Source organism: Choloepus didactylus, chromosome 23 (genome assembly GCF_015220235.1).
Source record: "Choloepus didactylus isolate mChoDid1 chromosome 23, mChoDid1.pri, whole genome shotgun sequence".
NCBI lineage: Eukaryota > Metazoa > Chordata > Mammalia > Pilosa > Megalonychidae > Choloepus > Choloepus didactylus.
Window position 1 is genome coordinate 27,690,715 of NC_051329.1, and position 144,179 is coordinate 27,834,893.

At 37.9% G+C, this 144,179-nt stretch overlaps 1 protein-coding gene and 1 pseudogene across 4 annotated transcripts; one reads left to right on the forward strand and one right to left on the reverse strand.

Moving 5' to 3' along the window:
- The first annotated feature begins 7,487 nt into the window (after positions 1-7,487).
- HORMAD2 (HORMA domain containing 2) lies at positions 7,488-110,014 on the forward strand. 4 transcript variants are annotated; one of them, XM_037816988.1, is made up of 12 exons: positions 7,488-7,636; positions 15,804-15,891; positions 29,257-29,398; positions 31,273-31,336; positions 31,864-31,900; positions 45,198-45,218; positions 45,809-45,835; positions 49,854-49,921; positions 53,607-53,758; positions 53,936-54,189; positions 107,351-107,457; positions 109,937-110,014. In XM_037816988.1, exons 2-11 carry the CDS (start codon positions 15,841-15,843, stop codon positions 107,453-107,455), a joined length of 921 nt encoding a protein of 306 aa, XP_037672916.1. In that variant the 5' UTR covers positions 7,488-7,636; positions 15,804-15,840; the 3' UTR covers positions 107,456-107,457; positions 109,937-110,014. The 4 variants fall into 4 exon arrangements, with proteins under 4 accessions (XP_037672916.1, XP_037672914.1, XP_037672915.1 ...); XM_037816986.1 differs by lacking the exon at positions 109,937-110,014 and having other exon boundaries at positions 107,351-108,317; XM_037816987.1 differs by lacking the exons at positions 7,488-7,636; positions 109,937-110,014 and adding an exon at positions 7,702-7,769 and having other exon boundaries at positions 107,351-108,317.
- An 11,130-nt stretch (positions 110,015-121,144) lies between these two features.
- Positions 121,145-122,240, reverse strand: LOC119519305 (annotated as a pseudogene).
- Positions 122,241-144,179: the final 21,939 nt, after the last annotated feature.

Sequence of the window (144,179 nt, forward strand, 5' to 3'; positions counted from 1 at the left end):
CTTGCTCCTTCTCTTCTGTGTTTGACAGTGTGATCAGTATATGTCTCGGAGTGGGTTTATTTGGATTTATTCTATTTGGAGTTCGCTGAGCATTTATGATTTGTGTATTTATGTTGTTTAGAAGATTTGGGAAGTTTTCCCCAACAATTTCTTTGAATACTCTTCCTAGACCTTTACCCTTTTCTTCCCCTTCTGGGACACCAATGAGTCTTATATTTGGACGTTTCATATTATCTATCATATCCCTGAGGTCCATTTCGATTTTTTCAATTTTTTTCCCCATTCTTTCTTTTATGCTTTCATTTTCCATTCTGTCATCTTCCAGGTCACTGATTCGTTGTTCAATTTCCTGTAGTCTTGTACTATGAGTGTCCAGAATCTTTTTAATTTGGTCAACAGTTTCTTTAATTTCCATAAGATCATCCATTTTTTTATTTAGTCTTGCAATGTCTTCTTTATGCTCTTCTAGAGTCTTCTTGATTTCCTTCATATCCCGTACTATGGTCTCATTGTTCATCTTTAGTTCTTTGAGTAGCTGCTCTAGGTGCTGTGTCTCTTCTGGTCTTTTGATTTGGGTGCTTGGGCTTGGGTTATCCATATCGTCTGTTTTTTTCATATGCTTTATAATTTTCTGTTGTTTTTGGCCTCGTGGCATTTGCTGAACTTGATAGGGTTCTTTTAGGGTTTGTAGACCTATTGAAGTCCTTATCTCTAATTTATCAGATCTACAGCTTCGTGGAGTACACTTTCTCTAACTAACCAGCAGGTGGCGTCCACGAGCCACCTGTTCTCCACAAGCCAGCTCTCCCCTGCTTAGCCTTTTTTTTGGTGAGTGGGGGAGTGAGTCTTGTGGGGCCCAATTGGTGTACCAAGCTTGCGTGTGTAGTTGGTGTTGCCTGCCCTGTATGTGGGGCGTGTTTCTGGGCAGTCGGGGAGGGGGGGTGGCCCTAATAATCAAATCTCCCTGATGATCCTAGAGTTTTAAAGCTGCTGCAATAGTCTAATCCTTCAGTTCAGTCCTGCCACAGTTTGTCTCTGCCACTGACCCACAAGTCTTTGGTATTGGCGTATGGCTCCTGAGACTTGCAAGTGGGCCCCTCTTCCAGGCCGTGCACCCCGGGTCCTCTGTTGAGGGATGACTGTGCTATGTCACAGGTGAGTGCCGTCCCCCCAGGGCAGTTCTGGGCTGCTGGGCTGTGTAGGGAGGCTCCCAGTCTGCTCAAATGATGGGTGAATGGGGCTTTGTTAATTCACACTGCTCCACCTTCCCAGCTCTGGGACAATCAGCTGAGGTTGCAGGGAAGGCTAATGTCCATGCCCAGTTTTGTGGTGTGTGCCTGTTATTTGACGCACTTCCGTCACACTGGGTTGTCTGGGGCAGCTCTGGGCTATGGGGCTGGCGATGGGCAGGAGTGTTTCCTGTCCACCAGGATGGTGGCTGTGAGCGGACACCCCCCTTTTCTTGGGAAGTTGTGGTGTTTAGTGAATTTTCTCAGTCACTGGATTATTGCCTTTTGTCTCAGAGCTCTCTTAGTTCTGCTCTTGACTTGACGTGCCCAAATTGCAATTCTTTGAAGCTTTCTGTATTGGGCTTCTTAGAGTAATTGTTTTAGAAAAAGAAAAAAGGATTAAAAAAAAAAAAAAAAAGGCCCTCCTCAGAGATCTAATGGGTTATTGAAATGCTAAGAGACAAAGCAACCAGGGCCATTAAGGAAAGGTCCACAGGGCAGAGAGATCAGCTTTTCTTCGGGATTTGCATATGCGCCTCAAGGCCTGAGCTCCGCCCTTCCCCTTTCTGTGTTCACCAGAACTCCACAAATCCTCTGCTTTTATTTTGGAGTTTTTCGTGTTATTTTTTTTTTTCTATGCCTGTCTCCTCTCTGCTGGGCTGGCAGCTCTCAGATTCTCTGGTGTCTGGTCTCAGTCTATCTATGGTTGGAGTTTGAATCAGTAGAATGGGTTTCCGAGAAGGGCTACCACTGCAGTTCTCCCTTCTCCTTCCCGGAGCTGGCAGCCCCTCCTCCCACGGGACTGAGCCTGGCAGGGAGGGGCGCGGGTCCCCTGGCCACAAAAACTTACAGATTTCGCTGATCTCAGCAGTTCGACATTTTCATGAGTGTTGTATGAAGTATGCCCAAAGACAGATTGCTCTGTGGTGTCCAGTCCACGCAGTTCCTGGCTTTTTACCTACTTTCCTGGAGGAGTAACTAAAACTTACAGCTCACCAGTCTGCCATCTTGCCCCGCCTCCTCCAAAGATATCTTGTATACTGTTTTGAATAAAAAGTTTGCACATACAAAAATAATGGTTGCAAATTAGGAAAATTGAAAAATAACAATAAATTGACAGAAATAGGATAGTTGCAGAGTATCTTTTCAAAGCTCTATCCCATTATGCATAATATGAATACATCCCAGTTGATTGCCTGGATAACAGTTGGGATTCTTCCAACAACATGTCTGCATTCATTCGACATTATTTACTAAGCACATCTTATATAGAGACATTCTTTAACACAAAGCGGGGAGGGTGGGTGGATTCCCCAGGATTTTGATGAGTAAAGGTCATACTTTAAATTCTCCCAATGCCTCTTCTTATGGTAAATCTCTCTCTATGTTGTGCAAAGATGTGATTGTGATTAACACAGCCTTGGCACATTTGAGAATACAACTCTCACAAAAATCTGGGCTTTGAGGGAGGAAAATGTAGTTCCCTTAGGTCTAAGTTACAGCAAAGCTCTAAGTAGATGCCTTCTTGCAATGCACTTTTTTTCCATTTTTAAAGCTAGGAAGGTAATTTTCCTGTGATATCTTACTCACTTTCCAGTCATTTAATCTTTCTCTTAGCAAGAAGGAATTGGTTTTTGTTTAATGAGATGTTAGAAATATCTGTGTCAGTTAGATTTCTCATGGTATTGTGTTCAGTTCATGCTAAGATGATGAGAAATCTGGGTCTTAAATTAGGGATTTTCTCAGGCAGAGGTCATTTGTACTTACAAATTTAAGTTATCGTTATGCTAGCATAAAATGAAGGAAAGAAAAAAGCCCCTAGTGGAGCTGAGGCTGCAATATGGTCTCCTAGGAGTTCTAAGACATTTTTTGGTAACTGTCATTCTCCAAGCACCAAAAGGTGTGGAAAGTAAAGGGCCTCAAAATATGGGCTGTCAGTAATGTGGTGAATTTCAACACCACTTCATCTTAGATCTCTGTACAGATGTACCAAGTAGCAATCATGGAAAGCCAGTTTAAAATCTGTTTCATTTGAAACCTTTTCTTCTAAAGGATAAACAATAAAAGGAATAACATCATTTTACATGTCACCAAAGCTTCATATTTAGCAGAAAACAGAACAAGCAGCCAAACAGAACATTTCTATAATGTTTCAAGAATTTAATACCTTCCCCAACATCATTTCTAAGTAGCAGCACTCAAGAAGGCAACAGCAAGTCACTTATAACCCCCTGTCATTCCTGTTCCAGAAACACCCAACCCACATGGAGGGCCTTCTGACAATCAAAAAAGATCAATTCAAAGGATGCAGAAATTGATATACAACTCTGAGTGGGCAAGAAAGCCATAATAAATTGCTACCAACACATGGACTTATATTTTGTGGACTAAAGCAGCAGGCCCTCATGTTTAGTACTTATAGTCTGGGCTTATTTCATCTCGAATGGCTTCTCTTTGTCTGCCAAAGGATGGAGAAAGTTCAGAAGCTAATGCCAAGTTGGCAACCCTTTACCTTTGTCTTTCTATCTAAAAAATATCACAAATAACCTAGACGACATAGTCAGTTTACACACAGAGGCTTGATTCAAAATTCAGTTCTCTAAATCATTTTGCCTCTCTTTTCTCATTAGTGATGCTTAAATTCTAGGACTCTGGAGTCACATCATAAACACATTTATAAACACCACTAATCAAAAGAATTACGTGACTACTGCATGCCCCAGTAGAGATCAGGATAAAGTAGCATTCTAATGCAAAAATGAGAGGGCGTGAAATAATGCTGCTGGCACAGAGAGTAACATTTGACTTATCCTTAGTGAGACACAGATGAAAAGGTACTCAACTCCCCTCTTAACCAGTAGTGAGGCACTTGGGATTGCAAACGCATCATTTAGCTTTCAGGAACATACTGCTGCCAAGAGTGGAAAGAAAGGATCTTACTTCCTTTTCTCTCCTGTTCTAAAATCATGGGCAAAATGTCTACTTTCATTGTTTCAAGTAGTCTAACCACGGCCAAAGAATGAGGAAAGGAAATTATATACACATGTTCTCCTTTTAAAAATGCCACCTCCTTGGTGAAGCTGTCTTGATTCCCTATTACATACTAAATACCTTCATGAATATTTATAAACTATTTTCTACATGAGTATGTGTGTACAGGTCTCCTTCTCTCACTAAACTGTAAACTTTCAAAGCTCTGGGGCCAAGTGCCAAGCAGAGTGCTTTATAAATGATAGGTACTAAATAAAAGCTTCATGAATGAATAAACATGGTGGTGTTAGCTTCACAATGGCTGGAAAAGAGTCCTAATAAGAGTTGAAAACAAACAGCATAAAGAAATCACCCTTCCTACTGAGCGGTTCCCTTCACCCCAAACTCTTCTTCATTTTGTAAACCATTATTGTGTAAAAAGGAGGGGCAGACACATTTAGAGACATCCTCCTGGGAATACATTTTATATTCAGTATGTTTATTTAGATAAAACTCGTTGCATAAGATTTTCAAGGTTAAACTAGCCTTAATGCGGATGGTACCTATCAGTCTATGTAGTAAAAAACTATTCCACTTACTTTGTACACTGGGCTTTCAGATACCTCAGGAGAAACTACCAGATTAAAAGCTGACAGCATGGCTCCACAAGACTCTACTACTGGGTAGTGCCTATAAAAAAGGACTGAATTCCTTTCAACTGAGAAGGTAAAATGGTCTTTAGCACTTGAAAGACAAAGGCCTAATCAGAGACTGATTAATGTGGAGGAGTGACAACTACTTCAGGTATAGTAAAATGAACATATGTATAAGATCCTCTACTTAAGGCCTCTCTAGACAGGTTCTTTGGACTTGAAGAGACCTCTATACCTGAAAGTTAAAGGGAAAAAATGCAATTAAATGCAGAAGTCACATCCCAGTCTTTTCATATACATTATGTAAAGAGGGCTATAGAATCTTAAATAGGGCTGTAGCAGTTTTCTTTTCATACCGATACTTTTGATTTAAGTACAACACTGATGAATGCAGAAACCAAATAACAATTTAATAGATACAAAAAGAGAAGAGTCAATTTTAGGCAATGAAAGTCATCTCAAATAAGATTTTCTTCCCCATTCTTTTCACCTGTTTCAGGTGTTTATTTTACTACTTGGTATAGGGTTTAGCAAAACTAACAATCAAAAAACTTTGACCTTTGTCAAAATTCTGGTTATCTGGAAATTTCTAAATAATGATCAATTTCTGCCACAATATACATTTTTTCCTTCCAAAACAAATAAGATACTTTGCATTGACAGGGACAATTTCCAGTTTCTTGTTGCCGAAAAGTAACTGGGAAATTGTCTATCATATAACACTTTTGAGTTCATTAGGCCATTATTCCCAGGGTACATGCTCCAAAAGCTTTCAGTTGACAAGAAGCAAGTCTTTGGATCTGAATTTCTCTGCTGGAGTTCTAAGTCAGGTTCATGGAAAGTAATGACTCTAGCCTGACTGGAGACAAGAAAAAGCCTTGAAATAAAGGTGCAAGACCATGAGTTGTACTTCTGATTTGATCTCTTATGAAGCTCAGGCACCTTGAGCAAGTTAAACTCTCGTCTCTAAAGTAAAGGAATAGACTTTCCTGATTTTTAAGCCCCCTCTAAAGCTATCAATTTTTAATTGTCTATTATTGCTCTTTAAGTAATTGATTAGTTCATACAATAACTATTTGGATACCTTCAATGAACACAACAAAAAAAGTACAAACAACAGTTCCTGCCTTCAGGATGTTGATAAGCCAGCAGTTGGGCTTTACCCAACCCTCCTGATGCAGGGCCAGGCACAGGTGCTTATTTATCCTCTCAGGTTCCAAACAAAGGTCCCAAGGAGCCCAGCAGGGAAGGAGGAGGGAGAAGAATAGGAGAAAGCCCACAGAAGCTCTTTGGAGGAAGAGAGGGTAATTTTCGTTGTGGTACACCACTGTGCTGAGCACTGGGGAAAGTGGGGTGACATGGCCAGACCAGTTCTTTGATGAAGCTTACTGGCATCCTCGGTGGTGGAGAAAAACAAACAAGTTAAATAAATGAAATTATAACTGTGATAGGAAATAGGGTAAAACATGCAAGAATTTCTAACTGGGGGGGGGGGGTAGTTTGGATTAGTGACAGAAGGTAGGAAAGGCTTTTTGGAGACGGTGGTAGTTGACAACGCCTGCACCTGAAGGCAGATGAGAATGAGTCCAGCCAGCACAGAGGGGCAGGTGGTCCAACTAGAGGAAAGTGGATAAATGCCAAAGCCGGAAAGGGCTGGTGTGCAGAGAGACCATCTGCATGGCTGGAACTTAAAGAGCAAGCTGGTGGGTTGTTTGGAAAGGATTAAGGCAGTGGTTCTCCCCTCCCAGACTTTTGGCAATGTCTGGAGACACTTTTGGTGGCCACAAAGAGGAGAGGGGGTACTACTGACGAGGTTGAGAAAACCTACGTTAAAGGAATACTTCAGCCCAGTTATTATGTCATAAACTTATGTTTTGACAGGCTTGAACCTTTTTTTTCCTTTCCAACAGAAACAAAAGTACAGGTTTCAAGCGTCCCACTGCTTCATCCACTCATTTAGGAAATCACCATTGCAGAGACTCAAGGCACTCCCCGAAACTTTGAAAAGCTCCACAGGGTATTAAGTATTTTCCTAACGGCGTGGGAAATCATCTGAGGGGATACGCACAGAACCGCTCACAGGAAGGAAGTCCTTCTGTGGAAGGGGCTTATTTCCACAGATTTACTTGCGTAATTACAAATTAATGTTTAAGATAATGAAAATTGTATCCCAGCGTAAAGGAGAAGTTGGAATGCCCTCAAAGGCTGGAAACCTCCATCCTCTGGGCCTCTAACGCCCCCTTCCGCGTTGACCCCCGGCTCTAAATCCCCTCCCCCACGCCGCCCCGCGCTGCCCTCAGGCCCCTCTGGGAGCCCCCTCGCCCCGCACGGACCCCAAGGTCCCTTCAGGCCCCAGCCCTCGAGGACCTGCCCGCAGCCACCTCACCTCGGCGTTGGGACGTCTCCTCCGGAAGCTCTGCAGCCCGCTGTCCTCGACATGCTAGCTGCGCGGGAGGCGCGCCCCCTCGGGGCTGTGAGCAGCCCCGCGCCCCCGTGCCCGGGCCGCCAGACTCGCGAACACGGCGCTCGCGGCCTCCCCTCACACCCGGCGCGGACCCTTCAGGTCCCAGAGCGCGAGGCGAGCCCTCGGAAGGGCGGGAAGCGCGGCGGGAGAGACGCGGCGCGGGCGGCTGGAGGGCAAGTGCATAAGGAACCCGGACAACGCCGCGCAAAGGCGGGACGCGAGGAGCCAGGCCCGCCAGGGGCTCGTCAGCCGCCGCTCGCCCTCTCTTTGCATATTCATGAGTGGAGCGAGGCGGGCCGCCCCGACAAGCCGTGGGAGAGGTAATGAATTATTCATGAGGAAGTAACTCGCCCCGCCCAGAAAGGCCTGGTTGATTATCCATAAGCCTGAAGGGAGGGTTTGGGCGGAAAAAGGCGGTTGAGACTCCTCCGAGGGCGGCGTCTACCAGCTGAGGTGAGGTGGCCGCAGGAAGGGGGCGCTTGGGCGTGGTTAGTTCTGTTGTCTTCATGTTATTTTTTTTATCCTTTAACTTGATGTTTTAGGTTAGATTTAGTATAGATACTTAGGCTGGGGCCAGAAGTCCTCTGAGGAGAAAAGGGACGGTCGGGCCTGAGGAGGAAGACAAGGGAGCCTCCAGATAGCATTTTCCCTCAAACGGTTGACAACGATAAATTGAGAGAGAGAAAGAAGAGAAGAGAATTGCACTGGGAACACCCGCATCCCGCCATCTAGATAGCTTTAAAGTTCAGGTTTTGGTGCCGTAAATATTAAATCAGGTGGAAGTGAAGGTATGTCTGGTTGAGGAAGAAGCAGCGATAATTATCCCCAGAACAGTTCGTCAGGCAGAAGATGTCTGTGGAGTGGAAAGCGTCGTGTGTGTGTGTGTGGAGTTTTCGGGGTTTATCTTTTCTAGGGCAGGTTTTCTCCAACCATAGTCAAATGCCTTGCACAGACTAAGAGGTGAGAGAGGTAGGGTTGAGTCCCCACGGATTGACCCCTTTTCCTCTTTCATCTCATTAAGGACTTTCCATTTAATCTCTGTGGACTTTAGTTCCCCAAAAAATACTGGAGAGAGTGTCTTGATATCCAAAATTAGTCGATCACCAAAGTATGTTCTACCACACGGAGCTTTATATGGATCGTGCAGTACATCATTTACTCGGTGATATGGTTCTTGCCCCTAAAGGAGTTTATAATCTAATTAGGGATGATAATCTAATTTCTCCCACATTGGATCATAAATTTCTTGAGATGGGAACAGTGTCTTACATCTTTGTAATACTGCACGATGCGTGGCACAAATGGTGAATGAATGAGTAATTGAAGTGACATGAAAAAGATATTTGAAAACCACAAGAGCATGAACAAATACCCAATTAATATAGTGGAAATCGTTTACTCTGATGAGCATGAAGTAGAAGTATCAGGACCAAAAGGATTTTATTAAAATAGGGACTAATAGTTTATTGAGGCAAGCTCTGCGAAACCTCTAAGTAACTGGGTGACGTTTGGCAAACCAAGTCCCCTTGCCGGACCTCACTTTCTTCTTTATAGTTTTATGTTTTACATTTAAATCCATGATCCATTTTGAAGTAATATTTGTATACAGTGTGATATGTAAGATTGAGGTTCATTTTTTTCTGTCTATAGATGTCCAATTGTTCCAGTACCATTTGTTGAAAAGACTATCCTTTCTCCTCTGAACTGACTTACCTCTTCTTTAAAAAGAATCTGTTAAGCCTGATTGTGTTGACATACATTACCTTTGAGTAAAATCATCCTTTACATCGTACACATGTAAGGAAGATCATCTAGTCACATTTTAGAATCTAGCTATTGAATATTGTTCACTTGATACAAGGGGGATTTTCTTCCTAAAAAAAATGGTTTTGGGAGATTGGGATGGGTGTGGCGAGCATTAAGAAATAAATATGAGTGTCTTTGGGCAGATTTAATAAGAACTTTGGCTTTGCTTTACTCATCATGGCCACACACATAAAAAAAAAAAGTGACTTAGGCCTTAATAAACTAAACAAGAGCTGGTTAATCTTTATCAGAATCTCAGATTTACACAAAAAAAGGGTAAAATAGTAAGTAATTTTGCCACCATCATAAATAGGGCAGTTGAAACACAGGTCAAGAGGTAAGGTCAGTGAGTCTTTATCAGAGGGAAATCTTGCCTCTTTCTCAAGAAGATCACAATCCATGTCACAGAATGGACATATCACACATCAGGCTGTAACTGGTGTTGATGCCCTATGAAGTTTCAGGTATTTGTGGATCTAATATGCAGGCAAATACATAAGCAAAAGACGATTGAAAGTTAGAGTTCTGCTCTTAAAATCCATAGTTATGAAATCTCTCCTAGGTTTTTTGATAATGAGTCAGAGAACAAGGTGATAAAAAAACAAACATCAGAGCTATTCTCTGAGAGTACATGATCTGTAGACTCCTACCTCCTGAGGCTGTCAGCTTGTGAGCTTTCAAAATTAAGCAGAGTTTGTACTTGAATACGAGACCTCCACAAAACACCTGCTCAAAGGGAAAATGCAACAGTAGCAACCAGAAAGTTAAAGGTTGAAAAGAGCTTGCCTATTTTAAAAAATTATTTAGATCTTTTTGCCTTCCTGAAGCAAACTCATTTTTAGAACACCAGAAAGGGACCCAATCATTGTTTAGAAATAAGCAAACAAGCTCAGCGACTAGAGAGGCACAGGTAGTGCATCATATTAGATGGCAAGAAAGCAGAGGGGGATTTCATTTTGGGTAGTCACTGAAGAAAAAGTCCTAAATTGTGAGTGAAAATTCTTAAGTTTTAATCAAAGTTCTGCCACTAAAAGGCTGACTTACCCTGGGTAAGTCAGTTGACTTTTCTGCACCTCACCTAGATTTCCTCACCTAGAAAATCAGGTATTTGAACTTGATGATATTTCAAGTTCCTCCTACCTCTAAAATTCCATGATTCTGTTCTAGACCCTTAAGTTTTCCTTGTTCCTGTGGTGCCTCACCATTGACTCAGCAAATCTTTATTGATCACCTACTTTGTTCCAGTACTGTATTGGTTCTAAGGGCTCCTGAACGAGCTCAGCTAGATGCAAAAGGCCATGTATAGTGTGATTACATTTATATGAAATGTAAGAATAGGCAAATTCACAGACAGAAGGTAGATTAGAAGTTGCCAGGGGCTTGGAGCCAGAGGGACGAGGAATGACTGCTAATGGGCATGGGGTTTCTTCTTGAGGGATGGAAATGTTCTAGAATTATATAGTGGTGATGGTTATACAACTTTGTAAATATATTAAAACCCACTAAATTTTACACTTAAAAAATAAAAAATAAACTTAGAAAAAAAAGAATGAGCTAGACAGGTACAACTATGTCACAGATACATTATCATACAATCATGATACAATATATATTGCAAAGGGCACATAATCCAGACCTGGCTGGAGGAATCAGGAGAATAATTCCTTGAGAAAATTTTTCTTGAGAAAATTATATTGTCATGAGTATATGAATATCAAGAGATGAGTGGAAATTGGGAAAGTGGAGGAGGGTGAGACTATTTCAGCCAGAAGGAATATTGATAAAACCTGAAAGCTAAAAAGAATATAGTCCTTTTGTGTCAAGTTTGTAAGAATGGCTGATGCATAAAAGTAGAGGGAAATTAAGGTTAGAGATGAGACCAGGGAGGCATGAGCCAGATCTTGGAGTTATGGTAAGGAGTTTGAATTTTATCCTGAGGGCGTTGGGGAGCCATTCAAGTGTTTCAGTCAGAGAAGTTACATAATCAAGTTTGTAATTTAAAAAGCAAACTCTAACTGTAATATAAAGAATAGATTGGAGAAGGGTCAAAAGCAGTGGCCAGCAGACTGCTTTTGCAGTAGTCCAGGCAAAAGACGAGGCTCACCTGATCTAAAGTAGAGATGACCATAACACAGATCAAGTGAGGAGTGGGCAGAGTGGAGAAATATTAAGGTGACTGGATATGGAAATAAGAGAGGCTTCGGGGTTGAGTCACAGGTTTTAGGCTTGAGCAACTAAGTATTTGATGATGTCATCCACCAAGTTAGGGAACAGGAATAGGTTTGGGGAGAAAATATTTCACATTTGGATGTGTTGGGAACATTAAAGTGGAACTGCCTAATAGATGTGTAGGTCTGCAACTCCCAGAGAGAGAACTGGGATGAGGATATGCATATAAGAATCATTAGAATAGAGATAGCAATTGAAACAATGGGAGTGTTATTTGCTCATCCAGGAGTGTGCTGAAAAGTAAAAAAAGAAGAGCTCCTAGGACAGAACCCTGAAGAACACCAAAAGCTAAGTAAAAGATGGACATGAAAGAAGTCTGAAGAGAATGCTGTGAAGGAGCAACTGGGAGGCTGGAGGAAAATCACGAGTTTGAACATTAATGGATTATATTTTAAGCAAACATGCTTTTTTACATATAATGAACTGTATGACAGATAGTTCCAAGTTCTTTACAAATAATGACTCATTTAATCCCCACAACAACCCTGTGAAGTAGGTACTATTACTATCCCCATTTTACAGATGGGGAAGCTAAAGGACACAGATTAATTAATTTACCAAGGTCATATGGCTAGTGAATTGCAGAATGGGATTTGTTCCTAGGCAATTTAGTTCCAGAAGAGTCTATGTGCTTAATCACTATGCTGTGCTACCTCTCTAGATAAACGCATACCTGGATAAACACAAGATCCCTGAAAAGTTGGATGTATCATCTCCATTTTACAAAATAGAAAACTGAGGCCCAGAGAAGTTAAGTAATTTGGTTAGGGAGTTAAGCCAGAATTTGAGCCCAGTTTCTTTAACTCCAAAGCCTCTTTCTACTAGATTATACCGCTGTTTATTTTTCCCTGTATACATATATGTATATAAAATCTAATTTTGCTTATTTTACAAATATTAATTCCTAAGGTATTTACCAAATGCTAATAGTGACTAGCTTGAATCATTTCTCAAAGGCAAGCACCCTGGATGTCTGAGTTTTCGGTGATAATATCAGTACAATCGAGGTCATCCACAGATTCCAAAAACATGGATAGAGTTATATGCTATGTTCTAAATGACTAATGTTATTTTCAGTACTTGATTCTCTAGGAACGCTATCGGAAAGCTTATGATCGTAAAGAAATGAAGAAAATACCAATATAGAAAGCCATTAAAAAAAATCATTATTCCTTTTATTTATTGTTTCTAAGACTAATAACTGCCCCCATAGGGGGTAGTTTACCATGGTTTAATGGCCAGGACTAGTGCTTAAACTTTTATAGCTACTTTTTTCCCCTATTCTATTTCTTAAATTCATAAGGGAGGCAATTTGAAGGTTATGCTCAGAAGTGAAGGTTATACTCTGAAGTCAACAAAAGATACTTTGGAATCTTTACGGATGAAAAACTACTAGGTAGTTTTCAGTCTCATATAAATTATAAAAGAGTGTCCCCTAGTGCTGCTCTGAAGAATTAATTTGAGAGAGATTAAGTATTACTTATTTATAATCTCTAGCACCACCTTGTGGCAGTGTCATCAAACAATTAATTCTGCCTTTTTTTATTTGCAAAATCTTCCAGAATCTTGCATTACTTGATACGCAAAAGTAGGTCATAGGCCAAGGGAAGAGATATCTATCGGGTACAGGATCTAAATTTCCTAAACGGTACAACTCTACAGTCGATTTGTTCAAATACCACAACTGCATGGAACTTTGAATAGGAAGTGAGATATGGTAGGTTAGTATAAGCTGGAGTGAAATAGTGACACATCCCAGAGTAATTTGGGCAGATAATAAAAAATATATTTACAGCCTCCCCCTCCCCAGCCCCGAGGATCTGGGGGAAGGTGCGGAAGTGTTGGACATCCTCACCTGGACTGTTGTTGATGTTGTCACAAGCATTGGGACTGGCGGTTTGATGTGCTGAGCTCTCGATCATGGCACATGCCCTTATGAAGCTTGTTACTGCAAAGGAGAGGCTAAACTTGCATATAATTGTGCCTAAGAGTCTCCCCCTGAGTACCTCTTTGTTGCTCAGATGTGGCCCTCTCTCTCTCTAACTGAGCCACCTCGACAGGTGAACTCGCTGCCCTCCCCGCTACGTGGGACCCTACTCCCAGGGTTGTAAATCTCCCTGGCAACACAGAATATGACTCCTGAGGATGAATCTAGACCCGGCATCGTGGGACTGAGAGTATCTTCTTGACCAAAAGGATGATGCAAAATGAGACGAAATAGTTTCAGTGGCTGAGAGATTTCAAATGGAGTCGAGAGTTCACTCTGGTGGACATTCTTATGCACTATATAGATAACACCTCTTAGGTTTTAATGTATTGGAATAGCTAGAAGTAAATACCTGAAACTACCAAACTCCAGCCCAGCAGTCTGGACTCCTGAAGACAATTATATAATAATGTAGATTACAAGGGGTGACAGTGTGATTGTGAAGACCTTGTGGATCACACCCCCTTTATCGAGTGTATGGATGAGTAGAAAAATGGGGATAAAAACTAAAGGACAAATGGGGTGGGATGGGGGGGATGATTTGGGTGTTCTTTTTTCACTTTTATTTTTTATTCTTGTTCTGGTTCTTTCTGATGTAAGGAAAATGTTCACAGATAGATTGTGGTGATGAACGTATAACTATGTTATCATACTGTGGACGGTTGATTGTATACCATGGATGACTGTATGGTGTGTGAATGTATCTCAATAAAACTGAATTTAATTAACAAAAAAAAAAGTAGGTCATAGGCTCTCTTGGGTGATCCAGAATGGAATTCCTTTAAATGGGCTATTTTACAAGTATTGTCTGAACTCCATAAAACCTTGAAAAAAATCCCTATTCAAAAATTTGCTTTTTTTTTTTCATTAGTAAAGCAATAGAGGTGAAAACTACATGTATTTTAAACATTAACTTTTTTTGTAGATGCTCAGCAAATGAGAGTTTTATTTTTCCTTTTTTTCTTGCATTTGTGTGGTACCTTTATTATAATTGATAAAACATTTTTACTATAATTATACAATTAACTGTAGCCCATAGTTTACATTAGGGTTCGTGCTTTGTATTGTACAGTTCTATGGTATTTTTTTTTTTCCTTGTAACTCATATAACTTTAAACTTCTCATTTATACATTTTTAAACATACAATTTAGTGGTGTTCTTTACATTTACAATGTTGTGCCTCCATCACCATCATCCATTGCCAACACTTTCCATCACCCCAAATACAAACTCTGTACCAGTTAAACATTAACTCCACATTCCCCACCTCACCCCCCTCCCTGCCCCTGGTAACTTGTATTCTAGTTTTTTACTTTATGGGTTTTTATATTCTGCTTATTTCATATAAGTGATATCATACAATATTTGTTCTTTTGTGGCTTATTTCAAGCAACATGGTATCTTCAAGTTTCATCCATGTTATAGCTTGCATCAGAACTTCATTCCTGTTTTATGGCTGCATAATATGTCCTTGTATAGAAATACCACATTTGTTTATCCATTCATCTATTGGTGGACACTTGGGTGGCTTCTACCTTTTGGCAATTGTGAATAATGCTGCTGTGAACATTAGTATGCAAATATCTTTTCGAGTCCCTGCTTTCAAAAACTCTTTTGGGTATGTACCCAGCAGTGGGATTGCCAGGTCATACGGTAATTCTATACTTAACTTTCTGAGAAACTTTACTTTCTGAGTTGAATTTGCCAATAATTACATGTGAAGTTAATTCAAAAAATGTTTTTGGCCCATGCTACGTATGGAGCATTGTTATACTTGCCTAGATTTAGAAGAAAGAAATTTATATCTTTCTTCTAAATATATTTGCAAACAAGTAAATCATATTATAATTTTCATTAGATGGGTAGAAGGAAAAAGTAATCCAGAAATTCTATGCCAAATTTACATAATAGTGGTAGTGGAGATAAAAATGGTTAACTAATTTTCCAAAGAATACAGTCAAATTCTAATTATACAGTCTTTGGGGAAATTCATAATAAGGATTTTTCTGACTCATATTCATTTGATAGTTTAGAAAAGGCCTGATAGAACTATTTTCATAGTCAGTCTTCCCTTACTATAGTAATATATAAGCTAACATTTATTCAGCACCTGTGCCTGACACTGTGACAAGGGCTTTATATTATTATTTCAGTTAAACCTCATAATAAAAAAGAAACTAAAGCTCGAGTAGCTTGCCTGAGGTCACGTAGCTTGACAACTAAGTTGTCAAATATCACTTATGTCGTTAGCACACTATCTTAGTAAAACAACTTATTATAGTGTTTTCTGTAAACTTCTTCAAAATTGTGCTTGGTGAATTTATAAACTGATTAATCTGGCAAACATTTACACTTAAATGGTTTGTTTTGCTTTTAGAATTTTTCAGTTCAATCTTTGGGCAGAGTAAGATAGGGTAAAGTACTGTGTTAGACAAGGTCTGTAATTAATTTTCTTTTTTTATAGGTTGGAATTGTTAAAAGAATCCTGATACGTTCCTTTAATGGCCACTGCTCAGCTCTCTAACTCCATCAGAATACACAAGGCATCTAAGGTATTTGTTAAGAATTAAAAGAAAATCGATTACCATTTAGTGAGTTAGCTCAAAGTCATGACTTTAATCTTTGTTGATTGTTTTTTTAACGCAGTTTTATCAGTTAACTGGCACATAATATTCTGGGCAAATATGTCTACATTTTAACTGCCTAATGAACTGAGGATGTTCAGAAAATTAGAACAAATTCCTACAGAGTAATTTACTGGGTGCTTGTTTCATGTTTACATATTTAGATCTTTTAGAGTAAAGGAAATGAGAAACCAAAAGGTGTTTATAGAGAATGGGTCTTTATTAGTCATTCACTTCCTGAAGCAATTAGGGAAACTTCTGATGTACACCTTAATGTAATTAGAACTGAAGGTGAGAGCTCTGAGGGAAGCTTAGACGCTGAGACCCCAGGGGAGCATGCCAAGCAGCCTTGCTGGATTGCCTGTGCAAATTTAGCTTGACCCATCGACATTCTTAATGAATCATTTGTTAATTCATTAAGACTCAATATTATGTATTATAGCCATATATAATTCTGTGATATTCTCTGAGAGAATACAAAAGAAATCCTCATCTTCCAATAGTTTTCATAATTTGCCTAGGGAAATAAGACTTGCAGTAGCTAAGACAGCATGCAAAGCATTATATGATTAATCTGATTTTCATATATGAGAAAAAAAGGCAATACTAATTATAGGAATGGAATGGTTTGTGTATACCTCATGAGGGACGAGGGTCTTAAGGTAGACGTTGAATGATGAAAAGAATTTGGATAGAGGAGAGAAGAGAGCATTCCATGAGGAAAACTTAGTATATGCCTTGGCTCAGAATAAGAAATGAGCATGGCATGTTCAGAGAATAGTAAAGAACCCATCCTTACTGGAGTGGAGGGCTCATATTGGACTGAAGTAGAAAATAAAATTGAATAGGAACTTTGGGGACAAATTAGGATGAATCTTAAAAGCCAGGCTAAGGAATTTTGGCTTTATTCTGTGTACAATAGAAAGTCAGAGGGTTTGCTCAAGAGTGTATAAAATAATTGTTTTAGGAATATTAAACCATAGCAGAGGTAGGAAAGATTAAGGTTGAAAAGGAGAGTTAGGGCAGAGAGAAAGCCCTTTCTGGCTCAGATTCAATATACTCACCAAGCAGACTGCTGATCTCAATTTGGTTTCCTAAATGTGCTTCCTTCCTAGAGGGGAAATGCTGAGCTGGCTATATGAATTACAATCAACTTGGCAGCTATTTTTTTTACTGTAAATTTTCTTACTGACCTTTCGATACAACAAATCTTTATAGTTTGAGCTGCATGAGTTTCTTCTCCCAGTAAATATAAGTGACTTTATGGTTTTGTTATTTAATCCTAAAAACAACAACTATAGTCATATATAAGCTAATATTTACTCAGCACTTGTGCCTGACACTGTGTCAAGGACTTTATGTTATTATTTCAATTAAACCTCACAATAAGGAAGAAACTAAAGCTCCAGTAGCTTGCTCGAGGTCACGAAGCTTGACAACTAAGTTGTCAAATATCACTTATGTCATTAGCACACTGTCGTACTAAAACAACTTATTATAGTGTTTTCTCTTATCAAACTGTAGTATTTTCATGTATTAGGCACTTTAATAAATGTCCAATAACCTTTAAAGTATTATACAAGCTGAGCTGAGAAACTAATCCCTCTAGAGAGGTAACGAAACCCTAGAAGCCTTTTGATCTTCTTTACTACAAATGGCCTTTTAGATTCTTCATTTAAAGTATGTTTTACACGTTCAGGTTATTTCATTTTGCAAATGGTTGTTATTCAAGTATTGCCTCAAAGTTTTGGAATGTTTTTAATATGCTACTGTATGCATATGACATCTGCTTTACCCAATTACCCAAGAACCTTAATTTCATAGGCTGTATGGGCAATTTTTAAAAAAATTTTACATACACCCACACAACACATCATATATGCCAGAGTAATAATGTTATTATATACTTTTTTAACAACTGAAAAGACTATGGTTTGGCCCAAAAAGGATGAACTGATAATTCATTGCCCCTATTTAATGTACCAAAGGAGAGACATTCTTGTTTAGTCAAATCATATCTAGAACCAGATTTATAGATATAGAAGTTCTTTTTTATCTAAAGGCATATTTGTAGGTGCTGCTTGCCTCTAGATAACAGAATTGTTAAAGCTTCAACAGTTGAAATTGTGTAGCATAGCAAAAAAACCCTTGAATTTCAATAAATAAGACACAGACTTAGAGTTCTGCCACTTGCTAGCTCTGTGATCTGCCACAAATCACATAATCTTTCTAGGTTTCTTATTGGCACTTGTGAACTGAGTGCATTATATTTGATTATTTCAAAGGTCCTTTCAACTTTGAAATATTATGCTGTGCCTAAAAAAGGACTTTAGATTTAATCTACCCAGGCAATTGTCTCAACCTTAGTTTGAGAAAGAGAGAGATATGTTCTTCTACCCACTTATTATTATTTTTTTTCTGTTAACCTTATATTTTTTTAAATTAATAATTAAATTTTATTGAGATATATTCACATACCATGTAGTCATAAAGCGTACAATCAGCTGTTCACAGTACCAACATATAGTTGTGCATCCATCACCATAATTAATTTTTGAACATTTTCATTACCATACACACAAAAGTAATAAGAATAAAAATTAAAGTGAAAAAGAACAATTAAAGTAAAAAAGAACACTGGGTGCTTCTTTTTTTTTTTTTTTTTCTGTCGTTTTTCTACACATCCATCCAAAGGGGAGTATGATCCACATGGCTTTCTCAATCACATTGTCACCCCTCATAAGCTACATTGTTATACAATCATTTTCAAGATTCAGGCGTTCTGCGTTGTAATTTGATAGTTTCAGGTATTTACTCCTAGCTATTCTAAGTCATTAGAACATAAAAAAGGTTATCTATGTTGTGTGTAAGAGTGCTGTTCTAGTTTGCTAATGCTGCTGGAATGCAAAACACCAGAGATGGATTGGCTTTTATAAAAGGGGGTTTATTTGGTTACACAGTTACAGTCTTTTTTTTTTTTTTTTTTTTTGGCATAAACAACAAACCTTTATTAGCTCATGGTTTCAGAGGCCAGTGGTCCCAAATCAAGGTGTCTGCCAATTCATGCTTTCTCCCCAAAGTCTATAGTGTTCTGGCACTGGCTTGCCATACTCCTTAGGGTTCCTTGGCTTGCATCTCTTCCTCCTGTTGCATGTTGATCTCTGCTTCTTTCTGCGTGACCTTCTCTGCCTTCTGGCTTCCATTCCTTCTCTTTATACGGTCTCCAGTAAAATGGATTAAGATCCACCTTATTCATTTGACCACACCTTAACTAATAATGACATCTTCCAAGGTCCTGTTTCAAGTGGGTTCACAGCCATAGGTAGGTGGATGAAGATAAGGAACAAGTCTTTTGTTGGGATGCGTGCTTCAATCTACCACATTTAGAGTCACCTAATATTCATTCATTGTCCAGCCCTCAAATTTCCCCAATTGTCCTCAAAGCTTTTTTTTTTTACTTTTTATTTTGAAATAAATTCAAAATTATAGGAACAGTTGCAAAAACAATACAAACCCCATACACAGAACTCCAGCATTCCCTGACCCCCCTCCCCTGATACCCCCATCCACTAACTTTAACATGTTGTCAAACCGCTATTTCTTTCCCTCCCTCCCTCCCTCCCTCCCTCTCTCCCTATCTATCATCCATCATCTATTGCTCTGTCTTCTGAACATATGAGAGCTAGCTGCACACATCCTTGAACAAACACTATACTTCACATATACAATTCCTGTGAACAAGAACATTCTTTTTTGCAGTCCCATTAAGTGCAGCTAGGAAGTACAAGAGATTCAACAATGATACAAAGCTTACATTCTATATTTCCTTTTCCTTATGTCTCAACTGTGTCCCTTTGAGCCTCCTGTCCTCCATCCTCAGATCCCATCCAGGGTCATCCTTGGCATTCAATTGTCATCTATTTAGACTGTCTTTTTTTTTTTTTTTCTTTCCTCAATTGTGGAAACATATATACAGCCTAAATCTTCCCATTCCACCCCCTCCCTAGCCTTGCATTAGTGGGATTAATCACATTTAGAATGTTGTAATGCTATCACCTTCCCACCGTCCATTACTAGAAATTTCTCTTCACTCCAAACAGCAACCCTACACTCATTTCTTAACTCCCCATTGCCCCTTCCCCCATTTCTCTTAACCCATACTCTACTTTTCATCTCTATGGTCATATTCTCTGATAATTTCTTTGTGTTTACTGTGGGGCTTAAAATTAAACTCTTAAATCCTTATCAATCTTGTTTTTCTTTGATACCAACTTAATTTCAATAGGATACATAAACTATGTATCTATACTCCTCCATTCCCCCACCTTCATATAGTTCTTGTCAAAAATTACATATTTTATATTGAGTTCAAAACCACTGATTTGTCATTAGAGTTTGTGTATTTTATATCATGTAGGAAGTAAATAGTGGAGTTACAATTCAAGAATTATTGACTTCTATTTGTATTCCATTGTGGTCAGGGATTGTGCTTTGAATATGTTCAATTGTTTTTTTTTTTAATTTATTGAGGCTTGTTTTATGTCCCAGCATATGGTCCATTCTGGAGAAAGATCCGTGATCACTAGAGAAAAATGAGTGTCCTGGTGATTTGGGATGTAAGGTTCTATATATGTCTGTTAAAATTCTCTATATCTCTTTCTCCTTTCTTTGTTTCTCTGTCAGTAGGGCTCCCTTTAATATCTGAAGTAGGGCAGGTCTTTTATTAGCAAAGTCTCTCAGCATTTGTTTGTCTGTGAAAAATTTAAGCTCTCCCTCAAATTTGAAGGAGAGTTTTGCTGGGTAAAGTATTCTTGGTTGGAAATTTTTCTCTCTCAGAGTTTTAAATATGTCATGCCACTGCCTTCTCGCCTCCCTGGTGGCCGCTGAATAGTCACAACTTGTTCTTATGTTGTTTCCTTTGTATGTGGTGAATTGCTTTTCTCTTGCTGCTTTCAGAACTTGCTCCTTCTCTTCAGTATTTGAGAGTCTGATCAGAATATGTCTTGGAGTGGGTTTATTTGGATTTATTCTATTTGGAGTTTGCTGGGCATTTATGCTTTGTGTATTTATATTGTGTAAAAGGTTTGGGAAGTTTTCCCCAACAATTTCTTTGAATACTCTTTCTAGACCTTTACCCTTCTCTTCCCCTTCTGGGACACCAATGAGTCTTAAATTTGGATGTTTCATTTTATCTATCGTATCCCTGAGATCCTTTTCGATTTTTTCAATTTTTTTCTCCATTCTTTCTTTTGTTCTTTCATTTTCTGTTCTGTGGACCTCTAGGACACTGAGTCGTTGTTCAGCTTCCTCTAATCTTGTATTATGAGTATCCAGAGTCTGTTTAATTTGGCCCAAAATTTCTTTTATTTCCATAAGATCTTCAATTTTTTTTATTTACTCTTGCAATTTCTTCTTTACACTCTTCTAGGGTCTTCTTCATGTCCTTTATATCCTGTGCCATGCTCTCATTGTTTGTCTTTAGTTCTTTGATTAATTGCTCTAAGTAGTGCATCTCCTCTGATCTTTTGATTTGGGTGTTTGGGTTTGGGTTATCCATATCATCTGGTTTTTTCCTATGCTTTAAAATTTTCTGTTGTTTTTGGCCTCTTGGCATTTGCTTAACTTGATAGGGTTCTTTTAGGATATATAGACTAATTCAAAGACTTATCTCTAATTTGTCGGATCAACAGCTTGGTGGTGTGCACTTTCTCTAACTAACCAGCAGGTGGCGTCCACAAGCCACCTATTCCCCTCAAGCCAGTTCTCCCCAACTTTGTCTTTGTGGTGTGTGGGGGTCTTATTCTTGTGGGGGTCCAATTGGTGCACCAAGTTTGCGTGTGTAGTTGGTGCTGTCTGCTCTGAATGTGGGGCATGTGTCTGAGCGGTTAGGGATGGAGGGCACCTTTAATAATCAAACCTCCCAGGTGTTCCTGGAGATTTAAGGCTGTTGCAAGAGTCTAAATCTTCAGTTCAGTCTTGCCACAGATGGTCTCTGCCACTGACCCACAAGTCCTTGGTATTGGCATATGGTTCCTGGGATTTCCGAATGGGTCCCTCTTCCAAGCTGTGCCCTCCTAGGGCCTCTGCTGAGGGAAGGCTGTGCTACGTCACAAGTGTGCACTGTCCCTCAAGGGAAGTTCTGTGCTACCAGGCCATGTAGGGGCTTTCCCAGCCTGCTGAAAGGATGGCTGCTTGGGGCATGTTAATTTTCCCCTTTTCACACAGCTCCGCCTTCCTAGCTCTGGGACAATTAGCTGTGGGTGTACGAAAGGCTATTGTCCATGTCCAATATTGTGGCGTGTGCGCGTGGTGCTAGAAACACTTCCCCTTGCACTGGGTTTTTTGGCGCGGCTCTGGGCTGTGGTGCTGGTGCCGGGCAGGAGCGTTCCCAGCCCACTGGGAAGATGGCTGTAAGGGGTGTGGTTTTTTTCCCCTTTTGGCTAACCTCTGCCTTCCTCTCTAGGAGACAATTAGCAGCAGGTACGCGAAAGGCTATTGTCCACACCAGATATTGAGGTGTACCCACAGGTTGTGGAGACGCCATTCCTGCTGCACTTCACTGTGCAGTTCTTGCTGCCGTATCCACAGCTGCTTTGGGGTTTTTAAAAAAGAACTAGTCCAACTCCAAACGCCAACCCATGGTTTCCCCACACCACAGCGTGACTGCCGGATATTCAGCAGGCTTACTCACTCGTTTCAGAACACAGACTCCAGGTTTTGCCAAGTGCACAGTCCCTGTGGATTTAGCAGACCTTGTCCAGCTGGTGCATTGCTGGAACTGGTGTCCTGGGTCACTTTCTGGCTTTTATCTAGTATTTTTCAGAGGTGTTTTTTTTGCCCTGTCTCTCCTAACCGCCATCTTTCAGAAGTCCCCTCAATAAATATTTGAATTAAGATTTCCAAACTTAGTTAATGGTAGGAAGAACACTCCTGGCAGAAAGGACTCCATAAAACAACATTTCCTAAACTTATTTGACCAGCAAGTACTTAACATTTTTTAATTGAAAGTATAGTATACGTTCATAAAGTGCATATAAGTGTACAATTCAATGTATTTTCACAAATGAACACACTCTTATAACCACAGATCAAGAAACAGAACAGTACCAGCAGCCTCACTTGTGCTCCCTTCTAGTCACTTCCCCCACCAAGCATAACCACATCCTGACTTCTATCAACATAGATTAGCTTTGAATACTTTTGTACTTTATATGTATGAAATTATATAATATTGCTCATTTATATCTGGCTTCTTTTGCTCAGCATTATATGTGAGTCATCTGTATTGTTGAGTATGGTTGTAGATCATTCATTGTCATTGTTACATAGTATTCCACTGTGGAACTATGTTACATCTGTTTATCCATTCTACTGTTGATGGGTATTTGGGTAGTTTCCAGTTTGGGATGATTACAAATAATATTGCTATGAACATTCTAGTACTTGTCTTTTGGTGAACACATGTTTGCATATGTATACCTATGAGTGGAACATGGATCATAGGATATGTGTACATTTTGCTTTAGTAGATGCTGCCAAGCTACTTTCCAAAGATGTTGTACCCATTTAGACTTCCACAACTAGTATTTAAGAGTTTCAACTGTTCCACATCCTTGTCAAGTCCTGTTTTTACCCCCTGATTTTAAATTTTAACCATTCTGTTGGATATGTAGTATTATCTCATTGTATTTTAATTTGCATTTTCCTGATGAAGTTAAAACATGTTTTCATTTGTTTATTGGCCATTTGTGAAATGTCTGTTCAAACTTTTTTGCCTATTTTTCTACTCAGTTGTCTGTCTTTTTCTTAATAAATTTTAGGATTTCTTTCTACATTCTGGATATGAGTCCTTTGTGGGACATATGTATTGAAAATATCTTCTCCCATTCTTAGTTTGCCTCTTTGCTCTTAATAATGTATTAATGAACAGATGTTGCTAAGCTTAATATAGTTGAATTCATCAATATTTAGAAAATACTTTTAAATTATAATGTATTGACACAATACCAGCTGGAGTTCATGAGATATATTTTGTGTTTGGATTAAAGAACATAGCAATTGCAGTCTCACAGACTAATTAATGGTGACAGAAATATTCAAAATTAAATTTTTATGTTAATTACATATACACAATAACTATTGAGTAGTATCACAAACATATGTTGAAATGATAACTCAAGATACCCAATATAAACTATCAGCAAATATAATACATGCAAGATGACTGTTAGTTGTTAGACACTCCTTACATACGAAGCACAAGTTACATATTCATGCCTCTGTCCTTCTCTTACACATTTCTCATGTGGCACACCATTTTTAATGAAGATTATCCCATCCTTAAGAACAACTATATAGAGGGGAGGGGCAAGATGGCGGCATAAAGAGGAGTGGAAGCTAAGTAGTCCCCCTGGAACAACTACAAAAAAACAGAAACAACTAGTAAATAATCCAGAATAACTGCAGGGGGACAAACGAGACCATCCATTCATCATACACCAACCTGAATTGGGAGGAATGCCCGAGAACACAGCATAAAATCTGTAAGTAAAACCTGCGGAACCAGGTCAGGAGACCCCCTCCCCCATAGCCCGAGCTGCAGAGCCGCGTGGTACCACAGAGAAGCTCTCTCCCAGCAAGCGAATACAGCTCAGCTGAGCTCCAACTGGGGTTTTAAGTAGCGAGTCTGAACTGCTCACTACAGGTACGCAGCCCCAAAAAACAGACAGAGGCTTTGGGTGATGACTGACCTGGGAGAGCTGGAGGGTTGCCTTGGACTGGGTCTGGAGGGGACTATCTGTTTCTTTTTTGGCTCAGTGGAGAAAGCCCCAGTCATTTTCAGTTTCCAGGGTTGTGACTCTGGGAAGGGTGGAGACACCAGAAGCAGAGAGTGAGACCATTGAAATGCTAATGACCTCCACCTGAGGGGTCTGTCTTCTCTAGGAGGAAAGGGGTGGGGCCCTTTCCATTCAGAACCAGACCCCAGAGCCTGGGGGAACACAGCCATACCTCTTCACACCAGTCAAGAATTAAAGGCTAACAGGCATCACCTGCTGGGCAGAAAAGCACAGTGACCTGAGGCATCAAAGGGTGGAGCAGTTTTCTAAGACACACCCTCAGGGAAACCAGATACTGAATATGTCTTCCCTCTGGGACCTGAGCCTGTTCTAGTCTGGGAAAACCTGATTTGGATAACCAAGGAAACCATGCCTAGACAACAGAAAATTACAACCTACACTAAGAAAAACAAAGTTATGGCCCAGTCAAAGGAACAAATGTACACTTCAACTGAGATACAGGAATTTAAACAACTAATGCTAAATCAATTCAAAAAGTTTAGAGAAGATATTGCAAAAGAGATAGAGGCTGTAAAGGAAGCACTGGATATGTATACGGCAGAAATCAAAAGTTCAAAAAACCTACTAGTAGAATCTATGGAAATGAAAGGCACAACACAAGAGATGAAAGACACAATGGAAACATACAACAGCAGATCTCAAGAGGCAGAAGAAAACACTCAGGAACTGGAGAACAAAACACCTGAAAGCCTACACGCAAAGGAGCAGATGGAGAAAAGAATGAAAAAATATGAGCAACGTCTCCAGGAACTCAAGGATGAAACAAAGTACAATAATGTACGTATCATTGGTGTCCCAGAAGGAGAAGAGAAGGGAAAAGGGGCAGAAGCAATAACAGAGGAAATAATTGATGAAAATTTCCCATCTCTTATGAAAGACATAAAATTACAGATCCAGGAAGCGCAGCGTACTCCAAACAGAAGAGATCTGAATAGGCCTACGCCAAGACACTTAATAATCGGATTATCAAATGTCAAAGACAAAGAGAGAATCCTGAAAGCAGCAAGAGAAAAGCGATCCATTACATACAAAGGAAGCTTAATAAGACTATGTGCAGATCTCTCAGCAGAAACCATGGAGGCAAGAAGGAAGTGGTGTGATATATTTAAGATACTGAAAGAGAAAAACCACCAACCAAGAATCCTGTATCCAGCAAAGCTGTCCTTCAAATATGAGGGAGAGCTCAAAATATTTTCTGACAAACAGACAATGAGAGACTTTGTGAACAAGACACCTGCCCTACAGGAAATACTAAAGGGAGCACTACAGGGTGATAGAAGACAGGAGTGTGTGGTTTGGAACACAATTTTGGGAGATGGTAGCACAACAATGTAAGTACACTGAACAAAGGTAACTATGAATACGGTTGAGAGAGGAAGGTGGGGAGCATGTGAGACACCACAAGAAAGGAGGAAAGATACGACTGGGACTGTGTAACTTGGTGAAATCTAGAGTATTCGACAATTGTGATAAAATGTACAAATATGTTCTTTTACGAGAGAGAGCAAGCAAATGTCAACCTTGCAAGGTGTTAAAAATGGGGAGGCATTGGGGGAGGGATGCAATCAGCATAAACTAGAGACTGTAACTAATAGAATCATTGTATTATGCTTCCTTTAATGTAACAAAGGTGATATACCAAGGTGAATGCAGATAAGAGGGGGGGATAGGGGAGGCATGTTAGACACTTGACATTGATGGTATTGTCTGATTCTTTATTCTACTTTGATTTAAGGTTATTTTTCCTTTTGCTGCTTCCTAGCTGTCATTTTTTTGTTTCCTCTTTCTTTTGCCTCTCTACCTTCTATGACTCTCCCTCCTGCCTTGTGGAAGAAATGTAGATGCTTTTGCTTAGTATGAGCAGAATGTTCAATTAGGATGAACTTACATGTTTGGAAATGAACAGGGGTGTTGGTAGCAAGATGTGAGAATAACTAACAGTGCCGAATGGTGTGTGAATGAGGTGGAAAGGGGAAGCTCAGAGTCATATATGTCACCAGAAGGAAAGTTGGAGGTCAAAAGATGGAAATGTATAAAACTGAATCCTATGGTGGGCAATGTCCATGATCAACTGTACAAATACTAGAAATCACTTCATGAACTAGAACAAATGTATGACAACACAATTAGAGGTTGATAATAGAGGGGCATATAGGGAAGAACTATATACCTATTGCAAACTGTATACTACAGTTAGTGGTATTTCAACATTTTTTCATGGACAGTAACAAACGTACTATATCAATACTGGGAGTCAACGGTTGAGGGGTGTTGGTTAGGGATGGGGGAGGTTTAGAGTTTCCTTTTCTTTTTTTCTCTTTTCATCTTTCACTTTGTTTCTTGTCTGGAGTGATGAAGGGTTTCTGAAAATTGAACAAAAATTAAGTGTGATGGATGCACAGCTGTATGAGGGTACCCAGGGACAAGTGATTGTACACTTTGGATCTTTGGATAATTGTATGGTATCTGAACAATCTCAATAAAAAATGAAAAAAAAAAAAAAGAACAACTATATAAATTTGTTTAATATATCATCTGCACATTTATATGTATAAATAATTTAGGAGGAAAATATTGCTGTCATCGATACTTTTTATAGAACACTATCAGAAATATCACAGAGCCCTAGTATTCTGGAGAGCTGTAGTTTAAGCAAAAGCACAAAAGTTTAGAAATACATGGTAGTAGAATAGTAGATGAATAGTAATCCACATGCTATAGAATAGGGTATATGGCAGAGGATAATGTGGTCGGGTAGAGTGGAAGGGGTGGGAGATGAAGCAGGAGAGCTAATCAAGGATAAGATGTTGACAGTTCTCACATACTACACTGGGTGTTTGAACTCTATCCTGCAGGAACTAGGAGTGTCATGATAAAATTTGTAGTCTTTAAAGTTAATTCTGATGGTAAGATGGAGGACAGATTGGATGAAAGAAACTGTTGGCAGGGAGATCAGGGGCTACTGCATTAATAAGGGCAAGAAATGATTAGGTCCTGAGCCAAATCAGTGGCAGTGAGAATGGAAAGGAGAAAAAAGAGATCTAAGAACTCTTTCCAAGAGAATTAATAGAATTTAGTGGTTGGATATGGAGTGTGAAGGAGGGAGAGAGGCCAAAGATGATTCACTTATCTGAGAATGAAACTTGGGGTTAGGTTTCAGTGAGGGGTGGTAGAGATAAATTGAATTTATCTACAAATAAAACTGAATTTATTTACAAAGTTATCTAGGTGCAGAAATGTTCAGAAAATAGAAATATAGAAGTGAGACTTAGAAGAGAAACAAGGACTTGAAGTCCTCTCTGAATAGTTGTAGCCAAAACTGAAACTAGATGAGATTACCCAGGAAGAAAGAGCTATGAAAAGAGAAAAGGACTGATGACAGAATCTTGTGGTGGGACCAATATTTAAAGGGTGGGCAATGACTGAGATAGCTATGGAGTGATAGGTGAAAATCCAAAAGAAAATGTTATGGCAGCTGAGGGAGGAAACTGTTTCAGAGAGTGGACAACTTTGTCAAACACTGTAGACAAATTAAATAGGAGGACGACTGAGAAGAGACAATGACTTTGGCTGTTAGAATGTACCTGGTGACTTTGGAGAGAACAGTTTTGGATGGAGAGGGTAAAAGCCAGATTGCAGTGGGGTCTGAGGAGTGCATGAGAGGGAAAGAGATGATATAATCATGTAAAACTCCAGTTTTGCTTCAAATCCATGGATCATTGTGAAATAAATTGTTAGACCTTGTTTTAGTTTCCTTGGCTGCTCAAGTAAATATCATGCAATGGGATGGATTAAACAATTAAAATTTTAAAAGCTCAATTTTGAGGCTTAGAGAAAGTTCAAATCAAGGCATCATTAAGCAGATGCTTCCTTCCCAAAGACTGGCCTTCTGGGGCTGGCTCCTGGTGATCCTTGGTCTTTGGCTCCTCTGTCACATGGGAATGCACATCATGGCCTCCCCTGGCCTCTCTCTTCTTTTCTGGGTGCCATTATCCTTCAACTTCTTGCTTCCATGGCTTTTGCTGTATCTGTCTGAATTTCATTCTGCTTATAAAAGACTCTAGTAATAGCATTAAGACCCATCCTGACTGAGATGGGCCACACCTTCACTGAAGTAACCTCATCAAAAGTCTTCGTTACAATAGGTTCACACCCACAGGAGTGGATTAAGTTTAAAAACATGTTTTTCTGGGGTACATACAGCTCCAGACCACCATAGACCTTAATTACTTAAGTAACTGTCTCTGCCTTTCTGTTCTGCATTGTTTGTGGAGATCTAATTTAATGCAATTTTCAAAGTCCTGTTTCCTGTTGACTACCTATTGGATTTGAAATCTTAAAAAAATCTTTCTGTCATATCTGTGGCAATGGTATGATGGACTGAAGATATTAAAGAATACTAATTTTTTTGTCTTTGTTTTTTTTTTTTTTGCAGGAAACAGTTTTCCCATCCAAAATCACTAATGAACATGAATCATTGATAATGGTGAAAAAACTTTTTGCTACTTCTATCTCATGTATAACGTATCTAAGGGGCCTGTTTCCAGAGAGCTCTTATGGAGAACGCCATTTAGATGGTAAAGTTTAAGTGGTTACTTCGGGTATTGTAATGCATTTCTTTATTCGGCAAGAGTAAACCTTTCATTTCTCACAGAGTGTGCTAAACCAGTTTGCTAATTCGTTTTCCATTTTAATTTTACTATCCCATGTTTAGTGGTTTTACTTAAGGGAACCATTATTTCCTATCTAGATACCAAATAACTGATTAAGTGGAAAAGAAATCTGTATGGACAAGCCCAGTAATTCTGTGCTATACTTATAAAAGCAACAACCAGACAAAATCTGTTTGGATGCTATAGATTTGCAGTGTTTTGTGCCTCAATTGAAGTTACTCTTTGAGGTATACTTTGGCATTGAGGAGGTACAGTGGAGCCTGGTGAAAAACTCGTCTCCCTGTTAATACATACAAATATGCTGAAAAAATAAAAGCATACTTATGCCAAACCCATTTGTTGTTTAGCATGGATATTTAGAAAATTATTATTCTAATCAGCTTCATTCTTTTCTCTATTGCCAGGTCTTCTACTTTCCTTCTCTTTGTTAGAAACAAAGGGAAGGAAATACATTGCCTTGTATCTCAAGTTGTTTCTGGCTCCTCTTGTATTAAAAAAGATACATCCAGTTCTTGGATGTACTTTAATTTTTCAAAATCTTACTCCCTATTTATTTAAAAAGCTGGTTAGTGGTAACAATACAGAAAATCTTGTTGATTTGTCACTAAAATGGAAACTATTGGAAAATAAATGTAGAGAGCTACGTTTTTTTCTTCTTTCTTGTTATTTTTCAAAATCTAACTTTAAATTTCTCACATATGTGTTTAATGATATACTTTGGTTTCATTCCAGTTTAATTTTCTTAAGCAACATTTGATTCTATACATGAACATCAATGAAGTGTATGTGTGCTAAAACACGTAAGCATGATATTTGCAGTCATGACATCCTCATTTGTTCTAAGAGATTTAAATCTGTAATAGTGAATGTGTTTACATGTAGCATAAGGTTTCCGTTTCTTCATCAGTTTGGAACATAGAATTGGAAAAATACTATTTGGGGTAATTAATTAAGCACTTACTGTGTGCCAATCACTACCCCAGGCACAAGGGCAATATCTTTCCTTATAGTTCTATGTTTTGTGACAGTTATGGTGGAAGTTACAGGTCTCCTCTCAGTGTTTGTATTTAAAGTAATGCATGTTGTAAAAATGCTCAATACTCCTATGCCACTTTCTTTCTGGTAATCTCTAAATGTTATAACCAATATGGAATAATTTTCGTATCCCTCGTTAGAGGTAGAGGTGACATCAATTTTAGGATAAGAAAACACTGAAAAGGTGAAATAGCTCATGCAAAGTCAGACATGAATCAGTGATTGATTTCGGACTGATCTAAGCCAAAACTCTTCAATATGATCTTCCTAATCTCCCCTAAGTACAGAAAGGTAGTTGGATTTCAGATGGAAATAAAAATTTGAGAATAATCTATGGAAAAATTTTCCTCCTTTTTTTTTTCTTTGAAAGGGAGAGAATATTAGAAAAATGAATAAGATTGAGGTGTATGTGTTAAATTGGTAAATGGAGGTGGTCTCTATACTACCTTATAATTGCTTAGAATTTAACAGAAGCAGAGAAGTGAAACAGATTGATTTGCAACCAACTCAGTTGTGCTACATTTTAGAAGGGGGAGACTGCTAAAACATAATCAGAATCAAAACTAAGCTACTTCTCAGCATAAGATTTATTTTTAAAGTGGATATTTGGAAAGTAAAAATGTTTTTATAAGCTATAAAACTAAAGTTAAAATAAAATAGTTAAAGGAAATACTGTTTTTTAGCATGGGCAATTTCAGCGGTCATTTAGTAGATAAAAATAGATTGTGTTTCTGTTTTTATAGACCTCAGTTTAAAAATCCTCAGAGAAGATAAAAAATGTCCTGGGTCATTGCACATAATCAAATGGTAAGTAATTGAAATTCCACGTAAGTTGAACAACATTATTTTTATCCTGGCTGACATTGCCTATAAGACTTTATTTAAGACCATTTCTTTAAAGCCATTTCTTTCTTGCTTTCTCTTTCTTGCTTCCTTTCTCGTTCTTTCTTTCTTTCACAATTTCCTAGAAATTTGTAACATATTTTAATATATCAATTTAATTATTTTTTAAAAGAAAATAGACTTGTATAAAGAAAAATATATATCATTTGATCACTCCTCCTGTGCATGTCACTGACCTAGACACTATTGGAGCCAAAAAGAAAAATAGGATGTGGTTCTTTATCTCAAAGCTGCTTACCTATTATTTATAAAGTTCTGCCAACATATTAAAACTTGTTGGTAGTAAAAAAAAAAGAAAGATTAAATGGGAAAGGTAAATTGGTTGTCAACTTAATGTAGTTCAAAGCAAAAAAGGTAAATGGAATCTGTACTTAGAAATTTTTTTGGCTTTATGACTGGTCTAAATTAACCAACCATTTATTTCTTGACAGGATTCAAGGTTGCTTTGATGCTTTGGAAAAGAAATACGTAAGAATGTTTAAAAACTTATGCAAGGATCAAAGACTCATCTTTTATCACTTTAAAAAATTTTTTCGAGTTTTATTTTGGTGTTGTGTTTAACTGTATACCAATGCCTACATTTGCATTCATGAGTCAGTTTCCTTTTATTTTATGTTAAAGTTTGATTCTTTGTTGTCTCCTTGATGTCTCGTTTACATTAATTAGAAATGAAGCCTTCATTTTTATCTTTTACATACTCATATTTTTTAACCACAGAATTTCCTCTGAAGTCACTGGAAGAAATCCACAGGATGTGGGACAGGGAGACAAGAATCTAGCCCTGTAGTACATTGAACATGTTCAAAAGAGTGGCGATTCAATTTGCAGATATAAAAGGAAAAAAATAGATGCAATAATTGTTTTTTATTCTTAGTTATTTTGATAATTATGTTTGGTGCATGTGTATAACCTCTTCCTTCAAAATAGCTAGTATCGTAGCTTGATTTTTAAAATGCAGCTTAAATTTTAAGTGCATCTGATCTTTTATGCTGCCTAAGGCCAGTTATGAAGGATGTAAAAATGGAGGCTCTAGTCCTGGTTGAAGAGACACGATAAATGAGATTTCTACCACTGCTTATTTCCCACCTCTGTCTTTTTTTAACTTCCCTAATTCCTATTCCCTTAAGAAATCTTGAAGAGAGTAAGCCTTACATTGGATTGTTTACTGCATTTATACATTTCCTTTTTTCAATGCAATTTTATTGAGATATATTCACACACCATACAATCCATCCAAAGTATACAATCAGTGGCTCACAATATCATCACATAGCTGTGCATTCATCACCATGATCAATTTTAGAACATTTTCTTTATTCCAGAAAAGAAATAAAAATAAAGAATAAAACTCAAAACATCCCATACCCCTTAGCCTCACCCCCTCCCCCATTTTTGACCCTAGTGTTGGTGTGGTACTTTCGTTACTGTTGATGAACATTACACCCTTCTATTATTAACCCCTTGTAATAGTGTTATACATTTGTTCTAGTTCATTAAATAACTTTTTTATATTTTTACAGTTAATCATAGTCATCATCTACCACAAGAGTCACTGTGTTTTTCATTCCCATGTTTTAATCTCCAGCTTTCCTTCTGGTGACATACATGACTCTAAACTTCCCCTTTCCATCCCATTTACCCACAATTCAGCACTGTTAATTATACCCACAATAATGTACTACTGTCACTTTTATCAATTTCCAAATGTTTAAGTTTGACCTAGTTAAAAATTCTGCCTATGTTAAGCAATGCTCCCCAATCTTTAGCCTCATTCTATATCCTGGTAACCTATATTCTAGATTCTATATCTATGAGTTTACATCTTATATTTAGTTCATATTAGTGAGCTCATATACTATTTGTTTTTTTGTGTCTGGCTTATTTGACTTAATATAATGTCCTCAAGGTTCATCCATATTGTTGCATGCTTCAGGATTTCATTCCTTACTGCTGAATAATATTCCACAATATGTATATACCACATTTAGTTTATCCATTCATCAGTTGATGGATGCTGGGGTGGTTTCCCTCTTTTGGCAATTGTGAATAATGCTGCTATGAACATCAGTGTGCAAATGTCTGCTTGTGTCCCTGCTTTCAGATCTTTTAGGTATATACCGAGTAGCGGTATTGCTAGGTCATAAGGCAACTCTATACTTAGCTTTCTGAGGAACAGCAGTGAAGAAGTGTTCCTATTTCTCCACACCTTCTCCATCACTGGTAGTTTCCTGTTTGTTTAATAGTGGCTATTCTAGTAGGTGTGAAATGATATCTCATTGTGTTTTGATTTGCATTTCTATAATAGCTAGTGAAGCTGAACACATCTTTTCATATGCTTTTTAGCCATTTGTATTTCCTCTTTAGAAAAATATCTGTTTATGTGTTTGGCCCATTTTTAATTGGGTTGTCTTTTTCTTGTTGAGTTGTAGGATTTCTTTAGATGTTCTTGATATCAAACCCTTATCAGATATGGAGTTTCCAAATATTTTCTCCCATTGAGCTGGCTGCCTTTCACCCTCTTGACAAAACCCTTTGAAGCACAGTAATCTTCAAGTTTGAGGAATAGTATTTTTATCTATTTTTTTCTTTCATTGCTTGTGCTTTGGGTGTAAGGTCTAAGAAACCACTTCCTATCCCAAGATCTTGATGCTTTGCTACATTTTCTTCTAGCTGTTTTATGGTACTGGTTCTTATATTTAGGTCTCTGATCCATTTTGAGTTAATTATTATGTAGGGTATGAGACAGGGGGTCCTCTTTCATTTTTTTGCATATGGAAATCCAGTTCAACCAACACGATTTATTGAAGAGACTGTTCTGTCCCAGTTGAGTGGACTTGGGAGCCCTGGAAAAAATCAATTGACCATAAATGCACAGGTCTATTTCTGAACTCTCAATTCAATTTCATTAATCAATATGACTATCTTTATGCCAGTACCATGCTGTTTTGACCACTGTGGCTTTGTAATGTACTTTAAAGTCAGGAAGCATGAGTCCTTCTACTTCACTCTTCTTTTTCAAGATGTTTTTGGCTATTTGGGGTCCCTTACCCTTCCAAATACATTTGATGATTAGCTTTTCCATTTCTTCAAAATAAGCTGTTGGAATTTTGATTGGTATTGCATTGACTCTGTAGATCAATTTGGGTAGAATTGACATCTTAACAACATTTAGCTTTCCAATCCATGAACACAGAATGTCTTTTCATTTTTTTAGGACTTCTTTGATTTCTTTTAGCACTGATTTGTAGTTTTCTGTGTAGTGTCCTTTACATCCTTGGTTAAGTTTATTCCTAGATATTTGATTCTTTCCATTGCTAGTGTAAATGGAATCTTTTTCTTGATTCCCTCCTCAGACAGCTCATTAGCATATAGAAACACCACTAATTTTTGCACGTTGATCTTGTATCCCATACTTTGCTGAACTTATTAGCTCAACCAGCTTTGTCTTTTTTTTCAGGATTTTCTAAATAGAGGATCATGTCATCTGCAAATAGTGAAAGTTTTACTTCTTCCTTTCAGATTTTGATGCCTTTTGTTTCTTTGTCTTCCCTAATTTCTCTGGCTAGAACTTCCAGCACAATGTTGAATAACAATGGTGACAGTGGGCATCCTTGTCTTTCAGTCTCTCACTATTGAGTATGATGTTAGTTGTGGGTTTCATATATGTCTGTATCATGTTGAGGAAGTTTGCTTCTATTCCTACCTTTCAAAGTGTTTTTGTCAAGAAAGGATGCTAGATTTTGTCAAATGCCTTTCTGCATCAATCAAGATGATTATGTGGTTTAACCGTTTCAATTTGTTAATTTGATATATTACATTAATTGATTTTCTTATGTTGAACCACCATTGCATACCTGGAATAAAACCCACTTGGTCATGGTGTATAATTTTTTTTAAAATGAGCTGTTGGATTTGATTATCAAGTATTTTTTGAGGATTTTTGCATCTATATTCATTAGAGAGATTGGTCTGTAGTTTTCTTTTCTTGTAGTATCTTTATCAGGCTTTGATATTAGGGTGATGTTGGCTTCATAGAATGAGTTAGGTAGTGTTCCCTCTTTTTCAATTTTTTGGAAGAATTTGAGCAGGAATGGTATTACTTCTTCTTGGAATTCTTGGTAAAATTTGCCTGTGAATCCATCTGGTCCTGCACTTTTCTTTCTTGGGAAGTTTTTGATGACTAATTCAATTTCTTTACCTGTAATTGGTCTGTTGAGGTCTTCTGTTTCTTCTTGTGTCAGTGTAGGTTTTTTTTGTGTGTTTCTAGAAAGTTGTCTATTTCATCTAAGTTGTCTAATTTGTTGGCATACAGTATCCTCTTATGATCTTTTTTTTGTTTCTTCAGGGTCTCTGGTAATGAACTTTCTCTCGTTGCTGATTTTGGCTATTTGAATCTTCTCTCTTTTTGTCTTTGTCAGTCTAGCTAAGGGTTTTTCACTTTTATTGATCTTCTCAAGGAGAAGGTTTTATTGATTCTCTCTATTGTTTTCAATTCTCCATTTCATTTATTTCACTCTAATCTTTGTTATTTCTTTCCTTCTGCTTCCTTTGGGATTAGTTTGCTGTTCTTTCTCTAGTTTCTTCAGTTGCTCAGTTAGATCATTTGTTTTAGCTCTTTCTCCTTTTTTAATGTAGATGGTTAGGGCTGTAAATTTCCCTCTCAGCACTGCCTTCGTGGCATCTCATAAGTTTTGATGTCTTGTGTTCTCATTTTCAATTGTCTCAAGATATTTACTGATTTCTCTTGCAATTTCTTCTTTGACCCACTAATTGTTTAAGATCATGTTGTTTAACCTCCATATATCTGTGAAATTTCCAGTTATTCCATTGTTATTGATTTCCAGCTTCATTCCATTATTATCAGAGGAAGTGTTTTGTATAATTTCAATCTTTTAAAATTTATTAAGATCTGTTTTGTGCCCCCCACATATGGTCTTTCCTGGAGAATGTTCCATGAGCACTAGAGAAGAATGTATATCCTGCTCTTTGGGGGTGCAATGTTCTATATATGTCTGTTAGGTCTGGTTTATTTATCATATTATTAGGTTCTCTGTTTCCTATTGATCCTCCATTTAGATGTTCTATCTATTGAAAAGAGTGGTGTGTTGAAGTCTACTATTATTATTGTAGAGACGTCTGTTAATCCCTTCAGTTTTGCCAGTTTTTGCCTCAGGTACGTTGGGGCACCTTGATTAGGTGCATAAATATTTATGATATTTCTTCTTGGTGAATTGCCCCTTTTATTAAATATATAGTGTCCTTTGTCTCTTATAGCATTTTTGCATTTAAAGTCTATTTGTTTGGTATGAGTATAGCAACTCCAGCTTTTTATTGGTTGCCGCTTGTGTAGAATATATTTTTCTATCAGTTCACCTTCAACCTATTTGTATCTTTGGGTCTAAAATGGGTCTCTTGAAGCTAGCATATAGATGGATCATGTTTTTTTTTTTTAATCCATTCTGTCAATCTGTGTCTTTTGATTGGGGAGTTAAATCCATTAACATTCAATGTGATTACTATAAAGGTAGTACTTCAGTCATTTTATTCTATGGCTTTTATTTGTCTGATCCATTTTTTTCTCTCTTTTTAACCTTTTAGTTTCCCTTTCTAGTACTCTTCATTTCTTTACCCTCCTCAAGGCCTCTCTCTCCTGTCATTTCTTTTCAGTCAGCAGAACTCCCTTTAGTAGTTTTTGTAGAGCAGGTCTCTTGTTAACACACTCTCTCAGCTACTGCTTATCTGTGAATATTTTAAAGTCTCCCATCATTTTTGAAGGACAGCTTTGCTTGATAGAAAGTACTTGGCTAGCAATTTTTCTCTTTCAGCATCTTAAATGGATTGTACCACTGCCTTCTTGCCTCCATGGTGTCTGATGAACAATCAGCATTTAGTCTTATTTGGCTTCCTTTGTATGTGGTGAATCACTTTTCTCTGGCTGCTTTCAGAATTATTTTTGACATTTGACAGTCTGGTTAGCATGTGTCTTGGAGTGGGTCTATTTGGATTTATTCTGTTTGGAGTGTGTTGGGCTTCTTTGATTTGCATATTTATATCTTTTGTAAGTGTTGGGAAATTTTCAGCCATTATTTCCTTGAATATTCTTCCTGACCCTTTTCCCTTCTCTTGTCCTTCTAGGATACCCATGATGCATATGTTTGTGCACTTTGTGTTGTCAACCATTTTCCTGAGACCTTGCTCAATTTTTTCCATTTTTTTTCTCCATTTGTGCTTTTATCTATTCTAATTTGGTTTCTCTGTCTTCTAGCTCACAGATCCTTTCTTTTGCCTCTTCAAATTTGCTGTTGTGTGTCTCTAGTATATTTTAAATTTCCTCTTCAGTGTCTTTCATTTCCACAATGTCTGTTATTTTTCTATGTATTCTTTCAAATTCTTCTTTATCTTCTCCTAGTGTCTTCTTTTTTTTTTTTCCATTTTTATTGAGATTGTTCAGATACTATACAATTATCAAAAGATCCAAAGTGTACAATCACTTGCCCCTGGGTACCCTCATACAGCTGTGCATCCATCACACTTAATTTTTGTTCAATTTTTAGAACCTTTTCATTACTCCAGACAAGAAATAAAGTGAAAGATGAAAAAAGAAAAAAAGAAAAGGAAACTCTAAACCTCCCCTATCCTTAACCAACCCCCCTCAATTGTTGACTCCTAGTATTGATATAGTACGTTTGTTACTGTTTATGAAAAAATGTTGAAATACTACTAACTGTAGTATATAGTTTGTAATAGGTATATAGTTCTTCCCTATGTGCCCCTCTATTATTAACTTCTAATTGTATTGTCATACATTTGTTCTGGTTCATGAAGTGATTTCTAGTATTTGAACAGTTGATCATGGACATTGCCCACCATAGGATTCAGTTTTATACATTTCCATCTTTTGACCTCCAACTTTCCTTCTGGTGACATATATGACTCTGAGCTTCCCCTTTCCACCTCATTCACACACCATTCGGCACTGTTAGTTATTCTCACATCTTGCTACCAACACCCCTGTTCATTTCCAAACATTTAAGTTCATCCTAATTGAACATTCTTCTCATACTAAGCAAGAGTATCTACATTTCTTCCACAAGGCAGGAGGGAGAGTCAAAGAAGGTAGAGAGGCAAAAGAAAGAGGAAACAAACAAACAAACAAAAATGGCAGCTAGGAAGCAGCAAAAGGAAAAATAACCTTAAATCAAAGTAAAATAAAGAATCAGACAATACCACCAATGTCAAGTGTCTAACATGCCTCCCCTATCCCCCCCTCTTATCTGCATTCACCTTGGTATATCACCTTTGTTACATTAAAGGAAGCATAATACAATGATTCTATTAGTTACAGTCTCTAGTTTATGCTGATTGCATCCCTCCCCCAATGCCTCCCCATTTTTAACACCTTGCAAGGTTGACATTTGCTTGTTCTCCCTCGTAAAAGAACATATTTGTACATTTTATCACAATTGTTGAACACTCTAGATTTCACCAAGTTACACAGTCCCAGTCGTATCTTTCCTCCTTTCTTGTGGTGTCTCACATGCTCCCCATCTTCCTCTCTCAACCGTATTCATAGTTACCTTTGTTCAGTGTACTTACATTGTTGTGCTACCATCTCCCAAAATTGTGTTCCAAACCACACACTCCTGTCTTCTATCACCCTGTAGTGCTCCCTTTAGTATTTCCTGTAGGGCAGGTGTCTTGTTCACAAAGTCTCTCATTGTCTGTTTGTCAGAAAATATTTTGAGCTCTCCCTCATATTTGAAGGACAGCTTTGCTGGATACAGGATTCTTGGTTGGCGGTTTTTCTCTTTCAGTATCTTAAATATATCACACCACTTCCTTCTTGCCTCCATGGTTTCTGCTGAGAGATCTGCACATAGTCTTATTAAGCTTCCTTTGTATGTAATGGATTGCTTTTCTCTTGCTGCTTTCAGGATTCTCTCTTTGTCTTTGACATTTGATAATCTGATTATTAAGTGTCTTGGCGTAGGCCTATACATATCTCTTCTGTTTGGAGTACTCTGCGCTTTTTGGATCTGTAATTTTATGTCTTTCATAAGAGATGGGAAATTTTCATTAATTATTTCCTCTATTATTGCTTCTGCCCCCTTTCCCTTCTCTTCTCCTTCTGGGACACCAATGATACGTACATTATTGTACTTTGTTTCATCCTTGAGTTCCCGGAGACGTTGCTCATATTTTTTCATTCTTTTCTCCATCTGCTCCTTTGCTTGTAGGCTTTCAGGTGTTTTGTTCTCCAGTTCCTGAGTGTTTTCTTCTGCCTTTTGAGATCTGCTGTTGTATGTTTCCATTGTGTCTTTCATCTCTTGTGTTGTGCCTTTCATTTCCATAGATTGTACTAGTAGGTTTTTTGAACTTTTGATTTCTGCCGTATACATGTCCAGTTCTTCCTTTACAGCCTCTATCTCTTTTGCAATATCTTCTCTAAACTTTTTGAATTGATTTAGCATTAGTTGTTTGAATTCCTGTATCTCAGTTGAAGTGTACATTTGTTCCTTTGACTGGGCCATAACTTTGTTTTTCTTAGTGTAGGTTGTAATTTTCTGTTGTCTAGGCATGGTTTCCTTGGTTATCCAAATCAGGTTTTCTCAGACCAGAACAGGCTCAGGTCCCAGAAGGAAGAAATATTCAGTATGTGGTTTCCCTGTGGGTGTGTCTTAGAAAATTGCTCCACCCTTTGATGCCTCAGGTCACTGTGCTTTTCTGCCCAGCAGGTGACGCCTGTTAGCCTATAATTCTTGACTGGTGTGAGGAGTGTGGCCGTGTTCCCCCAGGCTCTGGGGTCTGGTTCTGAATGGAAAGGGCCCCACCCCTTTCCTCCTAGAGAAGACAGACCCCTCAGGTGGAGGTCATTAGCATTTCAATGGTCTCACTCTCTGCTTGTGGTGTCTCCACCCTTCCCAGAGTCACAGCCCTGGAAACTGAAAATGACTGGGGCTTTCTCCACTGAGCCAAAAAAGAAACAGATAGTCCCCTTCAGACCCAGTCCGAGGCAACCCTCCAGCTCTCCCAGGTCAGTCATCACCCAAAGCCTCTGTCTGTTTTTTGGGGCTGCGTACCTGTAGTGAGCAGTTCAGACTCGCTACTTAAAACCCCAGTTGGAGCTCAGCTGAGCTGTATTTGCTTGCTGGGAGAGAGCTTCTCTGTGGCACCACGCGGCTCCGCAGCTCGGGCTATGGGGGAGGGGGTCTCCCGACCTGGTTCCGCAGGTTTTACTTACAGATTTTATGCTGTGTTCTCGGGCATTCCTCCCAATTCAGGTTGGTGTATGATGAGTGGATGGTCTCGTTTGTCCCCCCGCAGTTATTCTGGATTATTTACTAGGTGTTTCTGGTTTTTTGTAGTTGTTCCAGGGGGACTACTTAGCTTCCACTCCTCTCTATGCCGCCATTTTGCCCCGATCTCTCCTAGTGTCTTCTTAATACTTTATATCTTTATGCATATTTTCCTTCATCACTTTGAAGAGATTTAGGAGATTTGTTTGAACATCTTTGATTAATTGTTCCAAATTCTGTGTCTCCTCCAACTTTTTAATTTGTTCCTTTGACTGGACCATGTCTTCCTGTGTTTTAGGATGCCTTGTGAATTTTTTGCTGATATCTGGTCATCTGATTATCTTGATGGGTCTATTTTGAAGGTCGGTTTCTCTCTCTTGTTTAGTATTTAGTTGTTGCCTGGGGTTTGTATTAGGGCACTACTTTCACAGTTGAATTGTCAGTATTTCCTAGCCAAAACAAGGCCAGGTACCCTTGCAGGAGTTGTAGATCAGCACCAGTGGTCCTGGGATAGGGTCTGGAGAGGCTCTAAAAAGCCCTGCTTTGCTTTCTACCCCCGCACTTTCCTGCCTGCCCAGCAGATGGTGCTCTTAGGTTACGTCTTCATCCTCAGAAGGTGTTTAACTCATAGAGTCCAACAGTGTCTGACCAGGTGGAGCTGAAACTGCAGGGTTCCTGTGCCCTCACTTCACTGGTCAATGTCTAGCTAAGTGTTGGGCTGTGTTCCCCTCTGTACTTGTGGTGGAGGACTCCCACCACCACCCTGGTCTACAGCCACCCCCCAGGCAAGGATCAGGCCTCCCACTACTGCTTCCCACAAGGGTGAGGGATGAAAGGAATCATGGCCAGAATAACAGTCTCTGCCCATGTTTTCTCAGTCCCTTCATTCTATACTTATCTGGGCCTTGAAATAACCTTCCCTGTCTCCCAGGTCCCCAAACAGTTGATTCAGACAGTTTATGCCTGGCTACTTGCTGCTTTGGGGAAAGAAGATTTTACCGTTCCCTCCCTAATTCTCCATTTTGGAGGCTCCTATTTGGTGCCTTTTTGTATTCCACACTCCCCAGTGACTTGAATCTGCCATGGGTCCCTGTGGACTTGGGTTTATGTGTCTGGATATTGGTGGGGATCTGTCTCACTGCTGTGAGAGATTTTATAGTCTGTCTCCCTGGTGGGAGATGGGAGAGACCCCAGCTGCTGCCTCTGGGCAGTTCCCTATCTCCATGGGACCAAGTGAGGGGGAAGGGAGAGGACCAGCTGGTCTGAGACAGAAGTTTCTTCCCTGATATTTTTCTCTTTCTTTGATTCAGCATTTGTGAGATCCTCTCCAGTTTTTACTTTCCTCTACAGTTCTGAGCAAGTGATATTTGTCCTTTTTATTGCTGAATCTCTGGGGAGAGGTTTTCAGTAGATGGCTTATGTCAGATGTGATGTTGATGACTTCACCCCCCATTCTCCCTTTATTGAACAATTATTACTTATGATTTATTAAACATTGACCTAGGGGTCTGAAGGATGCAAAGGTCGAACAGATATGGGATTGTGAATATAAAAAGCTTATAGACCATAGTAGGAGATAGATATTCATATGCAGATCTGATGATCAGCTGTTACACACTGACCCAATATAACTGTTTAAATAATGAAATACTTCTGTACCACATAGTAAATAGCTGCATCTCTGAGACCCTGAATGACCCCCACTACCATCCTTTGCCCCCATCCCACCAGTGTCTCTTCTGGGAGTTCCCTAGACCTTTCCACAATGCAGCAATTAAAGCCCAGGAGGAGCTTCTGGGAGAGCCCAGCTGCAAGGCCAACTAAGCATCCTTTCTGATTGGTTAGTGCCTGTGCTATATTGGGCTGTTAGATGTTGATATTTTTATATCAGTTTGATATTTTTACATAAAGATATTTTGAATATTGCTGCATGCATAAGGAACCATAATACCTGTTCGAAAGTGATGCATGTCAAAGGAAAGACAAATCATGTGCAATGTGAGAGATGGATAAGGAGAGGTTAGACCCAGTGAGGGGCATGAGGAAAATTTTTGAGAAAAAATGGCTTTTGTGCTTTGAAGGTCCCTGGTATTTGGGCAAGTTGAGAGGGGAAGAAGATCATCACAGGCGCAGAGAACAGTGCCGTTTGTTCTTCATCCATTCACTTAGCAACATTTCTTAAGTGTCCATCATTGAGCGGCAGTGCAATATGGTGGTTAAGAGCCCAAGTTTTGGAGTCACACAGGGTGAGGTGAATTCCAGTTCTTCCACTCAATATTGTGTAACCTGGGGCAGGTAACCAATTTCTTGTTACCCCAGTTTTATGACATATAAGATAGGGATAATAATGGAATGTACCTCTTAGGGTTAGGTGAGGAATGAGTTAATAATCAAACTTCATTTTGCATTAGAATCACCTGGAAGACATTAAAACAGACAGGCCCCACCCCAAATTTCTGAGGCAGCAGGTTTGGGGTAGATCCTGAAAACTTGCATTTCAAACAAATTCCAGGTGATGTTGCTGCTGATTCATACTTTGAGAACCGCTGACGTAAAGTGTTTAGAATAATGCCTGGCACATGCTAAGCACTATATAATTGTTTAACTATTATTATTTTTTATTTATCATTCATTTACCCTTTGTATATTGACTATTTAACCTATGCCAGTAGTGTACCTAGACACTGGGTGAGATAAAAATGAGAGTGGGATATGATTCCTCCTCTCAAAGAGGTCACAGTCTCATAGGGAGTCACTTCTTAGTCAAATAATTACAATATTACAGGTGCTAAAATAGACAGCAGGGTAATATACAAAGAAAATATTTTTAGTTTGATGGATTTATTTTACTTAAATGACTAGCTGTATGACTGAATCAATCAAACTAATTGTTTTGGGGGGATCATAAACTCAGAACTTTGGATGATTTAGAATCTTAGTAAATAGTATTTATATTGTTTTTCTACATCAATATCTTGTGAACTTTCTCAGCATGTTCTCATAGCTTGTAGGAAATATTTAATATTTTAAAAATAGTTTGAATAAAGTCAAGTTTGAGAATGTATCTTGAATGAAGTTCTGTTGAAGGTGAGGATTATTTCTAGTTGTGAAATTTTGGCTGATTTCTACACTGTTTTGTTTTTATTTTATACTGTTGCTTGAATTCTTTAAAATAAGCCTCGTAACTTGTCTCCCTATTTCCACTCTTGATCTCCCCCATTCCAACCCACTGTCCACACTACGTTTTCTCAGAAACATGTCTGATCAAGTCATTCCTTGTCTAAAAATCTTCAATGGCTTTAAAAATAAAGTTCAGAGTCCTTAACGTGATCTACAGGCCTGTATGATTTAGCTTCCATCTGCCTATTCAAGGCATCAGTCTCACCATTGCTCACCATGTTCAAGCCACACAAGGATTTTAGGACATGTCAAGCCCCTCACCTTTTTACATATTGCTCCTTTTGCCTGAATTATTCTTTTAATTACCCCACACCCTTCTCCTGGCTAACTCCAATTTATCATTCAGGTCTCAGCTTAAATATTACTTCCTTGACAATCCTCTCTCACCCTCATCTCTGCTCCAGCCTAGATTGCCCCTTATAGCACCCTTTACTGCTTCTTCATAGCAATTGACACAATTGTAATTATGTAACTCTCAGTGTGATTTTTTGTTTGTTTAATGTTGGTCTTCCTGGATAATCTGTATATTCCTTTGAGATCAGGGGCCATGCCTATTTTTGAATGAATGAGCTATTAATAAACAATTAATGTAAATTAATTTAGAGTTTCACTGGGTATCTTAAAATCAATTGTATGCAGTTACCAAAATAGCCACACAGTGTCACTAAAGTTTTAGCCCTTTGGGTGAAAAGTGAATAATTTGGTATGAAATTACTGTCCTGAAATATTCTGACTTGTTTTCTAGGATTTTATAAAAATTTTATCATGTATTTGATTTTATGTATATACATATACACACACACACACACACACACACACACGCATATATATAATGTTCTATTACTCTTTTAAGCAGAGAGAATGTTTATACTAGCATAAATGTAGGGAGGGTAATGGTTTTATGGATGTATTTTATCAGGCTTTCAATGTTTATTTTAAAAGATTTGTTTCAAAAGGCACTTTTTTTTAGATACTTGTGGCATATTTAATTTTTAGTGATTATGAATTATTTTGTATATTTTTTGCCTCCTAAACCAGGGTATACTTTTTAAAGAATTAGGATAGTTATCTTATTTTTTTGTATCCCTTCCCACCATAGCAGAGTCCTGTGTAATAGGCACTCATGTGAATTAATGAATATTTAGTATTCCTTTTCTTGTTCTGAATATTATTTTTCTACCCAAATCTTTGAAATTTCTCTAAAATAATATTTTTAATTAACCTCCATTGAAAATAACAATAATGTAAGTGCAAATATCTAATAACAATAGTTTTCTTTTCTCTTGAAGCTACACATGGCAGTACTTACAGTAAGTACACATTTAAAGACCCAAGCCTCTGTATGTACTTCATTGTATTGGGAACTGAGAAATTAAAACAGCACCCTTTCCCTCCCTGCTCCTGCATTTCTTTATCTGTCCTATGACATTTTGGAATAAAAATAAATAGGATCTATTAGAAGTTTTAATAAAAGATTAAAAATGATATATTTCTTCAGTATATTATGATTTATGAGAAAATTTATAGGATATACTTAACTGCTTAATCTATTGGGTCTTAGGGTTTCATTTTTCGAGTTACTCTATAAACTTTTTGTTTTTGAAGTTTTGTAGACTTACCTTGGGGTATAACAGATGTTGTATATCATTAAGAATAGAAAGAAAATGAGAAGATACCATTGAGAGTCTTAGATGAATGATTTATGTAAAAATTTTAAGCCATAACAAATTATTTAGAATTTATTTGTATCTCAGTCACAATAGTGGTAAATACTTGGTTATCAATTTCCTTATATTCAGTATTCACAAAATTGGACTCTTTACATAGAAATGTATTCTGTGAGAAGTAATCTAATAAATTTCAGAAATTAAATGTTTATGTTTTGTTTTTTCTTAAACAGCTTTACACAAATCCCAAGGAACCTGAGGTAAGAAGACACACATAGAGGGGTGACAATGTGATTGGGAAAGCCACATGGACCACACTCCCCTTTGTCCAGTGTATGGATGGATGAGTAGAAAAATGGGGGCAAAAAAAAAAAAAGCACCCAGTGTTCTTTTTTACTTTAATTGTTCTTTTTCACTTTAATTTTTATTCTTATTTTTTTGCGTGTGGTAAAGAAAATGTTCAAAAATTAATTTTGGTGATGAACACACAGCTATATAATGGTACTGTGAACAATTGAATGTATGCTTTGTATGACTGCATGGTCTGTGAATATATCTCAATAAAAATGAGTTAAAAAAAAAGAAAACACACATAGAAGTGGGCAGTATATGTATATTAAATTTAAATACATTTACCTGAGCAGATGCTATAGATTATGTTTACCAGCAGAGTAACTCATAGTGAGTGTTTTCATTGTGTTTTATTATTAATTTGATAAATGCTTGATAAGGAGATTTTTTTAAACTACCTATGGATGCTGGAGAAAGACACTGAGTAGAACGTCTTCCTTTCTAATTTGGATGTCTCTTATTTCTTTCTCTTTCCTAATTGCTCTGGCTAGAACTTCCAGTGCAATGTTAAATAATAATGGTGACTGGGCATCCTTGTGTTGCTCCTGATCTGAGAGGGAAAGCTTTCCATCTTTTACCATTGAGTATGATGTTAGCTCCAGATATTTCCTGCATCCCCTTTATCATGTTGAGGAAGTTTCCTTGTATTCCTAGTTTTGTAAGTGTTTTTTTCAAAAAGAGGTGCTGGATTTTGTCAAATGCCTTTTCTGCATCAATTGAGATGATCATGTGGTTTTCTTCCTTCATTCTGTTGATGTAGTGTATTACACTAATTGATTTTCTTATGCTGAACCATCCTTGCATACCTGGGATAAATCCCGCTTGACCTTGGTGTGTAATTCTTTTACCTAATACTTTTCAGAGTATAAACCCCAGGAATGAACAAGACAGACAAGGTCCCTGACTCTCTTGAAGCTTACATTCTTGTGAGGGAGGATAAGCAATAAACAAGTAAATAAAAATTAGCAAAACTGTGTCATTTAATCATAATGCTATAAAGAAAATATGCTAGAGAATGCTGTGGTGGGAAGTGGAGGAGGAGGCATTAGATGGTTGTGGTTGATTAGGCAGTCCATGGAAGGCCTCTGTGAGGAGCTTGTTTTTCAGCTGAGACTGAATAACCCAAAGGAGTCAGTTATGTGACTAGCAGGATAAAAATAGTAGTTAACATTACAGGTGCTGGAGTCAAATCTCAGTTCTGCCACTTATCAATTTTATTAATTAAATAAGGATGTTGGCCATATATGAATTAATAGATATAATGTATTTAGAGAAGTTCCTGGCCCAGTAAGTTGTTAGCTATTATCATTATCATCATCAACTGGAGACAGCATCTTCTAGACAGAGAGTACAGCTTTGCATAGGCCCTATGACAGGAAGGAATCTTGCATGTTCGTGGACAGATAAGGGTGCATGAGCCTATAGCCTGGTGAGTGGGAGGGAAAGTGTGGCAGGAAATGAGGTCAGAGAGATAGGCAAGAGACAGATGAGTATTGCCCTGTGAGCCAAGGCAACTTGTGGGTTTTATTCTAAGGGCAATCAATGAGAAGCCATTGGAAGGCTTTGATCAAGGGAGTGACATGATCTGAACTTTATTTTCAAAAGATCTTTTTGGAAACAGAGAGTGAATTATAGGAAGAGCAGTTTGGAGGTTTTTGCAGTAATCCAGAAGAGAGACGGTGGTGACTTGGATAGGGTGATAGCAATGAAGACGAAGAGAAGTGTATGTATTTGGAACATGCTTTGGAGATAGACCTGAAAAGTCATGCCAGTGGATTGGAATGTGGAGGAGAAGGAAAGGCTATGTGCTGCTTTTGCTTTTGTGTGTGAGTATAGTCAGTACAATGAATAAAAGCTATTGAGGAGCAGTTTAAAGGCTCATTTTTGTTAGGCAACACACAAATCTGAAAAGTGGGAATATGTCTTATGACGTGTTTAGAAGAGACTAGTGCTTACTGGAAAGATGCCTTCCTTGATTAATGAGAATCAGATTGAAGTTATTAAAGATTAGCATCTTCTGTGAAACAATTACAAACCTCTTCTATTAGTTGTTTTCAGGAACCAAATAATAAAAGTGTTATTAAAATAATTTATCAACCACTAGAGGATCTAACTCTTGATATAATTTAGAGAAATAAAATATAGCTTAAAGCATCAAACAGCTAGAGTTGATGGAGCCATGGCAGGGCAGGAAGAACAGGCATTGTTTGCTTGACAGGGCAATTACATCCAGCATTGGCTGAGAGAGGACAATGTATATCTACCTATGACTTAGGTGAGCCTGTTGCTCTAGGCACCCACTTGCACGTCTAATCTCACATGCCTCTTCTATTGTCCTCACAAAGCAGCCTTCTGAACTTGGTTTGATTTCTCCAATAGTTTGTCTTGCTAGAAAAATGTATTTCTTTTTTAAAATTAACACCCTTACATATCAGTCTCCTTAGAATTTAAACAGCTTGAACCAATTTCCACACAACCTGCTCACCTGCAATTAAATTGTATATTAAGATTTAAGATCAGCAGAGCTGGAAGACCAAATCTTGGAGTATAGAAAAGTAACAGGAACACTGAGTCTTTTTCTGATCAATCTAACATCCTCATTCTCACTCTGTCAAGGGCCAAATACTGAACCAGATCAATCAGTGGCATTTTTGTGTTCTGACTTAAACTTGTACCTATTACCTGTCTTTAGCACCTTCTTCCAAACTGTACAGTTTGCTTCAACTATTAAACAGTCATTTAAAATTTAAAAAAAAAGGTGTGGCATATGTCTCTCTCATGAAGAAGTTTGTTTCTCTTTATTTCTAGCTTTCTTAACAGTGAGGAAGGCAGACAGCAGAGTAGTGTCTAAGTTTTTAGTGCAAGATCAAATAAAGAAGATCTAATATCATAGATTCTGGTTATTTTTCTAATTTTCTAGTTTGTCTTATTTTCTTATTGCCATTCCAGTCCTCTCTGAATTATTGCAATAGCCTCTTAATTGCATTCATAGTTTCCACTTCTTCCTCTCTGTAGTCCGTTTTCTTAAATTAGCCAAGGTAATTTTTTTAAAAATGCAAGTCACTCCCATGCTGAAAACTTTCAGTGGTTGTTTAGTTTACTTAGAATAAAATCCAGGTTCCTTGCCATGGCCAAAGGCCTCATGACTTCTTCTACAACTTCACCTCCAGCACTACCCTCTTGCTCACTAATCTCCACCCACTTGGCCTCCTCTCTGATCCTGGATCAGGCCAACTCTTTCCCACTTTAGAGCCTTTGCATTGCTGTTCCCTCTGTCTGAGTTTTCCCTTCCCACACTGCCCCACTCCCTGGGATCTGCACATGGCTGCCTCTTGTTACCAAGGCTCAGCTCAAACACCCCCTTTTCAACGTGGCCTTCCTGACCCTTCCAAACCAAATCAGTACCCCTCTTCTTCATGCAGTCTTTATTGCAGCATCTGTGATATCACTATCACTTATCACATCACTATCCAAAATTATTTTATTTTGTTGTTTCCTTATTTACTAACTATCTCCTCTAGCTGCATGTTCCAGAAATGCAGGGACCTTTTCTGTGACATTCACTACTGTGGCTCTAGTACCTGGTACACAGTAGGTGTTCCATAAATATTTGTTGTATGAATGAATGGATTCTCAACTGGTTCTACACATATTACCTCTGTCTGATCTGATGCTAGACTCTGTGCCTTAATTCTCCAGCTAGGTAATGGTAATTATAGTATTTCCTGACTAACTCATTTTTAGCATGGAGAGAAAATTAAGTTATTTTTATATTTGGAAATATTCCTGAATGATGTAATCATGTGAAACAAACAGGTATGTAGGAAGTGTAGTAGATATACAATGAAAATATTCCTTACTTATTATCAACTGAGATTCTGGACTTCTTTAAAATAATTTTTTTCTCTATTTCCTTAATGTTTCTAGAAAGTGACTGAGATATATCAGTTCAAATTCAAATACACAAAAGAAGGAGCCACTGTGGATTTTGACAGGTAGAATCTAATTGTTTAATGAACATGATAAGTTTATAGAGTTGAGATAAACATAAACTTCTTGAAGCCAGAGATACATCTTATACATTAAAAGAATGTCACTTTCCCCACCAACCCATAAAAAGCCAGTATTATAAAAGTGGACTGTAATTATTGTTTAAATATCTGAAATCCACAGATGAAGCTGGTGGGAATAGAGCCATCCTTTCCTTCTTTACTTCTTCTCAAAGAAGGGTCCAAGGCAGTTAAATTTAGTGGTTAAGAGCTCTAACTCCCAAAGCAGAAAGACCTAGCTATGAACACGGGCTCTGATTATTAATGGTCATATACCTTTGAACAGGTTACTCAGCCTCCCTAAATATGAGTGTTGTCTTCTGCACAGTGGAACTAATAATAATCTATCTGCTTTAGGTTTTTGTGACTATTAAATTATTGTGCAAGTGTAAAGCTTTGCCCATCCCTGGCACATAGTAAACACTCAATAAATGGTACCTAGTGATAGTGGTGATGATGGTTGTGGTCCTTGGTGGCAACGGTGGTTGGTAGGTAGCACAGCTGTAGGAATTATATTAATAAAGAGGTCTATATGGTATTGAGCTATAAGGTTCTATCTGTTCTCTAATCCAAAGATTCTCAATTGCTATGCAAAATATTGATCTCTCAGCCCTCAATATAGCCAGACAGTGCCTGAAGTAGATGAAACCCCAGACTATTTGTCTATAGACATAAGCATTCTCATCTGCTTACCCCAGCACGTCATACAGATATCATTTTCTATGTGTGTATCATTGTGTGGAGAAGACCAGTAGGCACTGCATTTTCCTACCAAGTCTAAAATTCTGAATTTTAGATATACTAATAGGTTAAATAGCAAAGACAAGGACATTTGCAGATGAAGACGTTTTATTGAGGAGCAATATTTATTCCTCTCCTAGTAGCTTTTGGATTTGGTTACCAGAGCAGCCAGAAGGCATAGAGAGCTAAGTATAGCTGATGAGAAGGAATAGAAGTGGAGAGGGAAGAGATAGTGAAAAGCCCTGGGTAGAGAAGGCTGCAAGTCAGGGGGACAAGTACCACTGCAAGGAATGGCTAAAGAGAAATGTGGCCTGATACTCCTTTTTCTCTATTAGCTCTGTCTCACCACATACTGTGAGTTTGAGGATTACTCTCCAAGATTCACTTCCTTAACTTATCCTCTCATTTGTAAAACTTATAGACAGCACTAGGATGTAAAGAGGAAGTGAATTCCAGAAAAAGAATTACGATATTAACCATGATTAGGTAATATTTTTAAAACATTTGACAGATTATACAGCACTTTTCATATAAATGAGCTCACATAAACCAGTTACATTTTACTCTCTGAAATTCAAACATAAGTACTGAAGACAAGACTACAAGATTAATTTCTTTTGTTATGAAGGCACATATGCCAAGAGGTAAACGGTAAAACAAAAATGGCCAAGTCTTTCAGGTATTAAGGAGGAGAGAAGGTAGTGCATTTTACTACTTTCCTAGAAACCAAAAGTAGTCATTTGTTTAAACGGTTGTTCACACAAATTACCTTTTCAACTCTCCATAGTAAAGATAATTTCTCTTTTAGAAGACTGCAAGGAAATTCTGAATATGATTTTACTGATGTATACTGAAGGCTCCTATGAGCTACATGGATATAGTCCTTTGCTCTGGTTACCTATGTTCAAATTGGTTAAAAATAAAACTTTAATTTAAGATGTTCAAAACAGAAAAAAAGAGCTAATATATTCACTTAACAAATGCTTGTTTTGTGACTTTACACTACTTCCAAAGATCAGTTAGAGGAAAACCCAACAGTTCAATTATTTAGGATTATTTTTCAGTATTGAGTATTTACTATGTACAAGGCATTGTGTAGATTTATTGCTGTCATAGTCCTTCCTGGAAATTACTCAAATGTGAGACTAATTGGAGAAGAAAACCATGGAGAGAAATGATAGATTTTTTTAGAGTTGAAAGATAATTTAATCCACTTTGTTCATTCATTAATTGGTTTTAAAAATGTTTATTGAGTACTTACTATAGCTGGACACCAAACTAGGTACTGTGGGGATGAAACATGCAGTGACTCACAGTCTAATGAAGGTCAGACAAACAGTTATCCTGAGAGGTAAAGTGTGGGACTTATCAGGGAAGTCTTCCTTGAAGAGCTGACACATGAGCTAGGATGAATGCAGGAGAATCAGGAAGAGAAGTGGGAAAAGCACACTCCAAGCAAAGTAAACAGCATATGAAAATGTTCATGGGTGACAGGGGAGTGAATCTCCCTGGCAACGTGGAATATGACTCCCGGGGAGGAATGTAGACCCGGCATCGTGGGACGCAGAACATCTTCTTGACCAAAAGGGGGATGTGAAAGGAAATGAAATAAGCTTCAGTGGCAGAGAGATTCCAAAAGGAGCCGAGAGGTCACTCTGGTGGGCACTCTTACACACACTTTAGACAACCCTTTTTAGGTTCTAAAGAATTGGGGTAGCTGGTGGTGGATACCTGAAACTATCAAACTACAACCCAGAACCCATGAATCTCGAAGACAGTTGTATAAAAATGTAGCTTATGAGGGGTGACAATGGGATTGGGAAAGCCATAAGGACCACACTCCACTTTGTCTAGTTTATGGATGGATGAGTAGAAAAATAGGGGAAGGAAACAAACAGACAAAGGTACCCAGTGTTCTTTTTTACTTCAATTGTTCTTTTTCACTCTAATTATTATTCTTGTTATTTTTGTGTGTGTGCTAATGAAGGTGTCAGGGATTGATTTAGGTGATGAATGTACAACTATGTAATGGTACTGTAAACAATCGAAAGTACGATTTGTTTTGTATGACTGCGTGGTATGTGAATATATCTCAAATAAAATGAAGATTAAAAAAAAAATGTTCATGGGTGAGAGGAAACTGGGTAGTAGCTACAGATGAGGGAGGAGGTTAATGTCAGGCTAATCATGAAGGGCAGTGCACACCTAGCTTCTCAAGTTTGATATGAAAGGGGACAAAGGTAATAGAAGAATATTAAGCAGGGATGTGACATGAGCAGATTTTCCTATTATTTTTTAATCCTATTATTTTGGCAATGGTGTAGAAAATGTTTTGCTGTGGATAAGAAGGAAAGCAAGAAGAACAGTTAGCCATTGTGGTAATCCATGTAAGAAATGAGAGCCCACCTTTGAGAGATAACCAGATGGAAGAAAAGCCCAGAACTGGTTATCGATTTTATATTTGGGGAGGTGTAGAAACGTGTTTAAGCTTATCTCACAAATGAGTCAAGTGGCCAAGAGTGTCTACGAGAGTGTCTATGTGACTTGATCGAGGTCATTCAGCTAGTTTAGCAGCAGAACCCATATTAGATGCCAACCCTCCTGATTCCAAAACCATTGTTCTCACTATTATAGCATATAGTTATTTGTAAATCAAAACTTTTAAAAAATCAGGTCACATTTAAAATGCTTTCGAGGAAATTGCCACGTAAGCAATCCTTATACACACCGCAAAAAGTACAATCGCTTTCCTAATTTACATTCTAAAAAGTCTCAAAAGGTGCTGATGTTAAGTGTGTTTATTTGATCAGTCAGAAGTTTTGTTCTTTTTGGAATAATTATTAATTTTTTATAAGACTGAAAAGTATGCTGCTTCTTAATGTGATTGCAGCAGCAGTACAAGCTTCAAAAGTGAGACAAACAGTGAAGATATTAAGAAAGCCAGTGTTCTCCTGATCCGTAAATTGTATATACTTATGCAGAACCTTGGACCTCTTCCTAATGATGTTATACTCACTATGAAACTCCACTACTATAATGAGGGTAAGTGGAGATCTCTAGTCAAATTCCTTCTTAAGTGCTAAACAAGTGTTTTATATAAACAGAAGGATTTTGCAAGCATCTGATAGAGATGTCTGTTGCTACACTTGAAAGATTAATCTTACTTGTTCTATTGAAGCTCACGTTCTTTCATGGCTTTCTGCCCTTTTCATTTTGCAGTGACCCCATATGATTACCAACCCCCTGGTTTTAAAGAAGGGGTGAACTCACACTTCTTGCTGTTTGAGGGGGAGCCTGTCAACCTGCAAGTGGGATTGGTCTCCACTGGTTTTCATAACATGAAAGTAAAAGTCACGACCGAGGCCACCAGAGTGTCTGATCTGGAGAACAATCTCTTTCAGGAGAACAGCACAACTGAGATTGCCCATCAGGGTCTAGACTGCGATGAGGAAGAAGAGGAATGCAACAATCAGGTAAGGCAAAGCTTTAGTGATTTTCCCTTGCTTCAGTTGAACACAGTAGACATTTTTTGGCTCCTATACAGTCATCTCACAATAACCGGGTCCAGTGGAATGGGCCAGTTATAAAAACTAAAGCAAAACTAGCACCTGACCTTGAAGAGCTTTTAGTCTAAAAAATTATTGTCTTCAAGAAGGAAATATTCTTTGTCAAAAGAGATTATCCATGACTAGGAGGAAAAAAAAGACTTTCTAATATACTTTTTTTTTTATTAAAGGGACCCATCAGTTTAGAAAAATTATGGGTCTTTCTTTCATTTATAGGTAATGTATTTTTAGGATTACAATAATACTGTAGCTGTATATTCATATTTACCTGGAAATATAAATCAGCCCTTGATGATTGGGGTAATTGGGTTTAAGGAGGTAGAGTGAGAAAAAGGTCATGAATAAACTCAAATTATACTGAAAACAAAATGATAGTCAAGTCTGGGTGATGTAGAGAGAGACAAGCTTTGGGACTAGCTCACTGGGGAAAGCCTAAGGTCTGGAGGGTGTTGGAGCCAATGGAGCAAAGCAGGCAGGCTCTGAGTCATTTGACTTTCCACTTCCTCCAGTGGAGACTTGGAGTTGAATGGGGCCCCACAGTGCCCTAGCTAATCCACACTCTTAACTGACTCTTGCTTGGATAACAATGCTTACTATATGGCCAACCTGGTATTAAAGGTTCTAAATTAGACAGAAAGAATTTTCAGACTATTACGCTTAGGGAGAAGGGATGCTATAAAATCATTTCAGGAGACATTTTAATATTAGGATGATAATTTGCTTGCTTGAGATAGTTTGAGTCCTACTTAAAGATAGATGAATGTGTTAGGTCACTTCTAAAGGTTCCCCTTCTAGTTCTTTAATTCTGTGTTATATTCAATACATCGAAAAGAGATCCTAGTCTTAATTAAATTTAATATAAATACATAAACAGACAACAGTTTTCATTTTTATAATAATTATTTTCACAATGTCAGGCATGATAATGGCTTTTGGTACAACTTCTCATTTTGCTCAAGGAAGAGCGAGATAAAACACAGCAAGATTGAAGTAGGAAAAGAATGAGCATGTTTCAACTGGATTTTTATCTTTTAAAAATTTAATTAATTTCTTTCTCTTTTACTAACTGAAATGAAAGCAGGACAACCTGGGAAAGGATCGTTCAATTGATAGATTAAATAAGACATGTAATAACACTTCCCAAGGGTACATTTAGTAGAAAGTATATGTACAAAGATCTGAAATTTGTCGTAAACTCAGTTGATTCAAGTCCCTTGCTCAATATTATGAGAAAATTTAGTTAAGTCTAGTGAAGTGCTTACTGATGTTTTCCCACTAAGGATTCCTGTTATTTTCCTTCATAGAATACACACACACACTCAAGCACACACATAGATTCATCCATAAATGTATATATACATGTATGTACATATGTAGAATCCTTACTTTATAGATTTTAAAACTTATTTCATTTTGAAATATATCATGCATTCAGCAGAATATATATAAATAATACATATAGTTAAAAAATAATAAGAACAAATGAATTGGAATATCTAGTGGTAAATACTTGAAACTATCAAACTACAACCCAGAACCCATGAATCTTGAAGACGATTGTATAAAAATGCACCTTATGAGAAGTGACAGTGTGATTGGGAAAGCCATATGGACCACACTCCCCTTTGTCCAGTGTATGGATAAATGAGTAGAAAAATGGGGGCAAAAAAAAAAAGGGACCCAGTATTCTTTTTTGCTTTAATTTTGGTGATGAATGCACAACTATATAATGGTACTGTGAATAACTGAATGTATGCTTTTTATGACTGCATGGTATGTGAATATATCTCAATAAAAATGAATTAAAAAAAAATAAGAAGAAGAACATCCATTCAGGTTAAGAAGTAAAACATAGTGAGATTTTGCCATATTAAGTGTTGTTATTGACCATTCTCACAACTTATTTATCCATTCTACTGTTGATGGGCATTTGAATAATTTCAATTTGGGGGCTCTCATTGAACAGTTCTGCCTTGAACATTCTGGAACATGTTTAGTAGTAAAATATATACATTTTTGTTGGGAATATACATAGGAGTAGAATTGCTAGGTCAAAAGGTATGCATACATTCAGCTTTAGTAGATACTGCAGAACAGTTTCCAAAGAGGTTTTACCAATTTAACTCCATTAATAATGTGTGACAATATATGATTTGTGGTTGCTCCACATCCTCACCAGCCCTTGGCATTTTCCATCTTTTTATTTTAGCCATTCTGGTGGGTATGTAATGGTATGTCAGTGTGGTTTTAATTTGCATTTCCCTGATGACTGATGAAGATGAGCACCTTTTCATATATTTATTGGCCATGTTGGATATTCTCTTTAATGAATGTTCTGCTTGCTAAAGCTGCCATTACGCAAAATACCAGAAATGGATTGACTTTTATAAAGGGGATTTATTAGGTTACAAATTTACAGTTCTAAGGCCATAAAAGTGTCCAAACTAAGACATCAACAAGAGTATACCTTCACTGAAAGAAGGCCAATGGTGTCCGGAATACCTCTGTCAGCTGGGAAGGCATGTAACTGGCATCTACTGGTCCTTTGCTCCTGGGTTGTGTTTCAAAATGGCTTTCTCCAAAATGTCTCTGGGTTTCTGTCTCTCTTAGCTTCTCTCAGCTCACTGCTTGGTTCTCCTGGGGCATTTCTTTCTAAGCACCTGGGAATCCTCTCTTAGCTTCTCTGGAGCAGACTCTGGGCTTCATCTCTTAGCTTAGCATCTCCAAACTCCTTCTGTCTGCATCTCCCAGTGTCTCCTAGTGTCAGGGTCTGTCGGCTCTTAGCTTCTCCTAGGGGCAAATTCTGGATTAAATATCTTAGTTTCTCTCTAAAATGTCTCTCCCAGCTTCTCGGAGCTCCTTCTCTCCCTTAGCTCTCTAAAAGGACTCCAGTAATCTAATTAAGACCCACCTGGAATTGGCGGGGTCACACCTCCATGGAAATATTATAATCAAAGTTCCCACCCACAATTGGGTGGGTTACATCTCCATGGAAACAACCTAATCAGAAGGTCCCACCCTAATCAAAAGATTGATAAGTCCGCACCCCACGAGAGTGCATTAAAGAACATGGCTTTTGTGGAGGACATAATAGATTCAAACCAGCACAATGAAGTGTCTAAGTTGCTTGCCCTTTTTTTCCTACTGGGTTGTCTTTCTTTCTTATTGATTTTTAGGAGTGCTTTATATATTTTTTGTGTAAGTACTGTGTCATAAATATTTATTGTGAATCTCTTCTTCCACTTTATGAGTTGCCTTTTTACTCTCTTGATGTGCCTTGATGAAAAGCTTTCTTAATTTTAATATAGTCCAATTTATCAATCTTTTCAACTATATTTGGCAGTTTTTGGTATTGTTTAAGAAATTTTTTTCTCCTCCAAAACTTACACAGATAAATTCTTTATGTCTTTTCTTTAAAAGGGGGAAATAACTTCAGAAACAAAAGATTTTTAAAATTTTAAGGACCTCTGTGAATAACTTCATACCAAAAAATATGAATATCTATCCCCCAAATCTTCAGCTATTCATATTTTTGGTATGAAATTATTGATGGAGATCTCATCATTTAAAAAAATCTCTTGTTTCTGTAGTTATTTCCCTGTTTTTACATTTGGTGGTGTTTGTTTGTGTCCCATTTGTTATTTATGATATTATTTAACAAAAATTAGTATTTTTATTAGTCTTTTCAAAAAGTCAGCTTTTGGTTTTGTTGCTTTTTTTGTTTGTTGTCTATTTCATTGATTTTTTGCATTTATTTTTGCTGCCTTCAAATTTCTCTGTCTCCCAACTCCAAATCTATCTTTCCATCGATCTATCGTGTATCCTACAGGTACTTCAAAGCCAGCATCTCCAAATGGAATTTTAACTTCAGATCAAACATATATTTCTCCCCCTCCCAGATTCTTCCATCACTTTTCCAAACAACTTGACCAGAAATGGGTTCAATTCCTATCTTGCCCTCACTTCCCACATCCTTTGGTTGCCATTTCCAGTCTGTTCTCCCTCTGAAATATTTCAGAAGTCTGTCCCTATTGTCACTCTGCTGGTTCAGGCTGTACTTGTTGCTTTTTTTGTCAATGACAACTGAATCTTCTAACTGAGTCTCCCTGCTGTCAGCATTCCTTTCTAATCTGTCTTCCAGACTGTCACCAGAGTGAGGGTACTAAAACTATGATTATCATTTTGAAATATTTCAAGTTGATTTATTTTGTGCATCTTTATAAAGACGGGAGAATGATACCCAGTAGAAAAAAATTACAGTGGGGTCAAAAGTTGATTTTGGCCTCAAAAGAAGGAAAAACTTTTTCTCAAATTTTTAAAAAATAATATTATAATAATATTAAAGTAATTTAGAAAGAAATGAAAACTTCACTGTCCCATCATCCTCTCATTACTGTTTCCATTTTTATATGTCCCATTCTCTCCAGTCTTTTTACATAGTATACATATTTGTATATTATTTTAATCATGGTATATATATATATATATATATATATATATATATATATATATTTGTTTTACTTTTACACTCAACATTAATTTTTAAAACATGTCCCACATTAATCTTCATATTTCTCATTTATTTTTATTGTGGTAACATATATATAACATAAATTTGCCATTTTAAGTGTATAATTCAGTGGTATTAATTACATTCACAATATTGTGCTACTGTCAACACCATTACCAAAACTTTTCCATCACTCAAACTCTGTATCCAATAAACAATAATTCCCATTCCCTTTCCCCTCAGCAGCTGGTAACCACTATTCTGATTTCTCTTTAAGTTTGTTTCATCTAGGTATTTCATATAAGTGGAATCATACAGTGTTTGTCTTTTTGTGTCTGGCTTATTTCACTTAGCATAATGTTTTCAAGGTTCATCCATGTTGTAGCACTTATCAGCACTTTATTTGTTTTTATGGCTGAATAATATTCCATTCCATATCAAATTTTTTTATCCATTCATCTGTTGATGAATACTTGAGTTGTTTCACCTTTTGGTTATTGTGAATTATGTTGCCATGAACATCATTGTACACATAATATTTTTAACTGGAATGACTATTTGTTTCATCTAGATACTAAACCATTTCTCTACTTTTGAACATTTAGATTAATTCCTGATTTTGCTACTAAAATATGATAGTAAATACCTTTTACTTGTGGAAGATTTTGTCTCCTTATTTTCTAAGGATATATTATCTGGAGTGAAATTTGCAGAGACTGAAAATTTGTATGAATCTTGAATGAGTATTACCAAATTATTTTCCACAAACTTCCAGCTTTTCTACCTCCTCAGGATGAATTTTCTAACAATGACAACTACTTGATAAATCTGGCTGCCTTGTTAAGAGGTGAGCTACTTGTCACCAGCTGGGTTCACATATAGATATATATACTTGGATTCAAGATAGAGTGTAGATGAGATGTAAAAGAAAATCATGATTTAGGGGGAAGGTTGAATTAGATGACCTCTAAGGTCCATTCCAAGCTAAGATTCTAAAATATCTGGGATATTTTTTGAATTCCTATTAAAAGAGTAATATTCTGGTAGGCACTATGAGGAAAACAAAAAACCTAAGATATAGTTTCTGCCCTTGAGAAGTCTGGCTGAAGAGACAACAGCTAACTAATATAATGAAAAATAATACTGGAGAGCATATGAATGATAATAATATTAACAATACTCAGGGCTTTCCATGTATTATCCCTTTTAATCTTCTCAGCTATTGTATTAGGTAGATACTATTCTTATCCTGATTTTACAAATGAGGAAACTGAAACAGAGAGAAATTAGCCCCAAGGCTACATACAAAGGGCTAGAATTCAAACCAAGGCAGTTGGAACTCCAAAGCCAGTGCTTTTAGGATTCAGAAATAAGGATAAATTTGCAGTGTATAAGAAGCCTTCACTGAGTTGGTGATTTTATGGCTGAATCATATTTGGACTGGCAGAGATTAAGGGGGATATCACAGGCAAGTTGGAAAGCATCAGAATTTCTATCCCAATCCTGAACTTTCCACACATTTCCTATATCCTACATGGCTTTGCTGAACTCTCTTCACTCTCGGTAACCCCTAACTCAAAGATTTTTAGAAATTGTTTTTAAAGAACAGAAATTTTCTATTAAAAGAGAAAGTTTACAAAATCTTGATTAAGCAGCTTATACTGCTTTTTTCACCAATGATCCATACTAAAGAACGGATTTAACATGATTATCTTGATGTAAGACTGTTGTAAGATTTAAAAAAAAATGATTGTAATACAATTTAATTTTTTAAATTATTCCTTATCTTGATCACAGAAAAACAAATATAACAAAATTTCTACCAATATTTGAAATTTTTCGAAATTTGTACGATTCACTTCATGGTGTGGTTTTTAATATCTGAGGAACAATGTGAAAGTGAGAATATAATTTGGCAATTGATTCAGTAATGACAAAAGCACACAAATTTGAAATTTAAAAATTCTTAAATTATAAGAACTCTTAAAACCTAATTCCACTAGGAAAATAGGACATGGAACCTCAATAGAGATCCTAGGACAACATAGCAGTTATTTGGCTGTAAAACCCTATCCTGAAAGTGTCCTTAACATTTTATCTAGTACTACAACACCTCAGGCCAGATCTTCATTCCTAATAGGGTTGACTTAGATCTAGGAAGGCCACACAAACACAATGACACCTCACAGTACTTTGGGAATTTGGGGAGGCTGGTTTTCTCTATTGCATTCAACTAGACAGACAGCAGAAGACATACACACTGAAGGCAACTTTCCTTAGAGAGTGACTCCTAGACAGCCTTCCTCAAAGAACTCACCTATATGTTAACAATTAACACACGTTCCGGAGTTGGGTGTGGAATCTTATTAGATTTTATTCTAAGTTTAAATGCTGAAGGAAAAGTTCTTTCTAGGAGAGGTGGTTAACCCAGGCTCCTTAAAAGGCTCGCATAATTACTGACACTTACAGACAGCTGTAAAAAAAAAAAAAAAGAAAGGGGCAGGGTTAATTTTGTCCAGGTCTTCTTTGGCAATTGATGGTTCAGGTTTATTAAGCCATTAGAGCTCTTTGGGAATTATTATTTTTATCATATCATATGGGTCCATGTGCTGTAATTTTCTAATTTTCTAATTTTCTTGGAGCCTTAAAAGTCTTTTCACCTCAATGTTAGAAGGAGTTGCCAGATACTGTACAGATTTTTTCTATGCCTTTCCTTTGTACCTAGGAATCTTGATCCAGAATGTTACATCTTTCTCAATGGTAACACATTAATTTCATTGAAGCATAAATAATTCATACAAATTATGTTTTCTGAGGATGAGCTAAAGGCAGAGAATATTGTTTTCTTAAAAGAGCCACAAGTATTTCTAAAGAATCAGCTCAAAATTTTATTTGGTTTATTTAAAATGGTTTGCTTTTTAAGCATATGTCCAAACGTGCACTCTATATTCCACTGTTTTCCAAGTGTAATCAAAAAATGGTTTGCATTTTTCATGGATTTCTGTGTCTCATTTCAATTTAAAAAGAATATTTTTCAGTAACTATTTTCTTTTCTTATGATGTCCGTAAAAGAATCCATAAAATATAATAAAAATATGGTTAACCTGGATGAATTTTTTTTCTCTCTGATGTCCATTCTCACCCTTTTGTGCTAACACATTTGATTAAAGTGCAATTTTTTTTTTTAAGAAATTAGAATGTAAGGTACATTGATGCCAAAGTAAATGGTGCCATTTAAATGTGTACCAAAAAAACTATATCAGAATTGCTCTGTATTCCAGTAAGAATCTATTTTCTTCCACGAAATTCTGAAGTTTTGCATTTTTGAGGTAGAGTCTGATGATTTTCATAGCATCATATCTCATGAAACACGTGTGCCTTGTTTGATACAATGTAGTGTTGGCAAGAGTATCTCAGATTCTTGGAAATGGAGTTGATTATTGAAAACATTGGAGGAGGAACATTATCTAAAGAAAATACTCAGCCTTCAAAACCACACATCATCCTCTCTTCATCATGAGACTATATAGTCCTTCACTAAGTTTCTTTTAGTCAAATGAGAAAATTTTTTCAATTTATTTTTGTTTTGCATTACAGAATGTAATTGTTCTCCTCTATTAACCATGCAAAGAGGAATGAAGGTTGGTTGAGTTGACTTTCCCATCAGATTTATAACTCATTTCTTTTTTTTATGAATCATTCTACAATGTATCAGAGAATTATTTCCTTCCTGTTTTGAGTGGAAGGAGCCACACTGATGATCTATGCATATTTCACTTGCATAAGAAAAATAAGTATATTGATATATGTTATAGCAGAAGAAAAGTAGAGCATATTGAGTGATTTTAGGTAATAACACTTTGGATGTGACTATTATTAAATCCTAGCATTAAAAGAAATTATTTTTGAAAAAAATGGAGTAAGACTGAGATTATTCTGTTTGGTTAAAAAAAAAAGATGCCTATAATAATACAATGTTATTTTACTAAAGCCAACATAATATTTTAGGCTAGGTTCTATTTAAATTCAGAGTTTTTAAGAATGAAGACTTTATTGAGATGTAGTCAGTCGCATGTTGGGAAAAAAATATAATGTTAATGTTACTTAGTTATCTAGAACTATATTCAGTTGGCTGATTTATCTAATACTGTTATATGTGATTCTAGTTTTCTATTTGAAGCTGAGATGTCTGTTGGTAAATGGATGAGATTATGATTTGTAACAAATCCAGGCATCATGAAAAGAGTCATTCTTTTAGCATATACGTTCAGATCTCAATATTGAAGACCAATCATTCAGACAGTGGTAAAGAAGAGCTAGAAACAGAAGCACAGAATATGCTTTATGGTCCACCACCTCAAGTCTGCTTCTTCCTGTGTGACGGAAGACTCTTCGTCCTTTAATAACCAAATCCAGAACAAACAAGTGTTATAACTAATGGTGCTATTTTGACATTTAAACAAGCCTACGTGAAGCCCATTGAGAAGAAAGTTAAAAATAATATTTTAATAAACTCTAAGTTATCAGCATTTATTCAGTCAACAAATTTATATTGACGCCTACCATGCTTGAGTCACTGCACAAAGGCACAGTGTACACAAAGATAAATAGGCCAAATGCCTGACTCAAAATTGCTTAGAGGAAGTGAAACATAAACAGATAGCTGTTGTATAATAATAATAATAATAATAATAGCCACCATTTATTGATTCCTGTGAAGGGCTTTATATATACACATGGACTCAGTTAATCCCAGCAACAACTTTACATAACATTTTATAGCTGAAGAAAAAGCAGTTTAGAGACACTAAGTAACATGCCCAAGGTTGTCCAACTAGAAAGCAGCAGAATCAGTTTTGAACCTAGATCTCTCTGGCCCCAAAGCTCTTACTCAATCCATTAAACGATACCTTCTTCTATGAAGGATTAATGTGAAAAGTCCCACAAGAGAGGTAAAAACACTGTAATAGAATGATCAAATTCCAATTTCAGCCTGACTTGCCTTCCTGCTGTAAACAACTAGAAAACTTGGCAATGTATATGAAGCAGCTGTTTTCAGACATTAGACAACAGGCAGTGCAGGATTGTAATCTTTGGGAGAAGAAAAACAAGATGAACCTTAATATTGTCGGTTCTGCCTGGAGACATTTTCCAGACCTCCGGCACAGGGAAGAAGAAGCCAAGCAGAGCATAGCTGCCTTGCTGAGTTGAGGAAGCAGAGGTTGGAGTCTGGGGAAGATGATGCACTTGGAATTTGGGGGACAGAGTATCAGAGTATCAAAGGAGAGGGAGTTGGATGAACTCCAGAAATCAGCATAGGGGCTCCCCTGAGTCTAGTTGAATATTCAGCTTCTAATTCATGGGTTGAAACTCCAAAAGGTTGGATGAAGAAAACTGCTGGGGAGCTGTAAGCTAAACAATGCCAAGAGCTGTCACAGCTCTCACATGCCTATGGAGATGTTCCATAATGATGAGTCAGAGTGGAGAGACCTTGTTGAACCCCCAGAACATTCAGTAGAGTCTACAGGGTTACACCTTAGTAATAGGGCTAGACCAAACCTTGGAAAAGACCTCCAGTCTTACTCTAACAAAGCTTAAAAACAAGCTCGAAGGATCAAGCTGATCCACCCAAAGATCTTATCTACCTGCCCAGACAAAATTTAACGCCTCTTAGAGAAAGGCAATAAAATCCCAACACTCAACTATGTAAAATTCATATTGTCCAGAATCCAATAAAAATTTGACATGTAAGGCAGCAGGAAAACTGACCCAAAACTGTGAGGAAATCAGTCAATAGAAGCAAACCCAGAATGTCAGCAAACCCATGGCAAAATGAGCAGATAATATCTTTTTTTAAAGAAAAATTATTCTAATACCTTATATACAAACCAACATTTCCCCTTTTAACCACATTCAGATATATATTTTAGAACTGTTAATTACATTCACAATGTTGTGCTACCATCACCACCATCCATTACCAAAATATTTCCATCGTTCCAAATAGAAACTCTGTACATTTTAGGTTTTTAACTCTCTATCCCCACCCCATCCTCTGATAACCCATATTCTAGATTCTGACTCTTAAGAGATTGCTTATTCTAATTATTTCATATCAGTGAGGTCATACAATATTTGACCTTTTGTGTCTGACTTAATTCACTCAATATGATGTCTTCAAAGTTCATCCATAATGTCACATGTACCAGAACTTCATTTTTTATGACTGAATAATATGTCTTTGTATGTATATGCCACATTTTGTTTATCCATTCATATGTTGATGGACACTTGCGTTGTTTCCACTTTTTAGCTATTTTGAATATGCTGCTATGAACATGTGTGTACAAATACTTGTTCGTTGTTCCAATCTTCACTTCTTTTGGATAAATACCTAGAGGTGGAATTGTGGGGTTACATGGTAATTTTATGTTTTACTTTCTGAGGAACCATCAAACTGTTTTCCATAGCAGCTGTACGTTTTACATTCACACCAACAATGTATGAGGGTTCCTATTTCCCCTCATCCTTGCCAACACTAATTTTCCATTTTTTTAAATGATAGCCATCCTAGTGGGTATGAAATAGTATCTCATGGTAGTTTTGATTTGCATTTCTCCAGTGACTAAAGTTGTTGTACATCTTTTCATGTGCTTATTGGATATTTGTGTATGTTCTTTGGAGAAATGTCTACTCAAATCCTTTGCCCTTTTTTGTGTGTGCAGTGTTTTGTTTTTTTTTTTTTTTAATTTTTTATTGTAGTAACATTTGTACAACTCAGAATTTCTTGTTTTAACCACTTTCCAGTATACAATTCAATAGTAATATTGTTGAGTTATGGAAGTTACGTATTCTGGATATAAACCCTTTTCAGATATATGATTTCCAAATATTTTCTCCCATTTTGTAGGTTCTCTTTGATGTACAATTTTTAAAAATTTTGTTAAAGTTCAGTTTTTTTTTCCATTACTCATGCTTTTGGTGTAAAATCTAAGAATTTATTGCCTAATACAATGTACTGAAAATATTTTCCTGTATTTTCTTCTAAGAGTCTTATGGTATAACTCTTATATTTAGGTCATAGATCCATTTTGAATTACTTTTTTCATATATAGTGGGGGACCAAATTCATCTTTTGCATGTGGATTTCCAATTGTCCCAGCACCATTTGTTGAAGAGACTATTTTTTCCCTATTGAATGGACTTGGCTCCCTTGTTGAAAATCAGCTGGTCATAGATGTGTGGGTTTATTTCTTTGACTCTCAGTTCTATTCCATTGGTCTATATGTCTATCCTTATGCTAGTGCCACACTGTTTTAATTACTGTAATGTAGTAATGTCTGAAATCAGGAAGTGTGTGTCCTCCAACTTTTTTTTTCTTTTTCAATATTGTTTTGCCTATTCAGGGCCCATTGCAATTCCATATGAATTTAAGAATCAGCTTTTCCATTTCTGCAGGAAAGGCTGTCAGAATTTTGATAGGGATTGGCCTGAATTTGTAGATCGCTTTAGGTAGTACTGACATTTTAACAACATGAAGTCTTCCATTCCAGGAACATGGGTTGCCTTTCCATTTATTTAGGCCATCTTTAATTCTTTTCAGCAATGTTTTGTAGTTTTCAGTAACAAGCCTTTAATCTCCTTACTTAAATTTATCCCTAGGTGTTTTATTCTTTTAGATACTATTGTAAATGTAATTGTTTCTTAATTTCCTTTTCAGATTGTTCGTTACTGCTGTATAGAAATACTAATGATTTTTTAGTGTTAATGTTGTACCTTGCAACTTTACTGAATTAGTTAATTAGTTCTAGTAGCTTTCTTGTGGATTCTTTGGGGTTTTCTATATATAGGATCATGTCATCTGTGAATAGGGAAAGTTTACCTCTTTGGGTACATTTCATTTCTTTTTCTTCCTCTGGCTAGCTAGAACTACCCGTACAATGTTGAGTAACAGTGGTGACAGTGGACATCCTTGTCTTCTTCTTGATATTTGGGGGAAAGCTTTCAGTCTTTCACCACTGAGTATCATTTTACTGTGAGTTTTTCATATATGCCCTTTATCATGTTGAGAAACTTCCCTTCTATTCCTAGTTTTCTGAGTGTTTTTATCAGAAAGGATGTTGGATTTTGTCAAATGCTTTTTCTACATTGGTTGAGATGATCTTTTCTTTTTCCTTCATTCTATTAATGTGATGTATTACATTGATTGTGTTTCTTATGTTGAACCACCCTTGCATTCCTGGAATAACCATGGTATGGTCCTTTTAATATACTGTTAGATTTGATTTGTATTTGTTGAGGATTTTCTCATCTGTGTTCATAAGGGATATTGGTCTGTAATTTTCTTTTCTGATTATATCTTAATCGGGGTTTATCTTGTTATATCTTTATCAGGGTAATGCTAGCCTCAGAGAATGAGTTATGAAGTGTTCCCTCCTCTTCTGTTTTTCAGAAGAGTTTGAGAAGGATTGGCATTAATTTTTTAAATGTTTAGTAGAATTCAGCAGTAAACACATCTTGGCCTGGGCCTTTCTTTGTGGGTGGGTTTTGTATTACTAATTTAATTTCTTTACTTGTTACAGGTCTATTCTATTCAGATTGTCCATTTGTTCTTGAGTCAGTTTTAGTAATTTATGTCTTCTAAGAATTTGTCCATTTCATTGAAATTATCTAATTATTGGCATACAATTGTTAGTAGTATTCCTTTATCATCCTTTTGTTTCTGTAAAGTTGGTTGTAATGCTTCCTCTTTCATTTCTGATTCTGGTAATTTTGGTCTTCTCTCTTCCTTTCTTGGTCAATCTAGCTAAAGGCTTATCCATTTTGTTATTCTTTTCAAGGAACCAGTTTGGTTTCATTGGTTTTCTCTATTATTTTTCTGTTCTCTGTATCATTAATTTCCAATCTAGTCTTTGTTATTTCCTTCCTTCTGCATGCTTTAAGTTTAGTTTGCTCTTTTTTCCATTGTCTTAAGGTAGAAGGTTAGTCCACTAATTTGAGATATTTCTTCTTTTGTAATATAGGCATCTACAGCTATAAATTTTCCTCTAAGCACTACTTTACTTGCATCCCATATGTTTTGGTATGTGGTGCTTTTGTTTTCATTCATCTCAAAGTATTTTCTAATTTCCCTCCTGATTTCTTTGATCCATTGGTTATTTAGGAGTATGTTAATTTCCACATATTTGTTAGTTCCCAAATTTCTTTATATTATTGATTTCTAATTTCATTTCATTTTAGTCAGAGAACATACTTTGTATTACTCATTGTCCAAAATGTTACCTACTACCCACACATGGCTATTAAAATTTAGAATAATTTTAATTAAATTAAAAATTCAATTCCTTAGGCACACTAGCCACATTTCAAATATTTGGGATAGTGACTACTATATTGGACAGTGCAGATATAGAACATTTCCATCATCACAGAAAGTTCTGTTGGACGGTGCTGGTCTAAATCCCCTCTCAGATATTCAGAAATAACAATTTTATCTTCACTGAGAAATTTCTTCTTGAAATTTTCACATTGACTAAATCTAGATAGTTGCTGTCTTTGCCTGGTGCCTGGTTTTCATTCTGGAATCTGCCTTCACAACTTCCAAGGATTTCTTGTCTCTCTCCTGTGTTAGATCTCCTGTTTCCTACTTCCTTTGACCTCTTCATTGGTTTGCACCCTCATTTCAGAGGAGCTTATCCTCTGGTAACTTCCTGAGAGAGGGTTTCATGGGAGGTAAATTTTTGAGAACTTACATGCCTAAAATTGTCATTATTCTACCCTTATTCTTTTTTTTTTTTTTTTTTTTTTTGCGAAATGTTGATCTTTATTTCAGAATGACCTCTAGGAGCTTGTTCAGATAAAGGTCCTGGAGCAAGTCAGAAGAAAACAAAAATATAAAAGCACATGTCTAGGCAAGATGGCAGACTGGTGAGCTGTATGTTTTAGTTACTCCTCCAGGAAAGTAGGTAGAAAGCCAGGAACTGCGTGGACTGGACACCACAGAGCAATCTGTCTTTGGGCATACTTCATACAACACTCATGAAGATGTTGAACTGCTGAGATCAGCGAAATCTGTAAGTTTTTGTGGCCAGGGGACCCACGCCCCTCCCTGCCAGGCTCAGTCCCGTGGGAGGAGGGGCTGTCAGCTCCGGGAAGGAGAAGGGAGAACTACAGTGGCAGCCCTTATCAGAAACTCATTCTACTGATCTGATCTAAACTCCAACCATAGATAGACTGAGACAAGACACCAGAGAATCTGAGAGCAGCCAGCCCAGCAGAGAGGAGACAGGCATAGAAAAAAAAAAACAACACGAAAAACTCCAAAATAAAAGCAGAGGATTTTTGGAGTTCTGGTGAACACAGAAAGGGGAAGGGCGGAGCTCAGGCCTTGAGGCGCATATGCAAATCCCGAAGAAAAGCTGATCTCTCTGCCCTGTGGACCTTTCCTTAATGGCCCTGGTTGCTTTGTCTCTTAGCATTTCAATAACCCATTAGATCTCTGAGGAGGGCCTTTTTTTTTTTTTTTTTTTTTTTTTAATCCTTTTTTCTTTTTCTAAAACAATTACTCTAAGAAGCCCAATACAGAAAGCTTCAAAGAATTGCAATTTGTGCATGTCAAGTCAAGAGCAGAACTAAGAGAGCTCTGAGACAAAAGGCAATAATCCAGTGGCTGAGAAAATTCACTAAACAACACAACTTCCCAAGAAAAGGGGGGTGTCCGCTCACAGCCACCATCCTGGTGGACAGGAAACACTCCTGCCCATCGCCAGCCCCATAGCCCAGAGCTACCCCAGACAACCCAGTGTGACGGAAGTGCTTCAAATAACAGGCACACACCACAAAACTGGGCGTGGACATTAGCCTTCCCTGCAACCTCAGCTGATTGTCCCAGAGTTGGGAAGGTGGAGCAGTGTGAATTAACAAAGCCCCATTCAGCCATCATTTGAGCAGGCTGGGAGCCTCCCTACACAGCCCAGCAGCCCAGAACTGCCCTGGGGGGACGGCACTCACCTGTGACATAGCACAGTCATCTCTCAACAGAGGACCCGGGGTGCACAGCCTGGAAGAGGGGCCCACTTGCAAGTCTCAGGAGCCATACGCCAATACCAAGGACTTGTGGGTCAGTGGCAGAGACAAACTGTGGCAGGACTGAACTGAAGGATTAGACTATTGCAGCAGCTTTAAAACTCTAGGATCACCAGGGAGATTTGATTGTTAGGGCCACCCACCCTCCCCGACTGCCCAGAAACACGCCCCACATACAGGGCAGGCAACACCAACTACACACGCAAGCTTGGTACACCAATTGGGCCCCACAAGACTCACTCCCCCACTCACCAAAAAGGCTAAGCAGGGGAGAACTGGCTTGTGGAGAACAGGTGGCTCGTGGACGCCACCTGCTGGTTAGTTAGAGAAAGTGTACTCCACGAAGCTGTAGATCTGATAAATTAGAGATAAGGACTTCAATAGGTCTACAAACCCTAAAAGAACCCTATCAAGTTCAGCAAATGCCACGAGGCCAAAAACAACAGAAAATTATAAAGCATATGAAAAAACCAGACGATATGGATAACCCAAGCCCAAGCACCCAAATCAAAAGACCAGAAGAGACACAGCACCTAGAGCAGCTACTCAAAGAACTAAAGATGAACAATGAGACCATAGTACGGGATATGAAGGAAATCAAGAAGACTCTAGAAGAGCATAAAGAAGACATTGCAAGACTAAATAAAAAAATGGATGATCTTATGGAAATTAAAGAAACTGTTGACCAAATTAAAAAGATTCTGGACACTCATAGTACAAGACTAGAGGAAGATGAACAACGAATCAGTGACCTGGAAGATGACAGAATGGAAAATGAAAGCATAAAAGAAAGAACGGGGAAAAAATTGAAAAAATCGAAATGGACCTCAGGGATATGATAGATAATATGAAACGTCCAAATATAAGACTCATTGGTGTCCCAGAAGGGGAAGAAAAGGATAAAGGTCTAGGAAGAGTATTCAAAGAAATTGTTGGGGAAAACTTCCCAAATCTTCTAAACAACATAAATACACAAATCATAAATGCTCAGCAAACTCCAAATAGAATAAATCCAAATAAACCCACTCCGAGACATATACTGATCACACTGTCAAACACAGAAGAGAAGGAGCAAGTTCTGAAAGCAGCAAGAGAAAAGCAATTCACCATATACAAAGGAAACAGCATAAGACTAAGTAGTGACTACTCAGCAGCCACCATGGAGGCAAGAAGGCAGTGGCACGATATATTTAAAATTCTGAGTGAGAAAAATTTCCAGCCAAGAATACTTTATCCAGCAAAGCTCTCCTTCAAATTTGAGGGAGAGCTTAAATTTTTCACAGACAAACAAATGCTGAGAGAATTTGCTAACAAGGGACCTGCCCTACTGGAGATACTCAAGGGAGCCCTACAGACAGAGAAACAAAGACAGGACAGAGAGACTTGGAGAAAGGTTCAGTACTAAAGAGATTCGGTATGGGTACAATAAAGGATATTAATAGAGAGAGGGAAAAATATGGCAAACATAAACCAAAGGATAAGATGGCCGATTCAAGAAATGCCTTCACGGTTATAACGTTGAATGTAAATGGATTAAACTCCCCAATTAAAAGATATAGATTTGCAGAATGGATCAAAAAAAAAGAACCATCAATATGTTGCATACAAGAGACTCATCTTAGACACAGGGACACAAACTGAAAGTGAAAGGATGGAAAAAAATATTTCATGCAAGCTACAGCCAAAAGAAAGCAGGTGTAGCAACATTAATCTCAGATAAAATAGACTTCAAATGCAGGGATGTTTTCAGAGACAAAGAAGGCCACTACATACTAATAAAAGGGGCAATTCAGCAAGAAGAAATAACAATTGTAAATGTCTATGCACCCAATCAAGGTGCCACAAAATACATGAGAGAAACACTGGAAAAACTAAAGGAAGCAATTGATGTTTCCACAATAATTGTGGGAGACTTCAACACATCACTCTCTCCTATAGATAGATCAACCAGACAGAAGACCAATAAGGAAATTGAAAAACTAAACAATCTGATAAATGAATTAGATTTAACAGACATATACAGGACATTACATCCCAAATCACCAGGATACACATACTTTTCTAGTGCTCACGGAACTTTCTCCAGAATAGATCATATGCTGGGACATAAAACAAGCCTCAATAAATTTAAAAAGATTGAAATTATTCAAAGCACATTCTCTGACCACAATGGAATACAATTAGAAGTCAATAACCATCAGAGGCTTAGAAAATTCACAAATACCTGGAGGTTAAACAACACACTCCTAAACAATCAGTGGGTTAAAGAAGAAATAGCAAGAGAAATTGCTAAATATATAGAGATGAATGAAAATGAGAACACAACATACCAAAACCTATGGGATGCAGCAAAAGCAGTGCTAAGGGGGAAATTTATAGCACTAAACGCATATATTAAAAAGGAAGAAAGAGCCAAAATCAAAGAACTAATGGATCAATTGAAGAAGCTAGAAAATGAACAGCAAACCAATCCTAAACCAAGTACAAGAAAAGAAATAACAAGGATTAAAGCAGAAATAAATGACATAGAGAACAAAAAAACAATAGAGAGGATAAATATCACCAAAAGTTGGTTCTTTGAGAAGATCAACAAGATTGACAAGCCCCTAGCTACACTGACAAAATCAAAAAGAGAGAAGACCCATATAAACAAAATAATGAATGAAAAAGGTGACATAACTGCAGATCCTGAAGAAATTAAAAAAATTATAAGAGGATATTATGAACAACTGTATGGCAACAAACTGGATAATGTAGAAGAAATGGACAATTTCCTGGAAACATATGAACAACCTAGACTGACCAGAGAAGAAATAGAAGACCCCAACCAACCCATCACAAGCAAAGAGATCCAATCAGTCATCAAAAATCTTCCCACAAATAAATGCCCAGGGCCAGATGGCTTCACAGGGGAATTCTACCAAACTTTCCAGAAAGAACTGACACCAATCTTACTCAAACTCTTTCAAAACATTGAAGAAAATGGAACACTACCTAACTCATTTTATGAAGCTAACATCAATCTAATACCAAAACCAGGCAAAGATGCTACAAAAAAGGAAAACTACCGGCCAATCTCCCTAATGAATATAGATGCAAAAATCCTCAACAAAATACTTGCAAATCGAATCCAAAGACACATTAAAAAAATCATACACCATGACCAAGTGGGGTTCATTCCAGGCATGCAAGGATGGTTCAACATAAGAAAAACAATCAATGTATTACAACACATTAAAAACTCGAAAGGGAAAAATCAATTGATCATCTCAATAGATGCTGAAAAAGCATTTGACAAAATCCAGCATCCCTTTTTGATAAAAACACTTCAAAAGGTAGGAATTGAAGGAAACTTCCTCAACATGATAAAGAGCATATATGAAAAACCCACAGCCAGCATAGTACTCAATGGTGAGAGACTGAAAGCCTTCCCTCTAAGATCAGGAACAAGACAAGGATGCCCGCTGTCACCACTGTTATTCAACATTGTGCTGGAAGTGCTAGCCAGGGCAATCCGGCAAGACAAAGAAATAAAAGGCATCCAAATTGGAAAAGAAGAAGTAAAACTGTCATTGTTTGCAGATGATATGATCTTATATCTAGAAAACCCTGAGAAATCGACGATACAGCTACTAGAGCTAATAAACAAATTTAGCAAAGTAGCGGGATACAAGGTTAATGCACATAAGTCAGTAATGTTTCTATATGCTAGAAATGAACAAACTGAAGAGACACTCAAGAAAAAGATACCATTTTCAATAGCAACTAAAAAAATCAAGTACCTAGGAATAAACTTAACCAAAGATGTAAAAGACCTATACAAAGAAAACTACATAACTCTACTAAAAGAAATAGAAGGGGACCTTAAAAGATGGAAAAATATTCCATGTTCATGGATAGGAAGGCTAAATGTCATTAAGTTGTCAATTCTACCCAAACTCATCTACAGATTCAATGCAATCCCAATCAAAATTCCAACAACCTACTTTGCAGACTTGGAAAAGCTAGTTATCAAATTTATTTGGAAAGGGAAGATGCCTCGAATTGCTAAAGACACTCTAAAAAAGAAAAACGAAGTGGGAGGACTTACACTCCCTGACTTTGAAGCTTATTATAAAGCCACAGTTGCCAAAACAGCATGGTACTGGCACAAAGATAGACATATAGATCAATGGAATCGAATTGAGAATTCAGAGATAGACCCTCAGATCTATGGCCGACTGATCTTTGATAAGGCCCCCAATGTCACTGAACTGAGCCATAATGGTCTTTTCAACAAATGGGGCTGGGAGAGTTGGATATCCATATCCAAAAGAATGAAAGAGGACCCCTACCTGACCCCCTACACAAAAATTAACTCAAAATGGACCAAAGATCTCAATATAAAAGAAAGTACCATAAAACTCCTAGAAGATAATGTAGGAAAACATCTTCAAGACCTTGTATTAGGCGGCCACTTCCTAGACTTTACACCCAAAGCACAAGCAACAAAAGAGAAAATAGATAAATGGGAACTCCTCAAGCTTAGAAGTTTCTGCACCTCAAAGGAATTTCTCAAAAAGGTAAAGAGGCAGCCAACTCAATGGGAAAAAATTTTTGGAAACCATGTATCTGACAAAAGACTGATATCTTGCATATACAAAGAAATCCTACAACTCAATGACAATAGTACAGACAGCCCAATTATAAAATGGGCAAAAGATATGAAAAGACAGTTCTCTGAAGAGGAAATACAAATGGCCAAGAAACACATGAAAAAATGTTCAGCTTCACTAGCTATTAGAGAGATGCAAATTAAGACCACAATGAGATACCATCTAACACCGGTTAGAATGGCAGCCATTAAACAAACAGGAAACTACAAATGCTGGAGGGGATGTGAAGAAATTGGAACTCTTATTCATTGTTGGTGGGACTGTATAATGGTTCAGCCACTCTGGAAGTCAGTCTGGCAGTTCCTTAGAAAACTAGATATAGAGCTACCATTCGATCCAGCGATTGCACTTCTCGGTATATACCCAGAAGATCGGAAAGCAGTGACACGAACAGATATCTGCACGCCAATGTTCATAGCAGCATTATTCACAATTGCCAAGAGATGGAAACAACCCAAATGTCCTTCAACAGATGAGTGGATAAATAAAATGTGGTATATACACACGATGGAATACTATGCGGCAGTAAGAAGGAACGATCTCGTGAAACATATGACAACATGGATGAACCTTGAAGACATAATGCTGAGCGAAATAAGCCAGGCACAGAAAGAGAAATATTATATGCTACCACTAATGTGAACTTTGAAAAATGTAAAACAAATGGTTTATAATGTAGAATGTAGGGGAACTAGCAGTAGAGAGCAATTAAGGAAGGGGGAACAATAATCCAAGAAGAACAGAAAAGCTATTTAACGTTCTGGGGATGCCCGGAAATGACTATGGTCTGTTAATTTCTGATGGATATAGTAGGAACAAGTTCACAGAAATGTTGCTATATTATGTAACTTTCTTGGGGTAAAGTAGGAACATGTTGGAAGTTAAGCAGTTATCTTAGGTTAGTTGTCTTTTTCTTACTCCCTTGTTATGGTCTCTTTGAAATGTTCTTTTATTGTATGTTTGTTTTCTTTTTAACTCTTTTTTTCGTACAGTTGATTTAAAAAAGAAGGGAAAGTTAAAAAAAAAAAAAAAGAAAAGAAAAACAAGGAAAAAAAAAGATGTAGTGCCCCCTTGAGGAGCCTGTGGAGAATGCAGGGGTATTTGCCTACCCCACCTTCATGGTTGCTAACATGACCACAGACATAGGGGACTGGTGGTTTGATGGGATGAGCCCTCTACCATAAGTTTTACCCTTGGGAAGACGGTTGCTGCAAAGGAGAGGCTAGGCCTCCCTATATTTGTGCCTAAGAGTCTCCTCCTGAATGCCTCTTTGTTGCTCAGATGTGGCCCTCTCTCTCTGGCTAAGCCAACTTGAAAGGTGAAATCATTGCCCTCCCCCCTACGTGGGATCAGACACCCAGGGGAGTGAATCTCCCTGGCAACGTGGAATATGACTCCCGGGGAGGAATGTAGACCCGGCATCGTGGGACGGAGAACATCTTCTTGACCAAAAGGGGGATGTGAAAGGAAATGAAATAAGCTTCAGTGGCAGAGAGATTCCAAAACGAGCCGAGAGGTCACTCTGGTGGACACTCTTACGCACACTTTAGACAACCCTTTTTAGGTTCTAAAGAATTGGGGTAGCTGGTGGTGGATACCTGAAACTATCAAACTACAACCCAGAACCCATGAATCTCGAAGACAGTTGTATAAAAATGTAGCTTATGAGGGGTGACAATGGGATTGGGAAAGCCATAAGGACCACACTCCACTTTGTCTAGTTTATGGATGGATGAGTAGAAAAATAGGGGAAGGAAACAAACAGACAAAGGTACCCAGTGTTCTTTTTTACTTCAATTGCTCTTTTTCACTCTAATTATTATTCTTGTTATTTTTGTGTGTGTGCTAATGAAGGTGTCAGGGATTGATTTAGGTGATGAATGTACAACTATGTAATGGTACTGTAAACAATCGAAAGTACGATTTGTTTTGTATGACTGCGTGGTATGTGAATATATCTCAATAAAATGATGATTAAAAAAAAAAAAAAAAAAAAGCACATGTCTAATAAGATCCAAACTTTCACATGCCTTTCCTTCATGGCTCTGGCAAGTTACAACTATGCCAGGATTTCTCATGGGTTTTCACTGAGTTTTGTTTTGAGGGACCCACCAGTTAAAGCAGCAAAACTAAGTCTCCTTACCAAAACTGAGGTAATGAGAAAGGGGTGCCAGAGGGGTGATGAACCTTACTTAATCACTCCTTAATTGCAAGGTGACTGATTTTGCTCTGCTCAAATTAAAAAAAAAAAAAAAAATCATTATTTTCATACTACCTAGAGACAGTACTTGAAATCAGTTGATCCTTTTTCTGCAATAAGTCCAGCAAAGCCTTACCTTCAAGCAAACTCACTATATACCAGTCTATGCTCAAGTAGTTTGGCTGTTAAGAAGTGCTAGTCTTCTTCTTTAAACTTTTCTTCTCAGGATCCACACATCGGACACTCATCTCTATTCTCCAAAGAGCACACTATGGCTGCTGTGTTCCTCTCTTTCTCTTTTTCCTCTTTAGGTACCTTTTCCTTGTCTTTCAGCTTCTCTTTTCAGAGTGAGCTGAACTGAATTAGCTGCTGCCTACCCTTATTCTTGATTGAGAGTTTGGCAGGTAGAAATCTAGGCAGACAATTTTTTTTCATGATAATTTTGAGGTGTTGTTCCTCTATCTTCTAACTTCCAATGTTGCTGTTGAGAATTTCCAAGCCTTTCTGATTTTCAGTCTTTGTATATTGTCTGTTTTTTCCTCTCTATAAGCTTTGTCTTCAGGATTCTGAAATTTCATAATGTTGTGTCTTGATGCAGGTCTATTTGCATCCTTTATTTATGCTGGGCATTCAGTGGCCCATTTCAGTTTGGTAACACAAGTTCTTCAGTACTGAGAAATTTTCATGAATTATTTCGCTGGTTAAAAGTTTGTCCCCTCAAATTTCTCTGTTCTTTCTTTCTAGACCTCCTAATATTTAGATATTGGACCTCCTGTACAGATACTCTATTTTAAAAAAATCTTTTCTCACCAGTTTTCCATATCTTTGTCCTTTTGTTCTGCTGTCTGGGAGAACTCAATATATCCTACTCTTCTATAGAGTTTTCATTTTTACTATTGTATTTTCATTTCCAAGAGACTTTTGTTGTCATTTTCTAAATGTTTCTTTTTATGGCACCCAGTTCTTGTTCATGGTTATAGAGTTGTCTCTTATCTCTGATGATATTAATATCTCTAGATAGTTTATTTTCTTGGTATGTGTGTATTTATTTCTTATGTTTCCTCCTCTTCTCATCTCCCTCCTCCCCCCACCCCCTCCTTCCCTTTTTGTCTTCAGAGATCGTCAGATGGCTGGTAGCCCTAGACAATTCCCAATGTCTGTATTTTAAAATATTTCTTCTTGATTAGTTTCCTCAGTATATAGGCTGGCTGCCAGTGTTTTGAGAGCCAAGTAGGGACAGAGGGCTGAGGCTCTCCACATTATTATGCATACACTCACTTAATTCTCCTGTTTGCAGTACTATAACCCCACCTCAACTACGTTTCATGTCCCACTATCCAAAGACCCTCTCACCCTCTCTGGAAAATAAACCTCTGATTTTTTGTCACAGTAGGCAAGGGGCAACAGTTTGGTTCTGCAGAGTTGTGGAGGGAATCAGGAATTTGAGGAAGCCAACTGCTTCATAAATGTCTTTTAGTCAGTCTTTCTTATTTTAGCTCTTCTACCTCTATCCCCATTATTTCCTTTTCTGAAAGTACCTGATGCTGGAAATTCCTTAGAATGGGGTGGGGGTGGAGGTTAACTATGTGTATTTAGTTGGTCTTTGGTTTGCTCTATTGCTGGTTTGGGTTTCTAAGGTCTGAGACTTTAGTTACCTCTCATATGTCTGCTTTCCAGCTTCCAAAATTTCATTGTTGTTGTCTTCTCTTTTATTTTTCTATTCTTTCTGTCTTTTAAAGAAATCTCTTTTTAAAATACATTTTGTTTTGAAATAATTTCAAACTTTAGGACAGTTGCAAAACTAATGCAACAGAGCTAGAGCTCAGCATATATGAATGTCAGTATTAGCGCATACAGCAACTGTTTAAAAAGCTGAAAAAGAGTCCAGACTTCAATTAGAGATATAAATGAAGCAGATCTAGTTAGGACTAGGGCAAATTGGACCAAAGGGTAAAGGAAGATGCTTACTGTGTTTTAAAACTACAACTTCCATGTGAGACCAAGGGAAGAGATGTTTATTTGGTGCAGGATCTGTATTTCCTAAGCAGTTTAACTCATTGAAATACCATAATTACATGGAACTTTGAATAGGAAGTGAGACCTGGTAGGTTTGTACAGATTAGTGTGAAATAGTGATACATCCCAAAGTAATTTGGGCAGAGAATAAAACTATATATGCAGGGCCCCCCTGAGGAGTCAGGGGAAAATGTGGAAGTGTTGGACTTCTTCACCTGGACTGTTCCTGATGTTCTCACAAACATTGAGGACTAGTGGTTTGGTATACCAAGCCCTCTTTCTTGGGGCTTGCCCTCATGGAGCTTGTTACTGCAAAGGAGAGGCTAAACCTGCCTATAATTGTGCCTAAGAGTCTCCCCCTGAGTATCTCTTTGTAGCACAGATGTGGCCCTCTCTCCCTATCTAACCCAAATCAGCAGGTGAACTCATTGCCTTCCCCCCTACGTGGGACCTGACTCCCAGGGGTGTAAATCTCCCTGGCAACACAGAATATGACTCCCTAGAATGAATCTGGACCTGACATCTTGGGATTGAGAACATCTTCTTGACCCAAAGGGGGATGTGAAATGAAACAAAATAATGTTTCAGTGGCTGAGAGATTCCCAATGAAGTCGAAAGATCACTCGGGTGGGTACTTTTACACACTGTATAGATAACCCTTTTTAGGTTTTAACGTACTGGAATAGCTAGAAGTAAATAATTGAAACTATCAAACTGCAACCCAGTAGCCTTGACTCTTGAAGATGATTATGTAACAATGTAGCTTACAAGGGGTGACAGTGTGATTGTGAAAGCCTTGTAGATCACATTCTCTTTATCCAGTGTATGGATGGATGAGTGGAGGAATGGGGACAAAAACTAAATGAAAAATAGGGTTGGGGGGGATGATTTGGGTGTTCTTTTGTACTTTTATTTTTTATTGTTATTTTTAATTTTTTCTGGTATAAAGAAAATGTTAAAAAGATAGATTGGGGTGATGAATGCACAACTATATGATGGTGCTATGAACAGTTGATTGTACACCACAGATGATTGTATGGTATGTGAATATATCTCAATAAAACTGAATTTTTAAAAACTGAATTTTTAAAAAAAGTAATGCAAAACCAATACAGAAAAATCCAGTATACCTCCCATCCAGATACAGTTCCCAGATTTACCAACTTTTAACATTTTACCACATTTGTTATATGATTCTAAGTATCTATCTTTTATCTATAGACCTATTGATCTATTTTCTAAACATTTGAGAGTAGGTTGCATACATCATGTTCCTTGAACACTTACTATCTCCATGTATATTTGCTAAGAACAAGGATAGTCACTTATGTAACCTTATTAAGTACAGTTATAAAGTTCAAGAAATTTAACATTTATATAAAGCATACAGTCTCTTTCACATTTTTTTCAATTGTCCAGTAATGTCCTTCTGGGCATTTTCTCCTCCATTATTAGATCCAGTCCAGGATCATGTGTTGCGTTTAATTGTCACTGTCTTTTTAGTCTCCCCCACCCCCCACTCTTAAATTATGGAAACATATATACAACATAAAATTTCCCATCTCAACCACTCACAAACAGTAGGATTTAATCACATTCACAATATTGTGCTTCCCTTACCATCATCCATTACCAAAATTTTTCCATCATCCCAAACAGAAGCCCTGCACCATATATTAACTCCCCATTTGCCCTGACCCTCCCCCTGGCAATCTGTACTCTACTTTCATTCTGTATGAATTTGCATGTTCTAGTTATTTCATATAAATGGAATTATACAATATCTGTCTTTTTGTGTCTGACTTATTTTACTCAACATGTCTTCTTCTAGATTCATCCATATTGTAGCATGTATCAGAATATTATTCCTTTTTTAAGGCTGAATAATATTCCATTGTATGTTTATACCACATTTTGCTTATCCATTCATCTGTTGATACACATTTGGGTTGCTTAAATAAATTTGTTCATTATCATTTTAATGAGGTTTTGGAGGAAACTAAGTGTGTGTGTCACTCTACCATCTTTACCCAGAAGTCAGTAAACGTATTTTTTTAAATACTAAGAATTAGTTTATAGAACAAACAATGCATTTTTTCTTTAAGCATTTTGGTCTGATGAATGAAGATAATATTACTTGCTTCATTCAGGATTTGTGATAACTGGTAAAGTATTGTGTAAGAAGAATTTTAATATAAAAAACACTTTATAAATTGTAAAAAGACTGTAAGATCATTTTTAAATAATTTAAATCTAAATGACCTAAGGAAGAGAATATTTGCTTATAATTTTCTACTTGAGAATAAATGCCTCAGCTGTGTAGAAGGCCACTTTATATAACAATGATAATGTCCAAAAATATTTGTATATTTTAAATTTCTTGTTCATTCTGTATCATATCAGAGCTTGCCAGAACATCTCTAATCTCGATTTAGGGGGGAAATATGGCAAAAGATAGTTTGAAAGTCAACATAGATATTTTCCTATTAATTTATATGAACACACAGAGAGATCAAATTCCTCCACTTGATTTTGGATGCTTTGTGTCATAATCCTGACTTTGTTCAAAAAGTAAGACTTTGAAATTCTAAAAATAGAAAGAGAATAGGAATATCTGGTGAAGTTGGTCTATAATTACTTAATCAGAAAAACCCTTCACATGATCCTGTTATCCCCCTGGTTGCCAGCCTGTTTCCTTCCTTTCTTGACCAGATTGCTCAAAGTATGTTTTCTATTTATTGTCACCCCCCTTTCCTGCCCTTCAACTTTGAAAGCTGGTATTTTTCCTCACCTTTACTTCCTTAACTACTTGCTTTGAAATAAAAAATGACTTCCTAATTAATAACCTTTGGTACTTTTTCGTTCTTCTTGACCTGTTTTATGTTGTTGACTATACACTTTTTAAAATGTTTCTTCTAATTTTTATGATATTGCACTGTTCTTGTTCTCTTTCCATCTGTCTGACACATCATCAGTTTCTCTTTCTTTTGTTCCCTGTCCTACTTCTAATTTGGGTATCCCCCAACATCTCCAAGGTCTTTGACCATATGCTCATCAACCTCTACATACTTTCTCTTGGAGGGTTCATCTCTTCTCATGGCTTCAAGCATCACATGTCATTTTTGCTGTTGACTTTTAAAGATCTTATCTTGAACCCTGACCATGCTCCAGAGCTTCAGTTCTACATCTTTAACCTTCTATTAGGCATTTCCGCTTTGATGTTCCAGCATCGGTCAAATCCAGGATGCTCATCTTTTTCGTCACTGCTGTCCTCCCCTGCCACACCCAGAACAAGTTTCCCTACCCAGCTTCCCCGTCTCTTAGGGATAGCCTTTATTCTCCCAATGTCTCAAACTCAGAATCTTGTAACCATTCTGCATTCTTCTTATTTACTCAGGTATCAAAATTCCTTTCTTTCCAGTCCAAGCCCTTCCTTTCTAGTCTGTTCTTACTGCCAAGACTCGAGTCCAAACATTCATCCTTTCCCGCTTGAATTGCTGCCATAGCCTCCAGGCTCTCCCACAGCCTCCTGCTGTATCCTTCAGACCACTGCCAGTCTAATCTTCCTTAACTATAACTTTCTTCATATCACTTCCCTAATCAAAAATATCTCATGACTCTTGTTTCCTACTATATCAAGTCTGAACACCTCTATCTGGCTTTTAGGTTGCTTATAATCTGACTACACCCAACCTTATTTCCCACTGTTACTCAATATGCTCCCCTTCTTTGAGTTAGGTCAGTTTTCTCACTGTCATGAGAATAAGCCAAGGTTCTTTGTACTTCCATATCTTAATGAACATACTTTCCTTTGTCTGCAGTGTCTCTTTTCTTTTCATTGACTCAACTCATATCACTCTTGCAAGAGAATTATCTATGCTTGCTGTGTCCACTTCCTTGCTTTCCATTCCCTTTTGCCCACTTTACTCAGACTATCATCCCTACCACTCCTCTGTTCCATAGACAGTTCTTATTATTTTCTTATCATTAATTACTTCCTCATTCATTCCCATCTCAGTAAATGACACTATTATTCATCCAGTTGCTCTGAACAAAACTCTTGGAGCCATCCTTGATTCTTTTCCCTCATATCCCACATCCAGCAGCATCCATATCTATCAGCAACTCCAGCAAGCTTCTCATTTCAAAATATATTTCCAATATGACCACTTAACACGATCTCACTGCTACCACTCTAGCCATAGCAACCTGTACCTCTATGATGATATCCCTGCTTTCACTTTTACCCTTATACAGTTTATTGGACACAAAGTATCCAGGGTCATCTTTTTATTAGAATTCAATTTTATTGAGATATATTCACATACCCTACAATCATACACAGTGTACAATCACTTGTTCACAGTACCACTATATAGTTGTGCTTTCATCACCACAATCAATTTTTGAAAATTTTCCTTACCACACACAAAAAAGCAATAAGAATAAAAGTTAAAGCAAAAAAGAACACCCAAAACATTCCGTACTCCCTATACTCACCATCCCTCCCTATTGTTCATTTACTTTTTGTCCTCATTTTTCTATTCTTCTGTCCATATACTGGATAAAAGGAGTGGGAGCCACAAAGTTTTCACAATCACACAGTCACACAGTGTAAGTTATATATTATACAATTGTCTTCAAGAATAAAGGCTACTGGGTTGCAGTTCAACAGTTTCAGGCATTTCCTTCTAACTATTCCAATACACTAAACACTAAAAAGGGATATCTATATAATGTATAAGAATAACCTCCAGAATGATCTCTCGACTCCACTGGAAATCTCTCACCCATTGAAACTTTATTTTGTTTCATTTCTTTTCCCCCTTTTGGTCCAAGAAGGCTTTCTCAATCCCATGATGCCAGGGCCAAACTCATCCCCGCGAGTCATGTCCCATGTTGCCAGGGAGATTTACAGCCCTGGGAGTCATGTCCTATGTAGGGGGGAGGGCAGTGAGTTTACCTGCAGAGATGGCTTAGAGAGGCCACCTCTGAGCAATGAAGGAGGTTCGCTGGGGATGACTCTTGGGCACAATTTTAAGTAGGCTTAGCTTCTTCTTTGCAGTAACAAACTTCATAAGGGCAAGCCTCAAGATTGAGGGTTTGGCCTTCTAAGTTGGTAGCCCCTAGTACTTGTGATAATGTCATTAATTCCCAAGGTGGGGAAATTTAATATTTCCACATTTTTCCCCAGTCCCTCAAGGGGGCTTTGCAAATACATTTTTATTCTCTGCTTACTCTGGGATGTATTGGGGCTTCATACTAACCTGTACAAACCAACCAGATTTCACTCCCTATTCAACATTCCATGTATTTATGTTGTTTGAATAAATTGACCATGCAAGTTAAATTACATAGTGTATTACAAAAAATATAGATTTCGTACCTAATAAACATCTTTTCCTTAGGTCTCACACAGAAGTTGAAGTTTTAAAACTCCATTAATATTGTTCTTTGCCCCTTAGTCTGATTTACCTTAATCCTAATCAAGTCCCTTTCATTCATATCTCTAATTGAAGTCTGATCTCTTTTTCAGACTCTTTAACATTTGCTGTATGGGGTAATGCTGACATTCATAACTGCCAGACTCTGGCTCTGAGTCTCAGTGTCACACAGATACCCAAAGTTCCAGGGACCAACTAGGTTATACACGAAGAGCTCAGCATCTCAAAACTGAGAAATAGCCATTACAACTCAGAAATAGATGTAACTGCTGTAAGAGTTTACAATCTAAGAACCTTTACAATAAGCCTTCCCCTGATAACCTATGCTCTCAGACTCAATTCGCAGAGTTTGCACATTATAGTTAGTCCATAGCAGTGAGGCATTATAAATGTTTTTCTTTTCCTTTCTGGTTTATTTCACTCAACATACTGTCCTCAATGTCCATTCACCTCACAACTTCACTCCTTCTTGTAGCAGCTCAATATTCCATTGTATGTATGCACCACAATTCACCATTCCATTCTTCAGTTGATGTACCCTTACGCCACCTCCATCCATTCCAAATCATGAATACTGACACCATAAAATCCATTGTACAAATGTCCATTCGGTCCCTCTTTTCAGTTCTTCCAAGTAGATACCCAATAACTGAGTTGCAGGACCATATGGCAACCCCATGCTTAGCTTTCTGTGGAACCACAACACTGCCCTCTAGATGGGCTGCACCATTCTGTTTCCCCACCAATGGTGATTAAGGACATCCCTTTCTCCACTTTTCTCCAGCACCTGAATCCCTCTGCTTATTTTTTAGACAGTTTTAGTCACACAGCATACATTCCATCCTAAGTGAACAATCAATGGGTTCCCTGTGTAATCACATGGTTATGCATTCACCACCCTTATCTGTATAAGGACATTTCCATTTCTTCCACAAAGAAAGAGGAAGAGGTGCAAAAAGAAAAAAGAAAAAGAAAGAAAAATGACAACTAAAAAGCAACAAAAGAAAAAGTAAAATTAACATAAAATACAATAAAAAAATCAGATACCACCACCAATGCCAAGATTCCCATACCCCTCTCTTATATCCCCCTCTTGTGGCCATTTAGCTTTGGTATATCATCTTTGTCACAATTAATGGAAGCATATTACAACGTCACTGTTATCTGTAGATTCTAGTTTGCATTGATTGTATTTTCCCCCCAATACCACCCCATTTTTAACACCTTGCAAAGTTGACATTTATTTGTTCTCCCTCATGTAAAAACATTCTTATATTTGTTCCTTTAATCACAATCATTGACCACTCTAGGTTTCACTAAGTTATACAATCCCAGTCTTTATCTTCTATCTTTCCCTCTGGTGTCCTCCATACCCCTAACCTTCCTCTTTCAACCACACTCACAGACATCTTTGTTCAGTGTACTTACAATACTGTGCTACCATCACCCAATATTGTGCTCCAAACCTGTCTCTCCTGTCTTTGCCTATCTGCCTGTTGTGCTCCCTTTAGTATTTCCTGTAGAGCAGGTCTCCTGTTCACAAACTCTCTCAGTGTCTGTTTATCTGAGAATATTTTAAACTCTCCCTCATTTTTTATAATTAAATTCAGTTTTATTGAGATATATTTACATACCATACAATCATCCATGGGTACAATCAACTGTTCATAGTACCATCATATAGTTGTGCCTCCATCATGCCAGTCAATTTTTGAACATTTTCCTTACACAAGAAAGAATAAGATAAGAATAAAGAATAAAAGTGAAAAAGAACACCCAAATCATCCCCCCCACCCCACCCTATATTTAATTTAGTTTTTGTCCCCATTTTTCTACTCATCCATCCATACACTGCATAAAGGGAGTGTGAGCCACAAGGTTTACACAATCACACTGTCACCCCTTGTAAGCTACGTTGTTATACAATCATCTTCAAGAGTCAAGGCTACCGGTTGGATTTTGATAGTTTCAGGTATTTACTTCTAGCTATTCCAATACATTAAAATCTAAAAAGTGTTATGTGTATAGTGCATAAGAATGCCCACCAGAGTGACCTCTTGACTCCATTTGAAATCTCTCAACCAGTGAAACTTTTTTCATTTCATTTTGCATCCCCCTTTTGGTCAAGAAGATGTTCTCAATCCCACGGTGCTGGGTCCAGATTCAACCCTGGGAGTCATAACCTGTCTCCCTCATTTTTGGACAGTTTTGCCAGATATAGAATTCTTGGTTGGCAGTTTCTCTCTTTCAGTATCTTAAATATATCACACCACTGCCTTCTCACCTCCATGGTTTCTACTGAGATTACCACACATAGTCTTATCAAGCTTCCCTTGTATGTGATGGATCACTTTTCTCTTGCTGCTTTCAGAATTCTCCCTTTGTCTTTGACTTTTGATAATCTGATTATTAAGTGTTTTGGTATAGGTTTCAGATCTATTCTGTTTGGGGTATGCTGCACTTCTTGGATCTGTAATTTTATGTCTTTCATAAAAGATGGGAAATTTTCATGATTATTTCCTCCATTATTGTTTCTGCCCATTTTCCCTTCTTTTGTCCTTCTGGTACACCCATGACACGTATATTCATGCACTTTATGTTATCTTTCAATTCCCTGAGATGCTGCTCATATTTTTCCATTCTTTTTGCTATTTGTTATTTTGTGTGTAGGATTTCAGATGTCCTGTCCTCCAGTTCATGAATCTTTTCTTCTGCCTCTTCAAATATGCTGTAGAATGTCTCCATTGTGTTTTTCATCTCTTGTATTGTACCTTTCATTCCCATAAGTTCTGCCAATTGTTTTTTCAATCTTTCAAGTTCTTCTTATGTTTGCCCAATGTCTTCTTGATATCCTTCTTCATCTTGTTTGCCTTACCTTCCCTCAACTCATTGATTTGATTTTTGAATTGATTTAGCATATTTGTTTGAAGATCTTTAATTAGTTGTTTCAATTCCGGTATCTCATTTGAAATGTAAATTTTTTCCTTTGAGTGGGCCATATCTTTGTTTTTCTTAATGTGACTCATAATTTTTTGTTGTCTAGGCGTCTGGTTTCCTTGATTACCACAATCAGATTTTCCCAGACCAGATGTTACCCAGGTCTCAGGAGGAGGTTGTATTCAGTATCAGGCTTCCCTGAGGGTGAGACCCAGAAGATTGTCAGCCTTTTCTGTGAGGCCTCTAGACTTTGTGCTTTTTCTATCCTGCCCAGCAGGTGGCACTTGTCAGTCGGCAGCTCCCCACTAGTGTAAAGAGATGTGGTCCCTTTAATTCTCAGTGGACTCTGTCCTGGTCAGGGGCTGAGTGTTAGAAGCTAATCTTACGTTTTTTCTCCCCATCCTCCCCCAGGCCCTGGGATCTGAATTCCCTGAGGGAGGGCAGCCATTTGAGCTGGGCCTTGCCCCTCTTTTCTTAGGGAAGATATGTCCTTTAGGGTGTTATCTTCTACACTTGAATTCCTCCTTTGTCTCTCTGACTCTGTTAACTACACCCTTGCCTGGGTCAGCATTGACAATTGAAAATACCTGAGGCCTTCTCTAATGAGCTACTTAGAATGAGAGAGAAAAAAAAAAGGAAAAAGGAAGAAAGCCCCTTTTCAGATCCAGTCCCCAGCCCCCCAGTTTTGCCGGTCAACTGGTGTTGGTACCAGGTTCTCTGTGCCCCTTTTCTTGGGACATAGTCTTTTTCCAGTATTCTGAGCTCTGCCATCTCCCAAAGACTCTGTTTTTATTTATTTATTTTTGTTTTCCATCAGCCTTGCCTCCTCTCTGCTGGAAGTCATCAGTGTTCCTTTCTTGCTTGCTCTGGGTTTATCTGTGCTTGTAGCTTGTATTCAGTAGTCCAAATTTGTTAATTAAAACTGCAGTTGGAGCTTGGTTGAGTTACTTTCCCTTGCTCCATGTAGCCTGCTTCTTTTTTCCACAGAGAAGTGTTCCAACTCAGCCTGCCGTGTTTGTGGGGGAGGGGTGCCAGCTCTGCAGTTTGGAGAGCTTTACTTACAGTTCTATGTTTCAATCTCAGCTGTTCCACCCATTCCATGCTGGTATACAATGTGTCCAGTCATGGATGTCCCACAACAGTTGTTCCAGATTATTTGCTAGTTGTTCCTGGCTATTTACTGATTGCTCTAGCAGATTACCTAAATTCCACACCTCTCTATGTCACCATCTTTGGTTATCTTTTTAAGATGTGAATCTGTTCATGTCAGCTCATTTTCCAAGGACTTCAAGGCCATACCTGTTCTGCCCTAGCCCAAGGCTCCTACCTTAGCTCCTGCTAATTTCCAGCTCCCTCATCTACAACTTTTCTGGCCTGTCTGTTTCTAGAGCAAGCCGTGCTTATTAATGCCTCACATTTCAAAATAATCACTAGATATTTTTGAACAAAAGAATGTCTTCAGTTTCAACAATTTTTGTCAGTAAAATTGGTATTATTTCAACAAGAAAATAGTCTTTTTCTAAAATCGATATTTTTTTTATAAATTTATTTTTATTTTGAAACAATCTCAGGCTTACAGTTTGTCATAAATATAGCACAAGTAATGTTTTTTTCTGAACCATTTGCCTCATCACTCCTGAATATTATAGTTTGAAATTCCTAGAAACAAGAACATTTTCCTGCATAATCACAATTTGACCATCAAAATTAACTTTGATACATTGCTACCTTCTAATCCTCAGACTCCATTCAAGTTTTGCCAGTTGTCCCAATAACGTCCTTTATAGCAAAAGGATTCAGGTCAGACTCACATGTTGCATTTAGTTGTCAAATTTCTTTAGTGTCCTTAAGTTTGGAACAAAGTTCCTCAGTCTTCCCTTGACTTTGAGGGCCTTGACATTTTTTTAATAGAACAGGCCAGTTATTTTGTAGAATGTCTTTCAATTTGGATTTGTCTGATGTTTCCTAATGATTAGATTCAGGTTATGCATCTTTTGCAAGAATGCCAGAGAAGTGATGCTGAATGCTCATTGCTTCCTATTAAATGATTTTGATTTGTCCTATTAGTGATGTTTATTTTAGTCACTTGATTAAGGTGGTGTCTGTCAGGCTTCTCTACTATAAAGTTACTTTTTTTTTCTCTTTGTAATTAATAAGCAGTTTGTAGAGAAATACTTTAAAACTATTTAAATTAGCCTGTTCCTCATCACACTTCCCCTTCATTCACTTATATCAATATAGACTCATGATTCTCTATTTGATCCATTACTCTCGTTATTTATTTTGATGCTTACATTTTCTCAGAGTTTTCCAATGGAACACCTTTGTTCCTGTTTGCTAATGCTGCCATTGTGCAAAATACCAGAGGTGGATTGGCTTTTATAAAGGCGGTTTATTTGGTTACAAAGTTACAGTCTTAAGGCCATAAAAGTGTCCAAGCTAAGGCATCAACAATAGGGTACCTTCACAGAAGAATGGCCAATGTTGTCTGGAACACCTCTGTTGTCTGGGAAGGCATGTGGCTGGCATCTTCTTCCTTTGCTCCCAGGTTGTGTTTCAAAATGGCATTCTCCCAGGACATTTCTCTCTAGGCATCTGGGGGTATTCTTTTAGTTCTTCCCAGGCAAACTCTGAAGTAGCAAAAGTCTACTTTCAGTGGCCATCTTCAAAATGTCTCCCTTGGCTGGAGCACCGAGCTCCTTCTGTCTGAGCTCTTATATAGAACTCCAGTGATTAAATCAAAGACCCACACTGAATGGGTGGGGCCGCATTTCCAAGGAAACATTCAAGCAAGAGATCACACCCTAATCAAAGGTGTCACTCACAGTTGGGTGGGTCACATCTCCATGGAAACACTCAGTCAAAAGGTTCCAACCTAATCAACACTAATATGTCTGCCCCCACAAGATTTCATTAAAGAACATGGCATTTTTGGGGACATAATACATCCAAACCAGCATACCCTTCAAGTTGGCATCTTTGTTCTTTGACATGTTCCCCTAATTCTTTATTACCTCCCTACTTGCTGGCACAGCAGACTGTTCCAGACTCATCTTGTACTTTCCCTGTGCCAGTCCTGATTCAGCCATTTCACCAAGGACTCCTGGTTCTTTTAGTGGTTCCTTTAAGTAGTCAAGATGTGGACTCTTTCCATGGACAGTGCTAGAGAATATATGTAGGTACACACACGTTTATATCTGTATTTTTTTTCTATACCTATATAATGGAATCTGTGAATTCATGCTGATATTGCCAATTCCAATCTAACACTAAAGAGGTCATTCTAGTTTTCTCTCTTTCCATATTTGTAATCCCTTTCTCTATTAGTGATAAACCTGGCTCCTATTATCCTTAACATATTTTCTTACTTGATAAGTCCCCCAAAATGTAACCAGTCACCTATCCTTTCCACCTTCCCCCCACACACATAGATATCCATCTCACCCCTCTAGGGTTTCTTATGCTGGCTTGAGCTTTGACATGCTAACTCATACCTTTTCCCCAGGCTGATGCCCTCCTCACCCTGCTCACCTTTGACACCCTCTATGTGGATGCCTACCTTGCTTTGTCACAACCAACAATGATTTTAGGACTGAATTGTTCAGGAAAGGACTGGGAAAGGAAGAACTAAAATCTACATTTTATTTAGAAATTGCTTTCTAGTTAATGTAGATTTGACTACAAGTTGAGAAAGCTATAAAATTTCTGTTCTTTCCCACTAATAAGCATTTATTATCAGTGTAAATCAGTCTGAAATACCATTGCAATCAGTGGATAAAAGTCAAAATCACTTCCAAAAGAACAATGTAGAGGCAGAACATCCAGATGAAAGAGATATTCCTTGACATTTTTTCCATCTTTTATTCAAATATTTTGGTGGTATGGACAAACATAGCCTCAGAATCACTATTGAACACTAATGAGTATGATAAATTCATAATCCTAACATTTTGATAATAGTCATTTTTGATGCCTGAGGCCCTTGGATAAAAATTAACTTTATCTTTTAAAACTATGAAATGCAAATACTTAGTCACTTGCCACTATCAGTTAAACCACAAGACTTTGCAAGGCAATGTCTATGTTGAATTGCTTGTCCCTTGAAACTTTAGAACTAAAACCACACAAGATCTCCCTTGACAGCCTTTTCACAGACATGAAGTATTGATGAGAAGTCAAAATATTGCCCAGTAAAGAGACTACAACTCCTAGACACTGCAGCTTTCCCAGGGCAAAAAAACGAAAAAACCAACAACACACATTTGCCTCCAAATCCTTTCAAGATATAAACTAATCATTCTAAGAAGTAGCTTTCCTCATTCCTAGTCTTATTCCAAATTTTCTTTATCTGAGAGATAAATTTAGCCTTTCTTCTAAATCAAGATATGATATGACTAGACTTTTGTTTAATTCTAAGCCAAAACATTCCATAACTCCCACTGCATTCCTTGGAAGCCCTAAATGCCATTGAAGTGCTCTTTTGGCCATGCTCCATTCCTTTAAAAACTGAAGTACTCTCCATCTGTATCCTCTTGGAGACCATGAAAAGAGGAAAAGGCCTGTGTGACTCCTCTGACCAGGTGGGTCAGATTAGCTTTACAGTCCACTTATAAGGAAGTGAACAAGATTCTGTCTGTGCATGTTAGAGCACATTTTACACATCTGCTTATGACCTCATAAGCCAAAGAAACCAGGTCTCATATTTTAGAGTGAGCCTAAATATTAATACTGCTTTATATTTATGTAGTGTCTTTTTTTCCAAGGAGCTCCAACCTCTTTACAGACATTATGTCATTAATCCTCAAAGCATCACTGTTTGGTACACGGCAAATATTATTATCCCCCTCCCTTTTTTTTTTTTTTTCTGTGATGGAAAGTTGCAAGTCACTGATGGAATCCAGCCCCCCTGGTGTTCAGTCTATGCACCATACCATGAAAAAAGCCAGATGAATATTTTTTCAAGTTTATTCATTGCTTCTTGGGTGGTATTTGAAAGGAGGCTGTTTGTATGAATTTCAGTTTTCAAAGTCTCTAACTTCTATGCTTCTCTTTTCCTTCTTCATTGTAAGTGAAGCATTTCCAAGCATAGGTGGTTTATCTTCCCCTGTTGCATTTGTGAAAACACTAGAAATTTTTGGCTGAAATTTGATGCAAAAGACTGTTATTGAATATGTAATCTCACTTGTCACTCAGAGAAGTATACTTCTCATACTCCAAAATAAGTTAGATTTTTGATCAGTGTTTTTATCCCCATGCTAACTCAGGGCACATTTCACCTATAGCAACTGCATATTCAGCAAAAAACAGGTAATATTCAACTAAATACAACTAATTTTTATTGAGTGACAAATATGTACCAGATATTGTTCCAAACACTTTCCAGTATATTATCATATTTTACAAACATAATATTCCATGAGAACCTATTAGATTTAAGTCCAGTATGAGTGGAAAACACTCTCCCAGAGTAGGGCAAGGAAAAAAGAGGCACTAATGGAGGTATGGCCTTAGCTACTATATCCAAAAAAAAAGAAGCTCCCTCAACTAACTCTAATTCCCTGGAAATCCCTGGAATAAATACTTCCATGAAAGAGGAAAATGTGGGTAAATTCTAAAAACCATCAGGAATTAGCTCAATACCCACAAAGTTAAAAAAAAAAACTTTAAAAATTGGTTTCTTTATAATCAACAATTACTGCAAAGCCCAGAGAGGAAAACAAAACATAGCCATTATCTAACGATGGCAAATATTTCTCATTTCCTTTGGTTAGGCACCTCCTAATCAGGAATAGCAGAATCAGGCATTGAGATCTACAATGACATAACTTTAAAAACTCACAGGTATCAGAGTTTCACTTCTCATATTTTTTATTCTTTAAATGACCCACTGTCATATTGTTTTCCAAATTGGTGTACATCTGTACATTGCCGAATTAGATAATGGCAGTGAAATGAGACATACTGGGGAAAAATCAGAAAAGTTCTTCTCCTAAAACAAGGAGAAACTTTCAACTCTTTGTCATTAAATTCTGAAAACATCAGAGTAAAAATGTTCCAATGCTCTGCAACATTAATACTATTTCTTCTGTTCTCTGACCCAGCAAGATTTGAAATAGCCCTGCATTTCTAAATAAATTAGTGTTTAATTTGAAACTGAGCAGCCCTACCACATCATGGAAAATCTTTATAGATTGGAAAATTTGTACAGTTTGTTATAGTTTAGATATATAACTCAACCATATTCTGTAGCATAGCTACAGTGCCGTTTATACTCAACAACTTTGGGTTTTTGAGAAAATATTAAGGCATACCCTGTATCCCAAGTAAAATTTAGTGAATAGGAACCTTAGAAAGTGTTAGTCAAAACTCATGTTTGCCCAAGCAGGATTGCCATGCATGGCTGTGCTGATTGTGCACTGCACAATTCCAGGGATACCTAAAACAAGACAACAACATGAATGGTGCCTCCTGGAGTTGAGCAATACTTTCAGTCCTGACTTTTAACTTAATAAAGCTTTTGAAAATGTTCATGTTTATTGTCTGATTCACAGCTGAAGAGTAATTGTGAGCTACAATAGGCCTTTTATTATGAACCTTTATGTATTTTTGTGTGTGCAAGGTTCTTAGCTTTTTCCTCTCCTTGTTGGTTCCAAAGACTTCCCTACTGACTGAGCTTCAGCACACTGGTCTGGCATTCTTCCAGCTCTAGCTTTTCATGAGTCAGGGAAAATGTGTGCACTCCGAGAAGAAGCTGATGAGACATGCTCAGCTTGCTCTGGGTTATTTACAAAGTCCTTCCTCCATCCTCCTTCTCCTTGTTAATTCCTATAGCATACTGCTTGTACCCTTATTAGCTCTTACTTCATCTTACCTATGTTAGATGTTGATTAGAGTTGGTTGTTTACACATCTGTCTCCCTCACTACACTAAAACACTCCACTTCCCACCTCTGCCATCCTGCTGCCCTCACGCCTTGCCCCTCAACACCACCACAACACTTAATACCTGGAATCTTCGGCTTTCCTGACCGTCCTCTTTTACCCTTCCACTATTTAGTTCTCTTTCATTTCCTTTAGTTGAGGGGGAAACAGGTGACATTTGGTTGAGGAGGATAATTGGAGGCAATGGGAAGAAAGCACACCTCTGTAGGAGAGCAAGAGTGGTGCTGCAGGTAGGTCTGTCACTTGGTCATCACCCTCCACTTCCTCATCTACTCTTACTGTGACCAGGTCTGGTCTAGCTTTAGTAAAACAACATGAAGAGAGTGACATTGTGAATTTTACAGCAGTTTAAGTTTTTAGTGTTGAACATTTCAAAATGAAAGCAGAACAGTTCTGAAGACTGTATAACAAACTAGTAACAGTGGTTGGTTTCTGGGAAGGGAATTTAGGTGGCTCCAGGATGACAGGGTGAGTCTCATTGTATACCTTTATTTAACATGTTGAATTTCATATATGTGAATATATTAGCTATTGAAGTAATTAAATAAAACCAAAAATGGAAGCAGGCAATTAAATAACTAGACTTCAACTAAGTAGGAAAGGGTTCAAGTTTATTAAAAAATAAAATAGATTGGAAAAGATATTATTTTATTTTGTGTTAGAAACTTTGAAATGTCACATTTTTGCTGGAAAAATAATTAAAAAATTAAGTTTAGTTGTCTGCTTTCCCTATAAAATTTGTGCCTATTCTAAACACCCAGCTACTTCTCTTTATGGGTTTGCTTTTTCTTTTTCCCTTCAAGCGAACTTAGGGCCAATTTAAAGTGGAAATTTGACTTCCTGGTAAATGTACTTTGCCATTCTGCCTCCACTTTGTATGGAGGACCTTTTTAGGAGATGCAGAAGTTCCTAAGTGTCATCTGTTTCACCCTCTCCTTCCTGCCAAGAGTAGACAGTTACGACCTGAGGTTTGGATATCGCATTAATAGAGATTTTCCATCTCTGTCAGTCTTCATATCAGAATGGTCTTTTTCTGTATTTTTTAATGGGACCTATCTCTATAGTCATTTCTGTACTTACAGTTATACTATGTTCCTTTCAGTAACTGCTAACACACTATATAGAGACTCAGATTCAAGCTAATGACCTACATAGCAAGTCTGTGAGAAGCAGAGTAGCACATTTCCAGTTCTGTGTCTGTTATCTGCTCATCTCTTTTTTGAAGAATCAGCAAAACTATGTCAAGTTTAATACATCTAATAACACCAATATGTCACTGCCCCTAGGTTTCCTCCATTCATGCCACAAACCAAGATAAAATTTTTTCATTTTTATAATTATTTCAAGTATGTGCTTGAGTGTATTTATATTTGTGTTTTAAGTACCTACCTTTAGCTACCACAGAATTTATTGCTAATTACACTGAATTTGAAAGTGGTAAAGTAACTGACATTGTTCTACTGAAAAGCATCTAATAATATTTTAGGAAATTTTATTTTATTTTAAAAGGTAAGTCAAATTAACTTTAATGGTTTGCTTTTTTTTAATGTTCTTTATTGTCTTTCTAGCTTGCAAGTAAAAAATAGTGTCATATAGGGCTTTCATCACATTGAAATAAAGAGAATCAAAGATGAAAATAAACATATCAAATCTTGATTTATAAACATATCAAATAATAAAAGACATAATTTTAACAGAATTAATAAATGAATATGACTTCATATTTTGAATTTAATTTTAATTATGCAAGTTACACATGAGTACATTCTCACAGAAAATTTAAAAACTACCAATAAAGATATTCCATACGTTTTGCTTGGCATCCATACACGCATTGCACACTCACCCACACACACATGAGATGACTTAACGCAGTAGCCACAAGAGCCATACATGGCTGTTGAGCACTTGCCATGTGGCTAGTTCAAATTGAGACGTTATAAGTGCAAAATACACTGGATTGTGGAAATGTAGTACAAGAAATAGTCAAGGAAAAGAAGTTATATCTCAATAATTTTTATATAGATTACATGTTGAAATGTTAATATTTTTTATTTTGTTATATAAAATATATTATTAAAATTTAATTTCACCTGTTTCTTTTTACTTTTATAATATGGCTACTAGAAATATAAAATTATATCTATGACTTGCATTTTGTTTCTATTGGACAGCACTATTTGTATATATATACACTTGATTTGAGGATTTTTCTAAGCATAAAGGAGATAATATATGTAAAAATATACTATATATATATATATATATATATATATATATATATATACACTTGATTTGAGGATTTTTTTAAGCATAAATGAGATAATATTTTCTTTTTGTGAAACTTCATTTTTTCACTTAACCATATGTCTTGGAGATTTTTCCCTATCAGTATATTTAGATCAACTTCATTGTTGCAATATTAAAGTGCCCCAGTTTGTTTCAATTTTCTGCTGTTGATGGAATATTTAAATTGTTTTCACTTTTTCCTCAGGAACAATACCTCAGGGAATGTCTTTGAATATGCTTCTTTGTGTAAATATGGGAACATTTCTCTAAGATTCCTAGGGGTCAGAGGAAATTTTATTAAATCTTGCTGGAGTGTCTTGCATATGGATATCACGTTCTCCCAGCACCATTTGTTGAAGAGATTTTTTTTTCCCATTGAATGATCTTGACACTCCTGTTGAAAATCAGCTGGCCATAGTAGTGATGGTTTATTTCTTTGACTCTCAGTACTATTCCATTGGTTTATATGTCTAGTTATGTCAGTTCCACACTTGTTTTGATTGCCATAGCTTTGTAGTAACTTTTGAAATTGGGAAGTATGAGTCTTCCAACTTTGTTCTTGTTCTTTTTCAAGATTATTTTGGTTATTTGGGGTCCCTTGAAATACCAGTCATGATTTAATTACTCTAACTATAAAGTATGTTTTGATATCTGCAAAGACAACTCTTTCCCCCTCATTTTTCTTCTTTTTCAATGTATTTAAGATTTTCTTATATATTTTCTCTTCCATGTGAATATTAGAATCAACTTAACAAATTCCAACAGACATATAATTGGAATTTTTATTGAGATTGCATTGACTTGAAAAATCTTGGGGAAAATGACACTTTTACAGTAATAAGTCTTTGTATTTTGAGAAAATATTATTTTTAATTTTTATGTTGCTATTATTACCACAGTTCCTAGGAAAGTTTCTGTTTACTAGGATCATACCCAGATTGCCTTGGTAGAACAGTTCTGTCCAGTAATGTTGATGGAAACATTAGGTAGCCCTTGCTACATGTGGCTATTGAACACTTGAAATGTGGCCAGTTAGACTGAGGAACTGAATTTTTAATGTATTTAATTTTGATTAATCTAAATTTTAATTTAAATGGCCACATGTAGCAGGTGGCTACAGGGTTGGTCGGTGCAACTTTAGAAAGTATAGGTAACTGTGTAACTGAACACTTTTGTAGGTAGTAGAAGCCTAATAATTCAATTAGTTTCATTTCCCTTAGCAAAAGAATTATTGATACCTACTGTGTGAAAGACACTGTGCAAGGCATTGCAAATAGTCTAAAGATCATAATATTAATACAAATGAATTCTTAAAGAACATAAAAACCAGACCTGGGTATAGGACAAATTATTAACAAATAAATATTGTCAGAAAAATCCAATTACAAAAATCGTGCTGTGAGATTCATTAAAAAGAAAGTTCATGTTAGATTAAAGCAGTAGGAAAGGCTTTATGGATTGATAATATTGGAGATTGGCCTTGAGGAAATTATTTAAAATTTAAAGACAGAAGGTAGTAAAAGATTCACATTTTCTGAAATGTGGACAAAATAGAGAGGAGGGAAAAAAATGAGGTGTGTTAGGGGAAGAGCAACTGTGTTGTTTCCTGTAGCTGCCATAACAAATTAGTACAAACTTGGTGGTTTAAAGCAACAGAAATGTATTCTCTCACATTTCTAGAGACCAGAAGTCTGAGACCAGTATCATTGAACTGAAATCAAGGTGTCAGCAGAGCCACACTCTCCTCCCAAGCTCTAGGGGAGAATCCATTCCTTTTACTCTTAATCTGGTGGCTGCCCGCATTCCTTGGCTTATTGTTACATCGCTCCAATCTCTGCTTCCATGGTCACATTGCCTTCTCCTCTTCTAATCTGTAATCTTCCTCTGCCTCCTTCTTACAAGGACACTTGTGATTGCATTTAGAGCCCAACTGGATAATCCAGTGTCTTCTCCCCATCTCAAGATCCTTAACTTAATCACATCTGCAAAGACTTCTTTTATTTTTTATATTTTGCCAATTAAGGTAACATTCACAGATTCCAGGGATTAGGATGTGGACATCTTTTGGGGGCCCATTTTTCAGCCTACCGTAAAGATCCAGTTTCACTGTGGTAGGGGTATACCTGTGGCTGTAGGAATGATAACCATTGCCAGTCCCTGAATGACTTATACATGTAAGACATTGTACCAGGTGCTCTCTCTGTGCTATGCCATTGACTCATTACATAACATTGTGGTTGGCATTAGGAAACCAAAAAGGAATCTAAGGTGACTACATCATCTACCTTTGATGACTGGGAAATGGTGATTAACAGAAATTGAAAAGTTGTGAGGAAAAATTGATTATAAAGGAAAAACAATGTATTTGGCTTTGGCTTATTTAGTTTGAGATCCTGGTAGCTTATGCCCAGATAGAAGCCTTTGAACCCTATGAAGGGTTCCAATGGCCTCTCCAGCAACTTCCTACTTTGTTTTCCCCTTTGGTTTGAAGAAGTAAATTGCAAGGAGTACTAAATTTAAAATCAGGAGACCTGGGTTCAAGACTTCCACATACTAAATGTGTGACTTGGACAAGTCATTTCACTTATCTGAGCATCAGTTTCCACAGCTGTAGAAGGGGAATAAAACCCCACTCCCTAAACTCATGCAATTATTGTGAGGAATAAATGAGTTAACATATGTTATGTTCTTAGCATAGCATATGATCTGTTGCAAGCAATCAAATGTGTATAAAAAAAAAGCAAATTTTTAAATATGTCAACCTCAAGTATTTTAATTTGGAAATGATATATCTTAAAATTATCTGGTTCCTAAGCAACAGTTAACATTATTTTTACAAGTGTATTTTCGGCTTCCTTTCTCATTGTCCAAGCGGCTATTCCATACTTTCACCACTTAAGTGTCTTAAGTACCACACCCCATCATCCCCCGCCCCCACCATCCTAGGCAGATAACCTAAATTCTACTTCGTAGAAATAATTAAGACCATCAAGTATGAATCATTCAACTTCTTGTCCCCATATTTAAAGATTTACGTATAACCGTATTCACTTTTACCTCCTTCCTTTCAGACCTCAGAAGAAGAAATATCCCTTCTTTTGTCCAAAGTGAATACTTTTTCCATATGTGCTCTTGATGCAATTTTCTCCATCCTGAGCTCAAGGTAACATAGTGCCTCACTGGACATCTTCATTTGGATATCTGACCTCCAGTTCAAAATCTTGAAAACAGAGACCTTTGTTTCTCCGTTCATCCTCCCCACGATTTTCCCACCTCCCATTCCTTCAGCCTCCTCCATTTTCCATCTTGGTCAATGGCACTATCAGAAACTAGGGTAATTTTTTTCTTTATTGACTCCTTTCCTTTACCATCTCTGTACCGATTCTAATTAATGATCATCATGTTAGGGCTCAGGTTCAGGTGTCCATTCTATCTCCTAAGCCCTCTATCCTTCTAGGCCTCCCTTCTCTAACCTCATTGCTGCTCTTTTTCTTGCCTGGATCATTTCTCTTCTGCAGTAGCCTCCTAACTCTCCTCATTGCTCCTTATCTCAGTCTTCTCCATCCACCCTTCACACTGCTGCCATAGGGATCTTTCCACAACAAATCTCTTAGAACCTTCAGTGGCACTCCATTAATGGTGAAGTCCAAGCTTCACCCTTCCTGTTAGTCCCATCGAACTATTCTCAGTTCCTTAGAAGTATTCTGCTTTATACTCCTGTGACTTGTGCTCCTACTTCCCAGAATGTTCTCTTTGCCACTCCATTTCCTAATGCCTGGTGAATGCCTGCTCATCTTCTATTACTTATTTCAAGCTCCACATACCCTTTGAAGCTTTGCCAGGCCTCCCTAGGAAGAACGAATAAGATCTCTTTTGAGCCTCTGCTGTACACTACACATGACTCTTACCTTTTTGTCTATAACCCTTTTTTCTCCCTACCTCTTTGTGGACATGGAGCGTGTCTTGATCTGCTTTGTATTTTTATCTCTTGGCACAGTGTCTGGCACAGAGAAGGTGTTCAAAAAATGTTTGTTGAATAAATGAATTAATTATAGAACTTTTTAAGCCTTAAGTTATCTTAGAGAACATGGAAGAAAGGAGAATTGATATAATAACTTTTAGAGATAAATGGAAATATTTGGCTATGACCCTAAGGAGAATACACATTAACTTAAATAGAGATAGCCATGATCCAGAACCCTAGTCATAAAGTACAGAAAATCAAGAAATGAAATGAATGGGAACCCCTTTCATAAATCCTAGTAAATCATGAGATACTTCCCAACATAACAGAGAGCTTACACCTCCCCTGGAGTTGGAGTGTTCTCTTCAAGCATTTGGTGTCTTACTGTTCATTCATCAGGATGCTATGTTTTTGTTAACGTAAGCTACATTTATGCTAGTAGCTTTTATTTAATAATCTCTGTTGATCTCCATTTCATTGTGCCAAAAAGAGAAATGTTAAGGGAGAGGAATCAAAACTAACATTAGTACTATAACTTATAGAGCACAGGCCCTCATGGAACCACAAAAGTCCTTGATTTGCCAAATCCAAAGATTCCTGACTTAGGATTTGATTATGAGTCCAAACTGGTGAGGACTGGTTTTCTAAAGAGGAAACATTTTGCCAGATCTGACCTGACAGATAATTGTGAAGTAAGCAAAATTCCCTGTACTTTTACCCCATGCACGTAAAGTATTCATAGCATTTCCTGGTTGCCCAGGGGCTGACCCCCTCCTTCTCCCTCACCCTCATGGTTCCCCAAGCAGATGCACTTCCTAATGCAAAGTAAGTACTGTGCCCTGACTGCTCCTTTTATATGGAAATTTAGCTGTTCTCTTTCTAGGTGTGAGGCCCTGCTCTCAACAGGCTGCAACTTGCAGACCATTTGATAAACTAATCTACACTAATATCAGTTTTAACAGGGGTGGGTTGGAGACATAACACCTAACCCTAAAAATCAATCTAATAAATGAACATCTCTCATTGCCCCTGTCCTTTAATGTCTTTTCATGATTCAGTGTCTTTAAACATGCTAAATCTGCCTAGAATTACCTTCCCCACCCCACCCCATCCCACCACCACCTCTAGTTTGGTTAACTCCTACTAAGCCTTCAAGACCCAGATCAAAGTCCCTCTTCTGCTAACAAGACTTCTCTGAATTCACCAGGCTGAATTGGTAATTCCCTCTTGACTTTTTTTTTTTTAATTAAATTCACCATACAATCATCCATGGTGTACAATTAAATGTTCACAGTGCTATCATACACTTGTGCATTCATCATGCCGATCAATTTTTGAACATTTTCCTTACAACAGAAAGAATAAAAATAAGAATAAAAAATAAATGTAAAAAAGAACACCCAAATCACCCCCCCATCCCACTCTATTTTTCATTTAGTTTTTGTCTCCATTTTTCTTACTCATCCATCCATACACTGGATAAAGGGAGTGTGATCCACAAGGTTTTCACAGTCGCACTGTCATCCATTGTAAGCTACATTGTTATACAATTGTCTTCAAGAATCAAGGCTACTGGGTTGGAGTTTGATAGTTTCAGGTACTTACTTCTAGATAGTCCAATACATTAAAACCTAAGAAGGGTTATCTATATAGTGCATAAGAAGGTCCACCGGGAGTGACCTCTCTACTCTGATATCTCTCAGCCAGTGAAACTTCATTTAGTTTCATTTTGCATCCCCCTTTTGGTCAAGAAGATGTTCTCAATCCCACAATGTTGGGTACAGATTCATCCCCAGGAGTCATATTCTGCTTTGCCAGGGAGATTTACACCCCTGGGAGTCAGGTCCCACATAGGGGGAGGTCAGTGAGTACACATGCCAAGTTGGCTTAGCTAGAAAGAGAGGGCCACATCTGAGCAACAAAGAGGTACTCAAGGGGAGACTCTTAGGCACAATTATAAGCAGGTTTAGCCTCTCTTTTGCAGCAACATCCGTCTTGACTTTTATTTAACTTTGTGTACTTCCTGTTTCAATTTCTTCCTATTTTGTGTATTCTCCTATCGACTTAAGGTGACTTCTGCCGCCATCAATCCAGTATACCCAGTATCCTCCATGTGGCTCACAAAGGTAGACATATTTCAGTCCTCATCTTCTTTGACTTCTCAGCAACACTTATGCATTGACCACCACCATCACTCCTCCCACCCCCTTTTTTCTACTCTCTCTTCTTAAAATCCTATTCCCTTGGCTTTCTCAATATGATTGCTGGTCTTTTATCTCTCTGACTCTTTTTCTCAATCTCCTTTATTGGCTCATTCTCCATCTAATCTCTAAATGTTGGAGTTCCTTCAGGCTATATCCTGGCCCTTTTCCCTTCTCATGCTCTGATCTCTCTGTAAGCAAACTCATCCACACCCTTGGCATTAATTAGCCTCCATATGCTGATGACTCACAAATTTACATCTCCAACCCAGACCTCTTTCTTGAGCTCCAAACTTCCATATACAGCCACATATTCAACATGTTCCACTGGAGGTTTCACAGGTACTCTGAACTTAGCAGGTTCAAAACTCCCATTGTTCTCTGAAAGAACAGCACCTTTATCCCCACAGGTAGCCAAACCAGAAACTGGGAGTTATTATTGACCCATCTCCCTCTTCTTTATCACTGTATCCAGTTGACTGTCTTTCTGCCTCTTCTAAATATTTTTTTCCCAGTTGTCTTCTCTCCATCTCCACTGCCGCCCAAGTTATCAGCTGACTACTAAAGTAGCATACATGACTGATTACTCTGCAACCACTCATTCATTCATCAAAATTCATTCATTCATCAAAAATATCGAGTCCCTGCTATATGCAAAGCACTTGCTAGATGTTGGTGATACAAATGTAACCAAGACAGGCATGTTCCTGACCTCATGAAGCATATGCTCTAATTACTTGTTAAATCATACTTTGAAAATTCTCACTTTTACATATATATGTTAAATTTCACAATTAAAAATATATAAAATAAAATAATAAAATGACAAATTATTCCTTTCAGTATCAAAAAAAAAAAAAAGAGCATATGATTGATTACCTAACTTAATTGGGATGGGGTTAGGAAAGTTTCTTTGAGGTTATAACTTTTTCATCTGAGATTTGAAGAATGAGTAGGAATTAACTAGGCAACAGGGAAGGCTGGTGGAGAGGAAAGAACATCTTAGGTAGAAGGAACATCATGTACGAACTTCCAGAATCAGGAATAAGCAAAGTTTGAGAAAACCGAGAGGGCAGCAAGAGGGAGAGAAAGTGGAGGAGAAGAGGCTGGCAATGCCAGACACAGTGAGGCCCTGTGGGGTAGTGACTCTACTTGGGAGGTACTCAGGGGCTCTAGAAGACCTCTTAAACTGCATGCCACTGTGTATGTGTATGTGAGGGGAATAGTGTGCATTTTTCCAAGGAGAGTGCATAGCTTTTATTATTTCATTAGGGGCTTTCAGCCAGTTTGTGACCTCCCACCACCCCCACCCCCACCCACCCCCGCTAAAAAATGTAAAGAATCACTACTGGTATATGAAAAGCCAAGGTATGGACTTTGGTCTTTATCCTAAAAGCAGTGGGATGCCATTGGAAATTATTAAGCCTAAAAGTAATATGGCCAGATGGTAAAATCCTCAGGGCAGAGATTTTTCTCTTTTGTTCACTGTTATATACCAAGTACCTAGAACAGTGCCATGTACATAGTTAGCACTCAATAAATAGTTGCTGAATGAATGGAATGTAGCATTATATTTTATTATGGCATTATATTTTATTGCATTATGTTGTAATCATGTGCTTAATGCATCTCCCTTACAAGATGAAAGCCTTGGAAATGACTAATCTTCATCTTTATATTACCAGAGATATAATTTTAGTACCCAGCATGGTGCCTGGCTTAAAATCAGTTTCATTTTGCATTCATTCATTCTGCCAGTAATTAATGAGCACCTTCCAGATACCAGGAACTGGAAAGAGAAAGATGACTAGGATATTGTAACTAACCTCAAGGAGTTTACACTATGTATGGGAAGACTGTTAAGTGGTCTTGGTAAGGACAGGTAGTAAATGCTACAAAAGGGACAAGGACAGAACGCAGCCCTTAGGGTGTCAGGGAAGGCCAGCAGGCAGAAGAAACACTGAGGCTGACCCTGGACCAGGTGAAGGAGGGAGAAGCAGAGTATTGGTAGGCATTACAGGCAAGCCCAGACGGGAGCAAGCAGGGCCTATTTGGAGAATCTGCAAGAGGTTAAGACTGGGACATGATGAAGCCACAGAGATGGGCCAAGGCCAAAGGAGTTTGGACTTAATCTTGAGGATAATGGGATGTCAGTAATGGATGAATGACTAGCAGAGAGTGATGTGGTCAGATTTGCACACAAGACTACTTAAGTTCTAGAGTGGAGAATGGACTAGAAGAGCAGTAATGGTGGGAGTGGGGGGCCCTGTAATTGGGAGAGATGATGCTGGCCTGGACTTAAGGAAAGGCAGTGGGGATAGAGAAAAGTAGATGGATTTGAGAGATAATTCAGGAGGTAGGATCAATAGGAATTTATGATTAATTAGATGTTAGAGTGAGAGTGATGGGATGATCATAGATGACACCTTGAGAGGATCACAGAGAGTAAGAACAAAGATTTGGAGCAGGCTTAGTGACAAAGATGAAGAATTCCAATTTGGATATATTACATTTGAGTTTTCTTTGGAACATCCAGCTGGAGACTTTTAGTAAGCAGTTGGATATACACATGGATCTGGAGTTCAGATGCAAGATCTAGGCTGAACATACAAATGTGAGTCTTTGCTTACAAACAGTAATTGATTCCTTAGAGAGGAGAATGAGGAGAAAAAACAGCCCAAGACAGAACTCAGGAGAGCATTCAAGTAACATGCATTTTTCAAGTGAATGCATAAAGGAATAAATGATAGAGTCATTTAGAATAAGGGACCTGTTCCAATGCTGTCCAAATGCTGCTACTGAGTCAGCTAGCTATCCTATTTATGCTTAAGGCAAAGCCCGCTCTTTGGCTTTTCAAATGGAGAATATGTTACCAATCAAAAATGGAAAGTAAGGAAATTTCATACATCAGAAAGCACATCTTCAGGACTTTTTTCAGGCATATATGTAGATACTCTACTCCAAGGCTTTGTTGGTAAATGGATCATAGTAGCCTTCTGTTAGTCTATATATACAAGAAACATTTAAAAAGATATATTTTTAAAACAAAATATGAACTACATTAGAAATCATTCGATTCTAGTTATCTGATGTTGCTCAAATCATCCAGATAATCTGTCTAGGCTGCTCTAATTGCTGGCCCTTTTTTTGGCTGGTTGGCTTTGGCATCAAATATGCCAACTCAGCCAGTTGGAATACACTCAAAAAATGTTTCTCAAATGTTCTTTTGTATGGATAAATTTGTTTATATAGATTTCATAGTTAATATGAATTATTTGTCTACATTTGAAAATGTTCCCTGACTACTTGCTTTTGAACCCACTAGTTCTTTTTTTTTTGTAAACCATTGAGAATTCCCGGCCTCACTGCCTTGAGATTTTATTTATTAGTAAAGATTTTTTGATTGATTCACTACAATAAAATTGCAGTTCTGCAACTTGTAATAAAACTTTAATTTGATGAACAATAGTAGAAAAAGAGAACAAAACTATTAAACCATCAGGCCAACTTGTCATTCAAAAATTTGAACACCTACCTTCTCTTCTTCCCATTATACCCAGATTTAATACAAGTGAGGATAGGATAATTTGGTTTGAATTGAAAGCATACCCAAGCATCGCTTTTACATAAGTTGAATTTTACCAAATACTTTTTCTTATCACCAAACTATAAAAAATTCATCTTTTACATAAAGAAGTTTGGTTTTGTGCTTTGGGTTTTTATATTGCTGTTTGTATGGCCATTTCAAACTTTTACATATGTAACAAACCAGTTATTTGATAAGCAGCTCCATTTATTTTCTCAGCCATTTACTGTTTTAAATAGTCTTTATCTTGGTTAAATCAAAGGAAATTTATGGTTCCTGAGATCAGGAATTAAACTGCTTTCTAACCTACAAGATAAATCAGTTCTTAAATTAGCCATTTGTAGATCCAATCTTTAGTTCTAAAAGGTACTTAAAAGCTTTATTGACATTCCCACTATTTATAGGAACAACATATCAATGATCATAATAACCTGCATCTGTAACCAAAAAAAGATCATAATGTTGGAGCCTCTACTAGATATTCTGGCAAGTCTTCCTCTAAAATACATATCTTATTCCATTCTCCTAGCAAACTAAAAATAGAGGATATGGACAAATCTTTCCTCCCATCTAGTGGCTGGAAAAGATAAAAATGTTCTCTGTTTCTTGGAATTCCAAGGATTTGGGATACCTGACAAATTATAATATATCCAATTGTTCACTCAGTTAAACAAAAATAAGTTCTAAAATCTTTTATCAAAGCAGAATCTAATGGAGAAATATATATCCATCATGATTCCCTAATCAAATTCCCTCTAATCAATAACATACACTTCTCTCCAATCAGAAGGGCCATGATCCTTCCTAATTCGTTAATCCAAACATATGATTAAAAAGGCAAGGCTATCTATCTCTGCTAACTGAAATTGGGACTTAGATGATATTTGTCTCTAAAGCAATCAGTGCCCCAGATCTCTCCTGAACCTTAATTACTCCTTGTTGGCCCCACACCTTGGCAACCCTTCCCTCAAGAGCAGGATGTGCTAAATTCACTAGAGAGCCAAGGAACTGTCCCTGAAGCTGGCTGCCTGCAGGGGTCCTCATCTCCTGAAACTTGGAATCCTGAACTCCGATACTGGCAGCAGGGCTTCTGTGCAGAGCCAAACCAACCCACAGGAACACAGGTTTGGATCCGTTATGCAGCTGGAGGGATTATTGCTTAGTTCACCTGTCTTGTATACCCCTGGTGCAGACGTCAAAATCCCTGCTGAATTGTGTTTCTCTCTGGTGATTCTCACAGATTCAAAGAATGGATTTTGTGTACAGTCAGCAGAGTTTTGAGAGCTCCAGGAAGAAGAGGAAGGTCAGCGAGCCAGTGAAAGTTTTCATTCCTGACAGAAAATGAAAGTTAGATGCCTTCATTTATTCATTTATTTTTAAATAATTTTGATTTTGCAACAAGCGTGCATGAACTATCTTAGTAGGAAAGTAAGTTCCTATTGCCAAACCCTTTTCTTGAATTTGTTGCTCAACTTATTTTAGTTAATTTACTAAATGCTAAATTACTGGGTAGGACATGGGTTCACTTTGCCACAGGGAAGCAAGGTCATCAGGGCTGCCTTGGGATAGCATTACTTCAAGGCTGAGTTAGAGTTGAGACTCACATTGTACTTGTAAAAGAACCACAGCAGCAATTTTGAAAAGAAATACACTGTTGTTCTCAAAGGAAAGAAGGGTTTTCTTTGCATAATTAAACTCCCCAGGCTTTTAGACTACTGTGAAATGTTTTAACTTGTTGTAACCTGTGTACTGGAATCCCTTTATAGCTTTATTAGAATTCCCACAGAATTGCATAGTACGTGTGTGGTGGTGCTGATCCAGGTCTAATTTATGTGTAATTTCAATCACGAGGTTGATCAGCTAAGCACTGGACCAAAATGTACTCTCCCTGTAAAGTTCCTCAAATCTGGCCCAAAGCCCTGTTCTGTTGGCCAATCCAAGACAGGGAATATGCTGCAATTTAGGAACCTGACTCCCTTCTTAAGGCTGACATTGAATGCTTCCCAACAAACATTTGAATTTATCAGTCTGTAACCTGCAGATTATGCTATTAGACTCCCCCTTAATCTGGAAGAATTTCAATAGGCTTTATGATTAGTGTTAGATGAATAATAAATGACTTAAAGTGTTATTTTTATTATTTATATAACATGGAATACTATTTATATAACATGGAATTTAAATGGATAGGACCAATAAAATAAACGTTAAGCATGTGTACTTTATGGCTAAATAAAACCAAAATGCAAGGTATTTTTCTGTTTATCTTTTTTTTTCACATCAGGAAAAGCTGATTTACTTAGATCAGTGTTTCTCAAAGTATAGTGAGAACAACGCCACCTGGAGTGCTTGTTAAAATACAGATTACTGGGCCTGCCTCAAGTCTACTAAATCTTAATCTCAGGGGATGGAGCTTTGTGGAAAACTCCCCAGATTCTTATGTATGCAAATGATTGAGAACTCATGACCTCTGTCCCAGACTAAGAAGAGAAGCTCTGGGGCCAGATAAACAGATGAGCCTGTTAGCCAACAGAAGTCTGTTTTAAAGCAAAAGAGAGGAAAATCTAAGTGAGCTTGCCTTCTGGCACCACCGGTTACCAGACAGTTATCCACTTCAGACTATCGATAGGTAGCTTACGAATTAGAGTCTTGAATTGGACTGTAGCACCAGGGCCTGCTAGGGGAGGAAAATTTTCCTTTCTCCCAGTGTGTTAAGTGTACTCACATAAGCTTGCTCTGTGCACTAAAAGGAGAAGGAAAAGAGAGGCATTGGGTTTATTATATCCTTGATAGAATTGTAGCCTGAGTCACCACAATTTCTTTTAAGAGAATCACAAAAAGAGATTAGCTGTCTAGTAGAGGGATTAGGATTTATTTTGTGTCTCTCCAGAGGGCAGATCTAATTGGTGAAAGCTATAGGAGGTCAATTTGACTCAGTATAAGGAAGAGCTTTTTAACTCCACTAGTTGTCAAAAATCTGTCACTCCTTGTGGGGTAGTGAGTTTACCATCACTGCAAGTGTTTGAATAAAAAAGAGCTTTTTACAAAGACTCTGGGAGTCTTTGACTCTCAAATCAAATTAGTTGTATGCAGTAATTAATTAATCTAGATTTCAGAAGGACTCATTTTATTTAATAGGGGAATTTAGCTCTTGATTTTTATTTGCAATTTTCATAAACTTAGCTTGGGGTTGATAGATTCAAGTCAAAATCTATAATCTGAATTTGTCTAGAAAACCTCTATAGTGACTTTATTGTCTTAATTAATACTCTCTCTCTCCTAATGGAGCAGTCTTTATCAATGCCAGTAGGTGAGATGGACATAATCTGATGCAGTATATGTAAGAGGCAGCAGAGAGAAGGTACCGGGGCCTGTGGCCTTGGCTGGGCACACAGAGAAGGAGATCTATTATCAAAAGGATGTGGTAACAATGAAAATGTGAACCAACTGACCTAACACAGCATAGTTCATGTATGCAATCAGCTATCAAGATTGGAGAGTATTCAATTCTATTTATTGAATAATTTATTACAAGGAAAGGAACATTTTCTTTAGTCTCTTCATTTCTGTCCTTAATAGTAATGGAATGAATAAACACAAGTACATCAAGGAGCTGGAACTCCAGTGAGAAGAATGAAAAATTAGACCGCAGCTGGGAAGCCTGGGTTGTACTAGACTAGCCATTCTCTCATCCTGACTGTTTTTGATTCATTGGTGTGATTAAAAAGATGAGATGATGATAGCCTGGAATCTGGGACATGGTTAAATTAGAAATTATACAGGGGAAATTTGATTTTGGGTGTTTGGGGTTTTTCTGTCTTTACAGAAAGTCGGTCTACCTGGAAAAGGAGATGGGTTAGGCTTGTGATTGCCGCCAGCCTTTGAAGCCAGGCACTGAAACCACACCTTCATTTCCCCTCTCTTGGGTCCCTCGTGTGACTGGGTGTTTTCATTCTCCAGCACACCTCTGCCAGGAAGAGGCTGGAAATGTTCATCAGTGTCAAAGTTGCATTCACACAAGTTCAAAGTTAAGTATGTATTTTTAAAATTCCACTAACTAGTAGAGCTAGTTTTCAATTTATCTTAAATTTGTCAATTTATGGTTTCAAACCTGACAGTATCGAATCTTTAGGGATTTCCAAAGAATAATAAAATAGTAAAAATAATTCCCAGTTATAATCACCATCCTTTGGAAGAAGGACCCAAATGATAAAATGAAACTCACCACACTGTGCTTATAAGAATTAAAGCAAGGTGCTCCAAGCTGAATGGTTCTAGATCCTCACACAAGTGAGAAATTGCCTTTGTCCCAAATGTTTGCTCTTTAGAAGGTACTAGTTTTAATGTTGTTGTTGTTAAAATAAAAAGGTACTATTTAAGGGTGATTTGTGTAATGATGCCCTGGCAGAGACTTGATATGCAGTTTTCAGTTTCTGTAAGGGATGAGGGCACCATTGTTTTCTTTAAAAAATGAAAATAAAAAAGCTTTAATTAATGGGCCTTTGGGTTAAACAATGATAAAGCCTAGATCCTATCCAGAAATGGAGAGACTTGAGGTACAAGGAGCTAAATTGCTCATACAACATAAAAGGTCCACTTCCCCTTGGGTGTACTACCTCTCTGCAAATCGGGTTTTACCTTCTGGGAATGTCCGAGTTGTTGAGACTGACTCTTAAGGAGAGGTGGGCTCACAAGTACTCCTGGCTGTGTGTGTGTGTGTGTGTGTGTGTGTGTGTGTGTGTACCCTGGGGGAGTAAGTAAACTGGTCCCTGCAACCTGGCTGGAAAGTGTACATGAGACTTGCTTGGTAGGGAACTCTGGCAAAGGGCTTGGCCAGCAGATTCAGGAATGGGCTGATCTATTCAACTTCAGAATTTTTTTTTGTTTTTTTTTTTGTTGTTGTTATATTTCCATTATGTTATCCCCAAGTCTTCAGTAAAGTCTTATTAAACATTTTAGTCTGGTCTTACCTGTGTTGTGGGGTTCAGTGGTACAAGGGTTTTCCTGTGGCAGGAGGTGATAGGCAGGCTAGTTGAGATAGCCAGAATCATCTAGAGCACACAGGTGTAAACATAGCAGTCTTTGGGAACTCAGCTACTCAGGAACAGAAATCTGGTATAAGAGTAGACTTTGTAAGGTTAAACAGGTTGGGGGTTTGGGAACTTTGTTAAATTTGAGTGTTAAAGGAAAGCATGACTCCTGAAAGCTGGAGAAGGCTAGGAGCATCTAGGTTCTATATGGATAATCTCTAGAGTAATAATCAGTTCTAGGGTGAGCAGGCAAAGTTAGTTTTCCATTTTGCTTTTAACAAGGTAAGTAAGAAAAAGCTTAAGCCACTGGGTTCAAAACCTGGTTGCCACTTTCTGGAAGAGTTATTTCACTTCCCTGGCCCTCAGTTTACTCAATCTGTAAAATGCGGATAATAATGACACCTACCTCATAACACTGTCGTGAGGTTAAAGGAAGCAAGTCAAGCAAACTTATCAGCATGCATGTGATGCTGGACAGCCTGGCAGACTGCTCAACAAGTGCTCAGCAAATGTTCACCATTACCGTTACCTTTTTACTCTTGGCATGTCCTCCTCCTTAGCTTCCAGGAGCTTAACATCTTGTGCTGCTTTTTGCCTACCCAGGGATTCTACATCAACACCCTCTCCAAGCCTTGGGCCCACACTTGAAACATGCTCCCAAACTGCCTCTGTTCTTGGCACTCTCCCCATTTCCCAAAGTCAAAACTCCCATTCCCTCAAGTGGGTTTGCTGGAAGGAAAGCATCAGACTAAGTTTAATGTGCTGCTCTCCCATATTTGAACTTTAAAACAGAAGCTTGTTAACAGGAAGAAAGGAATCTCAATTATGGACTGCAGTATGAGAACAGATTGGGTAAATAGAGAAGAGGAAAATCTAGGGAGAATTTTGAAGCTGTTTTCAAATGTATGAGGGACTCGCAAACACATTCTGTATAGTTCCAAACAGCAGAACATAGACCCAAATGGGAGAAAGTTAGGAGGCAGGTTTGGGCTTAACCACATTAAAGAATTTTCACCATTGCTCTAGCAGAGTCCCTGGCATTTAGGAGGCAATCAATAACATTTACTGTTTTTGTTAGCAATTAGAGCTGTCAGCTGGTGATTGCTTCTAGCTATGTGTTCCCCATCACTAGAGGTGTTCAAGCCAAGTTGTCCAGGATGTTATCCTTTTGGATAAGAATTGAACCAAATGAATACTGACGTCTCTGCCACCTGGAAAATTCTATGATGTTTTATTAATGGTAGAAATTCAACTGAGATATTTTGGAGCAAGGGAATATTTCATAAATCCTTTTTCCAAAGAGTGAAGTGGTTAAAACTGAAGGTTCTGGAATTAGACATTACCCAGTTTCAAATTCTGGTAATCCCTACTAGTAGTATGACTTGGGGCAAGTTATTTGCATTCTCTGTACCTCTGTGCCTTCCTCACAGAGTTATTATGAGAACTAAATGAGTTATTATACATAAAGCATTTAGAAGAGTAACCTGGCACATAGAAAGTTGAGTCTTCAATGAATGTTAGTTACGAGCTAGTATCTGATACCCTTGCCATTTCTCCAGATTTTAAGGCTTTTCAGTATGTTGAAGGAGATCTCTTTTAGCATAATTGATGCTGACCTTGTTTTTTTCTAAGTCATATGCCTGTCATGGCCACTGTAACTAATCAGTGCTTTTCTATCTCCTATAATCAAGTGTTAAAGCTAAACCAACAGCCTGGGCCTGTGACGCACAGTTTATGAAGGATCCTGGGTAAGGAAATACAATAATGACTGTGGACACCCTAACCCTGCTTATGTGACTGACAAGTGGTAGATGCTCAGCAAATATTTGTTGAATGAATAAATGAACTTGGCAGGGTCCTTATTATTTCCTACATTTTATTACTTATTTTTGTTTGGTAATACGTTCACATGATTTAAAATTCAAAAGGAACAAAAGGATATACAGTGGAAAACATCCTTCAGTCATTTGGTTCCCCTCCCCATGGGTAAGTAACATAACCACTTTCTTGTGTGTCTTTCCAGAGCTATTTTAAGCATAAACAAGCAAACACACTTGCATACGCACATTCATTTCTTTCCCTCTTTTTTAAACAATGGCAGAAAAATCAACCAGGAGACTTTCATTAATCCAGATGTAAAGTGATCAGGGCATGGCCTAGTATATTAAAGAGGGTAACCAGGAAAAGAATTAAGTTGATGGTGTTGTCGTTTTTAGCTTAAAAAAGACAGGACATTACATGCTCATTCATTTAATCCTCTCAACAACCAAATGAGGCAGGTGCTGCTATTATCTTGATTTCAAATGCAATATCTAAGACATAGAGAAGTTAAATCACTTGCCCAAGGTCACACAGCTTGTAAACAGCAGAGTCAGAATTTTGAACCCAAAGCAACCTGCTTCCAAAGATGTATGTATGTAAAAGTAATCAAGAAAAGATTCAAACTCCAGCAGAAAGTCTTCACTTCTACTCAAAAAATCTATAGATTGAAGGGGGAATAATAATCCTTAGTAAATTAATAAAGATTGGATTTGTCCAGCAGCCTTAAAAAGTGTTTTAAATGGCTTTTCTTACTAGGCTTTAGTCTGTCAATGAGCAGAGAGTTTTCACTTCATTCCTTTGCCTCAAATGTGCACGACAGCCACCCTGCTTTCTTCTAAGAAATTATAATATTTAGAACTATCTTTTTATGTTAAAGAACTGGTGTGGTCAGGGTATTACTGAGAATGACAACTATCTCTGACTATCTGTGAGTCCCAGAATACGCATGTCGTTCTGAAACCACAAGGAATGTGGTTAAGTCCCCGGGTCTCAACAAGATTTATCTGTTTCACTCTTGCCTCCAGAGAGCTTTTCTCTTGGATTAAGATCTTAATTCATAGTGATGTCTACTAATGGGTCTTCCCTAAAGAGAAGCCTATTAAAGGAATTAATTCCATGGAATGTTTGGAAACTTCCAAGGATAATGAAATGGCTCCCCAGCTGTAATAGTATGAGAAGAAAACCATTGGACTAAATCAGAATGCAGACAAGTTTCTATAAAATGAAATACAAGTTTGATAAGTTAACTGCAGCCCCTATGAGAAACAGGATAATAAAAATGTTAATGAAACCAATTTTCACTCACTAGATGGGGTTTTATTAAATATTGATCATATTTTCCCAAACATTTCAAGTTCTTTATTACCACCTCTTGTTTGAGGCCTACATTTACCACTTGTTCATATTGCCAATTTACCTTAAAATGCAATTTTACTTTTTTTTTTTTAATAAGAAAAATAGTTACCTCCAGTCAACATAGAATAAAAGAAAATGGATTTAGGATGCATTAGGTGGCATTGAAATTAAAGACAAGGTGATAGGATGATCTTTTCTGGAAGTCTAAACTGTTTTCAACTCAGTGCTGCCTAAAGCCTGGGCTATAGATTGGACAACTGTATGCTCTCTTGTTCCTCTGTTGGGTCCAGCGTCACATTGTCTAAATTTCCAGAAATGATAATAGAAGAAGAAAACAGTAATGGCAGAAGATTAACTGTAGCGCTAGGGATTATACTGGTAACTGATGAACCAATAATTTCATTGGTTTCTAGATAGGTTGGAGAGGGTAGTACAGTGTAGTATAATATGGAGAATTTACTAGAACTTTGCCAGTCACAAAGTCTGGCTTTTAATCTTAATCTTGCTGCTCCTTTATTTTGAGACAAGTCATTTAGCTCTCCTCTCCCTTTGTTTCTTAAACTGCAAAATATGGGTGGTGAACCAACCTTCCACCTAGGGTTTTAACCACAAGGAGGTAGAAACAGTGGGTTGTAATAGTTTATTCTAAATCCGATCCAGCGCTGAGATCCTTCTGCTTGGGTCTGGGATAGCTTGGGGGTGGAGTGGAGAACTCCCTTGAGGGGCCAGCCCATTCATCAGTGGGTCTAAAAGCCTGATTCCCAGGAACCAGAGAAGACAGTTCTCAGGTCCCTCCTCCAGGCATTGGGGTTACTGTTGAGCAAAAGCGAGATTCATTTGAATCTAGTCTATGATTAACTGGAACGTGGGCTTTAGTCACTATCAAATCAACCTTAAGGATGAGCCTCAGGGGAAAGTCATTGTTTTTACTAATGAAACTCATTTATGATTACGATATATATAAAACAGTCATTTGCATGCTAAAACTCTTTAAGAGATTATGGTTATGACACACAATGTAAAGTGACAGAATAGTTACAGAGGTTGCAAGATGATAAAACATCTTTCATTGTATTGCTATTACTTGGATTTTAGAGGTTTCTTAGAATGGACAGGCTAAATGAAATCTAACACAGTTCTAACTAAAAGTCATTAGTATAACAGTTCTAATGGAAACTGTTGAACCAATTCTGTAACCAAAAAGATAAACAACTTAAAACTGCCAGGTATCAGTATTATTGTAATATTCCCTTTATCAAAACCTATAACTGAAATTTATAGGTAAGAATTTACAGTAAATGGCAGGTACTTGGAAACTTGTCAGTTAAGGTTTCCCATTAAAGAAGAACTGCTGTAAGCTTTTTAACCCTCTAAAGTCAGAAAAAAATTAAAAAAAAAAAAAAAAAAACAAAAAAACTTTCACAATTAGTTTCTAAGGAAATTATATAAAGGTCATAATACAAAGAGAAAAGGTTTAGACTGTCATTTCCAATAGGACATAAGCCTCCAAAAACCAACCTACTTTTTGAGGGGGAAGGGATGAGTTTTTATAAGGAAATAACAATAAAACTCTATTTTCTTATATTTCTAAAGAATGTAAGTTAACAAAATCACTTAAATGTGACTTCATTTCCTGCTGCTTCCCCCAACCCCCTCAATATACAATACAGCAAATATTTGCATAGGTTTATTATTCACATTTAATCATGAATAATTCACTTGGTACAGACAGCTGGGTAAACAAGAGATCTGGCGTTTCCTTTTTCCAGAACATTTTTCCATTGGCTGAATGAAAACAGCATCAGTGTTGATTTTGTATGATTTTCAGTGCCATCTTACCTCCCCTCTCCCGTGCAAGAAGCCCCCTTTTGCTCTTTTTTCCCTCCAGTCTGCTTCTTTCTGTCAGTTCTTGGGCACCACCTGACCAACACAACATTTTAAATTTCACAATGAAAAATGAGCTCAATCAGTCAGCTCTTTAGTCTGCAAGGCAATAGGTATTTATCATTTCCCACAAAATTAGAACTTTTAAAAACTAAGGGTTTGCTTTTGTATGGGTACTACTTTAATGTTGGGAAAAGATCCTTCCAAACTCTTTCTGCCTAGTCATTATGCCCTCTATTTCTCATATCAGTCTAACAATTTCACAATTATTTGACTACTCACCACAAAGCCCCTCTTCTCCTCCCAGGTCTACGTGAGGGAATGAGGCACGTATCAGTGACACAGGTTTACCCAGGGCATTTCAACCTCTAGGCAGGGGGGCATCATTTACTAAAGGTCAAGGATCCTTCCAGTTCTGTGAACAGCATGAATCAAATTGTGATAGTGTAACCTGTGTTTTAAGAGAGAATGAGGCTTGCCATAACTCAGCTATAACCAAGTGTGTGTGTGTTGGGGAGGGAGGTCATAGTATACCCTTGGGAACTCCTTGCTCTTTGTCATGGCCTGACATAATTTTTTAGAATTTTAGCAACCCACCAAAAGTTATGCATCCCTGACTTTCAGACATCCAGGACAAACAGAGGGATATGTGTGTGCTCTCGTCAGCAACACATATCATAAAATATGAACTCCATGGAAATATGATAACTAGTATTCCAGAGAAAATTTAAAACATTTTGGCTAAATTAAAAAGTATTGTTTTCTCCATTGAACGAACACTTAGATAGTGCTTACTTTGTGTTTGACATATTATAAGCACTTTATACATATTAACTCTTTTAACACTGATAATAATCCTATGAAGTAGGTGCAACTCTTACCCCATTTTTCAGATGAGGAAACTGAGGCACAGTGAAATTAATGTCACACAGCTAAGAAGTGTTAGAGCTATAACTTAAACCAGGCAGCCTGGCTCATACTCTGCTATCAGTATTCCTGCTTATGTTAGGGAAGTTTGGAAAAATAAGAAAAGTATAAAAAAGAGAAAAATTATCCATAATCCACCACCCATTTTGGTATATTGTGTGTGTATATCAATCTTATATACATATAAAAGCATTTAATTTAGTGTGTATATATATATATCAATTTCCTGATGTTTTCAGTTAACTGTACCTTGTGAACATTCTCTCATAGAAAGATATTTATTTGATTGAACATTCAAATCATTTTCTTAGTTCACTTTGTTAATGTTGACCGAGTCAAGGTTGGAAGCACTCAAGGTAGGTGGGTTGGGGGTGGGAGAAGGGGCTGCTTATTTGCCTTCTTCCCTCAAGCTCAAAGAGCTGCCCTGAAAATGAACTAAATGTGATTTCTCTTAAGCAAACTGAAAAAGTGTTGTAGCCTAGAAACCTAGCGTGACTTTTCCCTTCAAAGCATTTCATGCTGTGTCCACTTCATATTGTTCACGGGGGTGGGGGAGGCTGGTGAGTCTTGGTGCAAAGAAGAATGTAGGCTAGTCAACAGGAAACCTGAAGTCCTTGATATAGCAGAGAGGCCTCTAACCATACCCTGGCATGGTTGCTTTCTCTTTCTTTGATAGGTGTTGCAACAATAATAATAATAATATTAACATTAATACACATCCAAAGAAACATTTACCTGGTAAACGAAACTGGTATTACAAGCCAAGACATTACAGAGCAGTCTCTGAAGCCAAGACAGTAGTGGTCATTGCTATGGCCAGCTCCAGTTTTGACCAAGTCACCTGCCATCATGTCAACATCAGAGATGTAAATAGCGTAGATATGTGCTGACCTAATCTCAAACTCTCTTGGGAGTACAAGGAAATGGGCTTGAAAAGACTGTTCTCTTTTTAATTTGTTAAGCGAATTTCTACCTCTAATTAAAGAGGTGGAAACAGAAAATGCTATTCAAGAGGAAAAGTCAAAGAATGACACTCATCTCTAAACACAAAGAATCCCTGAGTCAGTGATATAGTTGCATCAGTCCTTACCCTGTCCCTCCACTTTTACCCATTTCCAGGAGAGGAAGTGGAGAGGGTGACCAAGGGCCAACATTGGCAAAGGGCCCTCTCTGGGAATTGCTTTCATATGCACATAAATTTCCACCATGAATACCTTCTGGAGTTTGCATGTAACTGAGTCGCTCTTTCAAGTTTCCTGTCCAATGTTCTAACTTGAACCATGCTACCAGAAAATCAGGTGTATCTCAATTGCTAAGTCAACTTGACATGTTTTGTTTTGTTTTTTGCTTTACAAAAAATTACTCTTTAATTAGTGAAAAAAAAAATTTCAAATTCAAGCCTTACATAATGCTCATTGTCCTGCCTTGCAGGTCTAAATGCTAGACCTAGTGACCATGGCAACTATCTCTCACGGATGTTCCAAAAGGCAAGAGCTCCTGCTAGACTTTTTTCACTACTTCAATAGTAATAAGCAGACTTAACTAGCCTTTGGAAAGGTGTCCGCCAGCACCGTTGTATCTTATGCCCTCACTTCTCTGTAGTTGAAGCTGTTGCTGCTCCTTGTCATTTTTTTTTTTAAGCTGGCTTGTCCATACTTGAAAGGCTCCTGAAGTTCTATCTTAGGGAGTTTCCTTTTATCCACACTGTGCTTAAAAAACACATCTTAGGTCCTTTAAAGTTGGTTAAATCACTCTCCTCCTGGCTTACTTTTCCACACTGTTCACAAGAACTAAGCCAATAACACACCTTATAGACAGGTCACATACACAGACTTCACCTGTTTATATGTTGCAAACATCAACGTACTGGAAATATTTTCACTACTAAACTAATTCTAGAACATAGAAAGTTTGTTAACAGTATACTTAACCTCATATACCATTCAGGGATACTGTCAATGTCATGTCAGACAATTTCACAAGCATAAAAACAAGAAATGTTAATCTCTTTCCCCCCTTCTTTCAACCGTTATTATATGAATAAAAGAACTTGAGACAATTTAGCTCAATTTTAATTAAATGCTTCCCAAGCATTACTTTGACCAAGTACCCAGGTGAGTCCTGAACGTTGCCAGTGTCCATTTATATAACCACACTTAAAGGTAAGGACTTAACCATTTTCTAACATTAGCCTATTTTCTATGCTGCTTATTCACATATGCCCATTAACAAATGGAATTTTGTCTGTTATATTTATTGATTTTTTTAGTGTTTTCTGGATAACTGCAGTATCTGTGAAGACTGATTTCCATGCTGGCATTGGATGCATCCAAATATTAATAATGTGCAGAGGCAAAGAATTAGAGCAACGAGATAGAGCGTATTCAAACACTAGCATTCTCCTTTTTATTGTTTGTTTTGCTTGGTACTTCTTAAAAGGAATCTTCAAATCCAATGTTCAACTACCAAAGGAAAAACAATAGCAGGGCACACACTTAGGGCTCATATCAAATTATAAGCACTTGCTGGTGTAAAACAGTAGACACTGACTTTCATATATATGATCTTGTTATCTACGTCTTCTCAACTAGGATCTTGCAAACAGACTGATAATCCAAACCGACATGATTTAGGTTGAAACACACATGTGGGATAACGTGTGTTCTTTGGGAATCAAAGTGAGAGTAAGAATTCAGACTATCCAAAATTCAATTCAGGCCTTTGGGCAGAGAGAGGCTTGTATTAAGCAATTGTGCTACATTCCGGCTGGAGTAAGTTATTTTGGATGATTATACCTGGACTATCCTTGGTTTTGTCCAGTAAAATGCACAGGGTTCCAATAAGAAAGCAGGTAAGAGTTCAACAATGCATGATTTTTATTCTCTTGCTCTGAGAGCTTTTATCAATTAAAAAAATATTAAACCAAGGAAAATAACTGAAGATTTATGGGCCTCTTGTGCTTTAAAAAGGAAAAAAAAAGGTAGCCACTAATTTGCTTGAATATAGTAGGTTTAGTGGCCCTGTATTTTGCAAAGTTCTTAAGAATGGTTCTTAAAGTAGTAAGGGAAAAACAAAAACAAAACAAACAAAACACTGTCCCATTCTAGAATTTAAGCATAGGGCAGTAGGCTTTCTTTATACCCAAATAATATTATGACAATAATTCATGTGTGACCAAGGTAAATGTAGAAGGGAGAATTTGTAAACACACCTAGGACTTTTAGCAAAGCTCACACACTAAAATGATAGATGACTACATTTTTAAAGAAAATGCACAAAAACCAAATAGGAATTTTGGGATTTTTTCATTTGAAGGTAAATCTTAATGCTATTAAATTCAAAAATATGCAATTTAAATACCCAATCCTAATTGTTATCTAAAACACACATTGCAAGCATACAAATATCCATTCTCTCCATATGTCAGTGCCCATTTATACCATGGTTTGGAAATGGGGAGAATAGAGTCCCCTTAAATTGCAAGTCAATGGGTGTTTCTTTACAGTTACCTTTAGCAAAATTCATACAACATAGTAATTAACAATGATCTTCTTGTTAACTCACAAGGAAATACCTTCAAAACTGCATTTTGTTAAGTTTCTGTACTAAAATGTAGGAAAACTGAACTACACAAATATTGAAAAGTTTAAGATTCCTTATTTTTTTATTCCTAGTACCACTACCACAATTTATAGGGCAATATACCTGATGTAATGAAAAGAAAAAGACAAATGAAAAGACAAAAGACCTCAGAAATGTACATCTAATTGACACTACATCGCATTAATCAATAGCTACACTCTTCGCAAACTGTGGCTATGACAGTCCTGAGCAAGAAGGGTTTCCTGTTTAAGCTGCAGTAACTTTTCTGACTACGGATCATCATTCCTTCTGTGGCAGATTTTTACAATTCCTCTAATGCATCTGGGATGACTGTTTCAAAGTAATCTGCAGCCTTCCTGGCAATTCCTTGCTCTCTCTCCTACTAAGAGCTGTAACCATTTTCTGTTGAGTTTTTAGAAACTTCTGCTACCATATCCACCACTCCCAGTGCCAGATCCATAACCACCAACATAGGTACAGCCCGAGCTTCTTCCACTAAAACTGTCCCTTTTTGTGGGTCCATAATTTGATTGCTGTTGTCCACTATAATTTCCAAAATCATCATAGACCCACCACCACTGTTGTTACTACCGCCAAAATTTCCTCCTTCACTGTAACCATCATACCCTCCACCACTACCACTTCAGTTTTCATATCCTGGTCCACCACCAACATAGTCCCCTCAACTAATATAACCAGGACCACCACCATAGTTGCCACCATCACCTCCAAATCCATTATACCCACCTCTTCCATAACTACCTCTGCTGCCACCACCTCCACCACCATAGCCTCCTCTTCCACCAAAGTTTCCACCATCTCCAAAGTTCTCTCCACAGCCCATAAAGTTGCCAGATCCACATCCATGACCTCTTTGTGATCCAGAAGACTGCATCTCTTGTTTAGAAAGGGCCTTTTTCACTTCACAATTATGCCCATTAATAGTGTATTTCTGAGCCACAAGTTTATCAATGAAAGTTACAAAAGCAAATCCTATCTTTTTCCACTCTGCCTGTCTTCCATAAATTCTATGGTTTTAATCTTGCCATATTAAATGCAAAATCTTGACATATTAAATACCAAAGTAGTCTCTCAAATTATATTCTTCTGTATCTTCTTTAATACCACCAACCAAAATGTTCTTCACTGTTAGATGGGCACCAGGCTTTACAGAATCCTCTCCAGAAAGTGCTCTCTTTGGTTCCACTACACGCCCATCAACCTCATGTGGTTGAGCACGCATTTCTGCATCCATTTCTTCAACACAAGAGAAAGTCACAAAACCAAAGCCTCTGGGACGTTTTGTCTGGGAGGCTCTTGTCACCACACAATCTGTGAGTTTGCCCCATTTCTCAAAATGTTGTCAACTATCATCCATCATTTCAAAGCTCAAACCACCAGTAAACAGTTTTTCAATTGCTCCTGTTCCTTTGGTTCATGGCCCTCCTCCCATTTGAGCTTGACTTCTTTTGAAAAACAAAACTCACTTATTTGAGCCCCCAAATCCATACCCTTCCCTTTTTTCCCCCTTAAAATGCCCTTTATCCACAGTCACTGTCCTGGGTCCTCTTGGATCCATTGCAAGTAGGAGCCATACACACACTGTAACTGGCTGGCTACCTGCTCAGTCCCTAAATAGAAGCTAAGCTCTCTGAAGGCCAGGACCACACAGTATACGGCCCCACTCCTGAACATTGGTGTCATTCAGGGCAAGCAAGAAAGAAGGAAAGAACAAATATAAAGTCGGGTACCTGACACCTCTCTTGGAACATATTAAGTGCTCCATTATTTTTAAAGTGTGTTGCTCTTACTTGCAAATATTTGCATTTAAAAAAAGGGCCTTATTCCAAATAAAAGAGCAATGTTGCAATATTGGGGATAGCCAATGAATATGGTATTTTTTAACCCAACGGGAAAAAGGAGGACACAAGTAATAATAATGATAACAATAATCATACCACAAGATAGATTAGCATTGATACTTCTATTACATATTCTTACAAGTATCTCAATTCATTTTTATAATATGCCTATGAACTGGGTTGGACTTATATCATTTTTCAGGTTAAATTAGTTATAACTCTACAATTGCAAGTGACAGAAACCATCTGAGTTAGCTTAAGCAAAAAGTATAAAAAAAGAATTTAACTGAGCAGGGGTATCTCATAGAACCCAAAGCACATAGCCATCCTTCGAATGGTACTAGAGCTAGAAACTGGAAGCCTTTAGAAACCCCGGGTTTCTGGGATTCTGTTTCTGCTCCTCTCCACACACACAATTCATTCTTCTTTCTCTTCACCATGACTCGCTCTGATACCCAGTCCATGGGCCAATGATGGCTGCTCAGGGCTCCAAGGCCACTGATCATAGGCCCAACCACATGAGAGGCTGACAGGCAGCCCCTTGGACCCAGGCACAGATCCTCAGGGAAGCTGCCCTCATGGGCTCAGCTGGAGTTGGGTGTGGGACATCTGCAAGGAGCAGGACAGGGGTGGGAAGCACTCAGCAGACCCCATGATCCTGTGGATATGAGGAGAGAGCCCGGGAGAAGGAAGTTCTATGAGAAGGGAGTCTCCCACAAAGAAGTTAAGGGACTTGTCTGAGAGCAGATAAGACACCAGTGGATCCAAGATGAGAGACTAGGAATCAGAATCCAGATTTTCCCAAAGGTCTGAAAATTGTGTTTTATAATTGTGCCGGTTTGAATGTATTGTGTCCCCCAAATGCCATTGTCTTTGTAATTTTGTGGGGCAGACGTTTTGGTGATGGTTGGATTTGCTTGGAATGTGCCCCACCCAGCTGTGGGTAATGATTCTGATGAGATGTTCCCATGGAGGCGTGGCCCCGCCCATTCAGGGTGGGCCTTGATGGGTGGAGCTATATAAATGAGCTGACTCGGGGGGAGGGAACGGAGTGCAGCTGGGAGTGATATTTTGAAGAGGAGCAAGCTTGCTAGAGAGGAACATCCTGGGAGAAAGCCGTTTTGAGGCCGGAGCTTTGGAGCAGACACCAGCTGCCTTCCCAGCTAACAGAGGTTTTCCGGATGCCATTGGCCATCCTCCATTGAAGGTACCCGATTACTGAGGTGTTACCTTGGATGCTTTGTGGCCTTAAGACTGTAACTGTGTAGTGAAATAAACCCCCGTTTTATAAAAGCCTATCCATCTCTGGTGTTTTGCATTCTGCAGCATTAGCAAACTAGGACAATAATCAAGAATTAGAAATCTTGAAATTAGGCATAGTTTTGACATGTGGATCAAAATATGCCTTCCAGAGGGCACACCTGCTGGGGGTATTAAATGCACCTTTACATAAACGGCCCATCTGTAGTTTGGCAGGAGGAACATTCAAAGCTTCATAGAAGCCTTTTTTTTTTTCAGCTGAAAATTAAATTCAAACAATCTTATGTTATATCCCAAACAAGAGAATTCAAAACCAATTAAGTTTTGATGCACACTGATGTTCATAGTGGTTTTATTCACAATTGCCAAAAGGTGGAAGGAACCCAAGTGCCCATTAACTAGTGAGTGGATAAACAAAATGTGGTATATACATATGATGGAATATTACGCAGCTGTAAGAAGCAATGAAGTCCTGATGCAAGCAACAAATTGGATGAATCTTGAGGACATTATGTTGAGCAAAATAAGCCAGACACAAAAGGACAAACATTGTATGGTCTCACTAATATGAACTAATTGTAATGAGCAAATTCTGGGAGTTAAAATCTAGAGTATAGGTTACCAGGAGATAGAAAGAGGGTAGAAAATGGGAAATGATGCTTATGGTGTACAGAATTTTTAATAAGGTTGATTGTAAATGTCTGGAAATGTTAGAGGTGTTGGTAGCACAATATTGTAAGTGTAAATAACAGTGCTGAGTGTGAGTATGGTTGAAAGGGGAAGTCCAGGTCATGTATGTCACTAGAAGGAAAGCTAAAGGATGCAACATGGGACTGCATAACAGCAAAACCTGTTGTGGATGATGACTGTGGTTAATTGTACAAATATAAAAAAGTTCTTACAGGAACTGGAACAAATGTACGCCACTATTACAAGGTAATAATAATAGGGTGTTATATGGGAAAAATATAATTAATGCAAACAAAAAGGACTATAGTTAACAGTAGCATTGTAATATTCTTCCATCAATTGTAACAAAGTTACTATACCAAAGCTAAGCATCACTAGCTGGGGGTATATGGGATATGGGTTTTTTTTTTTCTGGAGCAATGGGAATGTTTTCAAATTGATTATAGTGGTGAATGCCCAACTCTGTGATTATACCCAGAGCCATTGATTGTACACTTTGGATGGATTATACGGTGTGTGAATAAAACTGTTTAAAAAAATAATAGACGGGGGAGCGAAATGGGGACTCTATTTTTCTGCATGATTTTTCTGTAAACCTACATCTTCTCTAATAAAAAAAATTTATATTAAAAAAAGAAAAGGGGGAAGCTCAATGATAATTTTTAAAATTCAATTCATAATTTTAAATTTCATTTCACTTGAGTAGAAGGGGTTTTAAATATTAGCTCTATTGGTTTTAAATTACTTTAAATAGTCGGTAGAATCTTAGAGCCTGTAAAAGAGACAAAAGCTGAGCCGGTCCGGTTGAAGCTGCAACCAGGGACTCAGCCAGGAAGCCGAGTCCCACCGAGGGTGCCCACCAGCTCTCTCCTGCACTCTGCGCCTCCCCCTCATCCACTGGGGGGACACTGCTGTCCCTCCCTGAAATGCTGGCATTCTTCCGAGCAAGTCGGTACAGCATTTGAGAAATCCCCAGTCGAGTTCAGATGGGGGAATGGGGCCCAAAGCAGTGGTCCTCCAACTCAGAAAAACTTTGGGAGGTTTTTTTTTTTTTTTTGAGAAATGCCGATTCTCAGGTTAGACTCCCAGTGACTGATTCAAGAAATCCATGTTTCTCCCAAGCAGCCCAGCTGATGATTCTCACACAGGTGGGCCTCCAACCCCACTTAGACAGTATAACCAAGAAATTACGGATGAACAAATGATTATTGATTACTGAATCATTACATAGATTTTTTTTCTCTTTATTGTAGAATAGCCAAAAGTTAATACCTGAAATTACTGAAACTCTACTAGTCTCAGCCCTGTGTATACTTACTATTGTAATGGTAACAACTCCATCTCCCCTTGCTTGAATCCATAAAAACCCTGAACTCCTTAGCCTCAGGGAGACAGATTTTGGGGCGAAATATAATTAATGCAAACCAAAAGGACTATAGTTAACAGTAGCATTGTAATATTCTTCCATCAACTGTAACAAAGTTACTATACCAAAGCATCACTAGCTGGGGGGTATATGGGATATGGTTTTTTTTTTTTCTGGAGCAATGGGAATGTTCTCAAATTGATTGTAGTGGTGAATGCACAACTCTGTGATTATACCCAGAGCCACTGATTGTACACTTTGGATGGATTGTATGGTGAGTAAATAAAACTGTTTAAAAAAATAATAGATGGGGGAGCGAAATGGGGACTCTGATCTCCTGTTTCACACTTAACAATGAACTGTTTCTTTCTTTGAAACCTTGGTGTCATGGATTGACTGTTACGTGCATCAGGCAGAGACGCACACCCCACTCCCACCCCACTTTTGTTCAGTATCAACAAGAGTGATTTGTCCAAGGAAATCAGCAAGGTAGCTGGAACTAAGACCCAGGTTTCCTGATTTCCGATTCAGTGCACTTTCCAATACACTTTTAAACCCCCCAATTTTCTTTTTTTTACATTTTTTATTGTGAAATATATATACAGAAAAGTGATAACTTTCAAAGTACAATTTAACAAGTAGTTATATAGCAAATTTCAAAGAATGTTATGGGTTACAGTTCCACCATTTCTGTTGTTTCCTTCTAGTTATTCTAATACCCTAGCATCTAAAAAAAAAAAAATTATATAAAGATTCAGTATTCAAAAACCTTTGTTAAATCCTCTTGTCTGTTGCGACCCCTTCCTCTCATTTAATCACTTGCTTGATCTTCAGAGATGTCTAGGCAGTGACCACCCTAACCTGTTCATATTGAAAAGGGGTGTCGACCTTATTAACCCCCCCCAGTTTTAAAACTATAACCTTTTTTATACTTAAAAAAGTATTTTAAAAAACCAGAATCAATTTTACCCCTGCACTTCAAGCAGATTTCACTTTCCAGTTTGTAGATGGGAAGATGCTTTGCACCCCTTCCAACCCCCCACCAGGTTATCCTTGTCAGTCACTCCAGGTGCTGCCTTTCCACACTACCTGTTCACATCTCAGTCCAACACCTGCTCAGGGAACGACATGAGAACCATGTTCTAAGGAGGTTCGTCTCGAGGCTCACCCAAGAGGGAAGGAAGAGCGGAAGGAAATGAGGGAAGGGAAGGTGGAGGCTGGAAAGAAACCGGAAACTGAAAGTGGCACTGAGCTCACATAAAGCGTTACAGCTGGAAATGTTCACATGCCCCTTTTGCAAGGAAAGCTGTAGCATTACAATTTTGAAACATGTGGGTGTGCACATTTGAATAGGAATAACTGGAAAACAAGCTTCCTCTTGATCTAGGAATGTCCTATCATGGGGAAGCGATAACAGGCAAAGCCAAGAGCAGGCTGGAAACCCACATCTTGTAAATTTGAGGTGATGGCTGGGAACTCAAATTCTATCCAAAGTCATAAAAAAAGGGGGAGGAAAGGCCAGCGCCAGCTTTAGAAAATGACTTGGTGATGAATTTTCTTTCCCTGCTTTGAAAGGTTTTACTGGTGGTCTTAATTCACAGCAGCAGGCAATTTTCCAAACGCTTGGGAAAGTTACTCAGGGAAAAGAAGTCATCCCAGACAGCTCGTTGGGGAATGGGACTGTTTAATGCCTCAGTGGTTTTTGTTCTAATCCAGGATTTATTAAAGCTCATAAGGCAAGCAGCAGAGAGAGTTTTTCTAATGAGACATTTTTGCAAATAGAGTCATCAGTATTTCAATAGAAAGGAAAGTTTCTCTCAGGAGGGAGGGGACAGCCCCCCACCTCCACAACGCTCCGGGAGGCCCTCGAGGAGGTAGGCTCAGGCTCCTTTTATGAGTTCTGTGGCATGTCCGGGGGGCTCCAGCAAGGGGGAGAATCATTCCTTTCTGAGCACTGCTCCCCTCCAGGGCACAAGATTTGCATCTGCAGTTCAGAGGAATTGGACTCCATGACCTAATAGAGCTAATTTTTTCCTTTCGAATATGATATGAGGTAGCTTGTGAGCCCTGCCAAATACTGAGGCTACCAGGAGAAGTTAAAAGCAAGGGTATGCCCTAAAAGAACTGCATTCTTCCAAGCTTATATGGAAACTGAATTGTTTTGTCTTTTTTTTTTTTTTTGAGAAGAAATAATTTCTTATTGAGGTAAAATTCACTTAACATAAAATTCACCATTTTAACTATTTTAAAGTGTATAATTCAGTGACTTCCAGCACATTCTCAATGTTGTTACAACCATCACTATCCAATTACAGAACATTTTCATCACCCCAAAAAGGAACCCCAAACCCATCAAGCAGTCACGCCCCATTACCCCTTTCCCCACCCCTGACAACTACTAATCTGCTTTAAGTGACTATGGATTTTCCTATTCTGGACCTGTCATATAAATGGAATCCTACAGTGTGTGGCTTTTTGTAGATAGTTTCTTTCACATAGCGTGATGTTTTCAAGTACCAAGTTGTAGCATAGATCAGTAAATCACTCCTATTTATGGCAGAATAAGATCCTTTTATTTTGTTTTATCCATTTATCAGTTAATGGACATCTTGGTTGTTTCCACTTTCTGGCTATTGTGAAAACTGCTGCTATACAGTCACATCTATTCCTGAACTGTAATGGCTATCTCCAGATTCTGAGATGCTGATCCCTTTATATATAACCTGATCGATCCCTGGAACTCTGGATATCTGTGTGACACCTGAAACTCAGAGCTAGAACTTGGCAGGTATGAATGGCAACTGTTAAAAAAGCTGAAAAAGAGTCCAGACTTCAGCTAGAAATATGAATGAAGCAGAAGTGGTTAGGACTAGGGCAAATTGGGCCAAAGGATAAAGGACAATACTGACTGCATTTTAAAACTTCAAATTCCATGTGAGACCAAGGGAAGAGATGTTTATTTGGTGCAGGATCTATATTTCCTAAACAATTTAACTCATACAGTTTGTTCGAATACCATAATGACATGGAACTTTTAATAGGATGTGAGATCTGATAGGTTTGTATAGGTTAGTGTGAAATAGAAACACATCCCAAAACAATTTGGATGGAGAATAAAATATATATGCAGGGTTCTCCTGAGGAGCTAGGGGAAAATGCAGAATGTGTTGGGCTTCCTCACCTGGATTGTTGCTGATGTTCTCACAAACACTGAGGATGGGCGGTTTCATGTGCCAAGCCCTCTATCATGGGACTTGCCCTTATGAAGCTCATTACTGCAAAGGAGAGGCTAAACCTGCTTATAATTGTGCCTAAGAGTCTCCCCCTAGCTACCTCTTTGTTGCTCAGATGTGGCCCTCTCTCTCTAGCTAACCCAGCTCAGCAGGTGAATTCATTACCCTCCCCCCTACATGGGATCTGACTCCCAGGGGTGTAAATCTCCCTGGCGATGCAGGATATGACTCCCAGGGATGAATTGGACCCAACATCATGGGATTGAGAACATCTTCTTGACCAAAAGGGGGATGCAAAATGAAGAGTTGGCTTACAGAGAGAGGCCACATTTGAACAACAGAAGAGGTTCTCTGGGGGTGACTCTTAGGCACAATTTTAAGTAGGCTTAGCCTCTCCTTTGCAGTAACAAATTTCATAAGGGCAAGTCCCAAGATTGAGGGCTCATCCTTCTAAATTAATAGCCCCAAATGCTTGTGAGAATATCCTTAACTCCCAAGGTGGGAAAATTTAATATTTCCACATTTTTTTCCCAGTCCCTCAACGGGGCTTTGCAAATATATTTTTATTCTCTGCCCAGATTACTCTGGGATGTGTCAAGGCTTCATACTAACCTGTACAAACCAACCAGATTTCACTCCTATTCAATGTTTTGTGTAATTCTGTTGTTCAAATAAACTGAAATTCAAGTTAAATTATACAGTGTACTACAAAAAATATAGATTTTGCACCTAATAAACATCTCTTCCTTTGGTCTCACATAGAAGTTGAAGTTTTAAAACACCACCAATATTGTACTTTATTCTTTGTCCTAGTTATGCATTCACCACCACTATCTGTATGAGGACATTTCTATTTCGTCCACAAAGAAACAGGAAGAGGTAAAAAAAAAAAAAAAAAAAAAAAGACAAATACAAAGCAACAAAAGAGAGAAGTCAACAAAATGTAGAATAGAAAAGAGAAGATGTCACCATGTGCATTGTCATGTAATGGAAAAGCCAAGGTACTCTAAAGATTGCTGGTCAGTTAGATAATACCAACCCTGGAAGGAAGTAAGCCTTCTACGCTCTGAAACTATTACCCAACCATCCAAAGCAGTTTATACCAATTTACCCTTCTTCAAAAGTGGAAACTTTAAAGATGTCCAGGATCAGTTTGTGGAGAAACTTGATAAGAGCTGCCTATAGGATCAGTGCCTGGGTCCTGGAGTCACTCCAAACAAGGGCATCATTGCCAAGATTCCATGGTACAGGGTTTGGATAAGATAGAAGTCAAGAAACAGAGCTGGACTCCAAAGCCCAGAATTTAGCCAATTGGTGCATTAGGTTAGTGGTATTGAGCATCAGAGAAATCAAAGGATGAGAAGTTTCAAACATAAGGAAATGAAGATACGGAGCAAAGTACCCAAAGATGAAATAGAGCTGTTTAGGAGAAATTTTGAACATCATTGGGACTCTCAAATGTGCATGGAAGGTAGGATTGGACATGCTACTCATGGATGTGAAGACAAATTTTTAGGAACTTAAACTAAAAGAGACAAGAATTTCCAGAATAATCAGTAGTTCTGGGGGACAGTGAGTTTCTCTGAAGTTGAAATCATCCTTGTATGCCTCCAGACAAAAATATGGTCACTGTAAATATAACAAACAAAATAGTGTAAATCTGCTTCACTCTGTCTACAAAAAATGTTTCATAGATAATATCTTTCAAATCAAAGCCCCATTCGCAGAAACAGAAACTTAAAAAGAATTAGTCTACATTGTTCAGGTTACAAAATTATTATTTGTTTCTTAGTGATTACAAAATCTAGGAGGTTGATCAAAAACATCCCAAAGGGATTACATTGCAGTAATCCATAATAAAACTCATTTATACAAAAAAAGCAACAAAAGAAAAACAAAATTAAAATAAAATACAATTAAAAAGTCAGACAACAACAGCTATGCCAAGAATCACATACCCCTCCCTTATATCCACCTCTTACAGACATTTAGCTTTGGTATATTGCCTTTGTTACAATTAATAGAAGCATATTACAATGTTACTGTTAACTATATAGACTCTAATTTGCTTTGATTGCATTTTTCCCCAATATCACCTGATTTTTAACACCTTGCAAAGTTGACATTCATTTGTCCTCCCTTATATAAAAACATTCTTGTATTTGTACATTCAATCATGATCATTGACCACTCCAGGTTTCACTAATTTATACTGTCCCAGTCTTTATCTTCTATCTTTCCTTCTGGTGTCCTCAATACCCCTAACCTTCCTCTTTCAACCATACTCACAGTAATCTTTGTTCATTATACTTACAATAGTGTGCCACCGTCACCCAAAATTGTGCTATCCATTTCTGGATCTACACAATCTTGTTGAACATACTGTACTCCTTCAGCATCAAATGCCTGATCTTTACCTTCTTTATCACCTGGTGTCTTCATTTCTACACTCTTCTCCAAACTTCTCTCTTCTGTCTTTTCCTGTCTGTCTGTAGCACTCCCTTTAGTATTTCTTATAGAGGAGGTCCCCTGTTCATGAACTCTCCCAGTGTCTGTTCATCTGTAAATATTTTAAACTCCCTCATTTTTGAAGGACAGTTTGCTGGATATAGGATTCTTGGTTGGCAGTTTTTCTCTTTCAGTATCTTGAATATATCATACCACTAGCTTTTTGCCTCAATGGTTTCTACTGAGAAATCTGCACTTAGTCTTATTGAGCTTCCCTCATATGATGGATCACTTTTCTCTTGCTGCTTTCAGAATTCTCTCTTTGTCTTTGACATTTGACAATCTGAATAGTAAGTACCTTGGAGTAGGTCTATTTGGATCAATTCAGCTTGGGGTATGCTGTGCTTCTTGGACTTGTAATTTTATGTCTTTCATAAGAGTTGGGAAATCTTCATTGATTATTTCCTCTATTATTCTTTCTGTCCCTTTTCCCTTCTCTTCTCCTTCTGGCACACCTATGACACATACATTTATGTGCTTCATTTTATCATTCATTTCCCTGAACCCATGCTCATATTTTTCCATTCTTTTCCCTATCTCTTCTTTTTTGTGTAAGTTTTCAGATGTTCTATCCTCTAGTTCAGTAGTCCTTTATTCTGCCTCTCCAATTCTGCTGTTGTATGTCTCCATTGTGTTTTTCATCTCTTCTGTTGTGCCTTTCATTCCCATAAGTTCTGCCATTTGTTTCTCCAAACTTTCAAATTCTTCTTTATTGTCACCCAGTTACTTCTTTATATCCTTCATCTCTTTTTGTCACATTTTCTTTCAACTCATTGATTTGATTTAGAAGATTTGTTTTAACATCTTTACTTAGTTGTTTCAACTCTTGAATCTCAGTTGAGGTGTTAGTTTGTTCCTTTGATGGGGCCATATTTTCAAGTTTCCTGGTGTGGTTCATGATTTTTTTTTTTTGCTGCCTAGGCATCTGCTTTTCTTGATTAGTTTGTTCCGGAGGTTGTTTTCTCTCTTTTGCCTTGGGTTTTCTTGTTGGTTTTCTTTGATTTCTATATTTCTTTGTTTCTCTCATTGGCCAGTTGTCAGATTGGCTCTGCCCGCAGACTTCCCCCCAAATCAGGCAGCCACCATGTCCTGCCACATGGATGGGAGGTAGGCACTGGGCACCTCAGCAAGTTCACTGTGGGTAATATAGATCTGCTGACTTCCAGTGGTGTTCTGTCTTCCACCGGTCGGCAAGACCTGGGTTTGTTTTAGAGTGCTGCTTTGATAGTTGGGTTGTCCATATTTCTCAGCCAAAACCAGACTGAGTTTCTGTGCAGGGCATGTAGACCAGTTCCCGTGGTCCTATTGAAGGGTCTGAAGCTTCTTTTTAAAAGGGCTTCTATTCCCTTGCACTTTCCAGACTGTCCAGCAGATGGTGCTGTTCAGAAACTTAATCATCCTCAGAAGTTGCTTTGCCTCCTAGTTCAGCCTGCCTCTACCCAGGTGAGCTGAAACTGTAGGATTCCTATGACCTCACTTTGCTGGCCAAAATCTGCCTCAATGTTAGGCTACGCCAGTGGCCAAGTACTCCCTCAGCTGACCCAGTCCTCCAGCCATCCCTAGGGCAAGGAAATGGCCACCAGCTACTACCTACCTTCAAGGTTGGGTAAAGGGTTCTCAGACCCAGGGCTGGAAATGCAGTCTCTGTCCACATTTCCTCAGTTTCTTTGTCCCTCTCTGACCAGGGCCTTCAATGTCCTCCTCTTCCCCCAGGTCTTCAAACAGTGAGAGTGTGTCTCACTGCTGTGAGAGATTTTTAAATCAGTGTCCCTGGTGGGAGGGTTCCCATCTGCTCATTCTGTGCCTTTCCCACACTGAAGCCCAAGTGAGGTGGAGGGGACAGGACTGGCTGGTCTGGGATGGAAGATTCCTACCTAATATTTCTTCTCTTTCTTCATTTTGGCACATGCAGGATCTTTCTCCAGTCTATATCCTCCTCCAGAGTTTCAAACAATTCAGAATTGTCCTTTTTTCCACTGAATCTTTGGAGAGGAGTTTTCAGTAGCTGTTTACATTGCCATGTTGATGATGTCACCCCCTTCCTATCATTTTTGCTTCATATATGTTGAGAGTCTACTGATAATTACATTTTTGATTGTTATTTCTTCTTCATGGATTGACCCTTTTATCAATATATAATGTCCTTCCTTATCTCTTATAGCAATTTTTGCCTTTAGGTCTATCTTGTGTGATATTAGTATGGCCGCTCCAGTTCTCTTTTGGTTAGTGTTTACATGGAATATCTTTTTTTCATTCTTTCACTTTCATCACATTTGTGTCTTTGGTTCTAAAGTGAGTCCCCTGTACACAGCAATAGTTGACTCACAATTTCCTTAATCTATTCTGCCAATCTCTGCCTTTTAACTGACTTTCATCTAATGTAATTACTGATAAGGAAGGAGTTAGGATGCCATATGCTATCTGTTTTCTAGGTCATAATTTCGTTGCTCAATTTCTCCATTGCTGCCTTCCCAGTTTATATAAAAACTGATCCTCTATAGATCCATTCCCCACCCCACCTCTTATTGTTACAAATTACATCTTTATATGTACATCTGCTGACGCTGATTTATTATTTTATGTAGCTATCTTTTAAATAAGATAGGAAAAAAGAAGTACTGACTAAAAATACATTTATACTGACTTTTATATTTACATATGTAGCTAACTTTACCAGTGTATTTTATTTCTTTGGACTCCAGTTACTTTCTAGTGCCCTTTCACTTCAGGCTGAAGGACTACTTTTAGCATTTTTTTGGAGGGAAGGTTTACTAGCAACAAACTCTCATTTTTTATTGATCTTGGAATATGTTAAATTCGCCTTCATTTTTTTTTTTATTTTAATCATCATTTTATTGAGATATATTCACATACCATGCAGTCATACAAAACAAATCGTACTTTCGATTGTTTACAGTACCATTACATAGTTGTACATTCATCACCTAAATCAATCCCTGACACCTTCATTAGCACACACACAAAAATAACAAGAATAATAATTAGAGTGAAAAAGAGCAATTGAAGTAAAAAAGAACACTGGGTACCTTTGTCTGTTTGTTTCCTTCCCCTACTTTTCTACACATACATCCATAAACTAGACAAAGTGGAGTTTGGTCCTTATGGCTTTCCCAATCCCATTGTCACACCTCATAAGCTACATTTTTATACAACTGTCTTCGAGATTCATGGGTTCTGGGTTGTAGTTTGATAGTTCCAGGTATCCACCACCAGCTACCCCAATTCTTTAGAACCTAAAAAGGGTTGTCTAAAGTGTGCGTAAGAGTGCCCAACAGAGTGATCTCTCGGCTCGTTTTGGAATCTCTCTGCCACTGAAGCTTATTTCATTTCCTTTCACATCCCCCTTTTGGTCAAGAAGATGTTCTCCGTCCCACGAAGCCGGGTCTACATTCCTCCCCGGGAGTCATATTCCACGTTGCCAGGGAGATTCACTCCCCTGGGTGTCTGATCCCACGTAGAGGGGAGGGCAGTGATTTCACCTTTCAAGTTGGCTTAGCCAGAGAGAGAGGGCCACATCTGAGCAACAAAGAGGCATTCAGGAGGAGACTCTTAGGCACAAATATAGGGAGGCCTAGCCTCTCCTTTGCAGCAACCGTCTTCCCAAGGGTAAAACTTATCGTAGAGGGCTCAACCCATCAAACCACGAGTCCCCTATGTCTGTGGTCATGTTAGCAACCATGGAGGTGGGGTAGGCGAATACCCCTGCATTCTCCACAGGCTCCTCAAGGGGGCACTACATCTTTTTTTTTTTCCTTGTTTTCTTTTTAACTTTTTTTTTTTTTTTAACTTTCCCTTCTTTTTTAAATCAACTGTATGAAAAAAAAGTGAAAAAGAAAACAAACATACAATAAAAGAACATTTCAAAGAGACCATAACAAGGGGGTAAGAAAAAGACAACTCAGCTAAGATAACTGCTTAACTTCCAACATGTTCCTACTTTACCCCAAGAAAGTTACATAATATAGCAACATTTCTGTGAACTTGTTCCTACTACATCCATCAGAAATTAACAGACCATAGTCATTTCTGGGCATCCCCAGAACGTTAAATAGCTTTTCTGTTCTTCTTGGATTATTGTTCCCCCTTCCTTAATTGCTCTCTACTGCTAGTTCCCCTACATTCTACATTATAAACCATTTGTTTTCCATTTTTCAAAGTTCACATTAGTGGTAGCATATAATATTTCTCTTTTTGTGCCTGGCTTATTTCGCTCAGCATTATGTCTTCAAGGTTCATCCATGTTGTCATATGTTTCACCAGATCGTTCCTTCTTACTGCCGCGTAGTATTCCATCGTGTGTATATACCACATTTTATTTATCCACTCATCTGTTGAAGGACATTTGGGTTGTTTCCATCTCTTGGCAATTGTGAATAATGCTGCTATGAACATTGGCGTGCAGATATCTGTTCGTGTCACTGCTTTCCGATCTTCCGGGTATATACCGAGAAGTGCAATCGCTGGATCGAATGGTAACTCTATATCTAGTTTTCTAAGGGACTGCCAGACTGACTTCCAGAGTGGCTGAACCATTATACAGTCCCACCAACAGTGAATAAGAGTTCCAATTTCTCCACATCCCCTCCAGCATTTGTAGTTTCCTGTTTGTTTAATGGCAGCCATTCTAACCGGTGTTAGATGGTATCTCATTGTGGTCTTAATTTGCATCTCTCTAATAGCTAGTGAAGCTGAACATTTTTTCATGTGTTTCTTGGCCATTTGTATTTCCTCTTCAGAGAACTGTCTTTTCATGTCTTTTGCCCATTTTATAATTGGGCCGACTGTACTATTGTCATTGAGTTCTAGGATTTCTTTATATATGCAAGATATCAGTCTTTTGTCAGATACATGGTTTCCAAAAATTTTTTCCCATTGAGTTGGCTGCCTCTTTACCTTTTTGAGAAATTCCTTTGAGGTGCAGAAACTTCTAAGCTTGAGGAGTTCCCATTTATCTATTTTCTCTTTTGTTGTTTGTGCTTTGGGTGTAAAGTCTAGGAAGTGGCCGCCTAATACAAGGTCTTGAAGATGTTTTCCTACATTATCTTCTAGGAGTTTTATGGTACTTTCTTTTATATTGAGATCTTTGGTCCATTTTGAGTTAATTTTTGTGTAGGGGGTGAGGTAGGGGTCCTCTTTCATTCTTTTGGATATGGATATCTAACTCTCCCAGCCCCATTTGTTGAAAAGACCATTATGACTCAGTTCAGTGACTTTGGGGGCCTTATCAAAGATCAGTCGGCCATAGATCTGAGGGTCTATCTCTGAATTCTCAATTCAATTCCATTGATCTATATGTCTATCTTTGTGCCAGTACCATGCTGTTTTGGCAACTGTGGCTTTATAATAAGCTTCAAAGTCAGGGAGTGTAAGTCCTCCCACTTGGTTTTTCTTTTTTAGAGTGTCTTTAGCAATTCGAGGCATCTTCCCTTTCCAAATAAATTTGATAACTAGCTTTTCCAAGTCTGCAAAGTAGGTTGTTGGAATTTTGATTGGGATTGCATTGAATCTGTAGATGAGTTTGGGTAGAATTGACATCTTAATGACATTTAGCCTTCCTATCCATGAACATGGAATATTTTTCCATCTTTTAAGGTCCCCTTCTATTTCTTTTAGTAGAGTTATGTAGTTTTCTTTGTATAGGTCTTTTACATCTTTGGTTAAGTTTATTCCTAGGTACTTGATTTTTTTAGTTGCTATTGAAAATGGTATCTTTTTCTTGAGTGTCTCTTCAGTTTGTTCATTTCTAGCATATAGAAACATTACTGACTTATGTGCATTAACCTTGTATCCCGCTACTTTGCTAAATTTGTTTATTAGCTCTAGTAGCTGTATCGTCGATTTCTCAGGGTTTTCTAGATATAAGATCATATCATCTGCAAACAATGACAGTTTTACTTCTTCTTTTCCAATTTGGATGCCTTTTATTTCTTTGTCTTGCCGGATTGCCCTGGCTAGCACTTCCAGCACAATGTTGAATAACAGTGGTGACAGCGGGCATCCTTGTCTTGTTCCTGATCTTAGAGGGAAGGCTTTCAGTCTCTCACCATTGAGTACTATGCTGGCTGTGGGTTTTTCATATATGCTCTTTATCATGTTGAGGAAGTTTCCTTCAATTCCTACCTTTTGAAGTGTTTTTATCAAAAAGGGATGCTGGATTTTGTCAAATGCTTTTTCAGCATCTATTGAGATGATCAATTGATTTTTCCCTTTCGAGTTTTTAATGTGTTGTAATACATTGATTGTTTTTCTTATGTTGAACCATCCTTGCATGCCTGAATGAACCCCACTTGGTCATGGTGTATGATTTTTTTAATGTGTCTTTGGATTCGATTTGCAAGTATTTTGTTGAGGATTTTTGCATCTATATTCATTAGGGAGATTGGCCGGTAGTTTTCCTTTTTTGTAGCATCTTTGCCTGGTTTTGGTATTAGATTGATGTTAGCTTCATAAAATGAGTTAGGTAGTGTTCCATTTTCTTCAATGTTTTGAAAGAGTTTGAGTAAGATTGGTGTCAGTTCTTTCTGGAAAGTTTGGTAGAATTCCCCTGTGAAGCCATCTGGCCCTGGGCATTTATTTGTGGGAAGATTTTTGATGACTGATTGGATCTCTTTGCTTGTGATGGGTTGGTTGAGGTCTTCTATTTCTTCTCTGGTCAGTCTAGGTTGTTCATATGTTTCCAGGAAATTGTCCATTTCCTCTACATTCTCCAGTTTGTTGCCATACAGTTGTTCATAGTATCCTCTTATAATTTTTTTAATTTCTTCAGGATCTGCAGTTATGTCACCTTTTTCATTCATTATTTTGTTATATGGGTCTTCTCTCTTTTTGATTTTGTCAGTCTAGCTAGGGGCTTGTCAATCTTGTTGATCTTCTCAAAGAACCAACTTTTGGTGATATTTATCCTCTCTATTGTTTTTTTGTTCTCTATGTCATTTATTTCTGCTTTAATCCTTGTTATTTCTTTTCTTGTACTTGGTTTAGGATTGGTTTGCTGTTCATTTTCTAGCTTCTTCAGTTGATCCATTAGTTCTTTGATTTTGGCTCTTTCTTCCTTTTTAATATATGCGTTTAGTGCTATAAATTTCCCCCTTAGCACTGCTTTTGCTGCATCCCATAGGTTTTGGTATGTTGTGTTCTCATTGTCATTCGTCTCTATATATTTAGCAATTTCTCTTGCTATTTCTTCTTTAACCCACTGATTGTTTAGGAGTGTGTTGTTTAACCTCCAGGTATTTGTGAATTTTCTAAGTCTCTGATGGTTATTGACTTCTAATTGTATTCCATTGTGGTCAGAGAATGTGCTTTGAATAATTTCAATCTTTTTAAATTTATTGAGGCTTGTTTTATGTCCGAGCATATGATCTATTCTGGAGAAAGTTCCATGAGCACTAGAAAAGTATGTGTATCCTGGTGATTTGGGATGTAATGTCCTGTATATGTCTGTTAAATCTAATTCATTTATCAGATTGTTTAGGTTTCCAATTTCCTTATTGGTCTTCTGTCTGGTTGATCTATCTATAAGAGAGAGTGATGTGTTGAAGTCTCCCACAATTATTGTGGAAACATCAATTGCTTCCTTTAGTTTTGCCAGTGTTTCTCTCATGTATTTTGTGGCACCTTGATTGGGTGTATAGACATTTACGATTGTTATTTCTTCTTGCTGAATTGCCCCTTTTATTAGTACGTAGTGGCCTTCTTTGTCTCTCAAAACATCCCTGCATTTGAAGTCTATTTTATCTGAGATTAATATTGCTACACCTGCTTTCTTTTGGCTGTAGCTTGCATGAAATATTTTTTTCCATCCTTTCACTTTCAGTTTCTTTGTGTCCCTGTGTCTAAGATGAGTCTCTTGTATGCAACATATTGATGGTTCATTTTTTTTGATCCATTCTGCGAATCTATATCTTTTAATTTGGGAGTTTAATCCATTTACATTCAATGTTAAAACCGTGAAGGCATTTCTTGAATCTGCCATCTTATCCTTTGGTTTATGTTTGCCATATTTTTCCCCTCTCTCTATTAATATCCTTTATTGTACCCGTACTGAATCTCTTTAGTACTGAACCTTTCTCCAAGTCTCTCTGTCCTGTCTTTGTTTCTCTGTCTGTAGGGCTCCCTTTAGTATCTCCAGTAGGGCAGGTCTCTTGTTAGCAAATTCTCTCAGCATTTGTTTGTCTGTGAAAAATTTAAGCTCTCCCTCAAATTTGAAGGAGAGCTTTGCTGGATAAAGTATTCTTGGCTGGAAATTTTTCTCACTCAGAATTTTAAATATATCGTGCCACTGCCTTCTCGCCTCCATGGTGGCTGCTGAGTAGTCACTACTTAGTCTTATGCTGTTTCCTTTGTATGTGGTGAATTGCTTTTCTCTTGCTGCTTTCAGAACTTGCTCCTTCTCTTCTGTGTTTGCCAGTGTGATCAGTATATGTCTCCGAGTGGGTTTATTTGGATTTATTCTATTTGGAGTTCGCTGAGCATTTATGATTTGTGTATTTATGTTGTTTAGAAGATTTGGGAAGTTTTCCCCAACAATTTCTTTGAATACTCTTCCTAGACCTTTACCCTTTTCTTCCCCTTCTGGGACACCAATGAGTCTTATATTTGGACGTTTCATATTATCTATCATATCCCTGAGGTCCATTTCGATTTTTTCAATTTTTTTCCCCATTCTTTCTTTTATGCTTTCATTTTCCATTCTGTCATCTTCCAGGTCACTGATTCGTTGTTCAACTTCCTCTAGTCTTGTACTATGAGTGTCCAGAATCTTTTTAATTTGGTCAACAGTTTCTTTAATTTCCATAAGATCATCCATTTTTTTATTTAGTCTTGCAATGTCTTCTTTATGCTCTTCTAGAGTCTTCTTGATTTCCTTCATATCCCGTACTATGGTCTTATTGTTCATCTTTAGTTCTTTGAGTAGCTGCTCTAGGTGCTGTGTCTCTTCTGGTCTTTTGATTTGGGTGTTTGGGCTTGGGTTATCCATATCGTCTGGTTTTTTCATATGCTTTATAATTTTCTGTTGTTTTTGGCCTCGTGGCATTTGCTGAACTTGATAGGGTTCTTTTAGGGTTTGTAGACCTATTGAAGTCCTTATCTCTAATTTATCAGATCTACAGCTTCGTGGAGTACACTTTCTCTAACTAACCAGCAGGTGGCGTCCACGAGCCACCTGTTCTCCACAAGCCAGTTCTCCCCTGCTTAGCCTTTTTGGTGAGTGGGGGAGTGAGTCTTGTGGGGCTCAATTGGTGTACCAAGCTTGCGTGTGTAGTTGGTGTTGCCTGCCCTGTATGTGGGGCGTGTTTCTGGGCAGTCAGGGAGGGGGGGTGGCCCTAACAATCAAATCTCCCTGATGATCCTAGAGTTTTAAAGCTGCTGCAATAGTCTAATCCTTCAGTTCAGTCCTGCCACAGTTTGTCTCTGCCACTGACCCACAAGTCCTTGGTATTGGCGTATGGCTCCTGAGACTTGCAAGTGGGCCCCTCTTCCAGGCTGTGCACCCCGGGTCCTCTGTTGAGGGATGACTGTGCTATGTCACAGGTGAGTGCCGTCCCCCCTGAGACTTGCAAGTGGGCCCCTCTTCCAGGCTGTGCACCCCGGGTCCTCTGTTGAGGGATGACTGTGCTATGTCACAGGTGAGTGCCGTCCCCCCAGGGCAGTTCTGGGCTGCTGGGCTGTGTAGGGAGGCTCCCAGTCTGCTCAAATGATGGCTGAATGGGGCTTTGTTAATTCACACTGCTCCACCTTCCGAGCTCTGGGACAATCAGCTGAGGTTGCAGGGAAGGCTAATGTCCACGCCCAGTTTTGTGGTGTGTGCCTGTTATTTGAAGCACTTCTGTCACACTGGGTTGTCTGGGGCAGCTCTGGGCTATGGGGCTGGCGATGGGCAGGAGTGTTTCCTGTCCACCAGGATGGTGGCTGTGAGCAGACACCCCCCTTTTCTTGGGAAGTTGTGGTGTTTAGTGAATTTTCTCAGCCACTGGATTATTGCCTTTTGTCTCAGAGCTCTCTTAGTTCTGCTCTTGACTTGACGTGCCCAAATTGCAATTCTTTGAAGCTTTCTGTATTGGGCTTCTTAGAGTAATTGTTTTAGAAAAAGAAAAAAGGATTAAAAAAAAAAAAAAAAAGTTCCTTCCTCAGAGATCTAATGGGTTATTGAAATGTTAATAGACAAAGCAACCAGGGCCATTAAGGAAAGGTCCACAGGGCAGAGAGATCAGCTTTTCTTCGGGATTTGCATATGTGCCTCAAGGCCTGAGCTCCGCCCTTCCCCTTTCTGTGTTCACCAGAACTCCAAAAATCCTCTGCTTTTATTTTGGAGTTATTCGCATTATTTTTTTTTTTTTCTATGCCTGTCTCCTCTCTGCTGGGCTGGCAGCTCTCAGATTCTCTGGTGTCTGGTCTCAGTCTATCTATGGTTGGAGTATGAATCAGTAGAATGAGTTTCCGAGAAGGGCTACCACTGCAGTTCTCCCTCTCCTTCCCGGAGCTGGCAGCCCCTCCTCCCACGGGACTGAGCCTGGCAGGGAGGGGCGCGGGTCCCCTGGCCACAAAAACTTACAGATTTCGCTGATCTCAGCAGTTCGACGTTTTCATGAGTGTTGTATGAAGTATGCCCAAAGTCAGATTGCTCTGTGGTGTCCAGTCCACGCAGTTCCTGGCTTTTTACCTACTTTCCTGGAGGAGTAACTAAAACTTACAGCTCACCAGTCTGCCATCTTGCCCCGCCTCTCCTCGCCTTCATTTTTGAATGACAGTCTTGCTGGATATAGTATTCTTGGTTGATAGCTGTTTTCTTTCAAAAATTTGAATATGTCACTCCATTGCCTTCTGGCTTTCATAGTTTCTGGTGAGAAACCAGTGGTTAATCTTATTGAGGATCCCTTGTACGTAACAAGCAATCTTGCTGCTTTCAGAATTCTCTCTTATCTTTGACTTTTGACAGTTTGATTATAATATGTCTCAGAATGGATCTCTTTGAGTTTATCCTATTTGAGTTTTATTGAGCTTCTTGGTTGTGTGGAATCATGTCTTTCATCAAATTTGGGAAATTTTCAACGGTTGTTACTTCAAATATTCTTTCGGCCCCAGTCCCCCTCTCTTATCCTTCTGGGACTCCTATTATTCATGTATTGGTACACTTGATGGTATCCCACAAGTTTCTTAGGCTCTATTCATTTTTCTCCATTCTTTTTTCATTCTCAAATTGGGTAACGTCAGTGAATCTAAATTCAGGTTTTTTGTTTTGTTTTGTTTTGTTTTGGCTCAAATTTGTTGATCTTCTTTGGTGAATTAATGATTTCTGTTAGTGCTTTGTTTGTGTTCACCAGTTCTACTGTGTGTGATTTCAACTCTTTGGAGCACTCTCTTAGCATTTCTCTCATTTTCCCTATCTGTTTTTCCAATGATTCCTGTAGCTCTTTGAGCAAATTTACAATAGTAGAGTATTCACTACTAGAGATACCATATTCTGATGCCTGAGGTTTCACAGGGTGAGTTTCTACTTTCTTTTTTTCCAGCATGTAGCTCATACTTGACCATCTGCCTTGCTTGTAATTCTTTGCTGAAAACTAGACCTTCCAAATATTACAAATGTATAAACTCTGGAATCAGGGTCTTCCCACTCTTCAGTTTGCTATTGTTGCCTGTTGTGGTGGCTGTTGTTTAGTAACTTTTCTGAACTAATATCGTAAAGCTTGTATTCTTTGTTTTGTGTGGCCACTAAAGTCTCTGTTTGGTTAGCTTAATGGTCAGCTAGTGATTTGACAATTTCCTTAAAACACCTGGAACTAAAAAAACAACAACAACAACAATAAAAACTTCCCAGTCTTTTCCAGTGAGCTCTGTGTGTGTTTGGGCACTCCTTCAATACTTAGCCAGGCAGTTTACAATCCTGCCTTAGCCTTCACTTGCTGCTTGTGCAGAGCCAAACATCAGTCAAAGGTGAGGACTTAGGGCCTTCACAGGTCTTTTATAAGCATTTGCTCCATTTGGGGCATGCATACAGCCTTTTAGATTCACAGTAGTTAAGTGGGGAGCTTTTAAAAGCCCTTATTCTTCAAAGTTTTTAAATCCCTAACCTTTCTTTCCAGACTTTTTAGTGTCTACTGTTTGGTTCAACTGTTAGTCCTTGCCGCAGGTGGCAGTGGCTATTACATTTGCTTTTAAATGTTTTTGAAAAATGCCTCCCAGGCAGTCACTTCTATTGTGGGAGAGTTCCCAGTCAGGTGAAATAAAGACAACCTCTTTGCACAACTCCTTCAAGGTGACACAACACAGGTCAAAACAATGAACAACAATTCTTTGAGAAGTCTGCTCTGCTCCATCCAGCACCAGGAATCCACACTGGGAGCGTGGGTGCTGTCTTCAAGATAGCTGCCAAGTTCTCAAACGCCGATGAGCATACTTGTGGAAGCCCCCAGCCCATGACCAGGTCATGTGCTCCACGTCTGGCCTGGGGCAGGCTCCTCAGGGGCAATGCCTTGCTTCCCTGGGGTTGGATTTCTAGGGCCTG

Excerpts from the sequence above, each read along its gene's own strand:
- HORMAD2 (XM_037816988.1), top strand. The coding sequence starts at position 15,841 with ATGGCCACTGCTCAGCTCTCTAACTCCATCAGAATACACAAGGCATCT. Across the intron at positions 45,836-49,853 it reads CAAATCCCAAGGAACCTGAG|AAAGTGACTGAGATATATCA; the intron begins GTAAGAAGACAC and ends TAATGTTTCTAG. Across the intron at positions 54,190-107,350 it reads AAGAGGAATGCAACAATCAG|ATTCAAAGAATGGATTTTGT; the intron begins GTAAGGCAAAGC and ends TGATTCTCACAG.